Raw genomic sequence first — 142,721 nt, 5'->3', positions numbered from 1 at the left:
GACGGAGGGATGTCCCTGTTCGGGCGCCACATTGACGAGCGAGGGGAAGCAAGCAGCCGACTCAATATGAGTGATAGAGCAAGCTTCGATTTATTACGGCGCGATTATGTCATATATACAGTTCCAGTTAATTATGCCTACTAGTCATCTGCTGATTGGCTAAGCTCTAAAGGGTTACATTTTCATACGTCCTCCTACTTGCGGTTTCTGCGGATAGCTAGCTACATATTTTTTTTTCCTCTCTTGTCTACGCGAATTCCTCAAAGTTATTTACAACATTAGGCACAAGGTCAGTGTTTTTCTCAGCTTCCTTATCAGCATGCCTCAGCATAGCTGCAAGGCCTGCTTCAGCTAACTTACGCTAACTTTGTTTCACAAAGATCTTTAAGGGAGTCATGGCCATGATCACACAGCCATTCTGCAACAGATAACACGTTAGTGTAAGGCTATAAATAGCCAACAGCCAGTCATGCCGTCGATATTGTAGTATTTATTTTTCGCGCAGTGCATCTTTGTCCTCTCACTTTGATCGTGAGCTGCTTTTTTCATCCAGGACGCGAGGATCCATCTGAGCGATGGGAAGTCACAATTAAATAGCTTATCTCGGAAGGCTGAGATCAATGGGATAGTAAATCATTCCAAAGGAGTTGTCAAAGGTGGTGTTGTGGCTAGATTGAAGGGTAATATACAGTGTCCAAAGGGTCTAGTAAAACTCAGTTGTTTGGAGAAGCAAGTCCGTGGGCAGTGTGTGGAGTCAGAAGAGCTTTAGGCCACTTGCTAGTGGTTGCTTTGTTTCCTGGAAACCCCCAGCAAAAAGCTGCCGAGCATCTGGGCAGAGACTGTGGGAAGGCGATCCTCTGCGTGAGAAGGCCAAAGGCGAGCAGTGCCCTGTATCAGTTCCACCAGGTCAGTAACCGGCTGTCTCTGAGCAGGGTAACACAGCTATCGTACCGCGTGGATCAACGGGACTTCTAGAGATTTCTGAGTCTTAGCATAGCCTAGGTCATTTCTCCTGGAACGTGGTGACAGGCTGTGCAGGTGGTACAGAAGACAGCAGTTTGCCTGCGGTTCTTGCTGAGCTGTGGGGAATAATCAGTTTGCCTTTTGTGTGTTCTGGGGCATATACTTCCCCAAACTTCTGCTGGGGGATGTGGCAAGCTGCAGTATTGAGCATCCTGCCCGGCTGGCGTATTGATCATCCATCAGTAACCACTTGCACAAATCCTCAAAAGCGGTAAAATTCATCAGCCCTGGCTGACTAAGCATTTTTATTGTTCCTCACAAAAAATAGAACTATTGCATGGTATATTTCCTATCGTTCCACTCAATACCTTCCACCAGTTGCAGGAATTCAGTGCAATGCTGTTGAAGCGTGGTTTGCGGGGCATTTTAGGCTGTTTGGTCCCGCTGTGCGCTGCTAGATAGGAGTGGCAAAGCCTATACGAAACTGCCGGGCCAGTCCCGAAGACAGCGAACCGTATCGGCGCACTAGCAGTCAGCAAGCTGGTTACCAGCCCCGTTTCTGTTGGATCCAGACGGTGCTTTGTGGTCTCAGAAGGAAAAGCTGGCACTCTCGGACAAGGAAGCTTAAACCTTGTGCTGTTCTTACTGGGTCTTGCAGAGAGCATCACTTTTTAAGTTTAGGAGAGATTAAGACAGGTGGAGTTTCTGGGTCTTGGAGGCCAGCTGCTGGGCTTGTACAGTACGCACCTGAGCTGCTGAAAGTGTTAGGTGACCCTGACTGGAACACGGGCAGACCAGGCCGGTAACTAACTGGTTGGTTGGCTGCAGTTTGCTCTCCAGAAAAAGCTACAGAGAATTACTGCGTGGAATGGCAAGGGGGCAGAGGTGGTTATACCCAGACATGGTGGCTGATGATGGTGTATCTCACCAGGTTTCTGAAATCGGGGTTTCAGAGGTTTGTATTACACTCTCATCACAGTTGGTTACAAAACAGGGAGCTCGGGTACAACTTCTTACCCATTTTTCATTAGGGTTCTCTTAAGTGGGGTTTGGATTAGTGTGATGAATCGGTATCCTTGGGTAGGAATGAGTCTTTTGAGAGACCTCCTGCTATCTTCTGCAGCAGCAGTGCTGGCAGCTCACAACCATTAGCTCAATACTTCCCCGCTGCTTTATCATAGATGTGAACTGAGGCTACATGTTGGATTTCAGCGATTATTTTTTTTTCCTGCCCTCACCTCATTTTTTTTTTCTTTTTTAATAGCAGCCCTGCTGTTTGATTATTGCTATTACCGTGGTTATTAAGCTGTCAGTATTTCCTTGTGGAACTGAAGCAAGAGGTAACAGGAAATGGAAGAAATAAAAGTGCAAGAAAAAAGAAGAAAAACTTTCTGGCCTTAAAAGCAAACTACTTAGGACTGCTTTTATTTGTAATAAGGAATGATAATCAGCCATGTTATTTCAAAAAGAAATCAAGTCTGAACTAATTCCAATTGCCCAAGCACTCAAGCCAGATTTGTGTAGTGCTAGCAGTCCCTGAAAGTCCCATGTAACTCTGTTAAACATTCAGGAACAATTCCTGCACAGCTTCACTTCACCCGCTTCAGCACTTCCTGGACCATGGCCTCAGCCATCTCTTGAAGCTCCTGGTCTTCTGCCACCATAGTTCAGCAGCCTAGGCGGTGTGCTCTTAGATGCTTTTTGTCCGGCAGGCTTGGAACGCTAAAATGGGGAACAGCTGATGAGTCAGTGTGTTCCTTCACCTCGATTTGCTTTCCTCTTCCTCCCAAGACCCACGTCCAGACAAGTCCCTAGCAGTCAAGCTTGAAAAAATCTGGTTTCTCTGTACGCCACCTGGCACACGCAGGTTTTGAGAGCACAGAAGGAAACGATCCTTTTCCTTGCATGACCTGGCTGTAAGCCAGGAAGTGTTCTTGGGACAGGAGGCGCTCTGAAAGTCCACCGCAGGCTGCCAGCCTCACGCAAAGTGGGGAAGAAGTCACGAGTCAAGAACAGAGCCTGGCAGCAGCCCAAAGTTGTCCTCTCCCATCAAATGCTCTTTTGCAGCTTGACGGCTTGACTGCCATGGCAGAAGGAGCCGAAGCCTTCACCCTGGCACAGATACCACCCCACACTATGCAGAAACACTTCCAGAGAGGCTCTTGCAGGGCATGGAGCCAGGCAGCTTTTAACGGGCACCCTGCTAAGGAGAACCGGGCAACAGCAGGCTCTCCACTAAGCTGATCAAAGACCTCCTTGAAGAGAAAACCAACTCACAAATGTCCCATCACCGGCACTGTCAGGTTCAGGGGTGCTGCACCTTTGGATGCAGAAGTCTTTGGATGAAAACCAGAGTTTTCACCCGCATGTGAAACCAGCACCATGGACGCTAAGCCCATTGAGTGCAGCTCGCAGGTTCATGCTAAATGTGAGTCTGTGCACAGACAGGACCACTCAGAGTGCCCAGGCACGCTTTTGCATCACAAAGGGCTAGTGCCTCATGTCCAAGACGCACAGGGGAAAAGAAATGATAGAAGGAGGGAGACGAGCTAGTCCCCGGCGAGGCAAGGAACGGGTTACAACCCAGTGGGCTGGCAGAGCAGACCCAGGATCTGACAGCCACCCTCAGGTGAGGACACATGGCACACCAGCCAGTAGCCACCTCCTCAGCAGCCAAGCACTTGTCGCAAGCCCCGAGCACCTGTGTGCATGGCAGCACCTTCTCCCAAGGCCCGGCTACCAACGCACTGCTGCACAGCAGAGGCAGCCCCCGGCATCCACCCGGCTCCTACTCACTGGCCTCCCTTTGCTGGCAGGCTTTTTGGAGCTGCTCTGGCTGCCTGGTTGTCTCCTCTTTCCCTGCTGCTGCTGTTCTTGGCCCTCAAGCTGCTGGAGGCGGCGTCGCTCTTTCTCAAGAGCCTCCAGTCCTTCAATCCGCTTCTCGATCACGGTGAGATGCCTGTCAAGAGAAAGGCAGGCATCTGAGAAGGAGCCGCTCTGTCCGTCTTGCACAGGCCATTTTCTGCTCAGCCACTCCTGTCATCCTGCTACGTGTTGCGCTGCTCCAGCAGTCCCTGCAGCAGCTTACAGCTGCCTGTCCAAGGCTCCAAACACAGACCCCACCGATGGGTTCGCAGCCAGCACAGGCTCCTTCCACCGCTGGGCTTCGTGCGTTTACTGGAACGTGAGGCTCCAGGACTTTGATCGGGGATCACGGGCCCCCTTCAAGAGCAAGCGTTACTTGGCCTTTTCTTACCTCTGCCTCTTCTTTGCAGCTGGCAAACTCCTCCTTTGCTCCTGCAGCAACCACTCTCGCAGGCAAGAAACATCAGTCCGTCCTGGCAGTTTGGAGGTACCCTCTAATTTGGCCAGGTCTTCCCAAAGCTTTTTCTGAAAGGTGACACCAAGTTGTGGCTTGCTGTTGCCTGGATGAGCACTCCTGCCCGCGTGTGCTAAGGCATCCCACAGGCCCAGGGCAGCGCTCTGCTCCAGCCACGCAAGGAGGGCAGAAGAGAAACGCGGCCCTCGGGGCTCTGCATGCTTGCATGTGACTTTCCTGCCTGCGCCCTGCACTAGCTCAGCCGCTGCAGAGCCCAGCCCGGCAGCACAGCCCTCACCTCTCCTGCACTGACCGCCTCCCCAAGGTGCCACAAGTAAAGCCCCAGCCCTCGGCACCATGCATCCACAAACACTCCGCTTTGCTCTACCTCCTCTCGGATGAACATCTTCTCTGCCTCCAGCTTGAGTGTGGTCAGATACTGCCTGTAATCATTGAACTCCTTCAGAGTGCAAACCACCTATGGAGAGATGAGGGGAGACATCCCTCAAGAATTTGCCAGCCAGCTACGCAGACTGCCTTCCCCAAAACAGCCCAAACCCAGCAGGAGGGGAGATGCTCCTCTGCTCACCCTCCCCTCCCCTTCCCGGCGGCAGGGCCCCTGCCTCTTCCACCACGCCATGGCTGAGCGGTGCTCCTAGCTGCAGCTCCAGGCCTCGCACCGGCTGCCTCCTCAACACTCAGGCAGTGCAAGGCGGCCTGAGAAGAGCCGGAGTGGGACTTGCCAGAGGGATGCTGGCGCTGCTTCTGCTCCCAGGGAAACGAGCCCCACAGCCCTGTGCTCCCCACCAGCAACAGGCAGCTGCAGCAAGCGCTCTGGGAAGCCTGCTTGAGGAGGGCTGCTTTTATCAGCCCCATGTCCAGACCTACTTTGTTGTCACTGGTGATGTAACCCTCTCTCTTCAGCCTCTGCAGGTTGTCCTGGCGCTGGTGGTAGGCCCGCAGGTGCGGGTCATGCAGACTCTTGTATTCTGTGCTCAGTAGGCGGCAGTACGGATCTCCCAGATTGAAATAACCAGAGGGCTGGTGAAGCTGTAGGAGAGATTTTCCAGAGTGTAAAGGAGGCAGGAGACCACAGCTAAAAGGTGCCAGGTGGTGCTTGTGAAAAGGTAAAGGTCACTTGAAGACCAGCGCTCTGCTCCATCCTTCTGAACGCACGGAGAGCACCACAGCCAGACTGTGGGGGCCAGGCTGGGCTGGGCTGGGCTGGGCTGGGGGAAAGACCTGGACACACTGCAGCCAGGGCCCGGGCCACACACTTTCACAGTGCCAGAAACCGGTCCAGAAAACCCACAAGTCCTCCTCTTGATCACCACACCAGGGAGTCAGGAGCTTCCCTCTACTCTCCAGTGCTGCCACATGGAAGGGCTACAGCACTCGCTGTCGAGCAGGTGGCCACAAGGACTTCTTGGAATGGTGGGGACACCATCAAAGCGGAGAGCTTTTCTACCCCTTTCTACTTTACCTTTTCCCCCAGCCTTGTCCTGTAGAAGACAGGCCTGGAGCTAGGTGACACTGGGATCTTGACCCCAAGTGGGAGGTTCAGCAGCCTAGTAGCTCCTTCTGCCAGTGGCTGTCTCCTGTTGCCGAGCTAGAAAGAGGGAGACGCGGGCACTGAGGCACTATCTCCGTAAGCCTGCTGCACAGCGCTCGCAAGGTTCTTGGAAGACTCCAACCACGGGGAGCGCCAAGAGCAGCCCAGTCAAAAGCTGCTCTCTGCTTCCTTGCCCCCCTCCCCACAACTCCCATCCCTTCCGCAACCCATGTCTGTGTCCTTTTGCAGCAACCCCTCCCGCCTGCTTAGCCGTAAGCCACGCTGGGCAGAGAGGCAAGGCTGCCTGCAGACCCTCCCTGCTTCCACCCAGCTTTCGATCCTTGTCAGCTCCCCAGGCACTTCCTGAGCCCCTGGGGCAGGCCTGCATGTTCCAGGCTCCCAGGCTGAGCCCTCCCCATCGGCTGGTTGCTCACCTCTCCCCTCTTCCTCAGTGCGCTCAGCTGTGCATCTACATTTCGCGCACCACCAGAGAGACGGTGCTCCATGGCTCCTTCCAAGAGCTCTCCTGGAGCTCTGATCCTGCGCTGGCACCCCTTGCTCCAGAGGCACCCAACTGTGGCCACCACGGCTGGTCTCCCAGCAAGATGCTATATAGAACAAGCGCACATTGTTGCATCATCATGTTGTCATGACACCACATTCTGTACACCTGCATCCTGGGAGGACCCCACGCCAGAGCAGGATGCCTGAAGGAGGCTGTGACCCCACGGGAAGTCCACGCTGGAGCCGGCTTCCGACAAGACCTGCATACCCATGGAGAGGGGAGCCCACGCTGGAGCAGGTTTGCTGGCAGGACTTGTGACCCCACAAGGGACCCCCACTGGAGCTGGGGAAGGGTGTGAGGGGTCCTCCCCCTGAGAAAGAAGCGGCAGCATAAACAACATGTGATGATCTGACCACAACTGCCCTTCTCCCTCCCCCGGCGGGAGGAGACAGGGAAATCGGGAGTAAAGTTAAGCCCGAGAGAAGTGAGGGCTGGCAGGAAGGTGTTTCAGATTTGGGTTTATTTCTCATTATCCTGCTCTGATTTGAGTGGTAATAAATTGAACTAATTTCCCCAAGCTGAGTCTGTTTTGCCCACGATAGTACCTGCTGCGTGATCGCTCCATCCTTACCTCGACTCATGAGCCATCGAGCACCTCCAGCCCAGAATGCGGCCCCAACAGCGTCCCCTTCCACAGGCTTCCTCCTGTGTCTTCTGTGGCCCTTCCTGCATCTGCCGCCCCATGGGTACCCCCTGCCGTGCACCCCCACATGTCTCCCCCCACCTCCCGCCCCAGCAGCTCCACACAGGCCAGAGCAGCAGAGCTGGGCGCTCCTCTGACTGGTCACAGCACCCATGCCACGAGCTCTCTGTTTTGCTGATTGACTGCATACCAAGCACAAATGAATTCCAAGTCAACTATAAGAATGAAGGCCACTTACTAGATTACAGTGTAATACAGGAAAATAGCATGCAGTATGATAAAAGGAAACGGTACTGGTTCCGATGCACAATATCATAGAAGAGCAACAGGAGCGAAGCATCAAAACGTTACTGCAAAGCATGACAGAGTCTAAGAGAAGGATACATCACCAATTACCACCTGAACGTCATCCAGGCCCGCCCTTCGGCTGGGAGCCCCCTTGCAGCCAGTGCCACAAGTCTCTCGGGAACTGGGACAATTTCTACATGGTGCATCCGCACATCCGTGAGGCTTCTCGCCCGGGCCCGCAGCTTGCCCGCCTTTATACTCAGCAAAAACCAAAAATACCTTACATGTCTGGCGTATGTATGTCAATTTCTAAGTTTAGGCTAAGTGCAGGCGTGCACTATCTCATGCTGCATAAGGTTCACACACGCCGGGGCATCGCCCAGACGCCCGAGCGCGGTGGAGTGACCACCATGACACAGCTGCGCACAGTATCAATTGTCCGGATGGCGCTGCTCACATCTCGCTTGTTCAGGGGCTCAGGACAAACACCACCTGCTCCTTACAGTTGTCCTGGAGCTCCCCGAGTTCACTGCCCAAGTGAAGCCGTGCCTAGTTAAAGACAAAGACTTTTTCATAAATATATTTTACAGTATTTCTTAGTGTAATAATATCATCTTAAACCTCAGCTTTTAAAAAGTTTTTTTTTTTGAAAGAAAATGGGGAACAGCTGATGAGCCAGTGTGTTCCTTCACCTCGGTTTGCTTTCCTCTTCCTCCCAAGACCCACATCCAGACAAGTCCCTAGCAGTCAAGCTTGAAAAAATCTGGTTTCTCTCACAGCAACAGTGTGATTAGAACTGTAGCACTCTTCTTCCTTCCAGACTTCAGCCATCAGCATCATGCATCTCCACCCCACTGGCCCTGCAGCAATTACTCACCGATATTTTAATATTTCCTCTGCCAGCTGAAGTAAAGCTGATGTTCCACACTCTTCTGTGAAAGCAGAAGGACCTGAATAGAATGCACTTGGAGAAGTTAAACAACAGAGTGGGGGTGGCCCTGGACCAGCTGTGGGTGCTGAGCAGTGGGAAGGAGGCAGCACAGGAGGAACGAGAAGAGGAGGAGGGAGGCAGTGGCAATGACAGGACCTCCATCATCCTTGCCATGCCCAGTGGCTCCTCCGTTTCCACTTTTGGGTGAGCGTGGTGCCACATCCCACGGCCGGGCAGGAGAGGTTCCCAGCCGTGCCCACACCATCCCATGAATGGCCTCTGCCCCCCATGCAGAGCATGGGCAGGGGGCAGGATGCACGCCAGCAGGGAGGGAGGGAGGGGCAGATGTTTCCATGCCTTGCACCCACTGGTCCCCTTTTGGTTTCCAGAAGGGAAGGGCTAAAGCAGCTGCTCAGGCAGGACGGAGCAAGCCAGGCCTTGGGAAATGTCTCTGTCCCACCCCATGGGGCTTTGTCCTGCCCCTGTGCCCTTCCCCATGGGGCAGGGCCGTGCAGGCACCTGCGTCTGCCCAGGGCTGGGGGTCAGTGGGGCCTGATGCTGTGTCTCCTCTGCCTGCAGCTCCTGGGTGCTGAAGGAGCTGTGGGTGGGCACACTGCTGGGGTAACTGGGGGGATGCTCCAGGCACAGCAGGGGGAACCCAGCCCCGCAGCTGGGCACAGGTGCCCCTGTGGCTGCAGGCAGCTCTCGGCCAGAGCTGCCTGACAAGAGAGAAGAGGTGACTTGGGGCTCACCCAGCTCTCTCCCTCTCCCTTCCCACTGCACAGGCCACCAGAAGGAGCCAAGGGAGCCCGGGCGACCTGTCTCCCATCAGTCAAGCTCCTGGAGAAGGAGCTGAGCTGCCACTGTGCCATGAGTGTCTCTCTGCTCTGGGCCCTGTCCCCAAGCACTGCTCCTGCAGCCGAGCAGCAGACCCATGGCTGCTCACCTTCTTCCCCTCCTTCTCTCCCGCCCAGTGGAGGACATGAAGTGCCAGGAGCCTGGAGAGGCTGACGGAGGCACAGGCAGAGTTGAGAATGGCTGCCTCGCACCTGCCTCTGGCTGCGCTGTAGATGTGCAGTGAGTGGTATAACCCTGCTTTGTTTGGAGGGAGGGAGGGTCCCAAGGTGCCACTCAGGGAGCAGACAGGGCTGGGGAGCCGCCAGGAGTTGTGGAGGACAATGAGGAGTGAAGTTGAGCCTGGGAAGAAGGGAGGGGTCGGGGGAAGGTGTTTTAAGATTTAGGGTTTTTTTCTCATGACCCTACTGGGATTGGGCTGGCTATCAATTCAGGTAATTTCCCTGTGCCAAGTCTGTTTTACCTGTGATGGTAATGGGTGCACGATCTCTCCCTGTCCTTCTCTTGGCCCGCAAGTCTTTTGTTGCCTTTCCTCTCCCCTGTCCAGCTGGGGGGGAGAGTGATAGAGATGTGCTGGCAGGCACCTGGTGTTACACTGGGGTGAAGCCAGCACCGACTCAAAGGCTGCAGACCCAGGCAGAGAGGCTGGGTAACAAGAGGAGGCTGCTGTCCTGAGGGAGAGGTCCCCACACCCCGGGACAGGCCACCCACACCCCAGGCACAGGCACTCGGCACCCACAAAGCAGAGCAGGCGGCCCGAGGAAAGGCTGCCAGGCCAGGGGAACAGCAGTGCCAATGGGTATCTTTATCGACAATGTAGACGAGGGGATCGAGTGCACCCTCGGCAAGCTGGGCCAGGGGATGTTGATCTGCCTAAGGGTAGGAAGGCTCTTCAGAGGGACCTGGACAGGAGATCCGTGGGCCAAGGCCAATTGTATGACGTTCAACACAGAGAATGCTGAGTCCTGCCCTTGGGTCACAACAACCTCCTCCCACAATGTTACATACAGGCTTGGGAAAGCTGCCTGGACAAAAAGGACCTGGGGGTGCTGGGGGACAGCTGGCTGACCGTGAGCCAGCAGTGAGCCCAGGTGGTCAAGAAGGCCAACAGCATCCCAGTGTGTGTCGAAAAAGTGTGGCCAGCAGGACCAGGGCAGTGATTGTCTTCCTGTACTCAGCACTGCCAAGGCCGCACCTCAAGTGCTGTGTTCCGTTTTGAGCCACTCACTACAGGGAAGGCGCTGAGGTGCTGGAGCGTGCCCGAAGACGGGCAGTGAAGCTGGTGAATCAAGCACAAGTCTGATGGGGAGTGGCTGAGGGAGCTGGCGGTGTTTAGCCTGCAGAAGAGGAGGCTGAGGGTGGACCTTCAGACTCTCTACAGCTACCTGAAAGGAGGCTGCAGGCCGGTGGGGGTTGGTTTGGTCTCTTCTCCCAGGTAACAAGCAATAGGACAAGAGGAAATGGCCTCAAGGTATGCCAGGGGAGGTTTAGATTGGATGTTAGGAAAAATGTCTTCACTGACTGGTTGGTCAAGCATTGGAACAGGCTGCACAGGGAGGTGGTGGAAACACCATCCCTGGAGGTGTTTAAAAACCCACCTAGATGTAGTGCTTAGGGCCATGCTTGAGTGATGGACTTGGCAGACCATCAAGTTAATGGTTAGACTTGGTGATCTCAAAGGCCTTTTCCTGGCGGGCATGCCGGGGCGTCTGAGCAAGGGGCTCTGGGATACACTGGAGGTCAAGGAGGGGCCTGGAGGCACCCCGAGAGCACCCAGGTGCCCACGGCTGAACCAGCCCCATGCCCCCCCCGGGGGCTCCGGGCCCCTCCCTCCTGGGCCAGTGGGTCACAGTGAGGTCTTTGTGACCTCATCTGGTGACACCACACTGCAGTGCATGTACTCACCACGGCCGTGGCCCCAGCCCACGGTTTCCATCAGGACAGCAACGGGACAGGGCAGGAGCATGGAGCGGGCGAGGAGCCCCCGAGCACAGCCCACGTCTCTCCCTGCTGCACCCAGCAGCCCCACGGCGCCCAGGCGTCTCGCCAAAGCTTCCCTTTTCCCCACACCTACCCCTTTCTGTCCTGCAGGATGATGAGGAGATCCCCCAGATTCCCCAGTGTAGCCTGGGAGAAGGATGGGGCTCCCCAGGAGAGCAGGTCTCCACCGGAGCCCCACGAGGTGTGCGTGGTCCAGCCACTGGTGACTGGTGAGTGAGGGGCCCTCTCGGCCTGGGCAGGGCTGAGGCCAGCGAGCGCCCCATGCTCAATGCCATGATAATCTTTCCGTGGCACACTGGCAGCAGGGGTCCCATGGCTTGGGGACACGATGCTGCCTGGGTGACAGGGCTGCTCAGCGCTGGAAGTGGCCCCAGCACAGCCTGTCCCAAGGAGGGAGAGAGCAGAGGGGGGGACCCAGCTCCTGGCCTGGGGCACAGGCAGCCAGAGGCAGCGGTGCTGTGGGATGGGGACCTCTCCTGCCCGTCTGCAAGCCAGTTCCTCAGCCCTGGGCACCGGGGCTTTCCCCACCGCACTGTGCCCCAGCATCACAGCCCATTTGCCAGGCACCCTCCAGCCCTGACACACACGGGATGACTGGGCCAGGGGAGTGGGCACGGGCTGGACACAGGGCACATCTTCCTCTGCTCTCCTGCCACCCGCAGCCTCTCTACAGCCCTCCCTGCTCTCCCCCTTTATTAGATGCCAGCTGGTTGCCTGTGTACACACAGGAGAAGCAAAGCGTGGACTTCATCCAAGCCTTTGCCAGCAGCCCAGAAAAGGTAACCACGGCCCTTCCGAATGTGGCTGTGCCAGCCTCGGCAGACAGGGGCTCTGCTGCCGGGCTGGGCAGAGCTGCTTCTGCCAGCTCTCCTGCACCCCCAGTGCTGTGGTGCTGCTGCCCCTGTGTCCCCCCTCTCACACTCCCCGTTTGTCTCTCTGTCCCCCCGCTGCCAGGAGGAGGGCCAGAAGATGAAGTTTCTTGAGAGCATCTGCAGCCTGTGCAGAACCGCCAAGCACCATGGCTTGTCACAGGGCCTGGATATCTTCTGCCACGGATACGAGCTGGCAGAGAAGGTCAAGGTGAGGGGACACCCGGTGGCTCTAGGGAAGGGGGCAAGGACCCCCGGCACTGGCACCCTGTGAGGACAATGCTTGGCCACGGCAAGGGGCTGGTGGTGCTGGGTGCTGGCAGCTGCCAGGTCCCATCTCGGTTGTGCTCTGTAGGAGCTGGTGGAACAAGAGCCCAGGGACCAGCTGCGCACAGCAGTGCGGCAACTTGCCATGCTTGCCATCGCCGAATTGAGGTACCTACCCATCCCTGCTGGGGACCCCTTCCTCAGAGGCCTGTGTGCACCCGCGCGAGGCCTCGAGGCACTGCTCCCAGCATCGGTGTCCAACTGGCCCCTCTCTCTCTTTGCAGCTCAGTGCAGACGGTGCTGGAGGGCAAAGAGAAAAGCAGTCTACATGCCTGCTGCTTGAGTGTCTTGGGGCTTCCTCCAGCAGAGGAAATGGAGGGACTGGACACTTCCCTCTACTTCAGGGTACGTGCTGGGTACTTCAGGGACCTGCAGGAGCGCCCAGTCCCTCTGGGCTGCTCCCTGATAACCCTGTGCTGCCATACAACCAGAGATCTGAGGCAGGGCAGGCTCTTGCCTTTGCTTTCCCACCCTCGTCCCTTTGTGCCCTTCCCGTGGGCCTGGCCCCATCCAATGCCACAGGTTGCTCTGTCCGCAGCACACTGTCTGCCCCTGGGTCTCTCCTGGAAACTGCGAGGCCGTGTGGGACTCCTGCCGTGGCTCTGGGAGTTCAGATCAGTCTCCTGGGGGTGGAGGAACAGTAGAATCGCTGCCACAACTCTTTGTCCTCTCTGCAGACCCTGAATGCCATGGACACCATGCTGGAGACAATGGTGCTCAGCTCTCCTGCCTCCAGAGTCAGCAAGGAGAACTTGCAGAGTATCTTTCAGGTCTGGCATGGGCCAAGAGTGGGCTTCACAGGGGCCATTCCTCACCCTGGAGGGAAGGGGGTGCCCACTCCTGAGTGGGTGGTCCCCACGCCAGCGCCGTGCAGAGAGACAACATGGCAGGGAGGGTGCGCACCTGCCTTGGGTAACCGGGGGCTACCCACCAGGCTCTTCTGTAGCACAGCGGCTGCAGTGGGTGGCATCTGCCTTCCTGCCTGGCCACAAGGCAGGCTCGGGGCATTTGTCCAAAGCCTGTGAAGGACCCTAGGGGCAGGAACGCCACTACAGGCTTTGCCCCAGATCAGAGGAAGCATTGATGGACTGTGCAAGTCCAGCCCTGGAGCTGCAAGGCACACCAGCAGCTTTTCTCTTCCAAGGTGCTGTTGGCTTTCACCAGCTCTGAGAGACCAGCTGTGCTTGAGAGGACCGTGGGCAGGATTAGGATGCTGAGCCATTTGCTGGCCAGCTATTCCTCGCTGGAGGTATGGAAGGACCAGGTACTCTCCAGCCAGGCCACCTCCCATTCCCTGCGCGCCAGCACAGCTGGCAGCTTTGAGGTGCCTGCAGGGCAAGCCTGGGCACAGGTCTGGGTGCTCTGCCAGCCTCTGTGCTGAAGTGGGGGTCTTGGTGCCTCTGTTTCCCATGGGCTTCTCTCCCCAGCCCCCTCTTTGCCAGGAGCCAGCTTTGCCCCCAGTCCTGTGTTGGATGGGACTGCCCAAGGAACATGGTGGGAGCCCAGGCCTGGCAGCTCTCCCTGTGCGGGGCTGCCACCCAGCTAGCTGCTTTGGGAGCCGCGGCCAGCATGGTCCTGCAAAGCTCTGGCACACCTGGGTCCAGCCCTGGCCACGCTCTTGGGGCCGGGGCTCTGGCCCCAGGCGCCTGCCCTCAGCCCTTCTGCTCTTCTGCCTCCCTCACCCAGGCTGCTCAAAATGAGGACAGACATGCCTCCTGCAGAGAGATCCTCATCCCAGTCCTCGGGCAGCTGCTTGGACGTCTCCTCCTGCTCGTGTCATCTGGGGAAGAAAAGACCAGCCGTGTGGCTTTGGATGCCCTTTTCTCCCTTTTCCTATTCACCCGCCAGCAAAAATGTAAGAGAAGCAGTGGTGGGCTGCCTCCCCCGCCCCTGCACAGCGACATCAATCGAGCCGTCTGCTTGTCTTCCTGCGCGTTGTGGCGGGCCCTTCCTGTGCTTGCTGGAGGCACCACCATGTCACCAGCACCGCCTCTCCCCTGCTCCTGACCCACGCTGTGTCCCACACAGCTGATCGTCCCGTGGAGCTGAGCTGCTCCTTCACTCAGGAGGCAGCCCCACTCCTCATCCCCTCTTCCTTGAAGAGCTTGTACCACTGCCCCACAGCACTCCATCCATGCGAGCCGTACCCCACGTCACTGTTATTCCAACCACAGTTTAACTGTGGGACTGCATGCAGAGCTCTAGGTCCTTGGAGTTGACCAGGCCAGGAGCATTGGCATAAATACACGGGAGGCAGGTCACCCTTTCATTTACATCTCTCTCCACCACCTCCTCCTTTCACTGTGGGTCATCACCTCCCTTCTCAGCCATTCCTAGATCAAAGCTCTTCTCAGGAGCTGGTAAGCTTGCTGGCAAAGCAGCTGGGTCTCACGCACTCTCCTGTGTTTGCCCTGCTCTTTAGGCACGACACTGTCGGAGGAGAATGCACAGCTGCCAGCGGCTTGGGAAGCCGAGACCACCTCCTTGTGCTGTTCACCCACCGCCAGAGACTTTGCCATGGTAAGGAGCTGCCCCCGTGCCTTGCCTGTGGCATCAGCAGGGCTCTTGTGTGAGAAGGCATCCAAAATGAGCGGGGCTGGCGTGGCCTCCCTGTCCCTGCTCTCAGCAGGGTTTCTGCTGTCCCCAAGCAGGGACAACGCGAGGGCTGCACTCCAGTGCCCAAGCAGCATTTTCCGCCTGGCCAACAGCAGGCCCTGGTTCTCTGTAGGGCCAGCACACTGTGCCCCAGAGCCCAAGCCTCCTCCCTCACCCTGGGGGCCCTCTCTTCTCATCCTCCCCCATGCAGTGACTGCAGCCTCTGCTGCCAGCACTGCTGTGCATCTCTCACCAGGGCTGCTCGCACTGTCCAGCTTAGCAGCACCATCAGGGCGCTCAACGTGACATTCTTCACTCCCTTCCTTCCTGCCATAGGCCTTTGCAAAATACCTTCAACCATCTGAGAGGACAGACATCGTCCTCACAATCATTGATACCCTGAGAGAATTAAATGCCAAGAAAAAGCCGCTGGGCAGCAGTGTGATGGACGTGGTCATGGCAGACCCTCACGTCTGGCTGACAGATGTAAGTGGCCTGTGGCTGGATTACCCTGTCCTTCAGCCCTGGCCCGCCTTGTTCCTCCCTCCATCCCTGCCTCCCGCCCAAAGCCAGGTGTCTCAGGCACCTGAAGCCACCTTAAGGCAGGAGAGGGATGGCAAGGGCAGCTGGGGCAATGGCTGCCCTCCAGTGGCAGCACCACCATCACTTGTGTCCCCTCCAGGTGCCAAAGATCATGAGCTGCATCTATGAATCCTGGGAATACGTGACCATGGAGTCAGGCCAGCGTAGCATGGAGTCACTGCTGCTCCTGATGGCTAACCAGTGCCCTGGGGACGTTGTCACCACGCTGCTGAAGATCGCTCCACGAGGAGACAGGTAGCGGTCCTGACAGCCAGGAGGGCTTGCTCCTAGTGGTGAGAGGGACCCGGAGACTCTCTGGCTGCCAGACCCAAGGAGTACCGCAGGACACCCCCGAGGAGCGGGGCCCTTCCCCCGTCCCAGCACCCATTCCAGCCCTGGTGGGCTGGCCGCGTCCCCAGCACCAAAGCCAGCCCAGAGCCTCGCCACCACCCTCTGTCCCACCCCATGGGGAGCACAGCACCTCAGCCCTCTCCTGCCTGCCCAGGGAGGAGGGTCTGTGTTATGCAGGGCTGGCCCAGGCCACACTGCTGGGGATGGGGTCACCCTGCTGACAGAACGCTCTGGCTTGCAGCACTGCCCTGGCACTGTGGGAGGTGATGCTCTCCACAGCCCAGACCTTGGAGAAGGTTCTGAAGGAGCTGTTCATCAAACTCCAGGACCGGCAAAACAGGCTCTTCTACACATACCAGGAGGACACCTGTTTCGTTCGCTTGGCTGTGAGTTACCAGAAGAAGCCCCAGTGCTCTTGTCCTCAGCTGCTGATGGGAACAGCTGCGCGGTGTGGGGAGTCATGCTGGCTCTTCTGGTCACTCACCGCTGGCTTTCTTTCAGCTGCTGACCTGCACTGATTTGGAGGATGAGGAATTCTCTCCAATGTACAAAGTCTTGAGGTTTCTGAGGGATCCAAGCCCAGCAGTGCTCTCATTGGTGCTCAGGAGCCTCATGACGCTGTCAGAGAGAGCTGAGATGGTGAGCAGGGCATCATCAAAGGGAGCCATATTGGCAGCCAGGGGCTGGGGCAGCGGATAAGCTGGTGGATTGGCCTTGGCTGGGAGTCAGGAGGTTGGGTGACTGCTCCAAAGGCCCTCCTGGCCATGGTGGGGCCTGGTGGCTGCCTGGGGAGCTTGCTGGGCATAGTCCTTTTCAGGAAACAGAAGCTCTGTCTTTCATGCAGGCAAGAAAAATGGAGGTCTTCATGCCAGACATGATGAAGGTCCTGGAGGACGGCAACACAAATATCAAGATGAAGTCCCTGGTGGTCTCGCGAAACGTCATAGGTCACCTGAAGACAAAGGCCAGCCCCATCGCTGTCCAGCTGATGGAGAAGCTCCTGCCCCTCTTTGCTGAGGTAAGGCTGATAGGGGAGCCCAAGCCTTGTGTCCAGGCGCTGGTCGGGGACAGCTACCTACAAGGACGCAAGTCCTACTCTGCTTCTCTCTACCAGGGCTTCGGCGAGGTGAGAGAGCTCTCCATCAGCCTCTTCAGAGACCTAATGAAGACTGTGGTGAGGAAGAACAAGAGGCAGATGAAGACAAAAGTGGAAATGGGCTTGCTCCCTCTCATCTTTCACATGAGTGACCAAATCCACAGCGTGGCCAAGGTACAGATTCCAAAGCTAAGCAGTGATGTAGGGATGAAAACCTGAGATGTTTGGGCCAGGGTACCTCCCAGCTTCCTAAGGGTGGGATGACCCCAGGAAGAAAGGAAAAGGCAGGGAGATGCCAGGTCTCCTTCCCCAGGCCGTGGTGCCATCTCCCAGTTTCTGCTGTTCTGCAGGCCTCCAGGGAAGCCCTCCTCGCTGCAGCAGAGCTCCTCAAGTGGAAAAAGCTCAAACACCTGCTGCAGAGCCATCAGACATGGAGGATTGCAGAGTGCTTGGTGAGGACAACCACTGGAGGAGCGCTGCGCCACGGGTCTGCCCTGCGCGCTCTGCAGCTGTGCCTCACCTGCCCTGCTGCAGCCCGCAGCCCACAGCCTGGAGCTGCATCCTTGTTCCCTGTCCTCGAGAAGAGAGCTCCAAGCGCTCTTCTCCACACCCCTCTCCCCGCACCCAGCGGGAGGGAGGGCTCTGGGCAGCGGCGGGTGCTGGCAGGCGGGACTGCTCCGGCCAGCTGGGGAGGCTGTGTGACATGCCCATACCCTTGTGCTCTCTCCAGCTACAGCGGGACAGGCGCAGGACCGAAGAGTACTTGAATCAGAGCCTGCCGTACCTGGAGGATGCTCAGGCCACCTTGCGAGCAACGGCCGTCAGGTTCATCGGTGAGCCACAGCCCCCAGGGTCCCGCTTTTGGCAGCCCAGCCCCAGTCCCGCCGCTGCACCGGCAGCAAGGAGCAGCCCGGTGTCTGCCAGAGCCTCGGCTGCCCCGTGCAGGGCCTTGGCCTCTCTCTCCCACCCTTGACCATGCAGGTGGGCTCGGTGGCTGCCTTGCTCAGTCCCACCCGCCTCAGCTACTGCTCTTCCCTGGGGTCAGCCTGGTGAGGGGGAGGAGGGCGTGCAGCCCAGCCAGCTGCGCTGGGGGCTGTGCTGCTGGGAGCATGCTGGGGAGTGGCGGGTCTGATGAAGCTCTGTCCCTAGGGCTTGCTGGGCAGCTCCTGAAGGACCAAAGGGAGGAGAAGCTGGCTGAGATCTGCCACAGTGAGTAGGGAGCATGGGCTGGAGGGGATGCCCGGTGGTTTTCGCAGACACGGCAGTTCATCTCTGCTCCGTTTCTTTCCATCACAGCCCTTCAGACCTTGGAGGAAGACAATGAACCCTCCATCTGTTCCCTGGCAGCTCAGACCACCTCCATCCTGAGCACTCCAAGGGTGCGGCAAACGTCACGATGCACCCTGCGATCACTGTGCTGCTGGTGCTGCTAAGCCAGGCAGAGGTGCAGCTCTTCTCCAGAGAACGGCTGCAATTCAATAAAGCTGGAACAAGAAGCCTGAACCCAGGGTGTCTTTCCCAAGTAGAACTGACGGGCAGCGAGGAGAGGGCATGGGATGGGTGGTCCCAGCTCTGACCTCCTTGTAGTTCTCCGGGCACCCCAGCGACACCACAGTATCTGCTTCTACTGCACTGCCACGTCCCTGCACCATGATGCACTCGGGAAGGTTTCCATGCAGAGTACAGAGGTGCTAAGGGGGCCAGAGGGACCCTGCAGGGCTCCCTGAGGGACGGGGGGACAAACAGAGTGCCTGGGTCACCATGACTGCCTCGGGAGGGCTCCCAAGGTCTGGCTAGTCGAGCAACAGAAGGCTCTGGGGCATTACAGACACCTATGGAGGAGTGCCGCGGGGACTCGAGTGGAATGGTCAAGTCTAGGGACCAGGCCCCCAGTCCAGCGGGCTTCCTTTGAGTGCTTGAGGCTCTGCAGAGGGGTCTGGGGTGCAAGGAAGGTCTCAGGACCTGGGTGGACTAGCGCGAGCCTAAGACAGCTCCAGGGCAAAGACAGCTCCAGCGCACTGCAGGGTAGAGGGTGCCCAGTGCCAGGTGGCCTCCACAGCCATCAGGGACCTGGCAACAGGCACTGTCATGCAGGGAGGCAGGGAGCGTGGCATGGGCTTGTGCTCATCATCTCCTTGCCCCTTTGCAGTGCCTTGATGTTGCAGCTAGCCCAGGCACTGCCCCCCACCAGCACAGGGACCCTTGCACAGCACTCCAGCTTAAGATCACTGGCACCGGCTGCCCAGAGAGGCCTCTGGAGACATTGCAGCACCACCTGCACAGGATTTTGTGCAACCTGCTCTAGCACAGCCTGCTTTTGCAGGGCGTTGGACTAGATAACCTCCAGAGGTTCCCTCCAACAACGACCATTGTGTGATTCTGGGACTCGCGGCACTTTGGCTGAGGAAGAAGAGGTCAGGACCCTCAGGCCACCCGACACCTGACTGCCTTCCCAGTGCCTGTCCAAGAAACCTGCCAGTCCTCACTAACAGAAGTTGGACCTGCACACGTGGGCTTGCACATGTGCATGAGCGCTGCAGGGCAGCAGCCTTCTCTCTCTTCCCCATCCTCTACTGCAGGGCGAGCGCAGATGTTCTGCCAAGGGAGCACCAGCCCCCACGGGCCCTGCTGCCCTCCCTGTCATGCACTGGCCGTTCTACCTGGGCTCCCTCTACTGTGTCCCACACCACTGGCCTGGTGTGATGGCAGAGCCAGTGGCACTGCCCGGCACTGCACCTTCCTGGTCCATCAGGGCAACCTGGGTGCCAGTGGGAAGCTGGGAATTGCCCTTGGCCAGGGCCTCTCCCTGGAGCTGCCAGAGGAGGAATTCCTTGTGGATGGCAGGGATGCCAAAGCATGAGGAGTTCCCCATTGGATGGCAGGGACAGTGTGTAGAGCCCCATCGATGTGGAGCCACCCCCGGCAGCCCCTCAGCCATGGCCATGGTCACACAGAACCTCACTGGGGAGCTCATCCATATCGTCCAGGACACCCGTATAGTGACCAGGCAGTACCAAAAGTTTCTGCAAGTAATGATGGCCAAGTGGCAAGAGGCGGTCTGTAGTGGGACACACACCACGCACACCACCACCCCACAGCTGTCTCCCTCCCCCCTGCCAGGAAAGAGGAGCAGCAGGAAAGAGGAGCAGCTCTAGCCAGGGCTGCTGGAGGCCAGAGGGTGGCCCCAGGTCCTTTGAGTGGAGCTGCTGGGGGCAGATGCGCACATGGAGAAGATGGCAGATGGGGACAAAGGCCAAGGGGAGGACACGGGGCCAAGCAGAAGCAGCCCTGTGCAGATGGGCAGAAGGAGCCCAATGGGGATGAGGAAGAGGAGCCCCATGACACCAGACAGAATCAGCTCCATGGGCCTGGGCAGCACCATCCACGTGGGGCCAGGCAGCAGCACCCCAGCAGAGCCCAGGCCCCAGCACCATGTCCCCGTGGGCAGGGCACGTGGGCAGGCAGCCTCAGGACTGTGCCGGGCAGGACTGTGCCTGCAGGAGGGCTGCTCCCACCTGTGGGGCTGCCCAAAGGCTTGGTGGAGATGCCACTGCCGGCTCCATTGTGTCTGTTTCTGCAAGCCCCGTGGTGGCAGCGCTGCTCCCACAAGAGCAGTGGGTTCCCCTGCCAGTGAGCAGCTGGTGGGGTGCAGGGCTGGGACCCCCCTGGCCTGCCCCCTCATCTGAAATGTTAAATCTTTCCTCTATCCATGGATCTATCTGTGGAGCTCATCCATCCATCCCGCAGCTGGGGCTGCTTCACCCTCAGTGCCTGAACCCAGTGGGGATGGTCTGGCAATGGGCACTGCTGGCACCCACAAAATGGGGGGTGGGGGTGTCTGGTACCACAGTGGGTGTGCTGGGAGGTGGGGACCCAGCTGGGCTAGAGAAAGGGGCCAGCAGGAACCTCATCAGGTCCAACAAGTGCCAACTCTGGCCCCTGGGGATGAACAAGCCCAGGCCCTGGCACAGGCGGGGGCCACCTTGCTGGAAAGCAGCTTGGCAGAGAAGGTCCTGGTGGGCCCCTCAACGAGCTGCCTGCTGGGCAGGGGATCTGTGCCCCTTGCAAAGGGGGGATCCAGTATGTATTGAGACCCCACGGTGAATCCATACACCACAAATAGAAAGGCATGTTATCCCCAGGTTGGCATATTCAAATGGATAATAAATGGGGTATGGGCTTGGTGCCTTAAACATTTTAGTCCAAACTAGATAACAGAGTTGAAACATGGGAATAAATCCCCCACCCCATCAGAACACTCCACTCAGGAAATGTTCATGAGCGATTTGTTGTGAATCGTGGAATAGAACCATGGCATACCCCAGACTTGCGAACCCTTATTCCAGGCATGTGTCCTTGTTGGGGTATCCAGGCACCAGGGTTTAAACTGCATAACACGTTTGCATAACAGGTTTGCAGGTCTGCAGATCCCACGTGTTATGCAAAAACTACCAATCAAGGAAACACATTGCAATATGCAGTTTTGCTTACCCACAAAACAAAATGAAATTTTGCGTGAGAAGGAAAAAAACCAAGCTACGACCCATCAACACGCTCCACCGTTCAATATCCAGCCCCTCAGGGTCCTTTCTGAGCATGTTCAGATGGGAAGATGTACTTTGTACTACCTACTTCCTCAAAATTATTTACATATGCATAAGGCACTTGCATATGTCACTTTGTTCCTGGGGGCCTTTCTTGGGGTCTTTAGAGATCGTTGGTGGTCAACAACCTGGTGAACTTCAGCTGAACTTTCCTGGGGCACCTGCACTCTACTTGTTGTTATAGAACTTCATTTATTCTCTGTGCTGTATGGTCTTGAAGGCAACACACCGTTACCCCACTACCCTCGTCTATTGGTATAGCCCAGGTACCTCAGAAAGCTTGCCACCCCTTACTGAGCTTATTCAATAGGTGGAGTTAATCACTGCTTTAGCTGCAGCCTCTCCTAGTGATTCTTTATAACTTAATCCTGTCAGCGAGAAGTGTCCAGCTCTGCCACTGAAGGCAGCAGCCTCGAGTCACCAGGCTGCTCCCTACAGGAAGCAATCCCGACTGCCTGGATCTCGCCGCTGACAGGCTGTATTTAAGAATGGAGTGTTTTCCAGCAAGGGAAACAAGGCTTGAGCACTCATACTCCGTCTGGTGACTCTCCCAGGCAGCTGCATATTGCCAGTCCCTCAGCAGGGCAGGTGTAGCCAGAGCCCTGTCGGAGTCAGCAGAAAAACACGCTAGCCCTATTCCTGCAGGAACTACAAACGCCGGGGTGGCTCCGGGGCCTCTTTCCCTCCTTAGCTCTCAGCTCACCCCCAGGGCTGCCCCGGCCGGGCCTGACTCCAGCTGCCCCGGGGCCTGGCACTCCAGGGGGTTGGAGCCTCCCCACAGAACCCCCGGGCAGCCAGCAGGCAGCAGACACCCCTGTGCCAGCCCAAGAGCATCCCTCATCCCACGGCCGGCCACAGGTCCCCTCAGCCCGGCCACAGCCCCAGCACAGGCTGTGCCTGCCCAGCCCAACATGGCTGCCAGGAGGGTGAGGGTGGGCAATGGCAGCTCCCAGCATGCCCCGGGAACAACCTGGCCATGGGGCAGCCCTGGGCCTACAGCTCCCAGCATGCCCTGGGAACAACCTGGCTATGGGGCAGCCCTGGGCCTACAGCTCCAAGCATGCCCTGGGAACAACCTGGCCATGGGGCAGCCCTGGGCCTACAGCTCCCAGCATGCCCTGAGAACAATATGGCCATGGGGCAGCCCTGGGCCTACAGCTCCCAGCATGCCCTGGGAACAACAAGGCTGCCAGCAGCCCTGGGCCTACAGCTCCCAGCATGCCCTGGGAACAACCTGGCTATGGGGCAGCCCTGGGCCTACAGCTCCCAGCATGCCCTGGGAACAGCCTGGCTATGGGGCAGCCCTGGGCCTACAACTCCCAGCATGCCCTGGGAACAACAAGGCTGCCAGCAGCCCCGGGCCTACAGCTCCCAGCATGCCCTGGGAACAACTCGGCCATGGGGCAGCCCTGGGCCTACAGCTCCCAGCATGCCCTGGGAACAACCTGGCTATGGGGCAGCCCTGGGCCTACAGCTCCCAGCATGCCCTGGGAAAAACATGGCCATGGGGCAGCCCTGGGCCTACAGCTCCCAGCATGCCCTGGGAAAAACATGGCCATGGGGCAGCCCTGGGCCTACAGCTCCCAGCATGCCCTGGGAACAACCTGGCTATGGGGCAGCCCCAGTCCTACAGCTCCCAGCATGCCCTGGGAAAAACATGGCCATGGGGCAGCCCTGGGCCTACAGCTCCCAGCATGCCCTGGGAACAACCTGGCTATGGGGCAGCCCTGGGCCTACAGCTCCCAGCATGCCCTGGGAACAACCTGGCTATGGGGCAGCCCTGGGCCTACAGCTCCCAGCATGCCCTGGGAACAACATGGCCATGGGGCAGCCCTGGGCCTACAGCTCCCAGCATGCCCTGGGAACAACCTGGCCATGGGGCAGCCCTGGGCCTACAGCTCCCAGCATGCCCTGGGAAAAATATGGCCATGGGGCAGCCCTGGGCCTACAGCTCCCAGCATGCCCTGGGAACAACCTGGCTGCCAGTAGCCCTGGGCCTACAGCTCCCAGCATGCCCTGGGAACAACCTGGCCATGGGGCAGCTCCAGGCCTACAGCTCCCAGCATGCCCTGGGAACAACATGGCTGCCAGCAGCCCCAGGCCTACAGCGCCCAGCACACCCTGGGAACAACCCGGCCATGGGACAGCTCCCAGCATGCGCTGGGAACAACCCGGCCATGGGGCAGCTCCAGGCCTACAGCTCCCAGCATGCCCTGGGAACAACCCGGCCATGGGGCAGCCCTGGGCCTACAGCTCCCAGCATGCCCTGGGAACAACCTGGCCATGGGGCAGCCCTGGCCTACAGCTCCCAGCATGCCCCGGGGCATGGTGCCCTGCAGTGGGGCCCTGGGGGACACCAGCCCCCAGCCCCGGCCCTGCAGGCCCCATGGCCACTGCCCGGGGCTGCCCGAGCACAGATCCTGGCCCCGGAGCCCCCATGGGGCAGGGACGAGGGGGAGAGAGGCACCGAGCGACAGGGAGACGTGGGTCAAGGCGGAGGGGTGGCCGGAGAGGGACAGGAGGGGGCCAGAGGGGCAGGGGGAGCAGGAGGGGCTGGGCAGGGATGGAGAAAGGACAGGGACTGGCGAGGAGCGGGCAGAGGGATGAAGTGGGACAGAGACAGAGGGGCAGGGGGGTGCCGCAGGGAATACAGGATCAGCAGCAGGAGAGAGGGACAGGGAGAGGAGTGGAGGGGCAGGAAGGGGAACAGAGGCACAGACCAGCACAGACAGGGTGAGGGACCAGGATGAGCAGGCTGTGACTTTGGCAGTGGGTGGCAAAGCTGCTTCTGTGGTGTGCCTGCTCTCGTGAAAGGAGCTCCTGCACCAGCCTGAGGGCAAAAGAAGAGGGGCAAGGAGCAAGGTGTCGCAGTCCTTAGTTTGCAGGTTTAATGTATCGGCCCTGTTCAGAAAACACAACGTGTATGTCTGTCAGTGGTGCCGGCAGATTTTTATTCTTTATAGCAATTTCTTTAAATACCGGACTTCATGCAGAAGGTTCACACGGTGCCGTGCTTCTAGTAAACAGAATTCTTTTATGCATGCTGCAGTCTGGAGGTGGCAAGTGCCAGGTTAGAGATGAAGATGGAAGTGAAAGCAAGTGACGCACATGCAGTGGTGATCCTGCCACAAGCATGCTGTGTATTGACCTGGGAGAATGCTGCAGGGACTCTCACAAGTCAAGGTTTTCAGTGCTGTTTCTGTGTTTGATACCCAAGGGATGGTTTCCCTCTGCGTGTGTTTCTGTGCAGGCATGTGCATGGAACATGGTTGTGTCCCTGTGCCATAAGTGGGACTGATGGCAGCTTTTCATTTCATTCCAACTCAAAAGTAAAGAAAGACTGTACCTGCAAAAGAATTCAAACAGCCGTCTTTGTTTCCCAAAGCGAGCATAGAAGTGTGAGGGAGCGGTTTACAGGTTCAGAACTTCAACCAGCTCTGGATGGTAAACCCTCAGGAGAGGAAAGAGAAGCCCCACTTTTTTAACTACAGCTCTGCTTCCCTTAATGTGTCTTCTTGTTAGATTGTGTCAGCAATCAGATTAAAAGCACATGATTAAATTGTGCTTGTTTATGAAGATATTTGAGGGTTATTTACTGTCTTAAATCCTCTTACGAAGTGAGGCACACTGTTGCCCTGTGGGCAGTACAATGTTGTTGGCTGGTAATCTTCCTTTTCTTCCCTAGTGTACGGATGCATTTATGAAGGCAAGTGTTGGGTCTTATTGGTGCCGCACAAGAAACCAACGTGTGAAACCCAGACATTCACTGTTAGAAACAGGAAGAAGCTATGGGCCCTTGCTGCAGATTCTGCAAAAGATGTACCAAGGCTGAGGAAAGTGGCAAAAAGGGAAGAAATGCCATAGCATAACTTTGGGATGGCAGGTGAGGTTTCCATCAGTGTTCCTCAAATGTAGCAGCCTCATTTTGTTTGCGGATGTGGTGTTGGACTCAAAATGTGAGACTAGTTTCCTTTATTGTGGGTGATACTATAGCACACGTACCTTTCACGTCCCAAGTTGCCAAGGCTCTAGTTAAACTTCTGCAGAACCACCTCAAATTTTCCTTAGTGCGTGATTTCCTTCAACAGTCAAGTCCAGGTCTGTGGCACACAATAACCCCTACCCCATTTGGGATCTGGATGTGGCTGATTTTTAATTTAGACTTATCTGCTGTTAGAGATTTTCTTTTTTTGGTCCAAATAGGAAAATGCTGATTGTGTGCATTCTTTTGCTTTTTCATAGTATTGTTCCATGTTTAGTCATTTGTTCCTTACAAAAATAATGTATGGGTGTCTATGAAGCTGGAGGTGTTTACGTTCTTGTGGCTGAATGTAGCAGTGGAGCTATCTTGCTGTATTTAAATCAAGAGGAACATAATGTAACTTCACTTAAAATCTGGTCTTGGTAGGCAGATCCTACCCTGATAAGCATTTAAAAAAAAAAAATTCAAATCTGTGACGAGGTATAGGTGGAGCACCTGAACTGGTGCAAGGCAGCAATTCTCTCGCTGATATCCACACATTGCAGAACTGTTGCCATCATGACCTTGAAATAGTGAGCCATTAATGTTAACTACTAGCAGCTTGTGAACCTAACAATCAAGGTAGAAAATAATTTCCCACTGCCACCTTTTTTAAATTTTCTTTTATGTTTTAAAGTTTCTGATTTGATACTTTCTGATGTATTTGAAACCTGTGTCATATCCTGTGTAGTTTGTGACACGTGTGTGGCAGATGGGACTTTTCTGCTTGGAGAGGTGGTGAGATGGAGAGTGGAGAATGGTTTTATGGCACAAGTGTAAAAGTATAAAAAGGGATTAAGAGGCTTGTGTACCTTGCTGCCAGTTCAGTGGCATGAGAATTCCTGTAATGACAAATTCCTTCTGGCTGAGTTTCCAACCAGAGCAACACTAGCAACGGATGTCGTTCCCAAATGGTGAGGTGGTTGTAAGCTTCATCAGTAGTAGAAGCTGTGGAGAAAGTCACGAATCACCTGCCGTTCTGCAAGTCAAGTGCTTGGCTCTTTTGTCACTAGTGTTGATTTAAGGGTACGTTGCTTATAAATAGCACTTGACCTTTGTAATTCTTCATACTGCTAAGATCTCGGTGCCATCAGAGAACCATTGTGCTGTGAAGGCCCTGTAAACATACGGCAATGTTTGTGTTTATCCATTTTGCCCTCCCTTAGGTGGATTATTTTATAATTTGAAACCTTAGTGGCAGGATTTGGGGCTTTATCCTGATCAGCCATCTAAGGGCCAGCTTTCGGCTGCAGCTGCAGCATAAGTGTTCAGGTGGTTTGAGCACCAAATGAAACTTCCACTTGGCTGTCATTTTGGCTTTTCCCTTCCTCTTAATTTTTATATTTTAATAAAGAGTTTTAAGTATTTGGCTTCCTTACAGAAAAAAAAAACAAACAACCCAGTGCTATCCTTGTCCTGTTATGATAAACCCCTAATCTGGAGGGCAGAAAGCTGAGACCACCAGGAAGATGTTGAGAGGAAGGGGAAGAATGTTAGAGCCATGAGTTGGGTGTTCTTCAGCTGGCCAGATCTGAGGAGATGGAAAAGGTGCCTCAAAGGTAGCTAGAGGGAAGCACGGGAGAGCAGCTGGGAGCCAGAAGTGTGGTGTGGGCATACGGAAGTGTTACACTGTGGTGTGTCAGGCAAATTATTTTCAGGAAGTTTCACATTTGTTGTCATTTCCCAAGCTCCTGAGGTGCAGGAATGCTGGAGGCAAGAAGCTGCCAGCATCAACTATGTGGAGAAAGAACACTTCTATCTCCATTTTACTTTCCTCACTTCTGTGTTGTGGTGGCAGGGCAGTAAAGACCCTGACCCTGACCCTGACCCTGTGAGTACGCAGGCAGCTTGTGTGGCCAGTGCCGGTGTGGTTCTGGCACAGAGGATCAAGCGCTTCACGCTTCAGAGCTGTCAGGCTGACACTCTTCAGCACTCAATGAAGCTCTAAATTACAGCTAAAGGAAGAGAGAAATTTTGCTTCAGAGGTTCATAATGTCGTTCTGATCCATCCTTTTGCTTGTTCAGTGGCTACAGAAGGGAGCCACTGCCTTGGTAGGAGCATCCATTGAGTTCTTCCTGTGTGATATTAGAGAATCATTGTGTCTGTTTATGCATGAGACCATTACAGTAGGTGTTTTGAAGATGTTCATGTGTGGTACATAAAACCTTTGCCAGTAAAACAGTAAATCCACTCAGTGGGGTCTAAAGCACGCAGATCCAGTGCAATCCTCCAAAGGGCTTTGAAAGTCTCTCCCTGAGGGTACAGACCTGGCTGTTGGTGATTCTGTTGACCTGCCTTTTATAGCAGGTTGCTTGGAGAAGTTGCTCTGTCAGAAGTCGTCTTCTGCGGGCTGGATGCTGCAAATGGTAGGATGTTAAGGAAGCAAATGAATAACCTTCAGACTTGGTTTTATTCTTTTAACAGATTGTACACAAATGAGTAGGCTGCTTTTAGCAGGGGAACATGACCTGACTGCACAGGAGGCAAGGAACTCTCTTCTTCTCACTGACCATGAGCCCTCAGTTTCAAGGCAGATCTGAAGAGGAATATTTGACCCATGGGAAATGCTACTTCAGATACGTAACTCAGGTGGGACCGCCGTGTGTGCCCTGTGATAGGAGCCGTGTATCCCAACCGTGAACGTAGAGACTGGGCCTGGTTTTTAGCTTGGTTCAATATGAACTCTGCTGACTGATTCTGTGATCAAGAGCAGGCAAGTCTGCCCCCTGAGAGGATGTTGTCGTGGGTGGAAGGGTTGAAGTGCAGTGACTGCGTCAACAAACAGGTGGTTTGAAAAGTCTTTTGGGCAAGGGTCTGGTACCCTGGTGTAATGCCTTTTCCCTTTACAAAGGTGTCCAGTAAACACAAGTGTTCCTGCATGTGTCCAGTAGCGCAGAGACCTCTGTACTTTCTTTGGACTGATTGTTGTGTAAGATCTGGGGGTTTTTGGACAGCTCTGAAAATTGTTCAAAAGGTGTCTTGTATGTTGGGTGAAATGGGTCATCACTTCCATAAACCTCTAGCCTGTAAAGAAGAGCCGTGGAAGTAGGGAGATTTTCTTTTTTTTTTCTATTTTTATTGTTACTGGGAGGAGAAGCAGTGATTAACTATTTGACCTGTGATACTCCCAGATGCAGACTGTGCAGTGCATTTGAGGTGGATCACTCCTGTACTGCCAAGGCTGAGCTTTGCACACTGGCAGTGGAAGTCCTTGTGCAACTGTGGGTACTGGCTTTCTGTGCTGTAGCGTGAAAAATACAAAGCACTGGGGTTAAGGTTTGCAGAGAAGTGGGAAAAAGTTGATTATTTTGTGCTAGGAAGAGAATGTCCTGTAGTTTTCAAACTTTGAATGTCTCCACTTGGAATTTGAAAACTGCTTTTAACTCTGCTGCTATGTTTCAGTGGGCGGGAAGGTGTCTTGTAGTTACAGATGATCCATTCCCTTAAGAAGGATCTTTGCCTTCTGAGCTGAGCTTTCTTGGCTTTACATGAAAAGTGCCTCAAGCTGTATGATCTCACATGGCAGTGAGGGAATTACATCTCCGTGGGGATTTAGAGAGAAATCCAGAAGTATGTTGCCTTATCGTTTCAGTATATGAATTTTTCTAAACAGGATTTTCTGGGTTTTGAGCAAGAGACCCACTTCCCACGTGCCTACATAAACCCCGTTTTCTCAGACAGACACATGCATTATGGTTTGTGATGCAATACTGACTTGATTCGTAAGCCGTACTGTGCTGTGCATTTCTGGGCTTGTCGTAGTCCTTTGAAACACAGCCCTGCGCATCAAAGGGGCAAGCTGTGTCATCTGCTTTCCCCCACAACAGAGAGCAATGTAGCTGTCGTAAGTACAGGCAGAACAAAACTAGTTGAGGGATTTGTGGGCTGCTGTTCGAATCATGGTGGGCCAGGAATCAGCCCATGCTTACTAATACGTTTAATTGTCCTACTGCCACCTGAGGGGCAGGACAGTGTCAGGGCATTTTCCCAGGGAATAAAACTGGACATGTCTGCTTCTCTCCGAGGGTCCCCTATGTAAAAAAACATCCTTCAGCACCATCTGGGTGCTTGGTGTTCTCAAAAGGACCCAAAGGGATGAAGTTCACTCCTGCTGCCTGCGTGACAGCAGAAATTATGTCTGCAGCTGTGCTTCTGCGCACTTTGAAACTGCCTCCGTTTCTTTGCTTGGCCAACCAGAAAAAACCAAAAAAACCTAAGCTGAGTTGGCAACAGTGTCTTGCTGTCCTCTCTGAAGGAAGTAATTTACCATCATCTCGCAGCTTGTCAAACGTGCACCAAGTGTGAAGAAGAACATGACGTGCACTGTCCTAAGCTCTCAGCAGGTCAGGTTTTGCTGTCCTCTGGAAACTGTCTAGCTCTTCAGCTTTTCTCCACGAAGGTCACATTGTTTGGAGTAGTGATGAGGTGCCCTCCCAAATGCCCCAGCTTTGTTTCTAAACGCTACTGAAGTATTTTGCCTCCTGAAGAGACTGTGTTCCTCATGAGGAACAGTTACTTCTCAATAAAGTGACCCCCTTTCCGTCTAAAGGGATGGAGCTTGAGACTGTGGAGGTGGAGGTGCTTGGTGAGGGAGGCAGTCAGGCAGGGCCAGTCTGGGGTGCCCAGCTGCGCAGGGCAGTGACGGCACCCGTGTGCCTGGCGAGCGCTTCTCTCGCGGTGTTGCAGGGAGAAGGTGTGAGGGTGCTGGGAGAGAGCCGGCGCCCCTGGGAATGACAGCAGCTAACGGTGAGGGCTGGCTGCGTGGGCAGCAAAGGGTGAGCCAGCCACTCCCTTTGCAAGTGCAGTGGAGAGGGAGGGAGCCCCTCCATCAGCACAGCAACGTCTGCTGGGGCAGGGCCGGAGGCACCGGCACCCAGGGCAGGGCTGGCAGGGGGTCTGAGAGAGCCACTCTGCCACCGCCTTGCTTACTGAGCCTGTGGGGAAATCGCTTTGGGGGCAGCGATTAAAAAGTACATGCAAAGTTTTTAGGTCCAGTTGGAACACTGAGAAGGGGTTCAGGGCCTTTCTCAGAGCGCCGCACGTTGCATAGTCATGTGTCATACACAGATTTGGTGACTGGTTTCTGGCTTCTAATGCAAACGCGTACGCATCCTCAGTAGCACTGCTGAAGTGTTTTACGGACTACGCATGCTCCCCAAGCGGGATTTTGGCCTCTTTGGGGCAGAACTATTTCAGTTAGAGGTCACCATCTCCCACTACCACAATTATCTTTGTCCTACTTTAAACTCATTTTCTGTTGATGTCAGTGGATCCCAAGACCTGATCAGCTTGTGTTCTCTTGCAGCCAGAACTTTCCTCATTGGAAGTCTTCCTCCTGCGCAACTTAGATAACGGTGCTCTTTTCGCTACCTGGTCTTTGTTTCTCACCCCTGCCAAGGCTGCCTCCCTTGATGAGAAGTCCCTTCATTTGTAAATACTCTAGAGAGTGGGTCAGCTCGGTGGAGGTGTCACCTCGACAGAGGGGAAGGTGGAGCGTCAGATCTCTGCATGTGGCAGGGGCTGCATTAACCCTCATCTCCCGCTGCGTGAATGACCGCAGGCAGAGGCACTGTGCAAGGAACATCAAGCCTTTAATGAATTAAGACAGACAGATCTGGTAGAGGGCTGGGGTTGCAGTGGGTGGGTGCAGGTCACACGTCAGAGGGATCTGTGCTCCACACCTTCTCTATCAATATATCAACGGCGACTGGGGCAGCGTGGAGCACCTTGTCTCCTGGTGTTCCTCAGGGTTCTGGCTCGCTTGGTGGGCACATAGTCGCTATTGGATGCCCTCTGCTTGCTGCTGCCCCCCTGCTCCCCACTACAGCCCACCGCCGTGGCATCCCTGTCCGGCTTCCCCTCCCAGAGGGTTTTGGAGCTTTTTGCCACTGGGCACACCACCATCTTCTTCCTCTTCTTGGGTGGCATGCTGCCCTGTGGGGACGTCTCTGGCATCCTGAGGGTGTCAGCCAGTGTGGGGCACTTGGCCTGTTTGCCAGCAGCCTTGCCTGATCTGGGCACCACCCGGCAGGAGGAGATGCCCGGTGGTGGTGGCAAGCGGGTCAAAATGACCCGGGGCTGCCTCCGCAGCACCTCCTCCACCAGCTGGGCCATGCGGGGCGGATGATGCTGGGGTGCAGTCGGGGGGCTGGCCAGGGGACTATTCAGCAGGATCTGCTGAGGACTCTCTGGGAGACCCTGGTGGGGACCCTCTGAGCATCCCTTCAAGGGGCTCTCCTCTGAAGTGTCCGTAGGACCCTCCTGAGAGGGCTCCATGGGACTCTCTGGCAGCCGGGTGGGGAAGACCGCTGCCAGCCCACCCTGCTTGCCTTTGGCGTCCAGCAAGGGGGATGTTGCCACCCTCTGCCAGGAGGGGTTGGTGTCCTCCTGCATTGCAGCCACCACTTGGTCCTTGGGACAGTCGCCCTCCATCATGCACTCTTAAGAGGTCAGGGATCCTGTTGAGGGTGGTGGTCAAGACAGGGACATCAGGGACACCATGGTTGGTGTCCTCGCTGTCCCCCAGCCCTGCCGCCAGTGATTGCTCCTTAGAGCAGCCACCCTTTGCCACGTACTGTGAGAGCTCCGGGAGCTTGTTGAGGATGGTGGTCAAGGAGGAGCCACTGAGAACTTCAGAGAGCTCCAGGATGCTGTAGAGCCAGGTGAGCAGGTCACTGCTGTCCATGGTGGCCGAATGCTCATCCTGAAACTGCAGATTGTCCTCTGCCAGCTCAGGAGAGGCCTCATTGAAGGCATCTGGCCCCAGCTCGGGCAGGTCCAGGAGATTCTCTGGGCTTGCCAGGGTGGTCACCACTTCTGAAAAAGCAGACGAAGCCAAGCCACCCCCAGGGTGATGCAAGCCTTCCTTGGTGCAGGTCACCCCCCTATGGGCTCTGCCACCCTGCAGACCTCACCTTGGTGCTTGGTCCTGCTTCTGCCAGAGAGCATATCCAGGGCGGGCTGGCAGGAGGTGGCAGCAGGGATGCCATCCTCACTGGCCACCACGTCGTTGTTAAAGGCCTCCAACAGCTTCTGGGCGCTGCCAGGATGGGTGTGGAGCACAGGGGAGACCTGCACGCAGTGCTGAGCCGCAGGGTGTTGGGGTGGCAGGGGCCCAGCATGGGCAGGGACGTTCAGCACAGTGCAGCCCGTAGGGTAGAGGGGCTGCCCCTGGCCCACGTCCCATGGGCCCAGCCCCACTGGCTGGTGGGGCACAAGTGTCCCCATCACCACTTGCTGTCCCTGGCCATAGGCAGGGGGACAAGGAGCAGGCAGAGGGGGCAGCTGCACACCGCTGGGGAGCTGCAGCACGTGTGGCAGCTGCACGACCTGCCCCGAGTCCCCCAGGGGCCCCTGCACACCCTGCCAGGTTGCCTGGGTGGGCTGGTGGGTGATGGTGTGGAGCTGGGAACGCCGAACGGTGATCAGCAGCCCCGGGACAGAGGGCAGCACACCAGCAGTGACCGGTGGCGGCATGGTCAGAGTGGTGAAGCTTGTGCCGGGCACCTCTGGTCCTGTCGGCAGCTGGAGGGGGAACCTTTCTGTTGGCAGAAGCGAAGGGGGGTGATGGGGTGCGATGCTGGCCGGCAGAGCTGGTTGGGGGTTACCCGGAAGGCAGGAGCACCCCGAGGAGCGTGCTGCTCTATGCCGCGGCAGTTGGCCAGCGTGGCGTTTGTTGGGGCAAACAGTGTTCTGGGGTTCCATCTCCACGGCGATCATTCCGCCAGCACCTGGGTCAGCCAGCGTTGTGACAGTTTGACTTTTAATGACAGAACAACTTCCCATTTCAATGGTTTCCCATCCTGCTGATGCTTTCCTGCCCCCAGCACTGATTTCCCACCCCCACCATAGTTTCCCATCACAACTGTTTTTTGTTTGGGGAGTCGAGTTTCATGTGAAAGGGGAGTTTTCACCTAAATTTCTGTTGATGTCAGTGGATCCCAAGACCTGGTCAGCTTGTATTCTCTTGCAGCCAGAACTTCCCTCATTTGAAGGCTTCTTTCTGCCTTCTTTCAGCCAGGGCAGGGCTGGGAGGGAGTTTGAGAGAGCCACTCCTCCACTGCCTTGCTTAGGGACCCTGTGGGGAAATTGCTTTGGGGTGAGGGCAATTCGAGAAAACTGGGACCTCAGAGAAGCATAGTATTACAGGAAGCTTTTTAGGGTAAAAGACAGCTGTCGCTTTCAGGATGGCCGGCATTCACCATCCTAAATGTGTGCTGCCACGGCTCCCTAAGCAGCGCAGCCTGCAACCTCAGCACGTGCTGACAGGAGTAACGGGGGCTGGAGCGGAGTGGAGACCCTGCGGCCAGGCTCTGTTATGCTCCTGCAGGAAGGGGGACTTGATGGTACCACAGAGCTGATGAGATGTCCACTGCCATGATTTTCCCTTTTATAACAAATTCTACCAGGGACAAGCAATGACAGAAAAGGCAGGAATATGGTTACGCCAGTACTTCACAGTCCCTTGAACTTGTTGTAGTTCCAGCGTACTGGATGGACTGTGCCCAGATTCGTTCTTTTCCAGTGTGTCTGGTGGAAGAGAGGCAGCTCCTGCAACCCACCAGACTCCTTGGAATTTAATTTCTCGTGCTGGCCCTTGGCACTTTGACTCTGGGACTTCCAGTCCCAACTTGATTAGTGTTGCCCAAATGTTTTTCATTGCACCTGTAATGCTTTCTGGCCCTTCTGCCCCGCTGAGGATGCCATCGATGTATCGATACACTGTGAGGCCAGGTGGAATGGTGATCTGTGCTAAGGCTGTGGCCAGAGCATTGTGAGCGATAGTGGGGCAGTGTTTGTATCCTTGCAGAAAACTGTTTGAAAACATACTGAGTCCTACTCCAGGCAAAGGCAAACTGGGCTTTTTCTTGTGCGTGGAGCAGAATCACGAGGAATGCATCTCTAAGATGTAAAGCATCTAAAGCTAACCTAACATCTATGCTAACCCTAATGTCCCACAAAAATCACTGGGTAGCTAGGTTACTGACAACGAAAGGAGAGGAAACAGCACTGGGAGAATGAAAATAACCCACTAAGCCAATTTTTTTGTCTACCTATACAACAGAAGTGTTCTTTCGTGTCACAGTCAGAATATGTTCTGATTTGCACTGCCCCACTAAATGGTTTTATGCTGTAAAAGTTTACTAAGAAATAATTGTTAGTGTTCTTCCTGGTTATGCACCCACATCTTATAATGAAAAAATTAGATGCTAATGTCTTTGCTGTGCTACACTGTTGTATAAGTGAGAGTTAGGTTGTGTTTCATTTCAAGCATTCTCAAAAAATACAGATAATTACAGCTTTTACTAACAGCACTGCGGCAAATGTGAATTCACTGGTGGGCTTTTAAGCCTCACCTCAGCATGTTTGATGTAGGAACAAACATAACAAGTACTCTAGTATTTTTGCCAATGCTTTTCTGTACAAATTGTATTAAAAGCATAGATTCTTCTGGTCTTCCATGCAGAAAGTATGGTGAGAATAAATCTGATATCAAAATGACTTCTTCAGGTGTCAGAGGTTTATTTAGAAATGTCCACTACCTGTATTTTTTCTTATTTACTTGCAGTGGGTCATAACAACCTGCAGAGAAGATATGCAAAGTACGTCATCCCTATTATTTCCATTCCTGGGTTATGATAGAATTTGGCACAGAATTTTAGATCAGTTGCAAAAAGTAATGCTGGGCCACGCATATTCGGATTGATCCATGATCCCAGGTAGCTGTATGGGATTTGGTAATTTTCTTTAATAAGTAAAGGAAAACTGCATGTATTATGGAAATGAGAATTTAGTGAGACAAAGCGCAGGTCCAGTTCCTTTTTGACTACTACACAGAGATATTCTAACATATCAAACGAGAAGAATTTCTAAAGAAGTAGACCTTTCTGAGCTGGAGAAGAGATAGATGAAATAGAAAAGATAGAACTAAAATCTGCAGCAAAATACTGCCTCTAAAGGAAGATGTGGTGTGTTTTTTTTCTTTCACAGAAACAAACCAACAATTACTGTGCGATTCTCCAAACTGGAAATTTGCAAAAAGCTGTGTAGCGTGGTTTTCAGTAGTATAAAAAGCAAAAGCTCTTCAGGGTTTCAAGTACATCTTTGCAACAGCTGTTAAAAAATGTAGACATGCAGATTGTTCCATTGTGTGAAAACACCTTCATTTACTACTTATTTGTCATACAGGGAATAAACTAGCAGTGACGACTGTTGGAAAATTTTAGATGAATAAAAAAATCCTCCAAACCAGGAAAAATACTGTGTTATCAGGTAGCTGCAGCTTTGCTGTGTGAGCTTATTATTCACATAGTGACACATTTAGAAAAATGTGTCACTTAAGGCAGGGATGGCTTCTTATTCTAAAAAGCCATTTGCCTAGAGCAGTCGCTCATGTGCCACATACAGGATTTTTATGCTAACACTATTAAAAAATTTCCCTAGAAAATTTTCCACCTCCTTTGAGTAAATACAACCGATGTCCCTGACTGTCTCAGTTTCCTATTCCACCATAGGTTGCTGTATTTCAAAGACAAAGTTAACCAACGGCTGGTTACTAACCGAGGGCTCAAACCAATTTTTGCAGCAGTCAGGTAGAGAGTGGCCATTTAGTCTGGACCCACTGAAGTGCCAATATAAATATAAACAAAATAAGGTCTATCAAACTTTAGATTCTCTAGCAAAACAACGGAAAGGATATGAAGAACTACGTCTTGTCTACTGTCTGTTTCCCATATGTGTGGTGATCGGCTCCCTGGAAAACAAGAGGCTGGGCTGGTCCTGGCTGTGCCCATGAACTTGCCAGCTGAGTGCTAGGTGGTAGCAAGGAGAGCACTAGAGAAAAGCACAGACCCATTGACCCAGCACCACCGTTCTCATGTTCTTCATGCCTATGAGGCCTGTTAGCCATTGTACTTGTATTTATTCTAACACGGGACATCAGTCAACAGTCACAACACCGGTGGATTACCAGCACTTCCGTCATATGCTTCACATATAGTGTTACAGGAGAAATTTACACAGACATGGGTACCACTAGGTTTGCTTTAATCGCCCCTCAGAGCTGGGCCACCGCCCCAGCGAGTGGCAGAGAGCAAAGGGATACAGCACAGCTTATACACGCTTATCAAATCATTAGTCAATGCTCGAGGTTTTTAGAAGTTTCCTTTGGTCTTGTCTGTTCTGCAAATCCATCACCTGACCCTGTCCCTGTTGATTCATCTATTTGCTTCCAGTCTCTGCCTCGGTTCCAAGCTCCTCCTCGGATCGTGATCTTTCTGCCTGCTTTAACTCACACACTCCTTCAAGCACACTTAGTCTTTGAACAAGCAATTCCTATTCACATATACTGATTTTTTTTCTCAAAACATCTGCATGTCTGCGAGCACCTGTGTGCACAATTTGATCATCTGTTGTTTCTCTGCTCTCCCACTGATTAACTGGACTGGGTGTTAAACCAGCCTTGGATTCGGGCTACGCTAGGGACAGGGCCTGGTTCTGCCACTTTAGCTGCTTTAGCACTTTAAATTTCTGAATTCAACACACATTTTCTTTAACAAGCAATACCAGGACAATGGAGAACAATTAACAATGGTTTGGTCACTGCCGTGACAAAATAATGACAATTATTATTTCTGGTGTAGGTTGCTGTATGTCATATTTATGAAACTAGGATTTGCCGGAAGAAAAATGTTCTATTTCACACCCACAGATGAGCTCCCAGAGATAGGCATCCACGTTTTAACAAGCCTTTACATCAAAGGCTGTAAACGAGTGTCAGTCTGCACAACCAGCTGGGAATCTTGTGTTGTTCCAGGCCCATCTTTTTGTCCCATTCAATACCTTGTCTGTGTGATTTGCCTTTTGTCTGTCCTGTGCTTTCCTGCTAAAGACTTTATAGGCTTCAGTCTTCTGATACTGCTCCAGCTCCCGCATCTAATGCTCCTTATCTCTATCTGCTCCATCAAGGTATTGCTGAAACAAAGAAGTCCAAGAGTACCAGGGAGTTGCCTCCCCTTCAGGAGGAAGGGAAGAGAAACAACTTGCCAGATGAAGTGCTGATCCATTTCACCTATGCAAACAGGAAAGGAGCGAAGAAACAATGAGAATGTACGTGAGATGCAAAGACACAGGATTTCTGGATAATATTACTGTATTCTGGCGTGTGTCGTGTCCATGTCTCACCACCACCACCACCCCGGGTTTTTTTTAAATTCAAATCACTGTTCTGTTAACCCTTTTGTTTTTAGATCAAGCTTTAACGTTCAGACCTGTAACAGTGGGGTTCCAATACGCCCTTGGTTTTTTGCCCCACAGGCAAAGATGCACTACCATTCTACAAGCACACACTTTTCCCATCTGAGAGGCGAACAAAACATCATGGCTATTGGAAAAGAGTAGCATAAAGATAAAAGAGCCTAGGTTATATCAATTTAAGCTATCTACGTTTAGGTTAAAAGAAAACTTCAGGCTAGAAAGAAAAAATATATTTCACACGTGCATAATAGCATGAGCTGAAGTGGAGAATTCTTTAGGGGGACCGATGAACTGAAAACCATTTAAGGAGTGGTCACAACACTGTCTAAAGGGATCATTTCCAGAAAAAAAAAAAAAAAAAAAGAGTTTAAAATTCAATGGAAATAAGTATTCAATCAGAGTGAACAGTAGTCACTGGGTATGCCTTTTATTTTCATTACATCATCACAACAATACATGCAATAGTTATACATTTCATGCATTTGCAAACCTGTTTTGATGCTGCTGAGGACACAGTTAACATTCTAGATTGGGGTGCAAATTTAGTGGTGCTGGGTTTGCATTTCTTTTGGACACTGTATTCTTCCAGAAGACATTAATTCTTCTCTTCTGCCTCCAGCAATGTGCTGCTGACAGAGTACAGTAACCGACTCAAAAACAGCAGAAGTTTTTCCTCAGCTTGTGTCTTGGATGGATTGTTTTGAATCAGTAAGAAGGAGTTCTACTGTACTACCTGTAAGTAGATGTCCTAGGTTTTCTAGCACAGATCCATACAGTTCTAGAAATATTTCTTTATATTTTTATATATATATATTTCTTACAAAACTTAAACAAGAAGAATGATTTTTAGGGGTTTTGCTCTATGACTATAGTAATGGTCTTTTTCTAGGGGAGACTCACCATTTGGTCAGCTCAACCAGTCCTTACTTCAGTCAATTCCAGTCAGTTCAGTGGTCCTTATGCTCACCACCCACAACAAGAAGTAGCAGGACTACCAGGCTGGAAGAGGGGAAGCGCCAGACTTTCCCTTCAACTGTTGTATCGGACAACTAGTTTGCTAGTTGCTGCAGCGCAGACACTTTTCCCTTGGACTGTGGGACACTAACCCACACACGGTAGTATACTATGACTCCACCACTTGCTTCAGGAGAACGACTTCATATTCGTTAGCTAACCAAAACCAAGCTTACTCAGCTTCAACAAGAACGTTGGGCTGTTGTATTAGGGATGGGGGCTGCCAAGCAGCAGTGGCCTTCAGTGCCAGTCGAAAAGGGCAGGAGAAACTGAAGGGAAGGAAGTACTCAGCAGCCTTTCCCTGACCTGCTATAGGCTAGACTCACCGTTTTACTCAAAAAGGGACAGATGCCCTGGGGATTTAAAAAGCAGCGCACAGAATAGAGATTTGAACTCAATCTCCTTCTTCCTAGATTAAAAATAAATAAATCAATCAATCTGTCTCAGGCATGATAAGAATATGTTAAGGGCAAAGGGTAGAGGGGCAGAATGTCTTACTCTCTTCCCCCCCTCTCCCAGCAGACAGAAACATCATTCTCACTACAGATGTGTTACCAAATCAGCGGCTTTACCTTTGACACACACCCTCAGTTACGGTTAACATGCTATGGCTATGCACCATTTTATAATATCTCTGTATAAGTTACATTCTACAAGCTTAGTGAAAAGAGACAAAAGGAACCCTTGTTTTTTGCATCCCCCCAATTTTCATCCAGCCATCATAAAAACTCTTAAGCATTTTGTCCTTGAAGTATTTTCAAAAGCTTAAATGTCCTGATAAATTCATGTGATACCCTCAAGTTGCACTGTGACTTAACTGCTTTGCTGTAATCTCCCTGGCAGTGAGGCACAGATGGTCCACTAGAAATTACAAGGTGCTCTCTGGAAGGCGTTCCAGAAGGAGACCCACCACTGCCTGGGTCTTCATTCGCCTATCAGACCCTGCAGAAGGCCACAGCAGTCCCAATTAGAAGGCGTTACATGATGACTGAAAGGTGGGGAAAACCGTTTTCCCGATGTAACGTGTGTAGAAAATAGAACATGTAACTCTCCCTGTCCCACCCATCGTACGGATCTCAGCTTGCTTTCTAGGGCTGGCAATGCTTTAAAACACTAAAAGTTTATTCATGTTAACCATCTCCTCCTTCAGTAACCTGTCCTTTCAGGTCTGCTTGTCTTAAGACACCAGACATTTATATACGTGGATGAGTTTGTAAAATAAGCAGATGTGCAAAATCCTTGCAGGAGCTCTGACATCCTGCTGAGTTCTCCTCAGCCACAGTGGATAAATGTCTGCCCCATCCTTCCAGTGACTTCGGCCTTGGGAACTGGTGGGTCTCAGCTGTGTCAGAGTTAGGTACAACAGAGTTACACCCCAATGAAAAACGTCAACCCTGGGATGTCTCACCAGAGCAATCCCACCTGTTCTGCCTGGATTCTGGCACTGTCTAGAGGATACAGTTCTCCTCAGGTCACACCTGGATGAGATGCTACAGCCCTACCAGGGTGCATTATTTGAACGCTGGAGGACCTGCGCCCCTTACTTTGAGATATATTCCTAATCACAACTTTAATCAAAAGCCTCTGTTAACTTCCTCACTAAACAATATTCCCATTTAACAGTAGTCATAATCAGTCCAACAAGGAAAAGGGAGTTTAATGGTACCCGCTGCTCCACAGGAGGCAGTTTACTCCGTTCATTGCCCAGCATCCTGGTGATTTGAAACATTTGAACATTTGAAAGATGGACAACAGGCTGCGCTACACACCTGGGCTCCTCGTTCTTCTTGCCTACTTGGATTTCCTCAGTTGCCCACCCCTGAGAGCTCTCCCTCCAACTTTATCCTCTTTCTGCCTGGCTGCCTGCCCCTCCCCTCTTCACAGCCAATAATACATTTCTAATACAAAGTCCTGCCTTCAGTCACCAGAGTAATATTTGCAGTCAAACTGTGGCTCTTAGATCACAACAGATTTCTTTGGGTTTTGTTAGGAAAAAAATACCCGATTGCAGTGTGTTCCTGTGTATTGTTCAAGGAAGAACAATACCTGAGCCTTTTTTATGTGTTAGGAAACAGAAATCCTCGTGAACAGCTGCTGATAGTCAAAGGTGCTCAGCTGAGAAAGATGACGAGAGGTCATCATCTGTGCAGATGCCTGCTGGTGGCAGGCAAAATTTCATACTTTTGGGTTCAATCTAGACAGGTCTAACTGTATAACAAAATAAGTTAAAGGCGTATTTCATGTTCTTAGAACTTTCTTCATGCTCATTTAACTGTTTCGTTAGGGCATGTTTGGACAACTGCAGCAGGAGCTTGCTGATGCACTTAAAAAGCAATCTATGCCAGAAGCTTCACTTGAAGTTACTACGCGCTACCACAGTGACCTGGAGAGAGACAAGCTGCGCTTGCAAAAGGAGTCGGAAAAAAAGTTGAAAACTAAGGTACTTAATGTCTGTAACTATATGAATAAATCTGAGTGTAGCTGTTGAAAGTAGGAGCGAATGTTGTCCTTTTGCACCACCTTTTGCAGTGTTCTTACGAAAACTGAAGTATAGAGGGAACCAGAGGAGCTTTGCAGGAAAGCTGTAGGGTGATTCTGTGTGTGTGTGCATGTCATCTTATCCCCCAAAGTTGTAACCTCATCCTGTCGCTTCTAGAGTATTCCTTCTTCCCACCAGCTCCAGCTGCTGTTCTTGGTTATGGTTCCTAAGGTGTGTTTTACACTCCACATCAACCTTGGCCATAGGTCTTGGACGGGGAGAGGCGAGCTTAGGCCTGTTTCTGTGTAAGTTACTGCATTCTCCTGCGCTCTTGTCTTTTCCGGCCACCTTACTTTTTCTTCTGCCACTGTTGCTTTCACAGACGCAGAAGCAGAACACGCTGGCTCTGACATCCAAGGACTTGCACAGCACGTGGGAGGAGCACTTGAAGTCAAGATCCCACCCTGAAGAGTGCGTTGCTCAGCTGGACGAGGAGAAGGCTGAACTGTTGCAACAGGTGAGCCCAGAAAATTCTCCAGGCACCGAGCCAATACCCAGGAGAACCACATGCACCTTCTGGTCAGGTTCTTACATATCATTGTTTTCTGTTATCCCTGCCATTCAGGCTGCGAGTACCTTATCGTTTGGGGGTCATGGAGGAAGCCAATAAAAGCTAGATGGGTGTCTTTGTGTAAGTTCTGGAGTGGCTCTGTTGGGAAGAGTTCCCAGTTACTCCCTCTCGGAAGAGAGGGGAGTAACGCCACCATCACTCGGAACAGCTCTGTGCAGTTGGCCTTGCCCAAGGTCACCCCCTGAAGCCTGTCTCGGGCACGAGTTGAGCAGGAGGCAGGTGGGGGTTTGCTTTTCAGAATGGTGTCTTTGCTTCCCAGGGCATAATGCAGTGTGAGGTGATGCGGAAAAAATGAATGCAGCAACTTATTGCTGTTGCAGAATGGATGAAAGAGAACGGCCACGGTTCCATAGAAGGACTGTGTGATACAGCTTTTGACATAAGTCTGGAGTGAACCAAGCTAGGCCGCAGCGAGAAATTACCAGACTTGCTAGAAATGGAAAATTACCAGGCTTGCTAATAAGGGAAGAGAGATAAGGTCATGCTGACCTTGTGCCTAATGTTGTAAATAACTTTGAGGAATTCGCGTAGACAAGAGAGGAAAAAAAAATATATGTAGTTAGCTATCCGCAGAAACCGCAAATAGGAGGACGTATGAAAGTGTAACCCTTTAGAGCTTAGCCAATCAGCAGATGATTTGTAGGCATAATTAACTGGAACTGTATATAAGACATAATCGCGCTGTAATAAATGGAAGCTTGCTTTATCACTCATATTGAGTCGGCTGCTTGCTTTCCCTCGCTCGTCGCATATTGCTTACTAGTAGCTGACTCTGTCCATCTTTCCCTTGTCATGGAGACCCAGAAGCAGAGTTCCCAGAAGTGCTTTTGAGGTTGCTCTGGGTGATAGATTCTAGCTTTTAGTTTTGCATCCTTTCTGGCTAATAATAAACAAATAGTGCCTGTTGTGCCCATAACACTATATCCACAGGACCCATCAGCACCCTCTTATCTTCAAAGCCTGAAACTGAATTTCAACCCAGCCAGCTACCAAGTCCCTGCCAACTAAAACTGGGTAATCACGGGGGGGAGGGTAATACCATTCTGAAACATTTAATATTGCACAGGAACTGTAGGGTCTCCTGGTCTTGGCTGGGGAGTGACCTGTAAAAAACCCAAGTTTTTGTGGCTGAGCATGCGTGCACTTGAAAAAGGACTAGAGAAGAAATACTTCCTCCTGGAAAGAGCAGAGATGGATTGTGTTTACTCTGTACTGCCACCTTGTAAATAAAATCCTGCCTTTCTTCTAATGTCTGGAAGAAAACAAATACACTCAATTAAAAAATGCATTTTGCTCTCCATTCCCCCATTAAATGGTCAGACTGATTACAGAGTTGCTCTTGAAATGGCTGCTGCTCATAGCCATTTCCCAAAACTCATAGAATTCGGGTTTTGCAACCTGAATTTACTTGGCTGTGTTTTCAGCAAAAGTCTTTTTTCTGTCTTTTTAAAATTATTATTATTATTATAGCTCTTCCTTCTAGAGATCACATCTACAATAACGGAATGCTGCTAATACACTGAGCATCAACTAAGGAAAGTGACTGCACATCAGCCACTTTGGTCGGCGAGAACACTGCCAGAGCGAACAGGCTTGATAAAGCTGTGAAGGCTCATTCCAGAAAGGAAAATGAAGGTTTTAGGAGCTGTGCCATTATTAGCGATGAAGGAAGAGAAGGTATTTCAAAGGGCTGAATCTCCTCCCTAAAAAGTGATACTAGATTCCTGTCCTGTTGTCATCAATATTTTCAGCGCTAATCACAGTGAAGTGTGTCCCTCTCTCTGATTTAGGTTTTCTTTGCCATCTCTCCCATTTTTCACAACCTCATTGGCAAGAGACACTTCCTAATAGGAAGTAGTGTGCTGGCAAGGTGTTCCATGAGTCAAACCATCTAGGGTATACTGGACTGTGACATCACCCCAAAACCATATGGTACTTATAGTAAGGTTTCACCACGCTGAACTACTTAGTGCCATCACCGCAGCAGTACAACACGGAGGATGGTTCCCAACTTATCTATACCAAAGGCACGACCTGTCTTTTGATTTCTGGACCACGTTTCCATACCCTCAGTGCGCGTTTGTGTTCTTTTGTGGCAGTGCCAGCTCGGCCACATTTACTGGAAAGTAACTTTCTGACCCTGTCATGGCAAGGCAGGTAACTAGATGGTGCCTACAGCCCCCCCCAGCCCCCCTCCCGCTATATTAACCCTTGCTGTTTGTTCCTTTGGCATCCATTTGCCCAGGGCTAACGATGGCACACAAGCAGGACTGCTCAACAAGCTAGGAGGCAAACTGCTCGCAGAGCTGTTTTGGCCATAACTCCCTGACGAGATGCCCTTGCCCTGAACGACAAGCGCTTTCCCAGTTGGAGCCATTTGCTTTTAAAACCGACTCGCCCGAGCCCCCCAGCGTGCTCGCAGCGCGGGCCCCGCCGGGGCCAGCGGGGAGCTGCTGCTGCCCGGTACGCCGGCACCCCCCGGGCTTCCCGGCAGCGGCCCGAGTGCTCTGCGGGGGGCGCAGCGCCGCCGCCACCCGCCGCGCCTCTCGCTGCCCCCGGCCCCGCTCGGCAGCGCCGCGGCCGGGCACCGCGCAGGAGCCGCCGGGCACCGCGGGGCAGGAAGTGACGTCACTCGCGCGGGACACGCGCCGGAGCAGACCCCGCCCCCGCCAGCAGAGCCCGCGCTGAGGGAGGCGCTGCCCGCCGCTGCCGCGCTGAGGAGCAGCCTGTGCGCTCGGCTTCCCGCCCCTCTGGTGGTTCGCTCCGTAGACAGCCGTACCGGGCCGCTGCCCGGGGCCCCGACCCCCCGTCCCTGCCCCGGGGGCCCCCCCGATCCCCCGATCCCCCTGCCCCGGGGGCCCCCCCGATCCCCCTGCCCCGGGGGCCCCCCGATCCCCCGATGCCCTGCCCCGGGGGCCCCGATCCCCCGCCCGGGACCCCCGATCCCCCGGCCCCGCCCGGGACCCCCGATCCCCCGGCCCTGCCCGGGGCCTGCCGCAGCCCGCCGCGTGCCTCCCGCCATCTCTTCCCTGAGGCGGGACCGTGCCCGCGTCCCTGCCGCGGGATGAAGAGGTTTTTCGGGTTCGGGAGGAAGAAGAAGGGGCGGCCGGCAGCGGCCGGCAGCTCCGCCAAGCCCTTCCCCACCGGTGCCTACGAGCTCCGGCTGCAGGACCTGGGCAAGCTGCACCGTGCGGCCGCCCGTGGCGACCTGGGTCAGGTGCGGCAGAGACTGAAGAAATGCGGCATCGACGAGCGGGACGCGGCGGAGCGGTAAGCGGCGGGGGGCAGCAGCGCCGGGCGGTGCTGGGGCGGGGTGCGGGGGGGGTTGCGGGCAGCGCCGGGACCCGCAGGTGCAGCTGCAGCCGCCGGCAGCTCAAGGGCGCTGGGAGCGAACGGCAGCATCGCTGCGGGGAGCCTCAGCCTGGGCGGGGAGCCAGGCCTGTGCTGCCAGGAGCCCTTGGAGTCGGCCGAGCATCCCCCGTCTTGCCCCGGCCCCCTCCGTGCCCTCGTTCCCGGGGGTGCTGCCTTGCCTGGGGGCGCAGGAGCGGCAGGGGGCCGGCAGCAGCCTGGCCGGGGGGGTTGCAGAAGGAGCCTCAGGGCCATTCTCCAGGCTCGCTTGGAAGGCAGAGTGCATGCACCTCCGAGGCCTCCGCGTGCGGGGTTAGTAGTTGAGCTGAGCAAGCTGCACTGCCTCAGCTGGAGTAAAAGAGGGTAAGCACTGCGTTTAGGAAAGGGTAAGTGTGCTGTGTATTGGTGCTGTGTGGACGGTTGCCTGATGTGCCTTTTGTGACTGTGATGTTGCAGCCAAAGCAACATCAGTCTGATTTTAGGTGGCAGTTACTTTGCTGTTTGCTCTGTGGCCTTGGTACAGCTAATTAGTGCCTTGGTTTGGAAGATCTGGGCAGTGCCATGCAGAGGAAGCTGCTGCTTCTGGCAGGTGTTAGGATGTGTGCTTTTGAGTCAAGCACAGCAAGTACTTGGCAGTTATATCTTAGGGAGAAGCCCTGGGCTGCAGCATAGCTCCTCATGATCCACCGTAAGCATAAGGGAATCAGCTGAAGGTTTTGGGTCTTGGATGTGTCGAGCTCTTAATGCCTTTTCTGGAAGACTCTGAGTCAAAACATCCATGACATTCAGAGGAGACGCTGGTTTAATCAGAGTACTTCAGCATCCTGGGCTGTCTTTTCTGAAGTCTGGACTTTTGCCAGCCAGCTAGCTTATTGCCCTGAAAACACCTGAAACTGTCTAGATTTGTAGGAAGGCAATGAAGAGTGCAGTCAGTCAGCACGTGGGCTGTGTGCCTGAGTGTTGCCAGCCAGTATTTGTTTATGCAGCTGCAGGTGGGGGATGCCATTTAAGGTGGCTTGAGTGCACTTTTGTGCATAATTCAGCTGCCAGAGTCAAGGTGCCCGATGGCATTTATGGAAATAGTTCTGAAAGTTTCTCTCTTTTTCTTCTTACTGCTTACTGATTCAGTCAGCAGTCAGTCACCAGCTCTTAGCAGACCCTGGTATGAATTTTCGCTAGTTTTTGCGTTTCAAGTTCATCTTGTCTAGAAAGCTTCTTTTCCTCTGAAGGGTTTCCTTCTGTGTGCCAGGCAATTATCAGTGTTATAACAGGACAAATAAAGTCACAAACTGTAAAAAACCAAGCCGGGGGCGGGGGGGGAGAGGGAGGGAAGAAAGAAAAGGCAGCATACTATGATGAGCACTGTGGTGGTTTTGCCATGATAATGCCCAGTGCTGAAAAGTGAGGCTGGGAGCAATTCGGTGGCCAGAGCCTGCCTACTTGCTGCAGCCACTGCACTCTGTACCAGCCATGAGAGTTGCAAGGCCACCTGTGCCCTCTTAGTGCTTGTGGGTGTGATGTGTGTTGTGAGTGACCACCAGATGCAGTTGCATTTCAGGGCTTCGTGTTGGAAGACTTGGTATCATTGGAAATAGAGGTGAAGAATAGGAAATAATGCAAAGTAACGGCAAAAATGTGCGCATTGGTTGTATGAATATCTCAGTTTTGCTGCTCAGGATTTCCAAAAGCAAAATCCTGCACCAGGAGCATGGCAAGGATCACACCAACAGGTTCCTTCCATAAAGTGGGTCCTGTAGCCCATAAGACCTCCCGAAAGTGTGCTTGATACAGCATCAGTTAGGAGCAGGCAGCTTTCAGAGGTGGTCTAGCAAAACCTTCAGCCTCACTGACAGAGACGGGCAAAAGTCAGCACAGAGTTGGAAGCACTGTGGGCACAATGCCAGCTAGTCATGGATCCTGGGTCAGAGCTCATCGCTAAGGGAGATTGACCCTGTCAGCTGCCTGTCAGACTGAACTCCAGCGCTTTCATTGCTTGGCTTGTAGCTGCTGGGTTGTCGGCTCAAGCACCGTTCAAAGTACGTACTGCCAGCCTGCTGTTTCCCAGTGGGGTTGTTTCGTGGCTGCTCAGGCATCAGCAGTTCTCTTCTACTCTGTAGGTGATCAGCGTAGCATTGCAGGAGCAGGAACAGAATCTGGGCAGTGTCCCCAGGGCTGGGTGGCAAAAGAACTTCGGTGTTATGGAGGCCTCTTGCAGGGACAGGCAACCCTGAACACTGATGTTCTCTGCCAGCCTGTTCCCTGAAGTGGATCTTCTGTGGAGCACAGCAGGCCTTGCTCCAAGCAGAGCCGTCTCCTGTTGACAGACTGAGAGGTTTGGTTGAGGAGGACAGCAACAAGTCCACAAGTTTTCTGAAGGCTTTTCTGTTTGCAGAGCTGATAGTGACTACTTCACGTCTGTCATGCTTCCTAGTGGTTGGTAGTAGCAGCTTTCAGATGATTGTGGACTCCTTCATAACCGGTTCTGGTTAGCTTTCAGATAATCTCAGTCAGTCATTTCTTCAGAGATGAAGAATCCTGCATGTTTACATGGGAATTTCTCAAAAAGTGGCGGTAGTTGCTCTTGAGCTACTCCTCTGTCAGTGCTCCAGTCTGTTCCCTGTCTGTAGCAAGACATTACAAATTCTTTGAAGTTTTCTGTATTTCTCTCCTCCTCATCTTTGTTGCAGTGGAGGAGGATGTCAGCTGCCCTGTAGCAAGTATCTGAGTTACAGATTACTGTGTTTCTGCATCACCTGCCACTGCATTTGTGTACCTCTCCCTTTCCATTCCCACTTAGCCAGGGAGCTGTTGTGCTCCTGTCTCAGCAAGGTACCAAAACAATTGCAAGGCTAGTTGAGCTTTCCTAAATACAGAGAAGGACCTACCTGCAGTGATGTGGTTCAGAACCAGTGCTGGTGTTCCCCTCAGTTCTTGAGGAACTGTGGGATTGTTACTGCATCACCTTCAAGGGAGGAAGGTCCCAGCTGTTTTCTAGCTTGTCTTCTGCTCTGTTGGGACAGGCGTCCTGCAGAGCAGGAGGTGCTTTGCTTTTGCACAGAGTGAAGCTTGTGCTGATTTGTGCCTCTGATTTAGGGGGAAACACATGCAAGGACTTTCTGGGCAATTTCTTTCAGTATAAGTAGGCTGGTTAATTGACATCAGACCTAAGATGTTCTGTGGTTTGAAGGAGGTGTTTTTTTTTTTTGTTTTTTGTTTTTTTTTTGTTGTGGGTTTTTTTTTTTTTTTTCCTCTGGCAAGGCTTTAACTAACTTGAAGAAAAGAGTTTCATTTTCTTATGCTGGTCATGTATTATGGAAACACAGTATTCTCTCCCTGGAGAGGACTTCCTCTGTAGTAGGCTTATTATGACTATCGTAGTTACACATATCTGAAGGGTTGGGTATTACTTTCCTGTACTCAGGATTACAGTGTTCTGCTGTCTGGTTTGCTGCATGTTATGGGGGGCACTTTGGTGCAAGTGAGTACTTGTTTTTGTTGCAGTAGTAAGCAAGCTAGAGAAAAAGCAGAAATTCTTGAAGTGCAGGGAAACGCTAATACTCTTTATATCAAGCCCATCTACATCTCTGATACACTTCTGGCACATGAATAATTATAGAACTTAGAGGGTTGCTTGCCATAGTTCTCAGATTCCCAAGCTTTGGTCTTTTTTGCTGTGCCACAGGTGTAGTCCTGCTGGAGGCAGTGACCAACACCTGGGCACAGGAATCTGTGCAGATTAAGTTCTAGAGTGAAGGAAACGGCACCTTACTAAGCAGATGCTGCGGAGGGGTTTTGCTGGCCAGTCTCAGGTGTTTGGTGCGCAACTGCTGTTACTGGTAACGGAATGAGAAATCTTTTCTTAAGCTTGCTTTGTGCAAAGTGAAACTTGTGGTCATATCAATTTATCACAGCCTGAAATTATTTCTCTAGTTGTCTGTTTGTGCTAATTTAATATGTTTAATTTTTAGGACACCTCTGCATCTCGCTTCTGTGAATGGCCATGTGAATGTTGTTACGTATCTTGTAGAAAACAAGTGTAAACTAAATCTTACTGACAGTGATAACAGATCGCCACTGATGAAGGTATGTGGAATATGTTATGCTCTTTCAAGTGGGGCTTGTCGACGTGCATTAAATGAGAGGTGGCTGGTAGGATTCTTTACACAGCTCTGCGTAGAAGCATGCATGTTGTAATCAGCGTGGAATAGGCATATGTTAGCTCAGCTTTGAAGGTGCTCTTATTTTCCAGCATTGGGAAGCTGGGGCAATTGTAACAGAGTGCTGGCAGTTCTTCCTTTTTTGCGTGTTGTTCCCAGGCAGTACAGTGCCAGCAAGAAGAATGTGTAGCTGTTCTGCTAGAGCACGGTGCCAACCCACATCTGGCGGATGCTGACGGCAACACTGCCCTTCACCTTGCTGTCCGATCTCCTAATACAACCGTAGCGGGGCTGTTACTTGAGCATAATGCCAATATTGATGCTCGGAATAAGGTAAATTTTTGTGTTTGTTGAAGAAGTTCTATCAAAAAGTTGTATTAGTCTTTCTCTTGTAGGTTTTTTTTTTTTTTACTTTTATTTTTAAATGTATTTATCTGCTATCTGCCCTTTCAGGAGGGAAACACTCCGCTTATTCTTGCTATCTCTGAACGTCATGAAGATATAGCAGAGTTTCTTCTGCAGAGAGGAGCTGATGTGCATGCTCGAGATCACTGTGAAAGGTGAGTGGTTTGTCAAAACTCTGCATGGGTCTCTTTAGTATTCTTTAGCTTGGATTAATCAGAGGCATGAGAGTGAGCTCTGAAAAAAACCTGGGGAGCCACATAGCAGCTATTTCTGTGTGACTTGTGAAAGCACATCTGCTACTTGGCTGTTGTCATACCTCAGTGGGTGCTTTCCTCGTTGAGGATTACAAGAAGGCATTGTCTGTGGTGGCCCTTCTGGCAGGAAACATGCTGTTAGCTCAGCAGCACTGCCTCAGTTTGAAAAAACATCTCCTGCATAGTGGCGTAGTTTGTATGTGTGTTGTCTATGTGGAAGCTTTGTCTGAAGATTGAACGTTTGGTTGTTTTGACTCCCTCTTGCATTTTATGGTTGCTCTTAATATTTAATGAAAACTGCTTTTTCTTTTGCTCATTCAGTAATGAGGAAAGTAGTTTTTGAGAGCAAACAGGAATAAAAATAATTGCAGTGTCTGTGTCAAATGATCTACTTCATAACATATTTTTGGTGTTTCAGAACCCCACTTATGACTGCAGCATCTGGTGGACAGCTTAATTTAATAAAAGTTCTTCTTGGATATGGTGCTGATCTTTTCCATAAAGACACTAATGGATGGACAGCTGAGGATTATGCCGTTACTCATGGATATTCTAGGTAAATTTTTGACTTTATTGTTAGAATAGGTTGTCAGTTGTCAGTGTGGCTTTTGAATGTTTTGGTAATAGCAGCAAGGTTTAATGGTGTGTTGAAAGCTGTCCTGAAGCTGTGCTCAGTGACGTCTTCTGATACGTATTGTTCCCTGTGTCTAGTATTAATCTGGATGTTGAAGAAAATTTCCGCCCCGAATTGTCTGTTAGATGTCAAGTTTTGATGCTAAACTTGCACCTGCCCAATACAAACTCTAAAACACATCTGTATCCTACAGTTACCCAGAGGTAAAACATGGCAAACTGAAACGCATGTCAGTCCTCTCCTCAGACCAGCACCATTGTCCTTACTGACTTCCACTACAATCACCAGGAACTACCAGCCTTTTTTTCCCGAGATCTAACATATCCCTTTTGTTAAAATCTGGAGCGGTTTCACCCCTCTTATGGATAGCTTTGTACCTGTGCGTATCCCTTCTCTAAGGTGGTTATGTGTGCTTAACAGCTAAGCTGAAAATATTGTGCCGAGCTGGAGCTAACGGCTTCGTAGGTGTGGATATGCACCTCTAGAGTGAACATGACTGTAGTGAATATTGAAGTAGGTAGTAGTCGTGCAGTAAGTTCTGTGTGTATTACTCTCAGTGAATGCATACAAGTATATGAATTCCTACGGCTATGAATACGTGTAGGGTGGATAAGTGGCGGTTAACTGTTCTATTAAACTGTATAAGCAAGTATGTGGTTGTTTTTACCAAATATGTTTCTTCTCTTTCCCTATATAGTCTTTGTACACAACTGGTGGCATACGCATTCCGGGGAGACAGAGACGAGGGTGGTGCACAAGGCGACACAGTACCTGGCATTCCTCACCGGGCCGGAGCTGCTGGCTTGACGTTGGGTGCACCTGCTGTGGACAGAGGAGGTAGGATCTTTAATCACGCAGGAGCTCACGAGGAAAATCACTGTGGCCTTTTCTTTAGGGGGTTTGTGTTGTCAGCGCTCGCTGTGTTCACCGTTGACTTTAGTGGAGGCATCAGGTGGAGTAGCACAAGAAGCTTTGTGAATATGCTGACTTGTTGCTGGTTGGAGGTGCTTCTTGTCAGGGGTGAAGGCAGCTGCGGTTTGTGTGCTACGGGCCCACTTACCGGGTTGTTGTGTTCTGCCTGACAGATTGCCCATCTGTATAGGTTTTCATACCGAGAGAGAAGGGGGACAGGGAAGGAACTAGGTGAGAGTGGTTTTGGGTTTGGGGTGTGTGCTTGTACCTGTAGATGGCCGTTCAGATTGTGAAAACAAATTGCAAAAGGTTCATCCTGAGTAGTTGTTCATCTTCCTGTAGTTGGGAAGCAACAGATGAGTTAGCAGGACTGTACATGTCTTGTTGATTTCCACTGAGTTTGTGCAGTGGTGTTTTAATATTAATAGTTTCACCTGCACTGAGCTGCTTTAGTGAGTTGTCTTATTTCTCAGCATCAGTTACAGTTGTTTCTGTGTAGGTGCTGTAGAGACATACTTAGGAAAAATCGTCTTGGAAAAGTCACTTGGTTAGAAACAATAATGCAGCTTCTGTGTGTACTGTATCTTCATGGAGATAGTTTGATTCCAGTAAAAATAAATAACACTTCTACTTCCAGTAATTTTATGAAATAAACGTTAAAAAGTCCATATTAACTTGGGATCCAGAAAAAAATTGAATTGCCTTGTTATCAAAAAATTAGCTCCTTCAGTGAGTTCATTTTAAATTAAAAAAACCCAAAACACCTCCTTAATTTTTAAGATCCAGTCTATGCTTATGAGCTCATATAGCCCTAGAGGAATCTTAGAAAACTAATCTTTTAATATAGATCGAACTTCTTGTACTTTACATCTCAGGCCCTACAGTGGGAAGTTCTATCCTTTCTGGTTTTTTTAAGGGTGTTACATCAGAACTTTGTGGCAAATGGGCAGCAGACAGTGTTCAAACACAGTTTATTACTCCTTTTTTAAATATGTCGTGAAATATGAGCAAAACATGGGATATTTTTCCGAGTTCACTTTTCCCAGATTGACTCTAAATTAAATTCACCTAACTTTGTTCCTTTGACTTAGGAATAGTTATTTTGATCTAGTCAGCGATGTGTAAAGTTTCTTGATAGACTGAAGGAAGATGCGGAGGTTTTTATATTTTATTTTATTTTTGGAAAGGGCTTGGTACAGGTAGTTTAATCAACAAAATGTTGCTTTTACCCAAACAGCACTCTGTGGCTGCCTCCTGTGCATGTAGATAATTGCTGTGGTACCACATTGTGATGACTGACAGGCCTGGGTTATTTTAAAATATGTGGCTTGAAGAATAATACTGTTGTGTGATTCCAAAATTGATATGCCCTCAGGGAAGTATGGGTTCTTGAACCAAGTGATTTGCTCGGTTCCTTGAAGACAGTAATACTACTAGCATAAGTCCACAATGTTATGGGAAATCCTCACTTGAAGAGGCATAGTAAGTGTGAAGAGCATATTTATGTGGACTTGGGAGGAGAGTGAGTGTGCTGTGTTCTCAAACTGTTCATAGTAGGGCTTGTTTTTCTTGAGTAGTACGAATCTTTTTCTCCTTGTGCTCAGTCTCCTGGAAAATGACCCCGGCCTGTTGAGTGAGAGGGATTAGTAGCATGCAGGGAACACTTGGTGGCATTGATTCTGTGGTCTCTTGCTTGCACCCACAAAGCGCAGGTCCTGCATCCTGAGTCCCTTTGACAGGCTGCAGTGGAAGCTTTGAAGCCCCTGTTAGAGGAGAAGCTAGACTGATCTTGAGACAACGGAGGAATACCCACTTTGAATTCTTTGTTTTAATCTTGCTCTTCATTCCTATTTTTCTGGGATCTTCAATGTAGTCCTTCCTCCTTTTGCTACTTTTGCACTTGTTGAACATTGTTCAAAATACTCGCCTCTAGTGAGCAAGTCGGTATATTTAAGAAGTTGGCTCATGCTTATTTGAGTGTATACTTTTTGTCAGAACATGAACCTTTTTGTTGATTAAAGACAGACTTGCAAAAACCTCCAAATGAATGGCTTCCACCTCTAGCATATCGAATGACAGACTTTTCAGATTTGAAGTTGAAATTTCTTTGGCAAAAAGTAATTATGCATTTTTTCTAAAAGCGAGGGTTCAGATTTCTAGTATGTCTTCAGTGGCAGCTTTTTTTAGCTGCTGCACTGCGTATTGGTGTGTCGTTCCTACAGAAACCATTGGTTTTTCGTCATAGAGCTCTTGGAAAAGAAACGAGTGCTTCAGTGTGCTTTATATCTGCTGTATCACCTTTTAAGAAAATTGAGAAATGGAGAAGGAATGAGAAACAGTCTTGAGGTCCTTTTTTTAACTCTTACGTGTGTGTTTTTGATAGGAGTCCTCTTGCCACATCCATTCCACGTATTTGTGGTAACATCAATATAAGCAGGACTCCCTGTTGCTCTGAGGCAAATGTTATGGCCTTGTCACACAGACATTTGGTGTTGGGTAGCTGCAATAACAGAACCACACCATTCTTACTAAGTAGGATGGGTAGAGCAGGCGGATGGTGATTTATATTCTAAAGCTTCTGTTCCACAACACATAGACACGCGTACACACACAAGCACACATGCATGACACTCACACCAGTCAGTGCACCCGTTCTGGTCCAGTTGTGGCCTGCCCTATAGCCCTGGGGGAACAGGGTATTCACTCTGACTGCTTGTCAAGCCTGCGTTCTGGCTGGTGGCGTAGGTTCTCTATGTGAACAGTTCAGCATGGTCAAATCAATATATGCAGGGCTTTTACCTCAAACTGAGGTAGGAGGGGGCTGTGTTTGCTTCAGGCACCATCTGACACAACTGGCTAGTGTATCTCCAAAGTTTGTTGGCACCTACAGATTTTTGGGATGCTTAGATGGAGGGATTTTAAGTGTGCTGTATGTATAAAACACTCTACAAATACGAAGGAATTGCATTGGCAGTTAGTGCTGGGCAAGGACTAGTCAAGCTGAGAGAAATGCAAAGTTGGCAGTACAGTAAACTGCCACGAATCTGTTCCAGTGTTTCAAAATATTGGAATATAGGTATTCTACAATGGAGCAAGTAAATTAAGTTACACTGTTTGACACTGTCCCTTAAGAGTAGAGTTCTGTAGGTTGTGATAGGTTTGGCTTCTACTTCTTGTAACTGTAGAGTAGGCTGATGGTCACAGTACATTCTCCCATTGCTACAGCTTTGTTAATGTACTGGTTAGGTTTTCCAAATTTCTGGGAATTCACATTTATTCTGGTGTCCTTGTTTGGTCTGTCCTTGACACGCCTTTCCCTAAATGGATATAGGAATGCCACAATCTCCTAGCCAGACATCAAGAACAGGAAAACCAAAGAAAGGTATTCCATACAGTAGCATTTCAACTATGGAACATGTTGTGTGATGTACAAATACTAACACACCTGTGATGTTTGTTATCTTGGAGGTCTCTATTCTGATGGTTTTGGTTTTATAAATTAGGTTTGAGAGCAGGCTTTGGGCGCTTTTTGTTTGCGTGTTTTGCACGGGTCCTTTATTACTGAATTGAGTGATTGCTTTGTGTCATTAGTGATAGTAAATAATATTCCTTAAAAAAAAAAAAAGCTCTTCTGTTACTCCAAAATGAAAATGGACTTCAATTAAAGTAGAAACAAGTGATCCCTAGATACTACTTTTCTAGATCCCATTTCTACGGTAGGGCATCAAGATCTGTCTGAAAACTAGCTCATAAACTTTCTCTCTTGCTTTTTAAAGGAGAATGGGAACTGGTTTTGATCATTGCTTAAAGTTACTATCCATGGAAAGCTAAAGTTCAGATAACTTACTCAACATGATATGCCCTTTGTTTTCTTTTCCTTTTAATGATTTTGTCTAAGACCTCAGTTTGGCTGTCATCATACAACTTTATGGAAGGCCACCAATCTCCTATTTATAAGCAACTTCATTTTGTGATGATAGTTAACGAGAACTAATTATCGAGGACTTGAGGAATGCTGAAATAGATACGATGTGGAGGCTCTATTTGTTTTTTTCCTTTCTGTCCTGGGAATTGAAGAGGCCTTTTATTTCATCTTAGTTGTTGGTAATTGAGAGGTTTTCGCACTCTTCAGGCTGGATTCCTAGAGTTCAGGTTTCTTTAGTACATCAGTGGTGTGCTAGAGTGCGCTATGGTTGAGTTTGCAACATGTGCATCTGGGCCACGCTGCCGTTCAGAGGGATCTTGACAAGCTGGGTAAATGGGCTGTCAGGCCTGTTTTAACAGAATTCAGCAAGGGCAGGTGCCAAGTCCTGCACATGGAAAGGAACAACCATTTGCTACAGCACGTGCTGGAGCTGCCTGGCTGGAGAGCTGCTTTGCTGGGAATAGCCAGAGGGTCTTGGCAGAAAGTGAGCTGAGAATGAGCCAGCAGGGTGCCCTGCCGGCTGAGAGGGTTAACGGTGTCCTGGGCTGTATGAAGAGCAGCATAGCCAGGGGACTGAGGAAGGGGATTGTACACCACTACTTGGCAGTCCTTGGCTTGTGTCCAGCTCCCTGGGTATAATTTTGAGCCCCCAGTGCAAGAGAGAGTGGTCTTTCATCCGTGAGCGAGTTCAGTGGAGGGCCATCAGACTTTGCCGGCAACAGGACTACTTGCCTTTTGGGGAGAGACTGGGGGAACTGGGCTTGTTCAGTGTAGAGAGGAGATGACTTTGAAGGGGACCCAGCAGCAGCTTGCAGCACGTGTAAGGAGAAGACAGAGACAGGTGCCTCCCAGTGGTGCGTGACAGGAAGCAAAGGTACAAGAGGCATAAATGGAAACAAGAGAATTTCTAATGGAATGTGGGCAGCTTCACCATGGTGAGAACAGTAAAACAGAGAGGTTGTGCAGTCTCCCTCCTTGAATGGTTCAAGATCAGACTGGAAAAATCCCTGTGAGCCTTATCTGACCTCAGAGCTGAGTCCGCTTTGAGGAGGCGGTTGGCTGAGAGACTTGCCGAGGTCCCTTGTGACCTGATTTATCCTGTGATCCTGTGTGCCAGTTGCTTTCTTAACATGGATGAAAGCTTGGAGCGTAGTATAGAATGCCCTGGTTACGCCTGTTTTGCCTGTTGAATACCCTTTTTGGTGCAGTGTAGAGAAGTGCTGGAGATTCTTCTACCTGAGGATAAGCTTTAGATCTTGGTTATGCTTTTTGATGTTTTTTACCTTCTCAGGATAACCTGTAACTGGGTAGAGCACCAGCTAGTATAGTATATAAACCAGTAAAATCTCTGTCAATAGCGTGTGCTTGTGTGTGCAGTATGAGTACTTCAGCAGTTCATTTATTTACTGTCTTGCTAAAGCACCAGTATTTTGTTAACTGTTTACTAACACAGCATATTCATGCTATGCTGGGCTTTTTTTAGTTTAGAGGTAGTTCTTAAACTTTTAGTTATAAAAGTTCAAAGGAGATAAAACTCTAGTCTTTTTTGCTTTGTCAGTTCAGTGTGACTTGAAAAAGCAGTTGTTTGGAAATGCGTGCATTCATTCATGCTGTCTTACGTTAAGTTGACTCCCCAAAGTTTCATTCTGCTATGACATGTAGAGTTGTCCAGGTTAAATGTTTGTATATGCTGGTTGATTTTTGGCATGCCAAATCTAATTTCAACATGTCAATTAATGTTTGAACAGCAATAGACAACTTGTCACAAGGAGACTCAATCAGGTAAGACTTTAAACATACCCAGCACATACCTGAGGAATAATTGGAGAGACACAGTACTCATTTTGCTTTACTTTTTAAGAAGCTTGGAGAAAGAGGGGAGCGATGTCAGTTGGCATACTTCTGAGGAAGAACTCGATTTTTCTCCCAAGGTATGGTGTATTTACAGTAAGTGTCCTGTAAAAATAAGTGATCTGAAGGCAAGTTTTCTGGGGGATTGAAAGAAACTACAGTTCTAGCCAATATTTTTTTCTCCTTAGAAGCAGTCTCTGACCTGCCAGCCTTTCTTCTGCTGTGAGTGTTTCCTAAAAGACCTGTAGCTGTGGCAGATCATGCACCAGATTTGTGGTTTGAGACAAAAGAGCAATAGGCGATGAGATAAACCACCACAGTTTTATTTGTTCTTGGTCATTTGAGTCAGATTTTAAGTTTATAAGTTACTAATATAACCTGTTCTGTTCTTCCTCAAACACTGTTAATGTTTCCTGTAAATTTCGTGATAGAATCCTAACCGATAAAGGGCACTTTTAAATGAAGATGTACTGAAATCCTTCATCACCTAGTTCTCCTTTCCTCCTCATCACTTACTCAAGAGTGCTCAGCGGATGAGTTACTCAAATGGGTCATCTTTTTTTCTTCTATTGAGATGGCATTCTGTGCTTGCATGTAATCTCACACTGCATGTTTTCCCTCTTTTTTGAATGCTTAGGTAGTATTCTTTTTGTCGGCTACAAGCTCTCAGGCCTATTTTTTTTGCTAGTGTTCTGAAGAATAATTAACTTCTGCAGTGATGTCTGGAGCATCTGTTCTGTTGCTCTGGGATTCTGCAGCGATGAGGAACCGGTGTTCTAGTTCAACCTACTCTGCAATACTGGAGATGCAAGCATGTTTAGTTTTAACATGATTTAATTTTCTTGCACTGATTTAAATATAAATTATGCATTTTTTGGCATGTTTTTGAAATTTCAGGATATTCTGGTAAGTGTACTTGCAGGGACTAATTAATGCGTTAAACCTAGGGTTCTTAACAGTTACTTCCCTTGTGCACACTTGCAAGTAAGCATCCAGAAGCTGCGATCTTAAATATAACTGAATTTTACTGAAGTACTACAAATATTAAACCCAGATTTTTTAAAACTGCTATGCATGTAACCATAGTTTTGGACATGATTTTCAGAAGGGTGCGTGCATGGTATTTTGGGGGTGAAATACTCACTGAACTGCATATGTGAGGAGTGTTTTTGTAGTTAGAAGTATAGGATGGAGCCAACACCTGACCACTATCAAAAGGACAGCCTGATTACATTTAGTGTTCAAGATTTGATGTGACCAAAGGATTTGTTGTTGTCGTTAGTGTTCTAAAAAAAAAAAAAAAAAATATTTACAGAAGCTGCAGAAGCCAAATTTGACATGGTTAATGAATGTTTCCCAGCAGTTCAGGAAAAACAGTAAGCTATTTGGAAAAGATTGCCTAGTATACTAATACATAAAAGTAGATTTGCTAAGTAGTTTTTTAAACAATACTTTTCCTATGGTAAATGAGAAAAGTAGCATTTTGAAAACACAGCACTTAGGCATTTCAGAAAACATAAGTCATGTTGTTAAAATGAAGGTATTATTCCCCTCCTAAGCCTTTGTCCCTGGCCAAGTCCTTCCTCCATCCTGCCCATCCTTGACTTGGTTCCTTTTCCAGACATTCTCAGATTACTCCATTAATCTGGTAACATTCCTGTTGCCATTTCCATAACTCCTTTTGTTGTTTTGACATAACTGCCATGTCTCCAAAGACGGTGAATAATGAAGTATCTTGCAAGTCAGTACCAAAGCAAACTGTCTTTCAAAATCTAAATAATTTGCAAGATAAACAAGGAAGTTGGAACAAGAAAAGCATGATTCAAGCGAAGTTTCACAGAAACAATGACTCCCTTTTTGCAGAATCTAAGATGACAAACTGGAAAAAAGAGACACCTCAGCTTCTCTCAGATAGTTGTGGTCTTAAGGAGAAAAAGTCAAGCTTCAGTAATGGCTTTGAAAGTGATAATAGTTCTTTGTCACCAGGAAAAAACCCAAGGCTTGAAAGTCAAAGACCAAACTCTGTCTTTCTTGAACATGTGGATGATGAAGATACAGAAGAAGAGCAATGTGAAGTAGATAATAAAGTCTGTGAAGCACTGAAACAAGGAAGTGAACACTTGTGCTTGAATAGGCATGAAGAAAATGTAAGAGCAGCATTTCACCCAGGCACCAAAGTAAGTTATATAAGGATGATTCAATCACAAAGGTATTTTCTAAGGGTAATAAAGGTAAGAAACAAAAGGTAAACTGGATTTCTGTTAATATTTCACGTATATCCATCTTTTGATCACCCTTTTTTTATATTAGAAAATGCCTTTACTCCTAACCAAAGCAGTTTCTTAGGTATAAGAATAATATTGGGCAGTATTTTCAATATTTTTTTATTGGTTGCAGTGGTTTTGCAGGAAAACTAATAGGCAGTATAATTTTTCTGAAATAAATTCATTTTTTCTTAGTTGTATGTACAGTTTTTATCTGTCAAGATTTATTGCCATTTAGTAAAATACCTGGTGTGATGGCTGAAAGTGAGGAACAAAAAAGTTTGAGTAAGATTGAGAGCAGGAAGTTAGTGATTTTCCTGGAGCAAAGTAGAGGAAAAGGAGCGTGTTCCAAAACAACGTAACTGCAATGAAAGCTAGAGTTAGGCTGACATGAAGAATTGCTTCTCAGGAGCTTTGCAGAGCCAGGGCTAATGACTTAGGGCTAATGTCATTGCTGTCTCCTCAGAGATTCCCATGGAAAAACTGAAGGTGTTGTAAAACAAAGCTCAACAAAGTTTCCCTGTTGTCTTACACAGGAAAAGCATTTTTAAAGTTGTCGATGGGTGGCTGAGAAGGTGCTTGTTTCTGCTATTTCCAGCTGTTTGATCAATCTCTTTTAGGAAAAATCACCTGAACAGGAAGAAGAGGAGAAGGAGCAGGAAAAGGAAGACACTGGTGAAGAGCTACGAACTGCAGTTGTTGAGGGTGTGAGAAACTCTATTTGTAATGATAGCCATCAAGTCCACAGTGCTTCCAAAGACAACACTGGTGAGAGAAGTGAGTTAGTGAATACTGATCTCAGTTCTTCCTCTATAAATATTAATGCACAGTAAATGAACTGAAATGGTGATTGACTTCTGAAACAGTAAGTTTTTCCCTTGCCTGTGAACCCTAGTGGGCATTGGCAAGGAGGAAAGTAGCTTTTGTTCCTTTTCGTTCGTTACTGAAGAACAAATTGTGGCCTTGGATTCCAAATGATGCTACATGGAGCAGGTGTCATTCTTGGTTTTGTTGCTGTGTTCTCCCTGAAGCGATCAGAACAAAATGCACAGTTGAAAAAGAGGAGGATTAGAGTGTCTTGGTGTGACAGTAGTATTCCCCTTTCTGGCCCGTACTGTCAGACTGAAAAGTTGTGATTGCTCTTGGCTGAAGCCTGGGAAAGATTTGAGTCAATCTGAGAGAAAGCTGTTCTGTTCCAGTGCCTCACCTTGTCCAGTTTTAAAACGTAGAAAGTCTCTCCAGTGCCACGCTTGAGTGTGCTCGAAAGCATTGCCCCGTCAGTCAGGGCTGAGCACTCCGGTACTCACCTCAGGTCTTGGAGCAGGAGGAGAAGGCACACTTTCCACTGTCTGTCTCCAGAGAGTAGAGTGGTGTGGTAGATGTTACCAGAGCGTGTGTAGCTGCTGATCAAATGCTACAGAGCGGGCCTGGCAGAACCTGCTGTATTCCAGGTGTTGTGCCTATACATGCTCTTCTGTCGGTGCATTTTACCATAAGCCTGCATTTGGCACAGTGTAAGTAGTCCTAGCTGAGGCTGGAACCAGCAGTTCCCCTCTGGCTAGGACGGGTGCCCTCACTGGTCTCTAGCTCCTTTCCCGTTTTTGTGTGCGTGTCTCCACAAGAGCGAATCCTGAATCAGTTTTACCTAACGGACTAGCTTAAAACAGAGAAATTAAGATAGTTTAATCTGGCCAGGAACCTACTGAGACTGAGCCTTGCGTGTGTCTAGTAGAGAAGAGATTCGGATGTTAGCCCCCTGAGATAGAGACAAGTTGTGTGTTTGGGGTGAGTTTTTGGGCTGTGAGCCTCTACTCTTTTTAAATGGCAATGCTTAGGTGTCTACCTTCTGAGAAGGTGCAGGGTAAAAACTACTAGTCAAGGAAGATCTTTTCTGGTAGTGCTACAAAAGGAGCATTGTTTCTTGGTGATCTTAGCATGAAGATGTGTCGGGTGGTGTTTCTGTGGTACTTCTTGTACAGTGGATGGTGGTAGTCAATGGCAATTTCTGGAGCTGTGGACTGGAGAGCAGGTGACCTAAACACTGTAGGCCACAGGGCTGCAGCGTGCTGGAGCCTTTTCCTGAGTGTGACCCAAACACGTCTTCAGTGCTGCTTGTAGCTGTGTCAGCTGTTGTGCATAGCCATCTCCTGCTGGAGAGGAGGCAAGAGAGGTGGCGATCTAAAGGAAATACCGTGGTATGTTGTGTGCTGGGTGTGAAGAAACCCTTGAATAACACTCACTTCTTAGTTTGTCCTCAGCAACAGAACCGCTGTGCGTCTTTTGGGCGCAGGGGTGATGGGGAAAAGCAGAGTGAAATAGAAGGGCTCAGTGTCTCACCTCTTACTGCATTTGTAGGTGCCCTGACTGCAGTGGGAGCAGAGGAAGAGGAAGATGCTGAATCTCCCTGGGATTCTGAGGTATTTCCTGTGAAGGACACCGGGGTTCCCAGTGGGGCGGGGGTGGGGAGTGAGATCCAGAAGCACTCGGAGCTTGGGCCCTGCCGCGGCTGAGGCTTATTTCCTCTTTTCCTGGTTCTGCTGTATGTTTGTAACTGGGGGCCCTTGAAATACTTGTGCTGTGTGCTAGCTGTTCAGCAAGGCTTGGGGTGAAGGTAGGTCGAGCTAATGATTTGGGTCTCGTGGCAACTGGCCCTTGGAGTTTGGTTTCTAGTACAGTATTGCGGCAGTGAAGTTTCTTGCTGCTTAAAATACTCTGAGCTCCTCATGGGGGCTGGTGGGATTGTTGCTTTTTCACCACACAACTCTATTCCGCTGACGTGTTCAGTGGTTGCCCTTAGGATCTGCAGCCTAGATGATTAGCTGCTTCGGAAAAGAGCCTTTCTACCGTTTTGGCCCTTTTTGAGAGTAATGTTCAACAGAAATACCACACGCGCTGGCTGCGTTTGCCCTTTTAGTTCTTTCTGTCTGTGGTAATGGGTTAGAAGAAAATGAGCTGAGTCTGTAGCTTACGCCCTCTGACTTTTCTTGTGAGGAAGAAGGAACTCTTCCCCATCTCCTTCTTACAAATACAAGGCTAAAATATTATTGGGGGGGTTTAGGTAGCCTTGGTTTCTGTAAGCTTTGTCTTGCTCGTCTTTGTTCAGCCCAAATAGTCTTTGTTCAACCCTTGCAACTGGGAGTAGCAATGTGTTCGCTCCCCACTGCAGGATGTGTGCCTGGGGAACATCAGCACAAATCTGAGTATCGGGTACCAGTTCAGTCCGAAAGTTGGGTCCCCCCCAGACCTGCAGTTACAACCCACAGCTCGAGTTACCGTGTTAATTCTCTCTTGCGGCTGTGCAGTTTGCCAACGTGACAGAATAGTTTAGAAGAGTTGTGAGGTTTTTGCCTAAGATCTGAAAACACACAAGTCTGCTGTGATTTTCCAATATACTGTGTCTTGATGTGCCCTTTCCAAGGGGCTTATCAAAGGCTTTTGTGATTCCATGCTGTGCAAGTTGGCTTAGCAGGAACATTTTGCATAGAAATGAGTTGAGAATTTGTACCGATGCTCACGCCCGTGTGTTATGCTCTACAGACGGATTCTGAAAGTCCGGAAGAAGGATCACCTGGTGTGTTGCTTCCAGCTGCAGACAGACACGGAGCACGCTCGCGGATTGTTTCAGGGGAGCGCCACACTGGTAACTTCCTGGTGGACTAAATGTTTGTCTGTAAACACGTATAGGCTGAAGTGAGCTTTTATTGATGTCTGCCTTAGGAATGCACTTACGGTGTGGGTGTGTGCTATAGCAATGGAGTGCTTAGTATTTGTTAATTAACACCAGCTATCACGGCGCTTGCTGGCAAGTTGTAAAGGAAGTTACCTTGTTTGCGTTGCGTGTGTCCTTTGGATGTGTTTGTGTCTCCTTGGGTTCGGGTTCTTGTGGCATAGTGCTGAAAGTGTATGTGGTTTAGGGCTGACCTGTCTGAACACCTGAACGTTCTTGGATGATAACGTAGCAGGAGAAAGCTATGATCTGGCCAAGCACTTTCCCCCCGTCTTAATTTTTGATACCTTACTGTTATGCTTTGCCTAGGAGCTAAAATGTGACTAAAAGTTCAGGGTTTCTGCCTGTACTTTGTGATGCTGTCTCTTGAGCATCTGGAGTGTAGAGTGGCAGGGAAGTTTTGCTGTTGAGGTAGAACTCTTATCTGAAGGATTTCTTTTTTACTAAATGGTCAGTCCTGCTTGTAGTGTAAGTACAATAGAATAGCTGAAGAAGCTAATCCACTCTTAGTTTAGTAAGCTGGAAGCAAAACTTTAAAAGCTCCTGGGAGTTTGTAAATCTACTTGTCGAGTCGTTGCCATGAAAGTCTGCTTTGTATGAACCTACTAAGATGAGTTTAAAATCAGTGTAAAAAGGGGATAAAAGGTGATTATGATAATCTTGCTAAGGTATTTCCATACTGCTAGACCACCAAGTTTCCTGAAATCAAATGCTGTTTGTTTTTTAATTATTTTTTTAAATACAAAAGTTTTGCTATGGAGCCATTCTTAATAACATTTCATACACTTCTTTCATGAGAGGACTCAAACTGTAAGATGACTAAAGCAGAGGACTTGAGAAATACAGGTGGGCCAGTAGATTGTGTGGGTTTGTAAGTGATTTAATGTTGGAAAAAAATCTTAAAAAAAAAAAAAAAACTATTTGGAACTGTGCTATAAATGCAGATTACAACCAATTGTAATTTGGGTTTTTTCTTTCCTTGCAAGCTGAACCAGAACAACCTGATAAGAACTAGTTTGATTATTCCTCATTGAATGATGTGTATGAGATTTCTGTGTCTGCACCCATGTTTTCTCTGTCCTATCGATGGAAAGGAAAATATCCCTCAACATCACGGTCATAGAGCTGTTATTTTATATAAATTGTAGTGTTATTTTATGATAATTCATTACAGCAGACCAGCTTTGGCTTTTGAAATAATCTTTGTAGAAAGCAGGATTCAGCTCCTCAAAATAAGTATTTTGATCTTGTTTTGTTAACAAGCAAATCCTTATTGCTTCCTATGGATTGTCCTAGTTCTGTGAGTATTATTTCTTAAATCCAAGGTGCATGATGGGAAGCATGCATTGTCCATTTCTTGTATACTGATACAAATGCTGGATGATGAGGTAAATTGAATGTTAAGTATCGCAGTCTCGATGAAATAATGCTTGCAACTAATACTTAGTTGTAGAAACTACTGATGTTGAATGGAGTAAAAATTTTATAAATTAAATAAAAATTAAATCAAATAACACTTTCTAAACCATTTTTCACTTCCAGGCTTTTTGGAGAAACCCAACAATTCCCAGGTAAGTATTTGTTCATGTCAGACTGACTACTTGTTCTGCTCATTAAATATTATGTAGTTACTTTAAGTGTGATTATTTTTTTTTTTTTTTTTTTTTTTTTTGTCATTGGATTGTCTTTCATAGCTGAAGGCCCCTGAATCTGTTTTGGAAAGGAATGAAACCTCTCCTAACAAAAAGCAACAGAAATCGGGTAATGTTCACTTCATGTGGTTCTGGGTTTAGCTTCATAATCTTTCTAGATAGGAGTATTTATTAAAGCATCTGATTTGTTTTGCAGATCTATTGGAGGAATTTGGCTTAGGAGATGCAGAAGATGTTGAAGGTATTCATAACAATCTCTTTGTAGTGTTCTTTTATGGACAGACACTTTGTACTTGCAATTTTCTTTCTAATATTAAATTAATGGCTCTAGCAAGGCATCCCGGGAGCAGAAGATCTACTGAAATATACCTCTGTGTATGTGCTTGCTCCCTCCTCTAGTCTGCTGTTCAGCACTGTCCATACCCTTCCATGATGTACGCTTCCTACACCGTACTTGGTGTCATTTCCCCTTTTCAGGCAGTCCTGAAGTTTGCTTCTCTTTCACTTTCTCAAACCCCCCCTTCCTGACTTTCCTGGGTCTCTGAGCATGTGCTGTGGCTGATTCCAGGCTAGGGATCTGTAGGCTAGGCTGTCCAGGAGCTGCAGGTGAGCCACAAAGGGTAATTCTTGGGCTCGTGCCGTAGCTGTAGTTTTCAGGAATTATTACTTGCCTGGCTTTATCTCTACCTGTCTGGCTGTTGTTTTGAAACATGTACAAACACGTTCCTCTGAGGCTTCCCTCTCTTGTTTCATGGAAAATGACCAGCAGGCTCAGAGGCAGGGGAAGGAAGTGAGGAAGAGAGACAAGATGGGAGGAAATTAGTGTCAGCGTGTTTCAGGAATTCTCTTTTCTTCGGAAACAAGGCTAAAGTTGAAGCGGCTAGCTGGTTCGCTATGTATTGGAGAGAGGATATGTAACCTTAATGGGGTTTTAATGTCTTTGTTCTAATGTTTTTTAATTTGCATATTTGATAATTTGTGTTGTATTTTGTATTAATCACACTTGTTAATCAGATGAGAAACAATTTGCCACTCAGGTTTTAGAGTTTCTACAATTGGCTACTGACAATATAAACCAGAGAGAGGTGAACAGATATGTAGACAAGTAAGTGGACTTGTAACTTCTAAGTATAGAATACAAATAGTTCCAAGTTCTTTGGCGTCTTCACTTTAGGGGAAGAAAAAAAAAAAAAGTACTGTTGTTCTTTTTGACAATAATAGAGATGCAGCTTCTCTCTAGAAGTATCTCCCTCCTTCTCCTCTCGCTCTTCTCCCTTTCATGTGTTTGCAATGGGTAAGCAACAGGTCCCCTTTTGCCCTTTATTTTGCAGTGACAGTGTTCTGGTAAGACACACAGATATTGTTAGAGGTTGTTCAGTTAAAACGTGAGTTTTGGTTATGTCTGTATTCCACAGTAATGTGGAGTGTAGCCCCATAATGGACCAGTACGTTACAATTTTACAAACGCGGAAAGGAAAGGTTGCCTTTTCATGGCTCGTTTCATGTCAGCTGTTTTTCCTGTGTGGCTTTATTCATTTGCGTCATGCTGGTTTTTACCCGTATGTTATCTTGAAGGTCAGGTGCTAAGAAGTAGATGTAAAAATTTCTTTCTTTCAAACATTTTATGTTTGGATTGGGGTTTAAGCAATTTAGATTGCTTCAGCAAAGCATCATCATTCCTGCAGCACAAATATTTCTGACTCTAAAGGGGTTGAGTGCCATCCTTGACAGCTTGATTTCATAAATCTGGAGAACAGGTACAGTATCTTGCATAATTAAATATCCAATGAGAGATGGAATTTCCTATTCTATTTACTTTGTTACTGACTCATAGTAATACATTCTTAAAATTATTTTTGAGTCAAAATAAAATAGCAGTGTTCTCATGTTTTCTGTATAGCAAAGTAGCTGCTGTCCACTGTAATCTGCAAAAAGTCGTTATGTACATTATGTACAATTTATGAAGAGGGAAGTCTCAGAACAGAGTGGAGAGGTAAAGACTAAGTGGAAAGAACGGCGATGACTAGAAGTCATCTTTCAATGCTAGCTAGAGAGCAGACAGAGTAAAAGGTGGGGGAATGACAGGCAAAAATACTGGAATCTGGTTTACCCTGTGAATTTTTTATATACATTTTTTTGAATGACGGGCTCTTCAGAAGCCTTGGAGTAGGGTTCTACCAGTGTTTTAACTAAGAATTTATCCCTGTGCTAAAAGTGAAGAACTCTTGACAATGAGGAGTCATCCTCTTTCACAGTGTTGACAGAAGCCAATAACACAGAAAATAGACTCATGAATTACTGCTCCAAGAAAAGAAGAAATTTTACTTGCAACAGCTAGTGGGAGAAGTCCTTAACTTTTTAGTTGATGTTTTTTGAGTTATTTTTCCAGTGGTTGGAAAAATAATTACTGACTAGAGTTACTGACACGATGAGAACTGGAATTTTGCAGGTAGAAGAACACTGTAGCCTTTCGTCTTTCCTGCTTCTTCCTTGTTCTGTACCTATCATACAGAAATGTCAAGATTGATTAAACCCTATGGAAAAGGATTCTTAGGGGCTCCAATGTTATTAAAATCTTATCTAAAAAGGGAGACTTCAGACTCAAATAGCTGCTGCTGAAATCTTTCCTGTTGACCGTGATGGGCAAGGCTGAACAGGAGTTAGGGTTGCTTTTCATTCTAGCAGCATGGCACCTAATTTTAAAGTGACTGCACTCTGAAACAGAATCCAAAAGACGAAGACACCTACGTACTCTGAACAGAGAATGTGACTTGCATCCTTAGAAGGGCAGTACAAAACTCTGGGTGCTCGCAGGTCTGCTTTTATCCAGTTTTCAGGCAGATACAGTTGACCAGAAAAGCTTATTCAGTCTGTGTTGTGCAGACAGGAGAGGTGTCACAGCTCTCCTGCATCCACAAAATGTCGAAGTCTATCTTCTAAGCAAAATTGTGGTGCCCATGTTACGTGATGGGGGTGATGACGCATATCATATTGTATGGTAGGAAGCTGCCTGCATTTTGCTGTTTGTGACCTGAATGAACATTGGTGAAGTGACAGAAGAAATCTGGTAAACGTACCTTCATGGAAGCAGAGTAGGAGCAGCCCCGTCTGTCTGACTGACTGACCACCCGCTGCTGTACTTGGGTGGAGAGGCTTCTAGGAGTAGCACGTAGGCAATGAAAGTTTGTAAAAGGAGTCACCTACAGGAGAAAATGCCAAGAGTGAGGTTGGCCCTGTGACTCATAAATAGTGGACCCTTTTGTATTTTTATGATTTTATCTTATGTTCTTCCTGTCTTGCTCGCTTTTCTTGTGGGAAGAATGTTGTGTCCCTCTCCAGCAGCGAAGCTTTGTGTATTGAAAGGCTATTAGGTAGAAGCCATAGGATTATGGAGCAGGAAAGGAGATTAAGTGATTGAGGTGAAAAGAATCCATCTCTGGTTTTAGATGCCACACTTGACCTGCTGGGACTTGTTTCTTTCTGAATACTTGTTCCTTCAAAATGTTCAGTGTGCCTTCCCACAAACAATACAATGAGTTGCTGCTTCTAAATTGTGTCTGGAACTATCTGGAGTCTAGTTCTCAGATATAACAGGGATTCAAGGTAGGCACCCCATAATGGGGAGCCCAGACTGAGTGAGTGACTGCTTCCGAGGAGTTTGTGACCTGTCCAGTATTATGCAGAAATTCTGAGAGAGGAAAGGATGGAGTCCAGTTTTCAACAGTAAAAACATCCGGATCATGGGTTATTTCTCCACATTTCACAAGCCTGTCTTTCATTCAGTGGCCCGTCCATGTCTTCTGGAACAGATGGGGCACCAGTCTGACTGAAATACTCTGTCTAGATCCATGTCTAGAGACAGATTTGTGTCGTGCAAGGAATAAAGCTGGGGTCTTCAAGATTTCAAGCCTGTGACTTTGTTGTTCATGATTTTCTGTGCACAACACATAGGGAAACTGAAATTGCTGGAGGAATACTGTGTGGCGCACAGTGTGTCAGAGATACAGAGGTGTATATCTACGTATGAGAGAGAGACATTGTGCATGTTTAAGAAACAGGAATGGCCTCTTTGTGACCGTATATAATGATTTTCAGCAAATTTCCCTTATATATTAAAAAGTAGAACCCTGGAAGAAAGGAATTCACCCAGATGCATCTTAAATCTGTATTATGATAATTTTCTCTCGGAGTGCACAAATTTGAGGGGATGTTTTATTTTGTGTTAAGATTTTTGTCACAAGTAGGATGATTCAAGATGCACTCTAGGTGTAAATAAGTAGTATTAAGTCATGCTGGTTATAAAAATGTGTGGTTTTTCACTGCAGGTGTGTGGATAACTGGCTAGCTGAAAAGGGTCACATAGACGTCCAGCTGGCTGGACAGAAATGCACATCCCTCTCAGCTTATCTGAAGTAAAGCAAAAATACACTGTCCTTGGCTGTCCTTGTTACACAATAACAGGAAGATCGCGGTGGGAAAAGAATGTTACAGATAACTACAGAAGAGAAACTAGGGGCGGGCTTGGTATTTAGGCAACTAACCAATAATGAGCTTAACTTTTGTAATATGTATGAGCTAATTATAATAAGGTATAAAAGATGGCTGTAAGGCACAATAAATGAAGTCTGCTGACCACTCATATTGAGTAACTGTGTCTTCCCTCCGTCGCAACACAGGTGAGAACTCGGGATCTACCTTTCATATGTCATCATCAGCTGAAAAAGACGTGAAGGATGCCATTGAGTATTATGGGGTGCAGGTATGTAAGCCCAAATATTTTGGATTACAGTCTGATTCAGTAAGTTGTATTATACACTAAGGTAAAGAAAACTTACCAGTCAGTGAATAATGCTGAAGAGAGAGTCCTGTAGGTGAAGGCTGTGTTACAGTCTGAAGGAAAGTTGGATACAGTCGTCTTGTGGTGGGGTAAAATCCTTGTCACTATGTCGGATGCTTGCTGTTACACTGATTTGTTTTCAGTTGGTTTGCTTAAATTTTGAGGGGTGTTTTTCCTCTTGTGCAATGCTGAGAAACAGTGCGGCCAAATGCGGGGCTTTTTGCACAGGCAAAATGCACATTCAAGTGAAGAGGGAGATTTGTCTGTAATAGGCTGATCTGTTTGATGAAACATGCTGGTCTTCCTCTTTGTAAGCCAAAGGTCAAAGAGAACACCTTGAAATATCGCGACCTTTCTGATGCTTCCCCAGCCTCTGCAAAATACGCTCTTGTTTGGCCACGTGAAGTGTTTGAAAAGGGTTTTCTCAGAGGGTATCCTAGAGGGGAATAAGGCAGGCGTCCTGCTTGTGTTGGGCGTGCGGGGCAGGGCTGCACAGCGGGGTCTGGCGTCCTCTGGAGCACCCGAAGGGACAGCGTAGCAAATGATTTCCACCCCACAGCCGGGCATCACGAGAGAGGGACGTGCCTAATTCTAGGAGGCAAAGCGCAGGACTTAAGCCTGTTGCAAGGTGGTAGTAGTTGGCCAGTGAGCTTGGGAAGGGGGAGGGTGAGACAGGTGGTGGCTGGCTGAGGTGCTCCTTCCCTCTTGTGAGCGGAGGGGTCTTTGCCGTGGGAGAACAGGGCCTGGCTGACGAGAGGAGCGCGAGGAGCGTGACGGTCTCAGCCCGCTGGGACACCAAGGCTGCAGGCCCTGTTCAGAAGGCACCACGAGCCGAGGAGGCGTGTGGGCAGGACTGTGACACGGGGCAGAAGCAGTCGGAGCTGTTGAGAAACAGAGCGTGGGGACAGGGGCTTGAGGGGGCTGGGTAGGGTTAAGGCATGGTGCGGTTTTCCTGCAAGCTTGGGTTCCTGATTCCTGGGATGAGGGCAGGAGCAGGCAGGTTTCCCTAATAAATCCTTTCCTTTGCATCTTGGAGTGGAATTTATTATTTCTGAAGCTTGGGTGAAGAAATAATCCTCCCTTAGCCAGTTCTCTGTGTGGTGAACGGTAAGAAGCTTGTCATGTTCGTTCCCGTTGGGTTAGCTTAGGTGGCCGGGGACTATACAATGCCAGATGGTAGAGCGAGATGGAGGGAGGAGGGTGGGTGAGAAAATGTTGGCAGTTTAATGAAAAGTGGTATTAAAGCAATAAAACATGAAAAATAAACATGCTCTGTGACAAGCGCTGGCAGTTACAGAAAGCAAGCAGGCTAAAAGGTAAAAGCAACCCTAATGCCTAGGCAAACCTAACCCAAGAAACTGCTGTCTCTGAGTCCTTCTCTTGTTAAGAAGATGGTGTGCAGTGAACCTTTCATTTAGTATCCCTTGATTTTTCTTATGAAAATGGCTTTCAAAATGCCTTATTTCTATTATAGGATGAGTTTGCAACAGTAATTGCATAGATCAACTGTAATGTTTTTTTCTTGATAATCTTTCTGTCTGTACCTGTTTACTTAAGGATAAATGTATTTTAGAAACTATCAACTTGATACAAAAAACAGCACATGAAAATCACACTGATAAGGCAGAAATTTCACATCAGAAATTTCACAGCAGAAAATGAGGAATTGCACAGTGCTGACAAGCAGTTCTAAGTCCAAAACCTTGGAAAGAAAGAGATGCAAGATTGTGGGTTGAAAATGAGAAGAGGGAATTGAAAACAAGTTTTAAAAACGTTACAGCAGAACTAAAGCAGCTGCTTGGTGAAATTAATGAAACTGGGAAAACTCCTTGTGGAAGAAATGTCAGAAGATGGCTTCAGTGCTGAGCTGAAGAGTTCTCATGTTGTTTCGTCTCATGCAACAGAATCAAGTAACAGCTTAGAAAGTAAAGGTGAATTTGGAGACATTAAACTTATGCTAGGTGGAAAAGTACCCAAAATGGAAACTGTAATCCGAGTCTTGGTGTCCTTTCTGATCAAGATAACTGAAATGCAAACATGGAAGATACCTGGAGTACAGATGAAGAAGATTGCACAAACAATATCAGTGATACAAAGGTGCCTCTAGCAAATGGAAGTAGTAGAAACGTAGTGGGAGGTCCTGAGTACTCCCTGAGATACAGCTTAAAACCCAGTCTTTTGGATGACATTTCTAATATTATTCCTACAATAAGACAGTTTCTAGACGTGGTGAAAATGCACTTTTTGTAACAGAGAGGGAACTTGGAAAAGACTCTAGATTTAGTGATGATTTTCCCAGGGACAGCTTTATCAACAAAATAGGAGAAACAGAAATGGAAGGTCTTTTTGCAAATGCTCAGCAATCATACGCCATGCTGAAAAGGAATCTTGATGAAGAACTACAACAAGATACAGGAAGATTTAAGGGTAAGGTAGGAATGCTGCAAATAGTATTCCTGGCTTTGGAGAAAGAGAAGGTACAGCTGCCAGAAGAGGTGGTTCACCTGCTACTCTTTAATCTCACTCCGGATCAACGGTCCTGTTCACTTTAGCTATTCATCATTAAAGGAAGATGCTTCCTACAAATTGGGTTTTGTTCTAATGGAAATATGTTACTTGTGAACAAAGAGAGCAGTGGAGAGTTGTCTTTTTCCCCATTTTTGGAAAACGGAATGTAGTATTGCTCGAGTGTAACAGTAGGTGGCACTTGATTCCAGTGCAAGTAGTTATCACTTCATTGCCTTAAAAAGAAATCCATACAATTCTATCGGTTCTGATTCTGAATCAAAGAATGAAAATAGCTTCTGAACAGGGCCTTGACTAATAATTCATGTGCTGTGCTATCTGCGTGGTGTGTCTTCATTGCCTTTCACTAAAATTTGTCTTCCCTGTGAAACCAGTTGTGTTTGTGGGTTTGGGATCTTTTTTTTTTTTTCCTCCCCTTGTTCAGGGAGCAGTAGCCCAGCACAGTTCCACTTGATATTCTTTTCTGGTGGTGTTACAACTGACATTGTGCAGTCCTCCTAACTCTTTGTCCATCGGTAATGCTTTCACTTTTTTGTTGTTCTCATGTTTTAAGATACACTATTGTTTTCTTTCTAAGGGCCGTATTCTTGTTATCTTTAATCATGAGTGAATTCAAAGTACTTTCAATGACATAATACGCTTTGTAGTGTAATTTTGTGAAAATGCTTCTCTAATTTTATATTATTTCAGGGGTAAACCCTGAATTAATCAATCTTGGATGTGGTGTTTCTTTTAGAAATACTAAGAAATACATGAAGCTTAACTTTGTTTTTATAGGTTGAGAAGGAAAAACGCAAACGAAGAATTTCAAAAGTGCAGGCGGTGGCAAAACAGGAATGTCTTGGTAAATTAAATATACCATCACACGACATCACTAACTGGCAAATGAAACAAAAGATTACTGTAAGGAAGAATGACTGTTTGAAAATGGAGAATGAAAACACGATAGAAGAAAAAGACAAAAAGTTTTTCATCTGAGGAGAGCTCAAAATTGATTAAAATGCCAATGAAATGGTAAGCTAAGGAAATAATCTCTAATTCCTATTTGTAGTACTATGTAAGTGTCTTAGGTTTTCTAATATTGTAGTAGTTGAAGTAGTTTCCTCAGTGGTGAAAGCCATAATGAGTAGTCCACTGCTTCTCAAAAAGTGAAGAAAATGTCTTTTTAGAAAACACGACACTCACAATATTCAAATTTATTGCCTGCTCTACAAAAAAGAAAAGGGAAAAAAAAAACCCAAAACCAATCAAATTGCTGTGTTTTCCTTGTCAATACTGAGGCAAAATGCATCTTCAAAACCAGAACTGAACACTGGAAAAAACAGTTATTTTTGTGGGAAATGGCCACCTAGAAAAGAAAAGTAGGAACTTGGGGTTTGCTACTACTCCCTTTTCTAGGTGATTTTAGTGATCTCCGTGCAGTTGGTGTTTTCCTTTTCATTAAGTTAATATGCCCTTTGTCAGGAGAGGGGAAAAGATGATATTACCAAACCAATCTCAAAAGTCTAAAGAAGGCACACGTATTTTTATGCAGACCTAAGCAGGAGTTTTTTCTGTCTGTCCTTCAAAGGAATCTCTGCTCTAGATGCTTTCTGTAACGTGGCTATTGGATATAGTCCAGCTTAACCTGGATCTAGCTCAGATTCCACGTGTCCCCCTCACTCCTAGGGGAAGGGTTTTAAATACTTGGGCGTATTCCACGATCTTTACAGTCAAGTCTGTGATTTTATCATAGATATTTTTTGTCTCCGTTTTTTCTGAACATCATCTTAAGTATGTCTGTTTCACAGAAATATTTTTTATAAACCTAGTCACTTGGTGATTTCTTACTTTCTTTCTGTGTAATGCAGTAAAATTGCCCTGAATGCCAAAGTTGCAAAGAAAGGTAAAAGACAGCCTTCAAAGCAGAGGGCTCATCAGCAGATGAGCTCTTCCAGTGCAATCATGGTCAAGTTCCGGATGATAGCACTTCCAGTGAAACATCTGAGGATGAAGGAAGGTATGCATATAAGGAATGTTGAAAATAATACTTACTTAATGATAAAAATTGGCCTGAGAGCTAGAGGCAAGTTTGGGTTTTTGTTGTGTGTTGAGGTTTTTTGTAAACCTGATGCATATGAAGATTCTTGTTCTTCCGTGTGACCACACTACCTGATGCACTTTGTGTTGACAAACACTTTGCTTTTGTTTAGAGTGCTTTGAGCATGCTGGCCAAGTTAACCATAAGGTCACGTGCACAAATTCTGATTAATTACATGAGTGTGTGCACAGGCATAGAAGTATTTCATGTGTTTAAAACGGGTGAGGTATCTCAGGTTTTTTTCACTGCAGGTATCTCAGGATTTTTTGCCCTGCTCCCCGCTCCACCTTTTCTCTTGCAGCTGCGTACCCTCCTGACTTCTTGCCCACCCTGAACTTACTTGTGTGGGTTGTGGCAAAGTGAGAAAGAGCAAGTTGTTGACACTGTTCAGCCCTAGCTAAAAATCTGGTGTGTTATCAACACTGTTTTGGTCAGAAATCTAACACTCAGCCCTGTGTGGGCTGCTGTGAAGAAAATAAACTGCATCCCAGCCAGACCCAGGACACCAGAGAATCCAAAATTACAGTTCTTTGACCTGTAGGAGAAGGATTCTCGGTACTGAAGAGAGCTAAACCCCTGGTATTAAACAGGGAATGCACGTAACCGTACAGCTACATGTCTGTAGCTGTAAGATTTCTGTCACTTTGCGTGAAGTTTAGGGAACAGTTATTTCAACTATTTGCTTAATATCTTGCGGAAAAATTAGCCTTCCAGTAGACATTAATAGTACACAATAATTGTTTCAGTCTTGAACTATATCTAGCAAAGTTACTATACCAGATTTTAGTTTAATTCAGTTCTGCAATTAAGTTTTCAAAGCTACTGTAGGTATTATTCATAATGCAAAGTAAGCATTTCAGTACTGAAATATATTTCTGTTTTCTAGACCTGCAGCAACACCCAGGAGTGAAAGGAACGAGGTACTGTAAAACTAGTTTCTTGGTAAACAGTCTCTATCAGCTTTTAATCACGTAGATGGGAGCAGTGTTTATGTAGTGATCAACCAGATGTACAAATTGCTGCTGGTATGCAGCTTTATTGTATTTGAGACAAATCTGTGGGCTGTGAAGGAGAGAATGAATCATTCATGCATTTGTAATGGTCTGTAATACTAGACAGTGGAATTACAGAAAGTACTGTATTTTTTGTAGGTCAGCAGACAAATGGAAGTAACTGATGGCCCTGGTTTAACTCACTCATCTGACCCAACTTCAGAGGATGTCCGGTTGGAAGCTTCAACCTACAAGGAGACTATGCTGCTGTTGGAAGAGCTTGGTGTGGTTCATATGGGTATGTTTTCAAGTCTCTGTCTTCAGCTGTTACAAGTTCCCCTTAAAACATGATTTCTTTGTATGCGCTCCTAAGTATTTTAATTTCATATTTTGATATAGTATCTCTTTGTGACTAGAGATCCCCCTCAAAAGCTGTGAAACTGTCACCTGACCTGAGATGTTGCCTGCATTACCAGCCGATGTGCCTTACGTTATCATTGGTTCTCTGTCTAGTCAGAGCTGGAGAAGCAGTTTCTTGCAAAGTACAGTTCAGCTCCTTCTAATGCGGTCATCAAAAGTCAGCAAGAGCTTTTTCTTCTTTATATCCCCTTGATGTGGTTTGCGCCCAGCCACACCTAAACACCTAAGCACCACACAGCCACTCACTTGTTCCACCCCAGTGGGGTGGGGGAGAGCATCGGAAAGGGAAAAGTGAGAAAACTCATGGGTCGGCATGAAAACAGTTTAATAGCAAAAGCCATGCATGCAAGCAAAGCAAAGCAAGGAATTCATCCAGCACGTCCCAGTCCCATGGGCAGGCGGGTGTTCAGCCACCTCCAGGACAGCAGGGCTCCGTCACGCATAACAAATACTTGGGAAGACAAAGTGCCATCACTCTGGATGTCCCTCCCTTCCTTCGTCCTCCCCCAGCTTTATATGCTGAGCATGATGCCGCATGGCATGGCACATCCCTTGGGTCAGCTGGGGTCAGCTGTCCCAGCCGTGTCCCGGCCCGGCTCCTTGCGTACCCCCAGCCTGCTCGCTGGTGGGGTGGGGTGAGGAGCAGAAAAGCCCTTGGCTCTGTGTGAGCGCTGCTGGGCCATAACGAACACATCCCCGTGCTACCAACCCTGTTTGCGGCACAACTGTAAAACATGGCCCCGTGCCAGCAACTGTGAAGAAAATTAACACTATCCCAGCCACAGCCAGCACCCCCCTCAACAGCTAATGACAAAGAGTACAGCAAAATAATGGCTTTGCTTAAGAATAATAAGTATATATATATAACAAATTTCAACTGTCATAAGATGCTTGCATATATGCACAAGGCATTATATAAACATAAGCATCACTTACTAGGGCTCTTAAACTATGCTAAAATTTCATTAGGCAAGTGTTAACCTTGGCCGAAGGCCAAACTCCCCCCCCAGTGCTGCCACTGCCCGTCCTTGACAAAACGGGGCGAAAAAGCTTGTGGGTCAGTGTGAAGGCAGGGCTGTCACTTCCCAGGGACTGTCACTGGCAAAACAGACTCCACCGATTAAAATACATTTGGATAGTGAGAAACAAAGACCCCAAACCTGAGAAGGACACGTCGGCACCCCCCCTGCTCAAGCTCTGCCGCGCTCCTTCCCTGCCACCTCCCCAGGCAGCGCGGGGAGGCTGCGGTCGGCAGTCGGGACGTAGCAGTTTCTCTGCTGCTCCTTCCTCGTCCCTTTTCTCTGCTCCAGTGTGAGTCCTCCCCCAGGCTGCAGTCCTTCGGGGAAAATCTCCTCCAGCCTGGGCCCTCCTTGGGTCGCAGGTCCTTCGGGAAAGATCCACCTGCTCTGGCACGGTGTCCTCCGCAGCACTGCGCTGTGGGTATCTGCTCCAGGAAATTGGAAGATAAAAGGGAGGAGTCACAGTTCAGAGCGGAGAAGACTCAAGATTTGAAATTCGTATTGGCTCACCAAGAAGCAGAATGGAAAAGTGATATCCAAAGCCTTAAGTATGTAAATTGTGGTCTGATAATGTATTATCTTGTCAGTGGTTTTGTTCCGAAAGACACTGATGGTGCAGGCAACAGGATGAGAAGTTTCCAGTCTTTTGGGTTTGGGTTTTTTGAATCCCGTGAGCCAGTTATGCTATGAAGTACATAATGTGAGAGGGGAAAAACGTCCGGATACCAGCTCCATGTACAGTCTTCTGGATGTTGTTCTAACTTTGTTTTCTAGCAACAAAAGAGCAGGAGAGTGTGTATGGGGAAATCAGATTTATAAGAGAGATTTGAGAGATGGTTGGGTGTTTTTTTTTTTTTTCATTTTGTCCTTGCAGCTTCAGTTGGCCTATAATACTAGGATTTCTGGTAACTCCACCCAGTGCAAGTCAAACCAGAGCTTAGAGCATTTGTTTGCTTACCTGTTTGTTTGTTGGAAAGGTCAAGTTTGGGATTGCCCCTTTCCCCACGCTCCTGAGCTAGACCCGGAGGTGTGAGGTTTCTCATCGCTGTTGACATCACGTCAGACAGGGGTGGCCAGCAGGCACCGTAGGCAGTTGAGCAAGGACAACTGCAGAGCCCTGGCCTGGGAGGGGAGATCTCCTCGTGGTGATCCCCGGTGGGATGGCGTGGCTGGGGAGCTGGCCCAGCAGGGCCAGGCGGCCCAGGCAGAGAGCGAGCTCAGCAGGAGCCACCGTGAGCTGGCAGCTGGGGCGGCCCGCAGCGGCCTGGGCTGTCGGGAGGGCAGCAGTGCCAGGGCACTGGGGGCAGGGAGTGCCCACCCCTCCTCAGGGCTTGCTGAGCTGTGTCTCGAGCCCGGGGTCCGGTTTTTGGCCGCCCAGCCCAGGAGATCTTGCCCAGCCCGTGTGAGGTCGGCAGGGAGATGCCGGGCTGGCCCGGGGGCAGGAGCACCAGCCCTGTGAGGGGAGGCTGCGGGAGCTGGGCCTGGGGGAGTTGGGCCTCCCAGCGCGGGGGAGGGGAGTACGAGGAAGACGAGGCCGGTCCCAGCTTGGCCTGGGTTTGACTTCAGCAGGTGTTCAAAATCCTCAAACATCTGTCAAGTATAAAGAAGTAGTATTTTCATTCTAAGTGAATTCTCCAAGCAGCGTTAAATTTTTACTTTCAAAAGTTACACTTTTTGCGAAATTACACTAGGAATTACATGTAAAGCTTTTTCCTTGCAATATACGCCATTCAAATACAAATGTTTCTGTCAGTCTTTCAAGTAATTTTAGTGGTTGTTGATTCTTGTTTTGCAGAATTTCTAAAGCAGGCTTTCAATTGGCAGTTCTTCCCTTACGTTGACACTTGATTTTATTTTTTTTCTTTTTTTTTGTTCACTGTTGCAAGTATATGGGAAAAAATAGTCAAAATAATGATCAAACACAAAGCTGCTTTCTTGTTTGGGTACCGCGGGCACACCATGGACCGTTTTTTACCATGTCAGTGCTTATTGCTGATTGTTTCAGTTGGTAAAGAAGCTGACCTTCCATAAGGCTTTCCTTATAAATCAGCTTCAAAATGAAATTGCTGTAGTTTCTCCCAGAGGTAGATCCAACTGAGGTTTAAAACTGTTCTTAATCGTATTCAGCTTAAACCCCATGCATTTCTGAATCTGGTTTTGAACACTGACATCCTTCTTGAGTAAACAGAAGCTGCTTGTTCTGCCTGTGGTCAGCAGTTGTTTTAGACTTACAGAAGGCTTGCTGAAAAATTGTTGGGTCTGCCATAGATAAGTGGCGTGCTGATTCACCAGTATTGCTTCTGGTCACTGAATCCGTAATATGTAGGCAATGCTCAGTATACTAAGAAAATGTATACTAACCATAGTAAAAGTTTGCGATGCTTTGATCTGATGAGACAACAAACTCCTTTTTCAACAAAATGGCTGTAATATGAAGATGGGTTTTTTTAATTTTATTATAGAAGTGTGCACACTGGTGTGTGTTTCCCTGTACAAACTTACAAATAACTGATAAATCACTCAAAGTTTTTTTTCTGTATCTTGTACAACTGATACCACGCACAATGGAATGAAGTTAGAATTCTTTAAAAAGTTAAAAAGTACAGTAAAAATATGAACTCTGAAAACATTTAACATTTTTTATGGTTTGAGTTGTCTCTGCAAGTTCATCATGTGGAACATCTACTTTTATATCAGTGCTTTTGTTTCTCAAATACTCTGTTAAATCCCAGATGTTCTTTGAAACAAGAAGAGGCAAAGAGACTCAGAGTAGAAGTGCTGTGTGAGAAAATGAGAGAAAAACTGCAAAGGAAAGAAGATCAATATTGTAAAGAAATGGAGGAGAAACAGAAACTTGAGTTACACTCAAGGAATTTAGAAATGGAGTTAAGAACACTGAGAAAGCTCTTGAAACAGGTATATTAAATAATGAATTAAACTCTTTGTCTTATTTTCTGCTTCTTTTCAATTGTGTTCCAGTATGCCTAGAGAAGGAGGCGCTTTGCTCACGGAAGAGGCGTTGGATAACAATTGTCAAATTTTGAGAACAGTAGAGTACAGTTGGTTCACAATTGGGCTGTTCTTTTTTTTTTTTTTGCTTTGCAGTTTATTATTCCTTTTTTCCTTTTTCAAAATTTAGGTTTCATTTGTATTTCAGGCAAAGCCTGACCTTTTTTTTTAATTACTACAAAACATCCTGTATTTTGCCTTCTTAAATTTTCATAAGAAAATTTAAATTTATTTATTTATAGGTGGATTATCATAACGGTGGGGAATCAAAAATGTTTTCAAGTATGCAAGGGAGAATGGGAAGATGTATTGCTAGCTCTGTTTTTTCTTAAGATGCAAGCAGTTTTATTGTATTACTGTAGGTTGAAGAGGAACGTGATGAAACACAGAGACAGCTCTCTCAGGAAAAGAGGGCCAGAGCCCTTCAAGAAGGAATTTTGAACAACCACCTTGGGAGACAAAGGGAACTAGAAGAAGAGACGAGAAGATCTATAGGAAAAAAATCAGAGGTAAGCAGATTTTTTTTCTAAAAAGTCAGATTTCACCATGTTTGTTTTAAAGTCATAATAAATTTTACATAACTTTTTCTGTTTCTTGATGGTTTGTTTACTGTTTATCTGGGTAAATACCTTTCTTGTTTTCTCTTATGTCTAAAAGTTCTGGAAAGCAGCATCACTCCTGTATGTACCTGAATTACTTGTGCAAGTAGGAAACTAATAGAAGACACTATTTACACCGTTTCTTAACCTATCTGTTATTTTCCATTTCATAGACATTTTGTCATCACTTTTTAGGCTTTCTAGCAATGAAACACCTAGCTACCTATGGCAAGGTTGACCAGGAAGAAAATTGTTTGACAGTGTTTGTGTTTCCATTGCTTTTTTTTTTTTTTTTTTAAATTAGTTATTCCCTTATTGAACTTACTTCAAGTATGCCTTTCTTTTCCACCTCACATACTAAAACTTTATGATCGAATATCAGCAATGAATCAACTCTCTGTAAGAGTTAGAGTAACTGGAGGAGAAAAAGCAACCATAAACACTGTATTAAAAAAGATCTTGAAAAGAGTTTACTGAATTTCCTAAAGAATGTGCAGTGCCTGGAAGCCTTTTTGTTCTTGGCTGTGCTGCCCAATAAATGTAGGGTGAATGTGTTCAAGTGGAAAAAAGTTATACATACAATAAAGAGGAAATATACAGGACTATTGCATTCCGGGGGTGATTGAGTTTTATAGCTAACTTTCAGTAATACAAAAGGATAAGTGTTCAGAAGACATTTGAGAAGGAAAATACCCTTTCTAGCCTTGTTTTTACCAGATCTGTAGCACAATTAATTCAACCTTAAAGGCAGTATTATAAAGGCATGCACATACAAGAAGGCGCTGTCATTTTAAAAGCTTTGGTTGCTGGTTTAAGGGGGGAAAAAACCGTAACTGTATATTTGGGATGTTCATTTAGGTTTTAAGGATATGTTGCACTTCCGTTGTGTACGTACATTGTACATGTGCATGGGTTCACAGAGTAGCTTATTGCCTGAAACTTCATCTTTGAAGTCATGCTTTAGTACTCGAAATGTTAAAATGCAGTTTATTGCTGCAGGTTTTTTGTAGATTCATTTCCCAATTGGCTCTTTACTCATTTTCCCTGTCATTCAGGAATCCAGCACTGATAGAGAACAGGATCTGTTGTACAAGAATCAGTTACTACAAGATGAGATTGCTGTGCTAAGGCTAGAACTCACTCAAGTAAGACTTAGGCACCAGGAGGAACAAGGAAAATATTTAAAGGAAAATGAGACCTTGAAAGAAAAAAATGAAGCTCTCAGAAAGGAACTTAAACTGAACAAGGAAGCATTAAGACAAATGTTTTTTCAGTTCAACGCGGAGCTGGACTTACTAAAGACAGAATCTGCAGTGCTGACTTCCAAACTTGAGCAGACAAACAAAAGCAAGGACAGACTAGAGACAGAAATTGAATCATTTCGTTCCTCCCTGAACACTGCAGTTCAAGAACTTGAACTTCATTTGTCATCAAAAAGCAATGCTGAACGAAGATTTCCCAGAGAACGTGATGAATGCCTTTGCTTGCAAGTCGAGCTCCATCGTGACCTCTCTGACGTGCAAGAAACCAACAAGAGCTTGTCTCTGCAGCTGTGTAAAGCTAAAAGCAAAGCTAATAGGCTAGAAAATGAGCTTCACCAGTTGAAGCAAATGCTCAGAGAAAAAGCTTTGCTTTTAGAAATGACAAAAAAGGATTAAGTCAAGGCAGTGTCGGGCAAAGGAATGTGATCATGCTCGACAACTTGAGAAAGATCCAGTAAGCAAACTTGTAATAAAACAGGAGTCCTTGCAGGAGCGATTGGCCCAGCTCCAGAGTGAAAACCTTTTTACTCCATCAGCAATGGGAAGAGATGCAGAACAAGAGGATCATGAAAGAAAAAATAGTGGATTATGGGCAGGACCGTTTTAATGACATTTTCAACAAACTTAGAGCTGATACAGAAAAGCAAGTTTATCTAATAGAAGAGCGAAACAAGGATTTAGATGCCAAGTGTACTGATTTAAGGGAACAAGTCTTTAAATATGAGACTGACGTAGTAGAAAGACAGGTAAAGTATATGCGTAGAAAGAACAATTTAAAGTTTGTCCATTCTTGAAATTAGTTTGTTCCTACAATGTATCCGGTGCAAGTTACATGCACGGGACCAAAGAATACTGATTTGTTCTGGTTTGTTATGTTTCCCTCGGAATTGCGGAAAGTTTTGGCAACGGGGATATTAGTCCTCAGATCTAAGCAGAGAACAGAAAAAAGGTATCCAAGTCTAAGCTTTGATCAAGAAAGGTGATTCTTCTCTAGAACTTTTTTCCATCTATTTTCCTTAGTCCATGTTATGCCCTATAGAATAGTCTTAAGTATTTGATGGTTTTGATCTAAGTATTGCACTGATGACATGAATGAGAGTGGTATAAAAGGAGGAACCATCCAATACACGAGGGCTGAGAAATGAAGATACAGAGAAGTGAAGTGGTTGGCGATAGATTTATATGAAGCTTCTATAGAGGGGAAAAAATAGGTTCTCTGTAAGCTGCTATCAAGATTGAAGAGTATTAGTAATGTCCAGCTGTTGATTTCTGTATGTGTTTTGAGGGTTCTGAGGGGCCTGCCTGTTCCTCAAAGTTCATGTCAGATGGTGAGCTTAAGCTTTCTCTTTTATGATGTGTAGCCACGCTCCAGCAGTACTGTCAATCATTGTAAACTGTGACTTGCTTTGTATTCTTACTGCCAAAATAATGGGTTCCTTTTGAAGATCATGTGAGAGAGTGTGTGTGTGTATATGTATATAGCTATATATATATATATGAGCTATCCAGATTTTTGTAAACCTAATCTATCAGTACTTCTAAAACGAGCTGAGTAAGAAGACAAGAGGATGTGATTCAACATACCCTTAAAGTGTATCTCAAAGGAGCTTTCAGATATTTGTATTCGTTTAATTGTATTTGTATAGTGAAGAAACAGAAGAAAGAACAATCTAACACAAAGTCCTGCCTTCAGTCACCAGAGTAATATTTGCAGTCAAACTGTGGCTCTTAGATCACAACAGATTTCTTTGGGGTTTGTTAGGAAAAAAATACCCGATTGCAGTGTGTTCCTGTGTATTGTTCAAGGAAGAACAATACCTGAGCCTTTTTTATGTGTTAGGAAACAGAAATCCTCATGAACAGCTGCTGATAGTCAAAGGTGCTCAGCTGAGAAAGATGACGAGAGGTCATCATCTGTGCAGATGCCTGCTGGTGGCAGGCAAAATTTCATACTTTTGGGTTCAATCTAGACAGGTCTAATTGTATAACAAAATAAGTTAAAGGCGTATTTCATGTTCTTAGAACTTTCTTCATGCTAATTTAACTGTTTCGTTAGGGCATGTTTGGACAACTGCAGCAGGAGCTTGCTGATGCACTTAAAAAGCAATCTATGCCAGAAGCTTCGCTTGAAGTTACTACGCGCTACCACAGTGACTGGAGGAAGACAAGCTGTGCTTGCAAAAGGAGTCGGAAAAAAAAGTTGAAAACTAAGGTACTTAATGTCTGTAACTATATGAATAAATCTGAGTGTAGCTGTTGAAAGTAGGAGCGAATGTTGTCCTTTTGCACCACCTTTTGCAGTGTTCTTACGAAAACTGAAGTATAGAGGGAACCAGAGGAGCTTTGCAGGAAAGCTGTAGGGTGATTCTGTGTGTGTGTGCATGTCATCTTATCCCCCAAAGTTGTAACCTCATCCTGTCGCTTCTGGAGTATTCCTTCTTCCCACCAGCTCCAGCTGCTGTTCTTGGTTATGGTTCCTAAGGTGTGTTTTACACTCCACATCAACCTTGGCCATAGGTCTTGGATGGGTGGAGGAGAGTTAGGCCTGTTTCTGTGTAAGTTACTGCATTCTCCTGCGCTCTTGTCTTTTCCGGCCACCTTACTTTTTCTTCTGCCACGGTTGCTTTCACAGATGCAGAAGCAGAACACGCTGGCTCTGACATCCAAGGACTTGCACAGCACGTGGGAGGAGCACTTGAAGTCAAGATCCCACCTTGAAGAGCGCGTTGCTCAGCTGGACGAGGAGAAGGCTGAACTGTTGCAACAGGTGAGCCCAGAAAATTCTCCGGGCACCGAGTCAATACCCAGGAGAACCATGCACCTTCTGGTCAGGTTCTTACATACTCATTGTTTTCTGTTATCCCTGCCATTCAGGCTGCGAGTACCTTATCGTTTGGGGGTCATGGAGGAAGCCAATAAAAGCTAGATGGGTATCTTTGTGCAAGTTCTGTAGTGGCTCTGTTGGGAAGAGTTCCCAGTGTGGTTTGGTATCAGCTGAGCACATCGAGCAAGGCCACAGTTCCCAGTTCTTCCTTGGATTTTGTGTGGTCATCTTCTGACCCCTTGGTTTCTGGGCAGGTTTAAAATGCTTGATGTTTCCAGTGCGTGTGTGGAGGAGCTGCTGTATGTTTTCAGCGTAGCGGGAGCTTAAAAGCCTTGCAGGAAAACATACTGAAGGAATGCTGGGTAAATGAACGAGTGCTTGGGAAACAAGCAGCGCCTGCCAGTTGCCAAGGGACAGCCTTCCCCTTTTCTCCTTTTCTGTAGAGGGAAGATGGAAGTACAAAGTCAAAACAGCTGCCGGCTCTCCTCTGGTGTGGCAGAGAAAACACCAAGAGCAAGAGGAGGAAAACCAGCATGTGGCTAAGTAAATGCCCACACAGAAGAGGTGGAGGTAATGGCCGAGGGGAATAAAATGTTGAAGAACTCCAAAAGATCAGATTCCTCCACAAGCCCCTGCCTGCTGGTTGGTAGAAGATCCCATGAAAGCTTTGGATGGATCGATGTTCTCCCATGAAGTGCATACCTACATAATCTGCAGGAGCGGGCTGGAAACTAGGACCATGCGTGGCAATCAGTTAGCTGAGGGGAATGTGCTCGAGCTTGTCTAGACAACAATTAACATGATGGGGCATGTTTGCAGAGCACAGGGGAGTGGGAGACGGATGGCGCCAAGGATGGCGCCAAGGAAAGGTAACACCTTGCTGTTAATTGCTGGTAGTTAACCACCAATCAGGGATTGCCTAGTATGCAAGGCTTAGCTTCAAGAACCAATCTGTTTAAAATGCGCAGCTTCTGAAAGTGCATAAAAACGCGTGCTTCTGTACAATAAATTGACATTTGCTTGCAGCAAGCTGCGTCCCGTCTCTTCATTCGCTGCAAATTGGTGACCCCGACGTGATACGTCTAAGGATCTAATGTGAAGGGCTCTCGAATCGCCTATCTGGGCGACATGCAGCGAATCCCACAGAACTTTGAATGATCTGCTGAAAGGAAGCAGGAGCCGGCCTGAAATCCCTCCGGAGTTGAGAGGTGAGCTGTGGGAAATCCGTAACGGGGAATCAGGCTTCGTCCCCAGAAAGAGACGTATATGGACTCATAAAGGGTCTTCTAGTCAGATCAGGGAGTCCGTGCCTCAGTCTCCTCAAATGGTGACCCCTATGGTGGTGTTCCGAAGCCTTGGAAGAATAAGGACGGAAAAAAGACAGCTCGTGGAAGAGGGCTGCGTTCCGGAGGAGACGGCTTGGCTGAACGATCGTCTTGCTGTCTGGACCAGGCGGACAACCTAAACCCCGAGGATAACACCTGTATTCATCGAGACAGGTGAGCAGCCAAGAAACTTTAGAGACTTGGAAAGAATGAAAGTGTGTACATACAGCAGCCAATTGTATGATGCTGCCGCGGAGGGGAACTCCATGTCGGGAATGCATTTAGCATCTTGGTGGCAAATTCTGACTACTCTTTGCCAAGTGTGGACGAATCTACTAACGGTGCTAAACCAGAGGAAGCTGTAAATTCCACTGACAGCGCAACTCTTCTCAAGACACGGTCAGCGATGGCGATTCTGTCCACACCTCCTCTGCCCCCAAAGCTTCTGTCACTGGTTGCAGCGACCCTCACAACACAGGAGCAAGCACGGGAACAGGACAACTCGGACAATGATTTTATTGACACTGATAAACCTTTTGATCCAGGTCCTATAGATCTGGAAAAGGAGCTAGACCTTTCCCCCACCCCCTTGTCTCTCCTGATGCATTGATTGTATTTTTGGGGAGGATGAAAGGGAGTCTGAGGGATTGGTGGCAGGAATGCAAGTGGGAAACACTTCAGTGATGGGTTTTGGGAGTCGCTAGGGCATGTTCAGTATTTTGTCAGACAAATCAACCTGCAGAGTGGCAGCCTGTGCAATACGAGGCTGTTAAAGGGTTAAGCAAAGCAGTGTGGGAAGGGAGGATTCATAATACATTTGCTATGTCCCTTCTTGAAGTGATGGCAGAGCCTTATACACTCACACTGCATGATTGGAAGTCATTGCTTTGTATGGTACTAACTGATACAGTATATGATGTGGTTATCTGATTTTTGTGAGCTATGTGTAGTGGCCTTGACTGAAAACCTTAATCCGGGAATTGCTGTTAACTATGAGCAGTTAGCTGGAGCAATTAACTGTGCCGATTCTGTGACTCAGGCAAGGTATCCCAGGGACAACTGTTTGCAAATGAATGAGATGGCTATTAAAGCAGTCAGGCTGCGGGGAGTCTTGCCACAGTCTTGCAGGGTCCTAGAGAGTCACTAACTTTAATACTAACTTGATTGATTGGCTTCAGAATATTTTGCAACAAGTCGAACATCAGGAAGCTCAAGGGTTGCTTTTAAAACAACGAGCTGTGATAATGTCAATGAAAATTCTAAATGGGCAACTTTCACAATCGCAACCCCAACACGTGTCAAATGATTGTAACGCAGAACTCACAGCAGACTGTAATTCTCAGGCTGAGTTCTGGAATGCAGCATAACAGACTTTTGCTTCTCTAATCTTTTCTGTAAGAATAGTACACGCTCTTAACTTGGTTAGTAAATTAGGCTGCTAGCTTGCTAAACAAAGTAATACTACAAATACTGTTCTTTTTTTTCTGGCTTATTAACAGATGTTGATTCTGTCCATCATATGTTGCTACAGAACCGAGTTGCTATTGATTTTTATTATTAGCACAGGGACACAAGTGTGAAGACTTTGATAGGATGTGTTACGTGAATCTGAGTGACCACTGTGAATTAATTTACAAAAGTATACAAAACTCAAAAGCCTTAAAACAAAGATCTGCAACAGAGCCAGGGGCGGGATGCCTTTGGTCTCTTCTCACGGCTGGGAAACTTTGGGCCATGACTCAAAAGTATTACAGGATTTATTATAATTACCTTTAACCACCTTATTGATGTTTGCCTTATGTCTCCCATACCTTTTTTTTTTTTTTCCTGTATTCAGTGTTTAGTTGATTGTAACATAAATCAGGTCATGGTCACCCAGCTACACACAACCTTTGCCTTGTCGCAATTAACAATCAAAAAAGAGGAGGATAGAGAATGTCTGAAGAGAGATATAGGAGAGGAAGCTGGAGAATATTTGACCTAACAAGAGATGAGAGAACAGCTAGGTATTGTGAAGGAGACTAGGAAAGATAAACATGGTTATCTAGTGAAAAATAGGTGTCTGCACGCTTGTAGAGATATATAGCTACGTAACTACATGAATGATTCCTGCCCTGAGCCTGGTGGAGCATACAGCTGCGGTTTGTGTCAGGGCTCAGAGATGTAAATAGGGGCTTCTCTGTTATGGTAAAAGTGTTTCTCTTTGCATAAAAAAGAGAGGGAATGAAGGGAATGACCCCAGAGGTATGTTCAGAGAAGGCATGGGATGTTTCGAACCTTTTGACTGGTGCAGTTCTTGTTTGGTGTGCCCTTCCACCTATGTATAATGTTAATCCAAAAGAAGCTGATATTGTTTACACTTTGTCGATAACTGTCTCTCTGTAGATGCTAATGGAGTAGGAGGCTATGATGGGAACGTGTCGCAGTGGTTCTTCTCTTATCCAGAGTAACAGCAGGGAAAGCATTCAAGAGTTAAATCACCTTGTTTGGTAGGCAGTTAAGAATGTGAGCCAAAATTGCCACTGCTTTTTGTTGTTGGTTCAAGGACATGGCTGTGAGGATTTTGATGGTATGTGCTGCATGGATTTTAGGCGCCCCATTGCAGCAACATCTTATCAAAATCTGAGAAAATTTCAGCCTTTTTGGCATCCATTCACTCAATTGGCAGTATTGTTTGTTTACTATTACCTTCGTTGCTGTCATGTTTGCAAGGGCCCTGCAGAACATGGTGTTATAAATTGAGACCACAATAGATCATAATCCAATTAAAATTTTTATTAATTATAGCAAGTAGAATATGAGCAAAAACAGCGCTGGACGACAGGGGAGTCTGCGCTCCGCCAACTGCCGTCCTGAGCAGTTCAAACAGTCCCTTTTTATACCTTTTTTTTTACTTTCGTGTTCATGAAGTAGTGGAGGTGTTGACCCTTCATTCATATGCACAAGCGGCATCCTGGACACCTGGCGGTTATCTTATCTTTCACAAGCGGCATCCTGGACACCTGGCGGTTATCTTATCTTTTGTTGCCTAATCTTTACATTGGGCTTAACATCAATCTTAATAAACAATACCCTAGTCCATAGTTTCTTACAATGGCAAACCTGGTACTAGCTGTTCAAAAACAAAAAGGGGAAATTGTAAAACTGTACGGAACAAAGACAGTGGGTTATTTTGACATTGATAATATGTCTTAGTTGGTTTTTTATTTGTTCTATTACTTGTGCCTTGTTTTTGCTCGGTTTCAGGGGTTCTTTTGTGCAACAGGAAGGGGGAGATGCAGGAGCGGGCTGCAAACTAGGACCATGCGCGGCAATCAGTTAGCTGAGGGGAATGTGCTCGAGCTTGTCTAGACAACTATTAACATGATGGGGCATGTTTGCAGAGCACAGGGGAGTGGGAGACGGATGGCGCCAAGGATGGCGCCAAGGAAAGGCAACACCTTGCTGTTAATTGCTGGTAGTTAACCACCAATCAGGGGTTGCCTAGTATGCAAGGCTTAGCTTCAAGAACCAATCTGTTTAAAACGCGCAGCTTCTGAAAGTGTATAAAAACGCGTGCTTCTGTACCATAAATTGACATTTGCTTGCAGCAAGCTGCGTCCCGTCGCTTCATTCGCCGCAGTAATCCCTACTATGAGCAGAGGCACTGCCAAAAGTGTTCTCCAGCATCTTTTCCACCTGTTATGTCTAGAAGAGGATGGCCTTTGCTTCAGCGAGGGCATCTGTTTCTGTAGTTACATATTGGTCTGTTTGATGTGAAACCTGAAGTGATGTATGGAATATCCTCAGGAATTCCGTCCCATGGCATTCTGTGGGACGTGGCTAACAGATAGAGACGTCCGGCAGCTTCTCTGTGGAGAGCGCTAGATGCACAGACTGTACGTAGGTATTTTTCCTGTGCTCTGTTTGTGTGATACATCTTTCTTTTCTCTTTTGAAAGTGCGAGAGTGAAAGAAAGGAAGTGAAGAAGCTGGTAGAGTTGAAACGCCCAGTTGAACTACGTCTGGCCCAAGAAAAGAAGATAAACCTCCGCTGCAGAAAGACTGTAAGAGGTACGGCTTTTTAGCGTAGTGAAGAGGTATCCCTGCACAGAAGTCATGTTTTATTAAACTTTAGTGTAAAAATAGGTGTACCTAACTGTGAGCAGATGCCAGCCTCGTGTTAGTTCTTGCAAGGTACTTCTGTACACCAGCCCCTAGTTTTCAATAGCTGCCAAAACAACTGCAGGTGCAGGTTGCCCTGCAGTTCTCCTGGGAAAAAGGGAGTCTTTCATTCCTCTTTTCAGGTGAAATCTGGACTCTCCAAGCGTATGTGGCACAGGAATACTGGTTTTTCCTGGTAATTCCTGGTGTGTCAAGTACGTTAAAGATAAAGCAAGCTGTGTCTGTGCTGTTTACATGAGAGTATGTGAAAAAGTCCAGTTTTGTTCCTTTGCTTCATTGTTTTCATGACTAGTTTGCTGTGCAGGTTGAAGAGGCTGCTGAGCAGAGCTACGAAGGAACTAAGGGTGTATGAGGAGAGAGGGGGACTGTCTCGGCTTAATTTGCAGGGAGAAGTGAAGAACAGGTATTCTGAAATGGTCAATGAAGTTGGCAGATTAAGAACAAAGGTGAGCTTTGCTTTGTTTGGGTTATTGTGGTGTTTTTTCTTGTGAAACCTTTGTTCTTTCTTTATACTTCTTTTCATATTGTTGACTTTCTTTTCTTGACTGTATTTTGGAATTGATTTGACTTTTTTTTGATGTTCCTTCTACTGTTACAGTAGTAGGCGACTGTAATACTGATGTAGCTCTTAGGGGTAAAGATGGAAGTGTTACGTACACAGCAGTATCTGCGAGGGCACATCAGGGGTAGGCTGTCCTGCAGAGGAAGGGCAAAGCAAGAGCCACAGCAAGGCTGGCAGGGTCTGTGACCACACAGGCCAGGGATCAGCCCCACAGGCCCTCACCAAGAAGAGCAGAAGAGTTCTGGGGACAGTTCTGGGGACAGTAAGCAGAGTGCTCCAAGAGTGCAGATCACCAGGCTGGTCCATAGGGATGGGCAGGTCTGCAGTCCTACTGGGCCGTCACGTCCATGGGTGAGGGGCAGGGCTGAGAGCAGTGAAGGCCCAGCCCAGGCCTGGCTGCAGCTTGCGGCCGTGGCAGCATCGTCGGGCTCCGACGGATGCACTCCCTCTCGGAAGAGAGGGGAGTAACGCCACCATCACTCGGAACAGCTCTGTGCAGTTGGCCTTGCCCAAGGTCACCCCCTGAAGCCTGTCTCAGGCACGAGTTGAGCAGGAGGCAGTTGGGGGTTTGCTTTTTGGAATGGTGTCTTTGCTTCCCAGGGCACAATGCAGTGTGAGGTGATGCGGAAAAAACCCTGTAACTTGTTGCTTACTAGTAGCTGACTCAGTCCGTCTTTCCTGGTCTTGGAGACCCACAAATGCTTTTGAGGTTGCTCTGGCTGTTCGGTAGCATGTAACCTTTTAGCTGCTTCTCCGCTCATTACTGAGATAGCTGTGTTTCAAAGTTATGCTCCTTTTTAGAAGATATTATTGTAGAACGAGTCAACTGCCTTGACAGTGGCTCATTTTTAGTTCACAGGTTAGCAGCATATTTGTGTTCCTGTTGGAAGAGTTATTTTGAATGACAGGGAATGGAATTACGTTTGGGCAATTTTAAATAAGTGTAACGTTTCTACGTATCTTAGAGACTTTCAAGTGTTGACTCTGGTGGTTTCCCCCACTTTTTTAAAAATAAAAGATGATGGGATATCATGTTTTATGGTTAATAAGTATAGGCAATGGATGTTTCTGGAGGGGGAAAGAAGGGGATAGAGCTGTAGTTGACCATTGGGACCTATGGGAAGTCTGATATTTCCTGGAAATCTTTTGAAAACAAACTGTAGCTTTGACCTAAAGAGACTGTCTTCTGCCACCACTGCTGCAAAAGCGGTGTTCTGAACTACTACTTCCAGATCTTTTAGCGTAATGGAAGAAAAGGGTATCCGTTTCTTGCCTTGTCAGTTCTGTGACAAAGCTTTGACCGTGTGACAGCATGTGACAATTCCTCTGAAGCGTGACGCATGGTTCTTTTTCTGATGAAACCAGAATGTGGCTGTGATGTAACTGGGTATGGGTGTGTTTGATTTCCTATGATCGTATGAACATCTCGCAGAAGAATAGCCCTAGTGCTTTTCAGCCTAGCCTTGCGGGTGTAATGCCGCTGGTTTGGTACCTCTTGGTCTGTGACCCACTGCAGAACTGAGGAAGGATGGGAACCTGAGGAATGCTGTCAGAAATTATGTGAAAGCTGTTCTTGTTTTAAAAGAAGAGCCTGGTTTCACTTTTGTTTTAACACTGAATCGGCAGATGATAAATAGTCTTGATGGCCAACTCCTTTACCAATTTTCACAGATTTGACTAATTTTAGATCCCTCTGAGTTCCCTGTTTTTTTCCCCTTTCCTGTCTACAGGTTGATGAACTTTCCCAGCAGCTGGAGATAGAGTCTAAAAAGGCATGCAGCTAGAAGCACAAAATCATGATTTGCGAGAGGAGTTGTCCACCATGCGTGGGAAACATAAAAAACTGGATAAGAGCAAAAGCCAGCTGAAAGAAGAGGTGGCTAATCTCAAACACCATATGGAAACTTAACATGGTGGATCGCAGCCAAATAGAACTATACAAAAGAGAGGTGGAAGAACGAGCTGCACGAGAAATAAGACAAAAACTTCAAGAACTCAATCTGATTTTGCAGGTAAGTTAATTTCTTATGTGTGTCTGTTACATACTTTTGTTTTGGTTGTCATTTTTAGGGGCGGGGGGTGGTGCCTGATTCCATGTATTACACTGTACTTCTGTTTTTCCTGAAGGGCAGTGGGAGAAGGGAATATGGTTGGGCAAGATGCTTTCATCTGTGTGCAGTGTGCCTGCAGGCCCTGAATCAAAAACTTGCCAAGGTAGATTTTCATTTTGCAGTTCTTGGAGGGGTATCACTGTGCACTGGTCCTGTTCTCATTGTTTATCCTTGAATGGGTATTGCAACTTAGCGTTGTCACAGCCAGGCATACACATCTTCCTTAGTCATTGCACAAGGGGCAACGCTCAGAAAAGAAGCCACCAAAGCTGCAGGGTGGGGGTTGGGGGTGCGGCATCTCCATAATTTCTTTGAGGAATGCTATGCCCTGTCCTACAGAGATAGTGTTCTTCCATCAGTAGCTTTGACGAGTAATAGTGCTAAGATGGGGGTTCTTTCTGAATGAAAAGAATTATTTAGTGTGGTAGTTCCAGGGTTCTGCCCTGGTCGCTGATGGTAGTGAGGAGGCACAGTTGCCTCGCTGAATAGAGTTGGGCCCTTGAAATTGGGTACGTGCAATTGACTGGCGAGGAGAGTTCTCTTTTTCTTTGCGGTGGTTGAAAGTGTGTATCTACTTCAGATGCAGGCAGCCTCCCAGGACAGATTAGAACAAATCAGAGCCAGTCGTCATGCTTTGCTGACAAACCAGCTAGAACAGAGAATTGGAGACCTCGAACGTGAATTGGACAGGATAAAAAATACCCAACGAGACAGTATTTTTCAAAAAGAATCTGTACAGGCAGAAGTGGAAAAGTACAAAGACCTGTATCTGGAGGAAGTTAAAAATGGAAGGTGCCTAGGAAATAAACTGGAAGGGTAAGTCCATGCATTTTTGGGGTGATAATAAGTTACTACTTTTTCCTCAAGCAGTTTTCTTCGTTAAATACCTTTTCTACATCTGGTCAGCATTATGCATAAGATAGCATATTTGTGATGAAAGTACCTTAAGGCTCCCCCCTGTTCATTGGAACTATCTTCATTTCTCTTCAGTGTTCCAGCAGTAACACCACCGATCATGGGCATTAATAGGATATTTTTGAAGTTGAGTTTGTTTTAACAGGCAGCCTTTTTGCCAGTCTCTAATCTCCTCTTCTTATTCTAAGTATGGCAGAAAAGATAATTTCATGTCCTTTAATGCTTGAATAAGGATAGGCCCTTCAGAGAGCGGCATTTGGTGCTGTGAAGCAGCAACAAAAATCTTTTGGCTTCCATTTTAGCCGCATGTCATAGGTTTCAGCTTTCTTTGGGAAAGGAAGGGTAGCCCAGAGTTCTTATGCAGGTGATGTACCTTTCAGGAAGAGCTGTGTAAACACACGGTGTGCACAGACTGCTTTGAGGCCTTAATGCTGAGAAGTCCAAAGTATTGGTTAACTCTTGCTGCTTCTTGCAGGTAGTGTGGCTACCTAGAAATAGGCTCTTCAAAAAACCTCAGATCAAATTATGGAGATTTTTTTTTGGCCTCTCTTAATCCCTTCCACTTTCAGAAGTCAAACAATAGTCAAAGACCTGGAGGGTAACTTTGCGGAAGTGTTATTACCAAAGATAATTCTTTGTATGCTTCTGAATGTTTCAGAGCTAATGAGAGACTAGCAGAAGCCAACGCTAAGCTCCTTCAGGAGTGCCATAGAAGCAAACCTTTAATTGCAAGCAGCGCTGTCAGTGGTCCAGTTCTGTATTCAACTGAACTGGGACATATTAGCAACAATCCGACACTGAATAGAAGTCTAAATCTAGGAGGAAGCTTCCTAACACCGACCGTGAATACGTTACCATCAAGAAACAGAGTTGAAGCCTATGTGGCTAAGGTAAGCGTTTTTAAATACTGTTCTCAACTAGTGTTGAAGAGTATCTGTAAGCAAGGTTGTGCTTTTCAGTCTAAAGATAGAATCCATTTATAGTTCCAAACCATATGCTCTAATATGCTAAACCAAATTGCTCATCAAACCAGTATACAACTAGGTGGTAGAAATGAAGACTTCTGGTCATTAGGGTTATAAAATTTCCAGAAGCGCTCAAAGACCAAAAAATACTGAGTTCTAAATGAACTGCGTAACAGGGGTTTTTTTGCAAGTTCTCTTTTGCAAGAGAAACTGTGATGAAGAATACTGTGGCATAGGAAGCTGCCAAAGAAGCTCTTCAGTAAAATTTAATGCGGATGCCCCATCCCTGGCAGTGCTCAAGGCCAGGCTGGGTGGGGCTTGGAGCAACCCGGTCTAGTGGAAGGTGTCCCTGCCCATGGCAGGGGGGTTGGAACTGGATGATCTTTAAGGTCCCTTCCAACCCAAGCCATTCTGTGGATGACCTTTTTTAAAACAGCTAACTTTATGATGAGTGCAAAATCCCATCTGACATCTTTGTTTGAGACACCTTTTCCTCCTTCACTGATGTTCATGCTAGCAGTTTCTTCACTGGAACTTGTTTTAGTACAATAGCAACAAAGGGATGCTTAAAAAATAGGATGGTATGAACAGGACACATAACTTCTCACTTGAGTGCAGGACGTGTGCTATGCCTAGGAGGCATTTGATTTTGTGGGTCCTGCTATGTGGTGTTATATGTAACTGCTCCTCAGGAAGTCTACAGAGCTTTCTAATTTGGTAAAAAGCTGCAACCTCTGCAATACCTCTGGTCAAAATATGCCCTGTAATTAGCAGTCAGCATGATAGCACATCCCTCACAGAATGGTAAACGTGATATCATGAGACTTGGAAACAGATGTCAGTAGTTGTAATCAGTTTCCCACCTAGCATAGGACTGAGGCATGGGCAAGCTTGCCTGTTCAGTCAGTGTCTGTCCCTCACACATTCTGTTGTTGAATGAATGTGAGAAGCATTTGGTCACTTTTAAGCCTTACCCTGGTTCAGTGGTCCCACCTACATTGGAAAGAATCCATTTAAAATGACGTGTCTACATACTGCACCTGGTTTAAGAAAAAGAAAAAACCAAACCAAACACAAACCAAAAATAGACAAAGCAGTGTGTAGGTAATGCGTAGCAGCGGCAGTTAAGAGATGAACTTTTCTGTATCGTTGTGAATATGGTTTTTGTGTCAGAGGGGTGGACATAACACTACCTAAAGAACATGGGAGGCAATTAGTACTGTACCACCTGCAGGGATTATTCTGCATGCAAGCAGCAGAAAGGAGGCGAAATTCAGGGATCCACTGCAAAACTGAAGTAAGGAGAAAGCCAGGACAAGGGAACAAGAGGGACAGGGGGCAAGGGAAAATGAGAGAGAGAGAGATGGGAGTGAGATGTTACAAGAAGAAAAAGGCAAAGGAGGAAACCATCCCACTTCTAGGAAAAAAGCTGTCCTAGTTTAAAAGAAAAGGGTTTAACAGTTGTGGTTTCTTTTTTTGAAGAAGAAACAGGAAAGAAAGAATAACCTCCCTGTTACTAAATCCAGCTGCACATCTTTTTATGATATTTCTTCCTGTAATCACCAGTTAGGGAACAACTGAGACTAATTGTAGTGGCACTGCTTGTAGCCTCAAGTCACCTGACGTTCAGTGTATTCAGGGAAGTCTTAACACCTGATCTTCTCTGGAGTCCTTCAGAAGAAAGGAACTGAGCTCTCAGAGGTGCAGTAGTTGCTAGAGGACGTGCATCTAAGTGAGTATTTCACTTAGAACTGCGGGCTTAATTGTTCTCAGTCGGGTGCAGTATGTCACGTGCATAGCATGCATCTGAGAAAAGAGGATTGAATTGGAACATAAGACTTTGAAGTCAGGAAGTAACAAAAGGGGAAAACCTGCATGTATCCCTCTGCATACAATAATGGGTGGCAAATCTCAATCGGTTTCCAAATTCAAAATTACCGGGTGCACGGTCTGTGCTGTCATTTCCACAGGGGTCCCGTGCCATTCAGGAGGCAAGTTGGAGCATGAGGGAAGAAATCAGAGATTATAGTGTTAGTCTATTTTGAAATGCTTTGCTGGTTGTGCTGCCTAGTATTCTGTCTGTTCACCAGACTGTTTCAAAACAGAAGAATTTCTCTGACTCTAAGCCTTTTCTTCACTTCACTGTTTACTTCAGTTATGCCTCAGCTTTGTTTTCCCACTAACCTGGTTCCCTTCTACAGAATTTGCCTTGCCTTTAAATTCAGGATGCGCAGTGCTGCCCTGGCTGGAGATGACAAATGTTTCTGCCACTGAAGCTCTAAATGACAGGGAGTTAAGAAGCTGAAATTGCAGTGTGCCTCAGGCAGTCCTTTGGGGCTTCTTTTTTTTAGTCAAAGCTCTCTGCAGATTTGGTGTTCCTTGTAGTAGCTTTCTCAAGGTGAGAAAGGCTATTGGAAGTAGAGAACGTGCCAGCCATTCTGAAGAGGAAGATGTTTGTGTAAATTTCCTTTTCGCAGAAGCTTTGAAATAGCTTCAGGGGCAAAGAGGTGAAAATAGTTCACACTGCTATTATTCAAAATGATGGTATTCATTCATTGGTCCTGCAGCTGTTGGAAAAAACACTGGTAAATGATGCTGACAAGAGGAAGGAGTGCTCCACTAGCAAGTGGACACAGTTTCTCCTTTAGACTTAACTTTAAAGGCTTGAAAGATTGCACCGTTTTCCTAAACATGAGGCATGACTATCAGTGATTACACATTGAGCCGTACATGTTGAAGATGGTCATGTCGCAAGTTCAGCAAAAAACGAGCATGTTATTCTTAAAAAAGCATAAAGAAATGTGTTCCATTACAGTATAGCCCCTTCCCCTTTATCAAATATATACGCTACAGGAATTAATAACCTTGAAGTGCAAAAGGATCTTTAAAAATACAAAAAAGTTCATATTGGCACAAGCTTATTAACCAGTAGAATCAGAATCCCAATCCCATGCAAACCTCTTCAGGTTTTTTTGGTGGTTTTTATTTTTATTAGAGCTTCAGTAATGTGGAATAAATTACCAAGTACTTGTCAAATTCTGTGCATGTCATTAGACAGTGACCGTAGCAACTAGCAATTCAGTATTTCAGACCTGCTCCCTTAGTCCTAAGGCAAGGAATGTCTCCTGCAAGTGCTGCAAGGAGGTTTTGGGACTGGAGTCCTGTTGTTAGGTTTAACAAATGTCAAGCTTAAATCCTAACAGCTGTGCCAAAGGCTGGTGAAAATGAACATGGGTGTCTTGACAGACAAGAACAGTGAACTCTGCAACCAGGGTGAATCAGTGGATAAATGAAACCAGTTTAATGTGGGAAGGGAAATGTCTGCTTCCTACTTCATCTTTCAATTTCTGTTCCGTTTCTCATTTGGCTTTCTGCACTCTCGTAGCAGTCTTTGTTGTTAGCTTTTTTACTTGCTTCGTTTATGTGTAGGTTCTTGTTTCTCACTGAAGACCTGTGAACTTAAGGCCGTTCTTCTTTCTTCTTCAGCTCCTTCATCAAAAATCTGCCCGTCTCTCTTCTCTGCAGCCAGATACATGGCAAGGTTTGCAGCCAGCATTGTTTAATGTTGGGTGGTATTTTATACTGGAAATGTTGTCTGTTTATGCTGTTAGGTTCTGATTAAAACTTACTGATGTATTCACATTTTCCTAACACTGCGCATATTTTGAACTTTAGTTTGTCCAAGTGAAAGAATGACTGCTGCAGGGGACTTCTCCGCTTTATGTATTTGTAATGCAATGGCTTCTGTGGTAGTTAACCATCTGTGAGATGATAGTCTATGGATTTAATCTGTTATAATGAAACTTTGAGCTCTAGGAGTAGGCTGGTTTACCCTCCTTGCCACTTCTGATATACAAAAAGTTCTTGGTGGTCGCAGCAGTTGTGTCTAGGAACTCAACTTCAGAACAGTACTGGTACTCCAGACTCGGAGCATCATTTCACGGAGTCTTACAGGATCCAGCTTACTCTGTGCTAAAGCAGCCTGTGTGGATAAGTAGTAAGTCAACACCACTTTCTGAAAAAGAACTGTTGAGAAGGTGCCTGCTGCAAATGAACACCTGGTGTGTTACCGCCTGAAGAGATGTGCAGTGAGGTGAGAAGTACCTGCTCAGGAGGTTTGGGACACTCAGCTGTGATGCCTTTCCCAGGGGTTTGGGGGGAAGGAGAAAAGTGGAGGCAAGTTAAGGTCCTCGGAGGTGTATTTTGCCTGGCTCTTCATTCATTCCCTTTTCAGAAATCAGTGTGTTGGCTTTATTTCCACCTATTTCTCTTCCCTCAGACATGGATGAGAATCACAAAGACATTGATGGAATGAATAAGAGGAAAACAAGACCTTTTTCTTCTCTTGATTGATTCGTACATGTTGCGGAGAGTCCTGTGGACCTTCTAGTCATTGTGAAGACTCAGGAAACCAGGGAAAGTGGTTTCTTCTAACACCACTAACTACTGCTACTTTGCTTGGGCTTGTTCCTGGGTTTGGGCCGTATTTTGGTCTAGGCATTAGTTTTCCTGCTTTTCTCTGTTACCTGTGTTTCGTCTCAGGTGTTAGGGGGTCCTTTCTCCCCAGGATTTTGCTTCTCCTTGTACCTGCTGGAAAACAATTAGAGATTTGGGGGGTCCTTTTCCATTGTTCATGCAGCTCTGTTGGCACAGAGTATTTCAATGAAGTATCACAGAGGGGTGCTTCTCCTGCAGGATCCGGTGAATTTGGTCCCAGCTTTCCCTGTGTTCCTGGAGAGAGAGCACCCTTCCCTCCGCTTCGCTGGTTTACAGCCCCGCTCCTTTGACCCTTGCAGTTACTGCCTGTTACTGCTCCTCTTGTGAGGGTAAGCAGAGTGGTTTCCTTCCTGAGGCTCTTGCTCTCTCTGTCCTGTTGAGTACCCTGTGCAGTGTTTCCGTTCTTCTTGTTGTTGTTATGCTGCTAGGTGGGTCTGCTCATTTCATAAAATAAATGCTCCTTCCCCCAGGAATTCAGTACTAAAATCAAGAGAGTCACAGAAGGAGTGAGGGTGGAAAGGGGCCTCTAGCGATGATCTAGTCCGACCTCACCCCTGCTCAAAGCAGGGTCAGCCGTAGCAGGTTTCTCACTGTTCTGTCAGCCAGGTGTTACACATCTCCCAGGGATGGACACTCCACAACCTTTTCTGGGCAACTTGTTCCAGTGGCTGTCCATGCTTACAATTTTTTAAAAAATAATAATTATAAAAATCCTTATGTTAAAATTTCCTCTATCTGGATTTGTGCCTATTCCTCTTGTTCTTTTGCTTGGCACCGCTGAGAAGAGTCTGGCTCCATCTTCTGTACTCCCCCCACCAGGTATTTATACACATAGATAAGGTCCCCCTGAGCTTTCCTGTTCTCCAGTAAAGAAACAGTTGCAGCTCTCAGCCTCTCCATATAGCTCACAAGGTCCAAGCCCTGCAGCATCTTCATGGCCATCGTAGCCCTGGAAGCTGTATGATATGTGTTTTGAAATTCACTCCTGCGTGTCACAAATTTGATGGAAAAAATGTAGGAGTAGCAAGTACCATCAAATGTAAACAACAGCATATAGCGCTTGGACTGTGACTCTTAAATTAAGAGATGTGATTCCTTCTTGTGAAGGCTTCTGAAGGCAGAATCATAAGTGAGAATAACTTAATTGGTAACAATACCCACTTTCTAGGGGAGAAGAGGCATAAGTGCTCCTTTGTAGTGATCCAGGCTGATTCCAGCTACATAATAAACCCCATAGCACTCGCTGTGTAGAAGCTGTAGCTGTGGTTATCTTTTCTTAGTACACAGTTTGCAAGAAAAAAATTGTGTGTGCTTTTATATTTTTATAAATGTGTGTCATGGTATTTGCAATAACAATAAAGAAGTTTTGGCATCATCTGTAGGAGCTCTTTCAATTTCCCATCTTAAGGTGGAGAAAAGAAGAATATTGGCACACGCTTTTTTCTATACAAATGGTGTATGTCAATCCTGCAGCAGCTGCTGGTGCAGCTCTTCTCTCTGTGAAGTTGCAGAAGCCACCCTCAGCTGGCTGATTTGTCCCTGTGGGTAGCATTTGTACATATCTCGGCATGTAGCTGACATTCTGTTCATGTGTTTGATGATAAACTTCAGCCATACCTTCACTGCAATAACTGCGTTAGGCTTTCTTGCTTTCTTCCTGTGTATTTTGTTAAATGCCCAGTAATAATCCAGCTGGTGAGTTACAAGTTTTGTTAACGTTGCTGAGCAATGAGGCAGCTACAGTCCGACTGACCAAAAGTTTCTCTTCAGTAAAAATCAAACCCCAAACCAAGATGTCTCTCTTTGGAATTATATTTTTAGTTTTTATCTCATTATGTGTGGATTTTAAGAATGTTTTAGAAGTTTAATATTAGAAAAATGTAACTGTTAAAATATTAACTGTATTTTCTGTATAATTCTAGGTGCGGCAGGAACTAGATGAAAAAATCACTAAAGAACTTAAACAAGGTAATGTGTCACTATGTTAGGGGCGTTTTTAAGGAAAAAGAAGAGTGTTCCTACTCTTGAACGTAATGGCTTGAAAGCTGTCAAGTTCCTGTGCTAAGCACAGGGAGGTTTTTCTGCTAGCTTTCCAGTTTAGACTTGAATGTGAAAACTTCCTGCTTACCAAAAGATTGTGTAGAATGTTATGCAGTTGCCTGAAAAAAACAAGTGCAGAGAAAACTAACCCACTTCCTCTACACGGGTGCACTTGGCTTAAGCTGAAGTCGCGTTTTTCTAGAGTGAATCCTTGAGCACAAACATCAAACATAAAAGAAGCCCTGAGAGAAGATGTTTATAGACTTCAGCCATCACTGCTTCTTCCATGTGCATCAGTTGCATTCCGCGCTAAATCATACCGTGCACATTCTCTGCTGTTGGGTCTGGATTTTTGCTGTTTCTTATTCATTGCTTGTATTTGTAGCTTACATGTTGCAGTCTTTTTTGAATAAGCAAGAAGAATATAATCAGTGATGAAAGATACCCTTTCTTTGGGAAAAAATCATTTAGTAGCACTTAGGCAAACATAAGATGAGTTGAATGCTTTTAACACATAGCATGAAACATGCTCTATAATATGAGGCCAGGTGTCGAAAGAGGAATTCCACCTATTTCATGGTAGTTGTTCCTCCAGAGTCACTGCTTTGCTTTGCAGTGACTGGTGCTATTTCAAAGCAGGTAGCCCCTGCGAGAATTTCCTTCTGTTCCTGCATGCTTTTGGTAATACAGAGAGTGTTCAGCTGTAGCTTCACAGCTTTTTCCATGTGTCTGAATGGACACAAAGCCGTTGCATTTCATCCGTGTGCATTTTGAACCTGATTGTGCATCTGCTAGGTGTCATAGAGTGCGTTTGGTTTCAGGACCTTGTCTGAAAAATGTGGCTGGAGAAGAACAGTAAAGGTGGGCTTGCTTTCATTGAGTATGTGTTTTTGTGGAGGAAAGAGGGTTTTGCCAGAGTGAGTTACAAAGACGCCCCTCAAAGAAAGTGCCAGGCTAGGAGACTTGTCCTGGCCTGACTGCATTGCAAAGGTGTTTGCATTTTCAGCGGCAGATTCTTTTAAAGTTTGTCACAGAGAAGGCAGAAGCTGGTTTTTAGGAGTAGAGTTCCAATAAATCACTGCTTTGAACATTCAAGGAAAACCGATACTTGAGGTTCAAGAGGTCTGCAGGGGGGCTCAGTTTAGCACTGGTGTAAGCAGGAGTCATTTGTGGGTTCCCTGATGATGTTCAATGTGTAGCCTATAGAATTTCTTTCACTGGCTTTAGAAATACTGTTGACTGGTAGGAAAATGTGGAAAAAGATTGTTTCTTCCTTTGTGCCTAGCCCTTTGATTGTTATGTCCCCTTGGAAGTTTTTAAATCTCTTTCTGGATTATAGTCTCTCCAGTTATCCATAATGTTTTTATAGTGACTGATTTGGCCCTGTCTAGTGTAAAAGCAACACCGGAATGTTGTTTCTCTTCTCCCTAGCCACTGCTGAATTTGAAGCTGAATCTGCTGGAGCTTCTCCCATGGTATCTTCTGATGGATCTTCAAAAAGTATCCACGTTGACCAGGATCCCCTTGGCAGGGCAGTACAGGAGTACCGTGATATTTTAACCAAAAATTACCTGATTTGAACAAAATGCTGGGAAAAAAGCTCCGGAAATCATTTTGTTTACATAGTGCATCTATAGTTTCTCATCCCACAGTTCAGATGTGAAAATGTGTTTATTTCAGTCTGAATGTAAATTCTAAGTCTATTAAATGGATGTCAAGCACGTTGCACTTGCCTGTTGGTTTATTGGTGTGTAGTTGTTTTACTTTGCACACACCATAAGAAGCACACCTATTTTTTTCTGACTAGCAGAATGACTCATCTTGATTCTTGAGCATGACAGAATTGTCAGAATGTTTCTTATTAAGGTAGATGCATTATTTTTTCTCCACTGATGTTCTGTGTTTTAACAAAAGCATTCCCTTTGTTCTGCTTAATCCTTTCACCCTATGTGTTTTTAATGTTTCCAGTGTTACTTTAATGCTTAGGACATTGTTTGATGTGATTTGAGCCTGCTGCTTCAGTCCAGATGCCGTGACTGCTTCTGCCGATAAAGTGAAATCTTTACCAGTGGTCATGCTGGAGGACGGGGCACTTTACGTTGCTGTCACCTTATGCGCCTTAGGTTTAACATTACTGTGAGTGTGTAGCAGTGCCAAGAGAGTTATGTGGTGGGTTTGGTATGTTTGTTTTGGATCACAGAACCACGGAACGGGTGAGGTTGGAAGGGACCTCTGGAGGTCATCTGTTCTAGCTCCCCTGCTCAGGGAAGACCACCCAGAGCTGGTTGCCCAGGACCATGCTGGCTTTTGAGTATCTCCCAGGATGGAGCCTCCATGGGCAGCCTGTGCCAGTGCCCAGTCACCCTGATCGGAAAGAGGCATTTCCTGACGTTCAGCCCCAACCCTCTGTGTTTCAGTTTGTGCCCATGGCCCCTCACGGTATTCGTCTTGGGGTTTGTATTAAAGGTCGCTGCAGCTGTAGACATTCCCAGTTACTACATCAGCAGCTGTGCTGTACCTGAAACACTTCATGTGCGGGAAAAATGAATGTTAAAATATTAACTTCCAGTCTCCTCAGTACTTTCCAAAACTTGTATGATAGGACAGCCAATCTTTTTGTTGCTGCTAGCAGCTGATGATGTGGTGGCTGTAGCCGAGATGGTAGCCAGTGTTCTGGGACATTTGTGTCAATAAAAGAAGCAGGTTTACTTATTTCAGGGAGTTACCTGTTACTGAAGATCTGCGTTGTTATTTCCTGTCCACAGAAGTCAGTAGTGATCAGAAGATGATAGAACAAAGTCCCAGTTCTGGAAAAGGAAGAATGGTTGTTCCGAGATCAGTTAAGACTGGAAAAATTTGGGGGTTTTACCCACTAATTCAAGGACTTGAGTTAACAGGCAGTGAGGAAAGCAATGAATGTTGCTGTGACGCTGTTCCTTTTTCTATGAATACATATTTGTGAAGTTAATATACTGTATTTAATTCCAGATATTCTGTTTCAGCTTGAAATTTAATAAACTTTGTCATCTAGTATATGTCTTTGTTTTATCGTTCCCCTTCTTGACATCGCTTTCTACCCCTTTCCCTAACCGTACAGCTCTCCAGAGCGCTCTGCTCCTTTCAGCTCTGTTCACAGCTGCACCTTCAGCCTGTCCTGGAGGCCAGGCAAAAGGCCAGCATGTGTGTATGTCCTTTTCCACAACTGTGTTAAGACCACAGACTGGTGGTGTGGTATTGCTCATGATCAGTTCCCAGACTTTTCCTGTATTTTAGAGCAATCCTCCTTGTGGTTTGGGCAGAAGGTAGCAAGTGAGCTTCTGGTGGCCGTGAAACGCTGGGAAATCCCACAGGTTTTGATCCCCTGCAAAGGAAAAAGGTGTAAGGAAATTTCTCCAGCCTGCACCAGAGTGGTCAAAGAGAAGTTCAGCTTTTGCTACTTTCTAGTGTCTCTCCACAGAGGAAGTAGGGACAGAACATCTTGACATTCACTTTGTGTTGTCAGTCACTGTGATAAACTCAGACGTGACCTGTGCTCAAGTTTCTTCACTGCTCTCTGCTGCCAGCTCTTAGTGAGAGGGGAGAGCTCTTGGCTGGTGGAGCAGCAGAACAGAAATTCGGTGTTGGCATCTGCTATAACCGGCATTGATAGCAGTTATGATGAGGTGTGAGGGGGGTACAGAGAAGTCCAGGCAATTCCTGCACTTGAAAGTCCATCCCCAGTGTCACTGTGGGGACACTCCTGATGAAGCAGGAGAGAGCATGGCACTTAGGGGAGGCTCTGAGGCCTGGAAGACAGGGAATGTCTGTCCCATCTTCAAGAAGGGCAAGCCCGAGGAGCTGGGAACTACAGCCTCACCGTGCTGCCTGGGAAGGTGGCGGAGCACGTACTCTGGAAGCCGTTTCCAAAGATGTTGGGGACAAGAAGTCGGTAGGGGGGAGTCAGCATGGGTTTGCAAAGGGTGAAATCATGCCACACTAATCTGGTACCTTTCTAGCGATGTGTGAGTAATTGAGTGGACAGAGGAAGAGCAGTGCATGTTGCTTACCCTGACTTTAGCAAGGCTTTCTCTGGCTTGTGCCCTAACGGTCAAGTTCAGGTTTAGGAACTTCCTGATCTCTTTCCAAAGAAGAAAGCAAGCGTGTTTCTTGATTTCTTTGCTCAGGTACATTAGAAACCCTTTGGGGTCAGTAGCTACAAGCAGGTTGCAGATCTTTGCAATCAGTTGTATGGAATAAACAATTCTGTTTCAGAAAATCTTATTATGCCAGCTGCTTTTTCCTCATGAGCAAATGTGTCAGAAGTTTCCCAAGTTTTGCTGTCTTCAATATACCATGCTGAATTGTGGCTACAAAACATTAGTTTTTCAGTTTCTCATTGGCAGAGTAGTGGTTGAGTAGTGCTGCTGCAGCACTAGTATGTCTACCTAGTGAGTCCTGACTTCTGAAACATCCAGGCTTTTGCTTATAATTCATTGCTGATCGCTGCCACTCTGTTCCGCTGATGCTCTGCAGAGGGAACCTAACTCTGGTATCTATCCTGTAAGCATGCTGACCACCTGTGTCCTGTTTTCATCCTGCCTTTACCTCAGAGGTACCCCTCGCCGCACTTCCCTGGATATAGAGATAAAGCACTTGTGACTAAAAACAAAGAAGCTGCACGTTCTGTGTGCCTAGAAAAGCCAGTGGTAAATGCTGCTTTACTGCTGGCTCCCAGCGAGAAGCGGAGGTTACCGGCTGCTGGGCAAACCAGCGTTAACATCGAGCACAGCAGCAAGGGAAAGCCCAGTCCAGTCATTCACTGCAGTGATGACGTGTCTGTTCCTGGTTGCCAGTGAAAAACCTGCTCTCAAATGTGGGTGGCTGCTCCTTGCTGCTTGTTGGAAACAGCCCCCCGCTACCCTGCAAGTGCTGCGGTGTCGTGGTTTAACCCCGGCTGGTAACCCAGTGCCACGCAGCCGCTCGCTCGCTCCCCCCTCAGCCAGAGGGATGGGGAGAGCTGGAAAGGAACGTAAAACTCAAAGGCTGAGGTGAGAACAATTTAGTAATTGAAATAGAATAAAAATGGAAGAATAACAACAACAATGACAATAATAGTTATAATGAAAAGGGAGAGGGAAAGGAAGAAAGGAGCACGTGGTGCACAACGCAACTGCTGGCCGCCCACCGACTGATGCCCAGCCAGTCCCCAGGCAACAAGCCCCCTGCCCAGCCAGCCCCCAGGTACATAGAGAGCAGGCGTGCCGTCCCATGGCACGGAATACCTCTTCGGTTGGTTCGGGTCAGCGGACCTGGCAGTCTCCCCTCCCCAGCCCTTGCGCCCCTCCAGCCTTTTTGCTAACGAGGCCTGAGGAACTGCACAGTCTCACATCAAAGCCAAAAGACAGCACTGCGCTAGCTCCTAAGAAGATAATTAACGCTATCCCAGCTGAAACCAGGACGTGCTGCTAACACATCTGGCAATACACGAGCTCACTATGCTGAAGCAGAGCTGTATCCTGTTGTATAAAACAGGGAATTGATCTTCTGTGCAGGTGTCTCTCTTGCATAATTTCTGTCTAAGCGTCTGGACCAGTTACCTAGCGTCGTAGTACCTGACCACGCACTATTCGCACACAGCGAGTGCATGCTGAGGGTTGGTTGTTTTGGTTTTTTTTTTCATTTTGTCTGTACAATGCAAACAGTGCAGGCAAATTGCATGTGACCAAGGGAATTTCAGCTTCTTCCTGCACCCCACTGCCAGTGTTCCTTGCACTCCAGAGCAAGGAGTTCAGACAAAGGATGCCTTTCTTAAGCAAGGCAGAAATGTATGAGACTTTGAGCAAACAGCATGCCAAGAGATGTTTCCCACTACCAAACCACATCTCTTCAACTATGCCTATTAGTGGAGCTTTTTCTCTAACATGAGCTTTGGTTTCTTTCCTATCCATCACACCTTCAGCTCCAGACCACAGTGTCAGGCATTCTACTGCTAAATCCAGCAGGCTGATGAGGATGTGACAGTGCAGAAACATGTATAGCTCTATATACAAAGATACGTGCATGTAGATGTGTCTGCAGACGGAGATACCTAGCTAGATACAGGTACACACAGCGTGGATCTCTCTAGCAGCCTACTGGATTTGGCAAGCCCCTTCCTCTGAGTCCTTAATTTGGGTTCCCGCCCACCCTTGGGCCTCTCTGCTCCCCTGAGCTGGTGCAGATGGGCCTCTGAAGAGCTGGCAGCTCCTCTGATGGGCCTGGGTCAGCTGGAGCAGGGTATTATTCCGTGTCCCACCCCACCTGCACCACGGTCTCCCTGTCTCTTTTGTGAAGGCAAGCAGAACAGCTTTTCTCACGTAACCCAAGACTTAACTCCTCAGTGCCTCAACACCTTCCAGCATGCATGTGGGTCAGATTTCTCACACTGTGTCACTTGTACCCGTTATTTAGCCATAAACCCCCAAGAAATTGGCAAGACGACCTTTGGCTGTCCCAATCTCTCCTCATACCAGTGTCTGTTAACTTAACATTGCTGTTGGCTAACTGATTTCTTTTCACTTCTAAAACAGGTTAACATCACAGAATGCTTAAAGAAATAGCAGTGTGAAAGACAACTTCTTAATCTGCTTATAATTATAACGTCTTTGCATGCCTTTTCCTAGTACAGCTAGTTTGAGAAGACTATGGAAACCACCATCAAACAGAGCTCCTCTACATGACAGCCAGCAGCATGGCAGCACAAGGTGCAGGTGCTGGGAGGTATCAGGGTACCTAGAGAAGGCCCCTAGGACAAGGGGTGGACAACCAGTTTTTCAGCTTTTACTGTACCATCGGTTTGATTTATCCCTCCTCTCGCCCGCTGGTTACATATTGCCAGTAGCAGATGGTGTTGGCTCTTTGCACCTGCAAATGAAGTTGATTTTATAATTGTATTTCTTGACACAGTCAACCTTGAATTTGCAAATTGCTTTTCATTGAAAGTACCACCTTTCCCTAAGCATAAGCGCTACTTTAACTGAGGTTACTGTGATAGCTGATCATTGTACTACCTATTAACTATGATGAATTATTAATGATTAGTTATTACTATCAATCACTGCTATAAGCACAACAAGGACAGTGACTGTTAGGAAGACAAGCAGCACAGTCCATGTTTTATTCAGGATAATCTGGACCACACACTAGTTGGGCCTTTTGAGCACAGCTGTGTATCACAAACAACAAGGACAATATTCACTTTTTATCTTCCTTGCAAATTCTGTTCTATTGGTAGAAACTGAGTACAAGTTCTGCTCCCACCTCACAGGCCCACCCCCAGATGTCTACAGCAATACCTTCATGCAGAATGGAGCTCTAGGCACCTTTATAAACAAACAAACAAGCAAGCTTCCTTCACATCTATGAACACCCGTGGCATCTACACGAATACTACTGCCAGTCACCTTCTTGCTGGTGAAGTGCCAATTGGCCATAGCCTTAGAGAAAGTTCACTTTGAACCTCCGGCTGTATTATCAAAATCCTGTGCATAAAACTGCGTTCCCTGTTGCAAGAATGAATAGACAGTTATTACCCAGCTCAAATGCTCCTCTTTAATGGCTCTTCATGAAACAGCATCATGCTTACCTATTTCTGGAGCATCAAAGCAAAAATAACCCTGTACAAAGCTAACAGTCCTTTCACAGCAACTAGGTAGCCACAGTAGAAATTATTTACCAAGGAATCCTAAATCACACAGGCCCATTCCAGCTCCCTTTTCCACATAATTCTTCAGAGCAATCTAATCAACAATGTGTCTTTGTATTTACTGTTCATAAACTCTGTTTTGTGCTGCCCTCTAATTTTCAGGAGCTGCAGGGCTGCTTCCCAGAAATACATCAATATCTCAGAGAAGCTGGGATTTAAAACCTGGTTTGTTTCTTGGCATCCACAACGGCGCTGAGCTTTCTCCCATCAAGAAAAGGACATACTTGGGGGATTTTTTGACTCATCTATTTGGGGGCAAGGAAGAAATTACTTTGAACATGGGCTGAATTTAATCTTCGCCTTATAAATGACTGGCTGTATTACATTCCAGCTTCATCCCTGCAACAAAATCCTGCACCTGTATTTTGCCATCTGTCATATGAGGGGCCCGAGCCACTGTGAGAAAGAGCAGCTTTCATTTTGGACATGGAAAACAAGATGTGTAGATGTTACGGGCATACAGGCAGGAGCAAACAAGAGAAAAGTATGTACCAGAAGTGCAGGGGGAAAATGATGGATCACTGGCTTTTGCAATTTACCTAAACGTCCTTATGTCTAGATTATCTTCACTGATTAAGCCTTTCTTGGTGCTGTAGTAGAACCTTTGTCACTCTAGAAGTTTTTCACTTTAATAAGTTACTATGGCTCAGATGGTACATGGAAGAGTGCAGGGAAACTTCAGTGTTTTCATAAATAACGCTCAGCTGCTTAAAGGCCCAGGGTGATGAAGGGCATTGCCCTGGGTACATCTGTGTGTTGAAGCATGGCATTAGCAGTAGGGTAGCCTGGCAATTCCCTTTCGGCTATGAGAAATTCTGCCAGCACATGCACTTTGCAGAAAAGCAAAACTGCTGACATACACAATGTGATTGTAGAGCATCATACACATCTTACAAAAAAAAAAAAAAAAAAAAAAAAAAGTAAGGGCTCCCAGGTTGAAGTTTGTCTTTCTTACTGCTTTCTACACTGACCGGACTTCTAAAAAATGGTGGAATCAGAAGTTAGATAACACTCAAAATTACTGAATGGATACTATAAACTACGCCAGATGTTAACCTCTAGATAAAAAGGAAGCTGTCCCCTTCACCCATATAACAATCATCACTTACATTATAACAATAGCTAACTCTACCAAATATTTGAATTCTGTTCCATTTCTCATCAGAGACACTTTCCACTCAGATCCTGGCAATTTTAATTGAATGCAAGCTGATGACTTTTCAGGGAAGCAACCCTGAAAATCAGAAGCACAATTCTTCACAATGCTTCCCCAGTATAGTTACACAGAAGAATCTTAAGCCTTTTCAAAGGCCTCTTTGCACTTGTTAGACGTAAGCTGCCCTTATGCCTGACTCTTGTATCCAGGATGAATTAGAACAAGCAGGAGAAGAAACATGGCAAAAAGCAAGGCCGTTTCCGCTCAGCGTTGATGAGCACGCACTTTCACGTATTTTGCACTTGCAGTTTAATCATGGAAATCATTCTGCACACTCCTACTGCTAATGACCTGATTGTTAGGAGAAAGGTGGGTCCCAGTCCTATTGACTGTTTAAATCTTAACGTGCCCTGGTTTTGAAATCTATGTCCAAACTAGCTGAGGTTCTACGGCGTTACATTTCCTCTGCAGCATCACACACTTTCAATCAGCATCGGCTCTTTAGACATAATCGCTTCCTGCCCTGGCTTCTGCTCGGCACTGCAACTTGCTGCAGAACAGAACCCCCCCAAACCTGGTCTGTGTGCATGAAATGGTATAGATGAAGTGGTATTTAAGTGGCAGTTGGCAAGAACCGGTTATATTCATTGGAAATGCTGTGAATGGGTTTGAAATGGTTGTAAATAGGTTTTCACTGTTGCATGTTTTTTCCTGGTCTTCCGCATGCACGTTGCTTTAAATGCAATTTTGACAATCTGTCCCCTGTGTCTGAGGGCACTACGTCACCTGCATGTTCCATCAGTGCAAATACTGCAGATTCTTGCCATATGCCACCTGCAACTCTGGCCACTTCACAGAAACGTCACAGCATTCATCTGCACACAGGTAGGTTTCCATCTGCATCATAAGCAGAGCTAAATCTGAAATTATACAAGTGAGAGTTCCGAAAGATTTAAGCACAAAAATCCAAAGCAAGAACCAACATTTTAAAATAACATTTTATGATAGGAAGCTTCCATATGAAATTCTAGTGCCCTAAAATATTTCTTGGCAGGGAATGTTTTCTCACAATTACTCAGTATTTCTTGTAATATGAATGACATGCACAATAATTGTATCTGTGTTAGAGAAAACTTCCCTATAATGGGCACTGCTGTAAAACCTAACTTTGTCCACATTCAACAGGTTTGTGTTCTGCTTGCTTCTACTTTTTGTGGATTTCACTACTTCAAATCCAGCTTCTTTCATTTCTCCACCTGTATAATCTCCGCTTGTTTCTACGCAGAGCACTGTAATCACTGCTGAGAAAATTGGCACTAAAGATAAAACTAAAGTACAAAACAAAAAGATGAGGGTGGGACAACCAGTAAAGCTGTTTTGATGGACAAAACCAGCGTATGCACATGCCCTTGTGCTCCCTTGAGTAATGAACACCTTTTATCAAAAAGTGCAAGTAGCAGACAAGGAGTTCAGCACTGAGTGAAATTTCTTGGCGTTCAGCAGCACCGTGCCTGATGTAAAGCTGAACGGCAGCAGCACGTTGTTCCACTCAAGTTCCAGAGTTTCTGGAACGTTCTGCAAGGCTCCAGGAAGGAAGGTATTACCGCCTGGGTGAGGTCAGGCCCTTAGTGCTAGCAAGTAATTCTTGGCAAAAGTCTGAATGCTATTGTGTTTTCAGCTTTCATTTCCACCTTTGTCAGTGAAGCTTTTATTTTCTTCAGGGACAACATTGCTACTGGAAGAAATGTCAGCATTTCTGCCATAACTAAACACTACTATAAATAAAAAGGCCCCAGAAAAGGTCCCCAAGACAGAATATAGCACACTGGAAGAGGCTGTTAGAACAGGACTTCCAGGACAAATGCCTGGCTCTTTGCTCTCTTCTGTCATATGTTTTTAACCTAAGCCTGGTACAAGTTTTCCCTCCCTCCGTCAAGGCTTGGTCCATACAGATAGCACCTTCTGGCACATCTAGGTTTTGCAGTTTGTCTGTGCATACCCGATATATGAAGTATGTCTTATTATTTAAGCAACAGGGAAGCAAAGACTGATTTACGTGACACAGCTTTACTGGATCTTTACCGTGACTGAAGAACTCTCTTCCACTTAAAATAAAAACAATCCACAGGTTTACTTTTGTGATTCTAATCAAGGAACTGCAGTTTCCCCAGCTAGAAAGCAGAAATAAGGACACAATTAGTAAAAATTAGTAGAGTTGCACGCACAGGTGCCAAAATGCACCACAGACCAAATATAACTGGCAAGCACAAACCGTCCTGATGTTTCACTGGCGTGACTCACATTTGTAGTTTCCAAGTCTCTTCAGTCGAGGCTTCTACCTTCAGAAGTGCCTTCATCGTTGTTGTCATTTAATTCCTAAAGGAACAACAGCTCATGGCTTGGTATTTGTCACATTAACTGTGGAATCAATTAAGTTCTTTCTTAACAATGCACAGAGAACTCAACCCTGGCATTTAGGATCATTTCTGTATGAATCTGCAGAATAAAATTCTTAGCAGCGCGCAGATTCCTGCAGGAGAGACTGAGAGGTGGAATTATGTTACCACATTTGCTATGAAAGTAGTGCAGCAGTGGCCATGAGAAATCATACGAACCACCTGTACTGTATCTTCAGCTGTAGCACAGTGTGTTTAATGTGTCTCTCAGCTGCTTTACTTATAAAACGGATTGAAGAATAAATGCTCCAGGAACTCAGGATGACAGGCTATAGTTGATAGCAAAGGTTGAGTCATACAGAAATTCTCCACTGTTGGAGTAAGTCCTCAAAACAGAATCCATGTTCTTTCAATCCAATAGGCCATGCAGTATTTGAAGAACTTTGGTTGCAAATACGTGGACATGGAGGCACTTCGCATGGACTGCAACTAGGGACGTTGCCCTTGGACCACAGAAGATGGCTCCTGCATTGCTTCATGCACAACGAATGAATGTAACTAATCTTTTTATAAGACAAGTCAGTCATTTCACTGGAGGCATCCTTTTCCAGTACTCATCAAGGCTTGTCCTTTCACTCCATGATCTCTATTAAACAAACAAAAGGAGGAAGTGACCAACCTAGGGCAATGCAGGAAACTTAATGGAATATGACAATTACCTCCAATTCAGCATTACTTCTTCTTGTCCTTAGCATCACCTTTCTCTGCCCTACTCATTTTTGTAAAATTGGTTTATTACTCTGCAAGGACTCATTGGATTTTAGGGAACATCGCCTGTTATTTATTGAATCTTTAATCTAGGCTTTTTGCAGGAAAAGACAGTTTCCAAGAACACTATGGACTATGATGACCCTTTTCCTATCTCAGCAGGGCTCTTCACGTACCGCAAGGAACCAGCTCAGTCATCCAGCCACAGCGGGCAGAACCACTGTAAATGCCTTCAAGTCTGAAAAGGGAGTTACTTTTTTTTTTTTTGTTGAGGGTACTTTTCCATCAGAAAGAATAAAGCACAGGCTTTTTGCAGACAATACTACTCCTCATCTCCCAGGAGACATTTGCTTTGCTACATCTCTGCAGTCAGTGGGAATCGGCAGAGATCCTTTGCCCCAGCCAGCTGACACCCACTGACTGGCATTCCCCCACTCAGCACACAACGGTAATCTGTGGTGCTCTTTTTCCATTCCAGTCCTCTTTCGTACCTCCTCAGCATCAGAAATAACTTTTCCTCCCCAAAATTCAGCTCTATTTCATTTCCTCTATGTTTTACCTTTTCACCACTTTCATCACTTTTGCTACGCTGGCTGCAGTGTGGGTTCACCTGGAGTCAAGATACATCTGCAGCCTTCACACCTGCTGAGCTTCCACCCTAGGCTCTTCCTCCTCCGGGGACTAACATCCTCTAGCTTTCTGTTTTAGTATCACTAATACAAGGCCATCACTCTATGTCCACTTTATGGTTTCAATCCCATTTATTTTTCCTACTTTATTAAAATGAATCAAAGTAAATTAATGACATAAAAAATATTAACTTTCAGGGATGACCTATTTTTTAGCTGGACTGCACTACAGGTTTGATTCAATGAAAATAGTTTCAGGCTGGTTATAATTCAATAATGCATCAAGTACTTTTCCTGAGTGCTTGCTTTCCACCACATTCATACAGGGACCTAGCTATCCACTATGGATTAAAAGTTACTGTAAATTCACAAGGCTATAATTTCATTTTATAATTTTTAAGAGCATATTGGGCCCTAGATTAAATTTCAAGATACCCCTCCTGACTGGGTGTAAGAGACTGCGCTGCTGAGACCCACCATCGCCACAGCAGATGTGTTGTCTCAGCATTGCTGTGGCAGGAAACTCATGCCATCCCGACAGGGAATGATCTGTACATTGTTAAGGCAGGAAGATAACACCACTGGCACAGAAGGGATTTAAGGCAGGAGGGTAACACCACTGCCACCGCAGAGATTGAGCTATACATTGTTAAGGGAGAAAACCGATGGACGCCGTGGAGCAACGTGGATGGATCCCGCACAACCCGACCAAACCCCTGTGCATGTACCCAGACTTGGGGTCAGGGGGGTCAGGGTGCCCAGAGTCCCCTGAGGAATGTTGGGCACGTACACCATTGCCAGGTGGAAGGTGTGGTTAAGCAGAACAGCTTGTAGCAACTCCATAAAAAATGGAACCAACTAACATGGGACGGAATGTTCCCCCACCGGACTGGGAAACGAATCAGACTGTTGGGACACCGCAGCTCCGGCGTGGTAGCTATTGCCTTGAACTCTTTCTTTTTCTTTCCTTATTTCTTTCCTTCCTTTCTCTCACTTTAGCTCTTGCGCTCTCGCCCTTTGCATTTGCAGATTTATTGTTAGGCAAATAATGTTCCTTGGCTCTTGACTCCATGTCTGTCTGTGTGTGTGTGTGTGTGCATGCGTGCGCGTGCCTGTGTCTGTGTGTCTGTGTGTGTCTCTGTGTGTCTGTGTCTCTGTGTGTGTATGTGTCTGTGAGTGTATGTGTCTGTGTGTGTGTCTCTGTGTCTGTGTCTGTGTATCTCTGTGTGTGTCTGTGTGTGTGTGTGTGTGTGTGTGTGCGCGCCTGAGACGTGCCTTGGTGCAAAGTGGGTGCAAAGTGAGTGCGGAGTCTGGATCCGCGGTTCTGTTTGTCCGTGAGGAAAACAGCCGAAGGACAAAGCGATAGAATTGAACAAGAGATGAGTCTCTAAAGAAGTTTACAAGTGTGACCTCCTGAGAGTGAAGGGCGGCGGCAGGGGTGGGAAGTGGTAGAGAATTTACAGTGAGGCCCTCTCAGGACGAAATAACCCCTCTTTGGTGAAATGTGTGCCCACACTTCTACAGATGTTCACGATGTTTCCCCCACTGAAGTATGGGGTGAAGATTTCTATAAACTGGATGACTTTTGGGAACCTATCATGCTCGCCCAGCTGCCTGAGGGCGACAACGGGCAAAAAATAAGTGGTTCCAACCGCAGAGTATAGCGGATAGGATCATGATATTGCAGAAGGAAGGTAAAGTTAGGCCTGGCAAGGGAAATATCCATAATTTGTGCAGTTTTAGGGGCAAGTTTGCAGCAGCCATAGAAGATAGGAGCCAAAGATTGTGTCAAGATGATGCCGCGGTAGATTCCTTGAAAATGGCAGTTAAAACACTGCCAGAGCAGTTAGAAGAGACCAAACAGCTATTAGAGCAGGAGAGAAACCAGAATGCTTTGTTAAAAGACACATTAAGAGAAGAATTGTGGAAACAAAGTGACTCCTTTGGGGAGGTGGAGTCGAAGTTAACAGAGAAAGGGATTAGACAAATATATGCCCGGGGGGATTTACAGAGAGCAAAAGAGGCAGCAGAAAACCCTCCTCACATGTATCCCCTAGTTAAGACTGAGTGTTTGTATGAGACAGACAACAACACTTGTGCCCAAATTGTGCCCAAATGGTTACTAAAGAGGCTCCATTTACAGCAACTGAGTTAGTAAAATTAAGGAAGGATTTTGCAAGGACTCCAAAGGAATCCAAAACAGAATATGTTTGGAAAGTGTCCTTGTCAGGAGGGGATGGGATTTTGTTGTCAGAGAAGGAAGCAGAAGGATACTGGGGCCCAGGTGTGTTTTTAACTGCTGGCAACCATCAGGCCCCATGGTCATTAACGCAGAGGGCAGCGTATTGGGCCGGGGGAGTGAACCCTCTGGAAGGGGAGACCCCCTAGCCATAACAGGTGCGGTGGATCAGCTGGTAGAAAGTGTACCAAAGGCAGCTTGTCTGCAGATGATGTATGACAGGAGGCTTGAATCTCGCCAGGGCTCCCCCATGATGGTGCCTGTGGACCCAGAAGGGATGACTCCTCTAATTCGAGGACTTCCTGATTCTTTAAAACCCATTGGGATCCAGCTACAGGGGAAAATACAAAATACCCCCATATCAGGCAGAGTTATGTGAGGGGAAATTGCTCAAGAGCTAATTAACTTTGGGACAAAATACGGTCCCATTGGTGGATCCTGGCAAAGACCTGAAAAGAGAGCCGCAGAACTGCGGGAAAAGCTGAGGGACGCTTAGCACAGGCTCAGGGAAGTCAGAATTCTAAATCGGTCCGATTTACTGATCCTGGGGGAGGGAGACCCCTAAGCCGACAGGAATGGTGGCAGCTGGGGCTCCAGAGAGGTATTCACTGGGATCTAATGGATGGGCTCCCGACCCAGAAACTGGAGAAATCTGTACAGACATGGTCAGGGCACAAAGTTAGTTTCAAGCCAACCCCTAGTGCCCCACCATCAATAGGCATCGGGGAAAAAGCTGATGAAGTAAAGAAACTATCCTCCATCCCCCGAAGGTGGGGGGGGGAGGGAGGGTGAATGTTTATTAGGCAACTCACCTTAAATTTGAGAGGAGATTTAATGATTACAGTGGCCGTAGGAACACAGAAAAAACCAATATTGACACAGGAGCACAAATCACTGCACTGACGCAGAGTGAGGCAGAGCAATGTGGAATTTTGACTTTGTCTAAAACCCCAATTGTCCTAAATGCTTTAGGGAAAACTCAATCGGTACCTGTGGCCTTGGTAACATTATGGATGCCGGGGGAGGCAGACCCAGGTAACACCCAGGCTGCAAAAGGCCCTTTCCCGACAAATCTTTTGGGCATAGATGTGCTGAAGGGCAGGCAGTGGTATGATACCCAGGGGAATTCATGGTCCTTTGGCACTCCTCAGATCAGAGAATTAGCTGAAATGTCCTGGGCAGAAGTGCGCCTGTTGCAAGCAGCACCTACGCTCCCCCCTTCCAGGATGACTAATGTGACAGCCTGTCCCTTGCCATTAGGGGCCCGGAGGGGATAGCTCCTGTGACTGAGGATCTTAAACACCAGGGCATTTTAACATTCACCCACTCCCCATACAATTCCCCAGTGCGGCCAGTTGGTAAATCAAATGGGAAGTGGAGATTGACTGTAGATTATCGTCGACTTAATGCAGACACTGGTCCCTTGACAGCAGCAGTGCCTAAGGGAGCTGAGCTCATCTCGCTCGTTCAGGAACAGGCTCATGCGGTGACGGCCACAGCTGATGCGAAAGAGATGTTTGTCATGGGTCCCCAGCAAGAGGAGGACCATGATCGTTTTGCTTTCACATGGGAGGGACAGCAGTATACCTTCACTCGCCTCCCTCAGGGATATAAACATTCTCCCACCTTTGCACATCGTGCTTTGGCACAAGAATGAGCCCAAATTCTCCCAGAACTGGGAGTTAGAGTTTATCAATACATCGATGATGTTTTGATAGGAGGGGATGAAATTATTCCAGTACAGGTGACACAAGGAAAGATTGATTATACAGCACTTAGAGTCTCTGGGACTCCAGGTACCAGAGGGAAAGATACAAACTGCTGCAAATGAAGTGAAATTTTGAGGGATACGGTGGAGAGGAGGTTCAGCCTGTATTCCTCAGGACACCCTCTCAACACTAGAGCAGGTAAAAACTCCAGAAAATAAAAAGGAGCTGCAGCATGCCTCACGCTTATTGTTCTTTTGGAGAAGATACATCCCAGACTTTGCAATAATTGCACGACTCTTATATGACTTGCTGCGAAAAGGAGCAGCTTGGGAATGGGCTCCAGCCCACGATGAAGCGATACATACAGCTTTTGGTGTTTGAAGCAAACACCCACCAGGCTTTGGGTCCTGTTCACCCCACTGACCCTGTCCAGATTGAGTGGGGGTTTGCACACTCAGGATTGTCCATTCATCTTTGGCAAAAAGGACCAGAAGGTCCTACCCGCCCGATCAGATTTTACTCCAGGAGCTTTAAGGATGCTGAGAAACGGTACTCTAATTGGGAAAAAGGATTGTTTGTAGTGAGTGTTGCTCTCAGAGAAGCGGAGCGAACCATAAGCCAACAGCCTCTAATTTTAAGGGGACCTTTTAAGGTAATTAAACCTGTGTTAGCAGGAACTGCACCCCCACCCCCCACCCCTCCCCGGGGTTAGGGTTAGGTTTTTGATTCAGACTATTAAGTAGAAGACCAGGTGTTGTCCGTGATCAAGTAGTCTAAAAATAGTAAAGCAGTAGCACTGGAGTCTACCCCAAAACAAACCCACTTGTTTAAAAAAGGTTTGATGGAGTATGGCATTATACAGGAAGATGTAGCATTTCAAAGACAGTAATAATATTGGTGAGTTATGGATTTACGCTAATGTATTTATTCAAACAGTATAGTACAAAGTACAAGTAATTAAGCTAATGTTATTCCAGGAGGTGACACTGCTCTGGTCACTTTCAGCTGTTCACATTATAGAATTCTGATCATTATAATCAGTGATTATTTCTTTTACTTGAATGACTTTTGTATTGTTGACTTCCATTTATCATGAATTTTCTAGTCTGCCAGTGGCTGAAAAAGTGTTAATTAGATTATGCTTTCTTTCAAGGAAAAACGAATTATTTGAGAAGAGGCCGATGCTTGTTCATAGTTTTAGCATTTTTGATTTTATTTAAGACTTTATAACAAAATACTAGATATGGCTGACTATATTCTGGTTGTGATTTGATACACATGAGCAGAATATACTTTCATTTTATATTATATATTATATATTAGACTTCTCTTTTCCTGGGATGGTAATTGTCATGGATAGAGGTGAAAAAGAACTTGAGGAATTGCAATCCAAGTGGTGGTATCAGCCTTTTGCAAATGCTAAGGTTTTTTCAGACTAAGCAAAAGTATTTGGGAGGTTATATATCTATTTTCAGCATCCAGTGCTTAAAGTGAGTGGGGGACATAACCTTAAATTTAAACCTCCTCTTGCCAGTTCAATAGAATTACAGGTGAAATGGTTCTAATTTCACCTTTTTATACTACCCAATTTAATGAATACCAAGGTGGGGGAAGTATATCAAATTATTTCAGGTGAAAAGTGATACATGCACTTACTCATTTGGTTCTCTCCAGATTTGGAATTAAAAACTTTACCACTTATTACATGATTCATAAATCTTTGTTGAATGGAAATGCAACTGTTTCATACTCTTATGATTCTGATGCTTTTGATAATTTGAAAATGACTATTATAGAAATATTTAAAACTCCGTTTCCAAATCTGGCTAGTTTATGTTACCATCGACTTGTTCCTCTGTTATGTAATTAGTTCTGTGACTAAAAAAACAGCCTGAAATTTACTGTCCGGTGAAATGGATAAGTTCTGGATACCTATTAATTGTAGAACTTGAAGTGTAGTTATTTAGTTATTGGACTTACCAGCGCTGGCGAGAAGAGCCGGCCACGCAGCCTCTTGCTGCTCAGCTGCTCAGCACGAACCGCATCTGACCGTGCAGTTTGTCTAATCCAGTCAAAAGGTCAATTGTCCCAAACAGACCCTACTCAGCTGTGCAGCACTTGGAGTACACCAGGGTGCTCAGTGGCTCCAGGGACTCTGCCAGCGATGAAACCTGCTACTGCTGAGGTGGGGGAGCCCCCAGGCTTGGTGGAGGAGCGAGGAAGAATGGCACTGAGAAAAGAAAGGACAGGCATCTGGGAATTCTTGCTTCTTCCTTCTGCTCCCCCAGTTGCTCTCAGCCTAAGGGTGGCCCCTTCAGATGCGTTCCCTGAAGGCCATCTTCTTCAGTCCTGTTGGCCATCAGTGTTTCTGGAGCTGTCGAGCAAGAGTGTTAGACTCTCTAGACACAGAATTCTAGAAAGCTCTCAAGAAACAAGCTCTGTTGTACTTCCAAAATAAGATGTACAACATTTTGTGGAATTCTGTTTTTTGTTTAAATTAGCATGTTATCAGTTTCCTCTTTTTCCCCCCCATGATAACTGGAACCCATATTCTTTCCTGAAAGGTGGAATTTTAAGAGGTATCTTTTTAAGGTGATATGGATGATGTTGAAGCGTTATATTACTCACTGTTTGTCCACCAGGAAAAATGCTATCAGAAGAAATTATTCTTATTTAAATGAAGTTTTTTTTCATGCCGTCACAGCTCTATTTTCTGCATCAGCTGCCTTCATGTATAATAGTAAAAAAAAATACAGGCTTATAAGTGATGATACTGTTAAAGCAGAATACCAAATTTTGATATACACTGTACATACCCAGCAACACTTCTGCAGGGTTGTACTGTGTAATATTAATAAGACTCATACGCTTATTTTTAATCAGTTTGCATGGAATAGGAAGCTAGTATAGGGAGCTTTGGTGAAAATGGCATAAATGCTGGAAGAGTTTAATGGGAAATTTTAAATAATCCTAGGTCCAAAGCCTAGTCTTTTTTTTCTTTTTTTCAGTCTTGGGATTGATGGAGATTGGGTTATAGAAATGCAGATTTTTTTTAGAATAGGATTTTTTTAATACCAACCTTTCTTATTTTCTGTTGTGGATTTTTTTAAAACAATTTTGCAGTATAGAGAAATACTAAAGTAATCATGACAATGAAAGTGCCATATTTCTTTAAAGGACTTTTTTTTAATAGGCAGTGCTTCTCAGGGTAGGAATTGTGCATGTCTGCATTGCTGAATAGCATCTAGCGTGGTAATGCCTTAAACTGGGGTCTGTGGTTACTCTTGCAGTCTAAATAGAAACTATTTAAAAAGCTCCAATGTAAAAATGGTTATACTGATGGATTGGTTAGAAGGCATCCCAAAATGGAGGTTTATTAGTATTACTCAACTAACAGGTACTTAGCTTTGTTTATTTACATTGCATGGCTTCTTTATTCAAGCAAGATTTATTCCTTAATGTTGGATTAAATCTACACTTAGGCTCATTTTTATATTTAAAGAATTGTTGGCCTTATCATCAACCTTTAGGAGAAGGCAAATCATACGGGTTTTTTGAGCTTGTTTATGGCGCCACTTTTTACTTGTCTTTCTACTCCACACCAATGCTCACATTATAGGTAGATTTTTTTTACCTCTTAATTTTGTACCCTAATACAGACATCTCCAACAAAATCTGTAGCTGTACAGTAGTTCTAATTGTCTGTTACTCATCTTTTCCTTCTTGTGAAGGAGTTGATACTGACTATTATCAGTAACACACTCCAGGAGTAAGTGGATAGCAGTTTTACCACAGCCTATCTGTTTCTCTGACTAGACACCTAAAGTACTGTCCCTTTCTGTGCCATTCTTAGCCTTCCCTTCCCTGCCTCAGGAATGCTGCAGGTTAAATGTTCTAGTATGAGAGTTACCTGATCTGGTTTTAGAAGTTAAAATTAAAAGTATGTGCTGCTATGTGGTATCTAGAAATTAACAGCAAGATTTAGGTTTTAAAGCAGAGAAATACTGTGCTTAGTTCTCAGAAATATCGACAAACTTGCTTCTGTATTTTTCATTAAGTATATTCAAACGTGATATGAAGTGATCTGTCTTTTTATGGCCTGCCCCAAAATTGTTTGAGGATCTTCAAAAGCTATTTAAAGTAGAAGAGGGGTGGTAGAAGGTGCTTTTAAAGTATAAAGCTCCTGAAGTATTGTGGGTAGGAAGGTTAAAGTAAATTAGGTACAGAACAAATGTATCTTTATGGTTCTTCCTGAATAGTGGTTTTCCATGACAATTTGCAAGCGACACATTCACTGAAAAGCACCTTGAACATGTGCCACATAATAAAGAGGCAACATTAATGTCCAAGATATAAAGTATGAGAGTGTTCCTGTTTACTCCTGTCTCTGCTTAGAACAGTTTTCTACTTAGTCTTCCTTTGTATTTTAAGTTTCTTTCTATACAACGTCTTCAGAATGCTGCTAGCATTTAAACACATTTAAAATGTAAATACATTTAAGTTCCTTGTTACACTTCACAGGATTGTCTTGTGTTTGCTGCTAATAAAAAAGTGTTAAAACAAAAGAAACAAAACAAAAAACCTTCTGAGGAAATTTTTTCATGGATTAAGGTTTTGTATAATGACTTTACATGTAGAACTAAATCATTTAAGCATGAATGTGATGTCTGCTTTTTTGTTGTTTTTATGTAACCTGAAGATGTATTGCAGTATGCTGAACAAGTGTTGCAATTCAAACTCGGATATAAAATTTGCAAGTGAAATTTTTCTACAGTAAAGAAAGAAAAAATGTACTGCAGTGACTCAGATTTTTACAGGGTACTAACCTTTTTCAAGATTGCAAGTAATATATTTGAATTAAACTTTTGTTCCTCCTTCAAATTGCTTTGTGGAGGTGAAGAGGGATATTTTAAACACATGCTGTGTGGGACTGCTGATTTCTATGTGTACGTACAATTGTGTTTTGGAATGTCTTCAGTAAAGCAATTTTTACAAATGGAAGTAAATCAGTTTTATCTGGAACAATTCTATATTAAAATTTTTAAAACAGCACTCATAGATTCGATGTTATCTTTAGGAAATACACAGGCATAAAGTCATCAAACAATATGTTCTTGTGTCCTGATGTTTTTCCATATGATAATACTGAAACATGTCAGCTTCATTTGTGGCAGGAAACAGAGGGCTTGAAGGAACAGAGCACCGAAAGCCAAATCCCATCCCCATAACTCTTCAGACTTACTTTCCCCTCTCTCATCCCCACCCCGCAATCATATTTCCTGGAGTTCCCATCCATATTTGCATTCTTCTGGTCTCTCTGTTCTTTTTTTCTGAATCATACTTCTGGGGTTTTTTTGTAGAGGAAAATAACTGCTGAGAGAATGCCAAATAAGCAAAACTACTGTTTGTTGCCCTTGCAGTTCCTTCAACAGCCTTCAAAGTACTGAAGATTTCTTGGTTAAGAAGTGTTATACTACAAGGTTTATCAGCTGTGCAGTGCTCCCCGGCCAAGTTGGGAAAGGGTTTGTCAGAGGACTACATACTCCTCCTTATTTTATCTTAAAAGAAAAGTAGCTCTTCCTTGGTACCGTATTCAAACTGCCCAAACTGATTTGGGAATGGTAGACTAGTGTGATGCTTAACTCTCCTCAAATGCTGCACAGCCTGGCTTCTGTTCCCATTTGATGTCTGCAGCTGGACGCTGAGTGTAGTCTTTCAGCTTCCAATGCTACTCATTTCCTTACTCCTTCCATATGTAAATAGCAGTTGTATGGGTTCTGTTCTCTTGTTTTCCCTTTTCAGTTTGATGATTGTAGAACCCTTTTAAGGGGCTGTTGAAGGAAAAGAGTCTCTTATGGAGCCATCCAGCAACATGACTTGGTTATTTGGTACCATCAGAGACAGCTGAAATATGACTGAAACACGTTTTGCAAGTAAAAAGTGACGCTGTGGTCAATGGAGGAATTTTGAAGAACAGTGTCCTAAATTTGTCTCCTCTGGAGGTTACAAGTCCACAATTAGTTACTTAAACTATGAACAAAACATATTCTTGGATTAATTTATCTGATCTAGTGACATATCTAAGATCATATCTAGTTGACTAGGGAGAGTTGTGTTAGGTCACAGTGATCCTCTCATTCCTACTTCATCGCTTCTCAGCTTAACTGTGGCAGTTCAGTGTATGTGGCATGAAGTTACCAGCATTAAAGAAACGTTGGTTCTGTCATAGGTGTCCTGCTGTAGCACACTGGGTATCTATACAGAAATGATGATTTATCTCCATCTATGTGGAGTCTAGAGAACATCTCTTCCAGAAACCACTTGAGAATTCTTCAGCGCCTGGTCCAACACTCCCAATCTGTTGACCTTTATTTCTTAAAGAGATAAACATACAGCAGAGTGTATGTGTGAGATTATACACATGTGTAAACACACATTAGGTTATTTTTTTTAAAGAAAGGAAACCTGGTGGTGTGTGATCAATGTACTTGGATGCATATGCTTCTTTTGAGGGTGAAAGGTATTAGGTGTGTTTTTTAATGATGATTACTACAAGCCTAGTTTAAGAGTTTGTATTAACTAGAATTCCTGGAACTCTTCAGCCATTTTACAGAGACCGGCATGTACTCAGTCTCTGTCAGGTGTAAATTCAGCATATGCAAGTGACTCAGCTGCTAACCTCCAGCACGCCTGCAATAGAGATTTTTCACTTACTGATGTTTGCCTAGAGTCTAAAAATCTTTATGACTAAAAATGTATGTTTTCAAATATGCTAGCCTATGACGTAACCTAGAAGTCACCATTATCACCTAAATCATACCTGATTTCATCTGCTCATTAGCTGCGTTTTCTTGCTCAGAATCTCTCACTGTCTTCTTTTCCATCAAAACAGGCAGTTGAGTGGGCAACTTGGGGACTCCTGTGTCTGCTTATTTTTACCAAAGGAGCTTCTGTCATTTCATAAAAACTCTCATTTTTTGATTCAAGTACAGTTTTATTTCTCTTACTTTTAACACTTATGTGTGTTTCTAAAACAATGTATGTAGATTTGGAAAACAGGAGGAGAAGGGACGACAAGAGGTCACCTGCTCTATACACCAGCCTAAGGACAGGCTTATCTCTCTACATGGGTGCCAATATTTTCTGTTAAAACCTCTATGATTAAGGTTTTAAAACAGCCCCGGTCAACAGCACTTGTAATAGTTTACTGTCCTTACTACTAAAAAGGATTTCATAAGGCTGAGTATCTTCTTTTGATATCTTTAGTAGCTAATACAAATTTCCCTTAAGCTTATTAGTTGTCCTATCCACTGTGGACATGAAAATTGCTCTCACTTTATGCAGCAACCTTTTGCACATGTGGTACACATTTGCACATCACATCTCTCTCCAATTTTTTCCTTTCTTCAGTTAAACTGGTTAAATTCAATTTATCTATCTTTTCCTAAAGTTAGAAACCATGATCACCACTCCTGGTATTTCCCCTACCTCCATTTTTCTCAGAACTTTCTTGAAGGATAGAGCCCAAAACTATACACGGTACTGCTGGACTTCTTTTCTAAAGTTGCTTTATAATATTGTTTACACAGATATCACAGTCAACTTGTCTAATAATTCCTCTAGAGCCTGTGAGACTCTATGCCTCTGCTGAACTTTGTTCCAGTCTCAAAGCAAGCTGTGCAGTGAAACCATCTGGTTTGTTTTTGCCTATATAGTTCTTCCCGCATTTAAATTGCTGTTTCAACCTAATTCAGTTTAAGCTGCTTTATAAAAACTCTCTCCTTCCCTTGTAATAGCTTTGTGTCCTCATTCGGTGCTGCCCAGACAAGACTTCTCCTGTTTTCAGGAATAGAGCTGGTGTTTCTCCCACACGAAACGTTTGTGGGGAGGGGGCAGTATATGTTATCAAACTAACTAATTTTGAAAACGCAGATGTTATAAATTGAGACCACAATAGATCATAATCCAATTAAATTTTTTATTAATTATAGCAAGTAGAATATGAGCAAAAACAGCGCTGGACGACAGGGGAGTCTGCGCTCCGCCAACTGCCGTCCTGAGCAGTTCAAACAGTCCCTTTTTATACCTTTTTTTTTACTTTCGTGTTCATGAAGTAGTGGAGGTGTTGACCCTTCATTCATATGCACAAGCAGCATCCTGGACACCTGGCGGTTATCTTATCTTTTGTTGCCTAACCTTTACATTGGGCTTAACATCAATCTTAATAAACAATACCCTAGTCCATACTTTCTTACAATCCCCCCCTTTTTTTTTTTTTCTTTTTATCCTATTATTGTTTATTAGACGCTGCTTTCATTCTCGGCACTGCAAACAAACCTTTTTCCACAATCCCAACATTTATCATAACACTCACAAGGTAATACCTCACAATTACAATAGGCATAGTTCTCACATGGCATAACGCATTCACAACAATCTTCATCCTCATTAATAGATACACTCTTATATTTTGCCCTAGACCTCGTAGTTAAAATAAGCAATTTAGCTATGTCAAACCGTTCTCTAATAAAGTGTAGCGTAATATACAAGGCCCAAATATAAGTCCCAGAATCAACATAATAAGTGGTCCTGCTAAAGCAGACAACAAAGTGGTTAGCCAAGGTGAGATATTAAACCAGTTTTCATACCATGACCTGCCCGCCTCACGATCTTTCTTACGTTGATCTAACCTTTTCCGGAGTTCAAACATGGTGTCCTGGACTACTCCAGTCCTGGGGAAGTTCGGCCATTGTTGCTTTAGTGTCCCATTGTTCTGGTTCTTTTCTCCACAGTTTGTTCCTCCTCTGCCTTGCCCGTCGACTCGGTTGCTTCGAGCCACGGGGTGTACCATCTTCTCGGCAGCAAGGGAATTCTTCAGGAGAACGGCTGCTTCGGGCTTTCTGCCTGTTTACATAGGCTTCCCACTTTGCAGCTTTAATTGCCACCCACATTGTTCCCATTTGTCCGAGTAAATTTGAGTTTCAGTTCTTTTTTATCTGGGGTTACTTTCCACGAAGTTGCAGGGGCTTTCTTAATCCGGGTATGGTGAATCCAAGAATTCTGTCCCTCAACCTTGATTGCAGTGTAGGTGGTGAGTAGGACTTGAAAAGGTCCGGTCCACTGTGGTTCCAGGGTTTTATCTGCAAAACACTTAACGTATACATAGTCTCTTGGTTGTATATCGTGAACAGGTCCATCCAGACCCCTACTGCGTGTTCCCATCACATGCTTCTCAATTCTTATTGTTTGTTTAGTGCCACCATATAGGAAGTCATTGTTTCTTCACCAATCTGTGAAGACATCCCCTTTTGTACCCCATAGGGTCGGCCATATAAAATTTCAAATGGGCTAAGCCCCTCTTTTGCTCTGGTCTAGTTCGAATTTGTGTAAGAGCTAATGGCAAAGACTGGGGCCAAGTTAGATTTGTTTCTTGGCCTAACTTGACAATCTGTTGTTTGATTAGATGATTCATCTTTTCCACCTGGCCACTCGATTGTGGTCGGTATGGGGTATGTAATTGCCAATCTATTCCTAGATGGTGGCTGATCTGTTGTACTATTCTGGACACAAAATGTGGTCCTCTATCCGAGGACATTACCGCTGGGACTCCAAACCTAGGTATTATCTCTTGGAGTAGTATTTTGGTCACTTCCCGGGCTTTAGCAGTTCTGCACGGGAAGGCTTCTGGCCAACCTGAAAAGGTATCTGCTAGTACCAACAAATATCGATACCCCCCTTTTCAAGGAAGTTCCGAGAAATCGATCTGCCAATGTTGCCCTAGAACATTCCCTCTGCTAATGTTCCCTAGTTTTATTTTATTTGCTGTATTGGGATTATTGCGTAAACACATTTCACATTGCTGAGTCACCTGTTTTATTACAGTATACAAGTTTCGCCCTTTCAATTTCTGATTTAGACTTTTATATAAAGTATCAGCTCCCCAATGCGTCTTATTAATAATAGGGCTGTGGTCCATATTAAATTGGATGGTACCACTATACAACCATCCCTTAAATAAGTCCATTTACTTAATTTTATTTTATAATTCATGTCCTGAATTACCTTTAAGTTTTCTTTAGAATAGTTTGGCTCTTGATCTGTACTTACAGTTTGGATTTTATCGTCTGGTATTAAGGATAATTCCTCCTTTCCTACCTCCTCTGTTACTCGTCTGGCCTCATGGTCGGCCAGGCAGTTTCCAATTTCCAAATCAGTGCCTCTATGGGCCACCTTATGTTCTTCCTTCCTGGATGACCCTCTTATAACAGAGAGGGCCATGCCTCACATCAAGGTCTGGCATGGCATATGTTCCCACCGCTCAGCGCCTACTGGGTTGCAGCCAGCAGCGGAGCTCAAGATTCTTCCTGGTGGCAAACACCGAGGCCAACCCAGTCTTGCCCGTGACTATGGTAGGAGGCACCTGACCAACCTTATTCCTTGTACTTCATTGTCAATGCAGTTTCATCTGCACATCCCATAACAAGTCACTGTCATGGCAAAACACACAGATTTACATTAGTAGAACTACTACAGAGTGTATTTTATTTCACTTCACTTTTTCTGCCAATATCCCCACAGCCTTGCTGACCAAGGGATATTGTTTTTATCTGAACTGGGCAAGCCTCCCCCTTATCATTTTTACTGTAACAGGTAAAGCATTTTTCACCTTTCCTGGAATTTATTTTCAGATACACCTGGTTAAAAATTTCTTTTACTTCAGGGAGGTCCTCTTTTCCTCTTTTCTGTTGAATTAAAGATAAGCTCAATATTTCAATTACTTGATCGTATTTAACTTTTAATTTCATTTCCCCTTCTTTAAACGTCTAGATGTTCTAATAAATCTCATGCCAACAAAGATTTTAGTGAATTTGGCATTCTTATTTGTTTGTTTGTTTGTTTTTTTTACTTTGTACTTTAAAGGTTTCAGGATGTTTTCCTGGTGGCCAGCAGCTCCCACAACTGTAACAAATTTATTTATTTATTTATTTTTTACTGAAGTTTAACAAGTAAGTTGGTTTTGTATTCACTGAAATTCCACCTCATACCCATTCCCTGCCCTAGAGGGGCCGTTACCGGTACTGTTGTACTGCAAATGCTGCAGCAATTGGGGTGACATTCAGGTCCTTCTGCTCAATCGTCAGCAACAGCAACCCCCTCCTCCTCACCAGCAGAAGGGTTCGGGGCAGGAGATGCTCTTCCTGCTCTGCAGGTTACACAAGCCTGCCTCTGCAGCAGCACTTCTGTTTTAACTCTTTCTTACCCTGAATGCAAATCTGCTACTTGTTGCTTTAAGTCTGTGTTATTACATATCAGGCCTTCGCAGGCAAACAGAAAACATCCTGCCATGCATCCCAGCATGATTCAGTCGCACCTTCGAGGGGGTACGGGGGTTTGTACAAACTCACCCCAACACTTACACACACACACACACGCCTCAGGTTTTACATACATCAGTACAAGTTTTTATATCTTACAACGTGTTTCATTCTGGTTGCTCCACAGAAGGAACCGCAACCTGAACTTTTTAACACAAAAATTTCAACAAGAATACCTTTCTAGTTTAGGTCTCAGTTTTTTCCTATCCTTTTCTAGAGCCACAATCAAAGATCAGGTGATGTTAATCCCACACTCTTTCTAGTGCTAGTACCATAGGATCCCGAGGGGGTACTAATCCACAGTCCTTTTGCCACTCAGGTTTGTCCTGGAGGACAAAGAACATGTCTGCATATGATACTTCATCCCATTTTCCCTCTGTCCTCAGAAACAACATTAATTGCAGGAGAGTGTTATAATCTAACGTTCCTCCCTCCTGAGGCCATTTCGCATCACTCTCCAATTTATACAAAGGCCACCACTGATTACAATATTTATCCAATTTCCTTCTATTTTCGGTACCACCATCTCCTAAAATATCACTCCAATGTTTTAATATACAACCCAAGGGCGATTTTTCACAGGGCTTACTCCTTCCATTTCCCATTTTGCAATTCTAATTACTTTGGGGTTTTTTTTTCTTTTTTTTTTCTTTTTTTTTTTCGGCCGCCTTAGCCACCCAAGGTCAGAAACGCGGATAGAGCTTCTTACTCGTTTTGCACTCAAACGCCTGTCTCAAGCACTCTTGCACTCACACTCAGTCAAAATAATTAAGCTATACACGGAAAATCAAAATGCGCATCTCAATCACACCATTCACACTCTCCGGGCAGCCCGCAGTTACACAAGCAGTATGTTATACGGTACCGTGCACTTATGTACAAACTCTTAGGAACACTAACAGTTCACAAAGTATGCATTTCAATGAACAATTGTCAAAAACCAAACAATAAACAAAAACCAATTTTTCCTGGTCTTAAGCAGAGTGTTAAGTTTTCCGCTATTTGCCACGAATTACCAGAATGTTAATATTTTTCAACATACATTTCATAACTCCGAGTTTTGAACATATAACAAGACAACACATAGAACAAACAAGACACAGAGCGCTATTTCAGTTGTTACATTCCAGGAACTCCCCAATTCTTAAAACAACCTAAAGGAAGTTTTTAGCTTCCTCTTTTTTTTGTATGTTAATTAGCTTATCAGTCCTTTGCCTGGAATGTGGTGGTCTTGCAGGTTTGTAGGTGATTCATGTCCTTGTGACCATCCGATCTTCTCCAGCAAGGAGACTTAGCACTCCCTCCCTCTAGATAGCATTGGAATATCTCTCATCCTTTTCTCATTCTCTTTTAAATAGCCCCTTTGTTAGAGGAAGAAGGGCAGGCGTCTCCTCAAAACTGTAGTTGTCTCCTCAGAGCTGTGTGCCTATGTGACCAGACATCCGCACCCATGACCAGTCACCATACCCACATTCCTTGAGCAGACATATACAATCACAATCGATGTCCATTGTCCCCATTTCACACTATTTCTCCATATCACTGTTAGCTCTTGATTTTTTATTTTAATTTCTAATTGCAATTCAACAATTAAATCTCGTCCTAACAGATTAAATTCTGCTTCAGGGACGAGCAAGAGTTCACCCATTCCAAATTTATTTTCAGTTTCGAATACCACATTTTTGATTTTGCTTACTTTAAAGGGTTCTCCTTTTGCCCCAATTACTTGTACTTTTTCAGGGGAAACTTTACATCCCTCAGGTATTTGCTTAATAGTTGATTTTTCAGCCCCAGTGTCTACTAAAAAGGTGAACTCTTGTTTATGGGGACCTATTTTTAATTTTATCAAGGGCTCATGATGACTCCGGTCCCCTAAGATATAGAGCCCCTGACTCTCCTATTTGCCACAAACTGAGTTTTTAGGAGCGCTTACCCTAAAGGGTCGTCTGGATTTACCCCAGAGTACAGCTGAAGGGCTTTCCTCAGTCGTTCCAGCCACTCAGTAGGGCTTTCATCTTTCTTTTGCATTTCATTAAATGCTTTATTGATATTCTGGCCACGGGGTACTGCTTCCCTAATCCCCTGAATTACTATAGTTCTCAGGTCCTGCATATGAGTTCTATGCACTGGATCCTGATTATCCCAATTAGGTCTTTGGAGTGGCCATTTAATATCTGCTTGGGGTTCCTAGGCATGCTGAGCATCCCACAGTCTCATTCCTGCTCGTCATCATATCTCTTTCCTCGGTAGTAAATAATTGACCAAGGATAGATTGCATCTCATCCCAAGTATAAAGGTTTGGTCCCAAAAATTGATTTAATCTTTCTGCCACTCCGAGTGGGTCTTCAATTAAGTTTCCCATCTCGGTTCTTTTAAAATCTCGTAGGTCAGCCGAGTTTAGGGGTACGGAAATATATCCGATCACAGGTTGAGGTCCCCCCATGGGTATTTCCCTTAGGGGGTACATCTGAGCTGCCCCTTTCTGACTTCTAGTTATGCGTCTAGGAAGAGGGGGAGACCCTTGTTCCGACTCTGGTGGGGGAGTGGGCGCTCTGGGGACCTCTGCGGGAGCAGGAGGAGGAATGTAAGGAGGGGGGGTTAGAAGGGTTTCGTCCAACTCTTCCTGCTTTTTCTTTTGTTTAGTTTTTATTTCATTCAGTGGGTAAAGTCTAGCTCCCGGTCTTTCTAGCCACACTTCCGCATATCGACTCTCCTTCGGGTTAAGGGGTTTTTTATTATTAACCCAGAGGTTTAATTGCTGTCTTACCCAATCTTCTTCTGACCCATAGACTGGCCAAAAGACGTTTTTAGAAATTTTCTTCCCTCCCCATATCTTAGTACAATATTCTATCATCTTCTGCTTATCTTTCCCTAGAGTTCCAGGGAAATATCTCCAATTGTCTAAGATATATGCCAGAGGGGTATTCTTAGGTACAATGGGTACCCTTCCCATGGGAGTCGAAGGCTTGCTGCCCTTCGCCCCCATCTTCTGGAATATCCACAAACATACACTCACTCGTTATATTCCAGGAAACCCAATCCCGCCCGAACGGCAAACCCGCGAACAAATTCGCAATATACTTACGCGTCCTGCGTCTTCGTCCGGACTCCCGTGCACAGAATTTTTATGGGATTTTACCGGTTTCTCCTTTGCTCATTATTCTAGAATTTAGGTTCGTCGGTAAGGTTGGAGTAAGCTGTTGGTCGCGGGGCCGCGAAATGTCGCGGGGCGCCTCCCCGGAGGACCAAAGCCCACCGTTCCTTATCCGAGTCATGGCACCAGAATTGTTATAAATTGAGACCACAATAGATCATAATCCAATTAAAATTTTTATTAATTATAGCAAGTAGAATATGAGCAAAAACAGCGCTGGACGACAGGGGAGTCTGCGCTCCGCCAACTGCCGTCCTGAGCAGTTCAAACAGTCCCTTTTTATACCTTTTTTTTTACTTTCGTGTTCATGAAGTAGTGGAGGTGTTGACCCTTCATTCATATGCACAAGCAGCATCCTGGACACCTGGCGGTTATCTTATCTTTTGTTGCCTAATCTTTACATTGGGCTTAACATCAATCTTAATAAACAATACCCTAGTCCATACTTTCTTACAGCAGACAAGCTTTTTGGTACAAAAGACCTTTAGTTCTGAAATAGCTGAAAAGTTTGAAGATAAACCTGGGTTCAGAGCAGTCATTCTGACTTGAACATAATTAACTTAGTTTAAGAGAGTCTTTCTGCTGCTTAAGTTTGAAATTATGAATAGAAGAACCATGACAAGGATTTTTTCCCTTTTTTGTTATGATTCACTTGGAGATTCTCCATGATCATGGTTTGTTTAGAAAAGCCTTGAAAACAATTCATTAATGCAATAAACATAAAGGACAAATCAGAGACAGGGCAGCTGTCTTCTCCTTTTTCATGTTCCAGCACAGGCACTAGAAATGGGTAAGTTCTTGCTGAATGAGGAATGGGTGAGCTGCAGCTGCTTGCATTGTCTGTGACAGCCATGAAACACTACATTCTTGAAATACAAATGTGAAAATCTGGTAACTCATTTCTTTTTTTCTCTATAAACCAACACCTTCCTACTGAAGTTCATCATTTTCATATTGACCATCTTTGTGATAGCAGAAGCATGAACTTGACCTGTCTTTGCCATGTTTGATCACACAGTCTTATGATCGGATGAGAAGAAAAATCACGGTTACCTCAGTCATAACCAGTGAGGATTAATGAAAGGGGGAAAGATCAGGTTATTGTATTTTCTTGAAGAGAAAACTTGGGTCGTTCTGTGCTTTCTGTTGCAATACAAAGATTCCAGGAAAAAAAAAAAATCTCGGGAGGGGTGGAGAGAGGAAAACTTTCAGCTCATGCAGTTGGTAGGACAGCTTGACCTACATACCACTGAATACTCCATTTGAAAACTCAGGAGAACCGTCTATTGCTAGAATTCACAGTTATAGTAGCTGAAATACTTTTGTGACTTTGAAAATTATTAAATAATTCTTGAACATAAACCAGATTTTAGCTGAGAGAAGGAAAGATTTACACAGTTAATTTACGACTTCCGTTTATGGTACCTGCTTGTATATCTTTTAGCTATGTAAGGGTACCAGAATGGGTTTGACTTTTACATGGCAGCTGGGGGGGAGGCAGCGGTGTGTTTTGCCAGAACATATTTTTCATTGGTAAAGCTGCTCTGCTCAATGAGAGACTATCACCAGAGCTGTCCGTTGTGTTGGTTTTTTTAAAGTGATTTATTAATCAAAGATGTATTGTCTGGCAATTTATTTACAGTTATGTGTTGACTGCAGCAAGTGCTTTTGGACAAAAAAGGAACAAGAATATTTTTTCATTCTCCATTTTATTTTCAAAACTAGAATTCTTCAAAGCTAATTTTGGTATTTTTAGTTTCAAATCAACATTTTCAGAGCAAATTAAGTTGTGTAAAATTAAGCAAACAGGAAAGCAAAACTGTTTGCAGTAGTTTGCTGCTTTTCTTGGTGTGGTTTTGGCTTTGGGTAGACTCAAAACTGTTTGGGTTTGGTTTGTATTGTTCTCTACCTCTTACTTTCCCCCAGACATACTCATTGAGCTTGAACAATCAGTGACTCATACCGCTCAAAGGCTGTTGTCTTACGCAAGCAGCTTCTTTCTTACAGACTTCCATGAAACTCAATTTTATCTTTTTTTCTTTGTCAGTAATCCAGATTAAGAGGTTAACAGGACCTGTAGAGTTACATATACTTCTACAAGCAAGAATTTAAACAGTTAGGCATACTGACTTCAAGGGGGAAGTCAGGATAAAACAAGAATGTAAACCAAACAATACTGTGGCTAAGAGATGAAAAACATTATTGTTACTGCATTTGTGAAAATGGTAGCAATTTTTATGGTAAGTAATATTTTTTTCTCAAAGTGACTACAGTTGAATGTGATTTACAGAAATGAGCTGCGGTGTTTTGTTGGGGTTTTTTCCCCTTTTCCCTGTTAGTGGGCAGGAAAGAATCAAAGTGCAGGGAGTTTTTTATTGCTGCATTTGAGTATGGTTTTTTGAACAACCTGCCTGCCAAGTTTGTTAGGAACCTTACTTAGATGGCACTGTTTGTTACACTTGTTAATAAAATATTGCCAAATAGTAGCTTGAAATGTGTAGGTGAAGTTGCACTGATAGCTGAGCTGATTTAACAGCTCAACAGTGCCAAACAAAACTCTTCCTCTTTTCTGCCTGTGTGCCTTCCACCTCCCCTTGTATAAGCTTCATTCAGAATGCTCTAAGATGCTGCAGCTCACTAAACTATTAGACAAAAGAAAAGTTCTTCGCCAGATTGTGGAGCTGGATCAGCTTAGCACAAGGGCTAAAGAGCACGAAAAATGGCTTAATGCAGAACTAAAAGTTGGTGCATGGGGAGGAAGGAGGGGTTTAGGTTTTGAAGAGGATCTGATTCTTCATCCTTTAGTGGACCTGAGCTATTAAGTTGGCTCCAAGGTATGTAGTGCTTCCGTTTGAGAAGCTGAATTGTACAACATGTTTTTCAGGAAAAAATGTTGTGCCCAGAAGTTGTGGTAAATTCTTCTGAGTCCCTATCATGTGTCCACCTGCCCCCCAGTCAAAACTAAACGCATGATTTGAGTCGATCTGTCCTCTTTAAGACTACACGTATTTTCTTCTGATCTGTTTCTGTTATTTTTTAGAAAGTCTTGTCTTTTTTTGTTGTTGTTGTTTGAATTGCTGATGCAGTAGCTACCAGAAGGCGGAAGATGACCTCACCAAAAGCCAAGAAAGGCACAGCATCCAGAAGGGGAGTCCAGAAGTAAATTATAGATGGAACAACAAATTAAGTTGCTCTTTGGCTTACCTCTGGGCTGTCTTTTTTTTTTTTTTTGTCAGTTACCGTAGCACTGGAATCTATTTCTTTCCTTTTAAAGTGATGAATCCTGAAAACATTAATGTTGTTTGTACCTGTTTTGAAGAATAGATGTTTTATTAAAATAGATGTTTATTAAATAGCTTTTTTATTAAAATATTTGCATAATTTACGAATACTTCAATACAAATGCAAAGTTTTGCCAACTTTGAAGTGAGGATGTGTTTTCTTTATATAGACAAATCCATATCTTAAAGGCAAACTAAAGTGCTTTTTTCTGCTTTATAATGTAGAAATAAAGCTTCATTTACTTTTGTTGTGGGTACTTTATAAAGAACAGTGGTGTTGCATCTGATTTCTTCTAATTTTGAGTAAGTCCTATTGAGGGACACTTAGATGTACACCAAGAGGAAGTCTGAAATGGTAGAGATACCTTTTAAATATTTTTCAAGTGTTTGAATTAAAAAAAGAGAATGTAAGACAAAAATCACATCCTTGCATTCCAGTTTGTTACAAAATATGTTTAAACAATTATTTGGAGAACAGGTAGTGAATGTTAGTTATTTTTTTCATAGTATTTGTGTTTGTGTCACTTTTCTAATTATTCAGATTTTCTCTGGAAAGGAGGAGACCAGCATTTCAGACATAGGGCCCAGGGAAAAGAAAAGAACAAACCAAAACCCAAGGTCCATTCTCAACTGCCCCCTCAGGTTTTCTTTTTATGTTAGTGAAACGTTGTAATTATTAATAATTTTGTAAAGTGTCTAGTTCCAGTGAAAGCTTGACTTGCATGTGCTTCTCATAACAAAATAATGGCTTACCTTTTTTGCATAGTTGAGAAGCATGTAACCTTCCAAAACCTTTCTTAAAAGTACTTCCTTGCCTGGCTTTGAGTCTTGTTTTCAGAGTTGTAAGTAAAAAAATGCAGTGTTTAATTTTGGTGTGAAATACCACTACTTTACATTTAGATACTGCAAAAAAAAAAAAACCACCAACATTGTTAGGGCATGAACATTATTCTTATCAGGGAGACTGCTTTATGAAGTTCGGCAAACCAAAACGAATGCATATGAGCCAGTGGGTGGTGTATTTGTGTGGATGCCCAGTGCTATGCTTGCTTGATTTTATGTCTGAATCGCTACTGAAATAAATATGTTGTAGCATAAAATGTTGAATGAATGCTGAGGTTATGTTTTGAAAACAAGGGAATCCATTGTTTTGAAATAAAACTGGAATAACATATTTAAAAGTTCGTTTCTACTCTGACTGCTATACAGACTCAGTTAGCAAAGTGTGGCTGATGACTTTAAGCATAGCATTCTTTTGATTTCAGATGCAAAAACAGGACTGCTAAAGCCTCTCTCATATTTAAAACTCCTCAAACCAAACTATCATTTTAATGACTTCATTTAATTATTTTGTTCAAAAAGTATGTTACACTATTCCGAAGAACTGTTGTCAGGAAAGCATATTGTATTCTCTTGCTGTCTTGCATACTCAAAGTTAATGTCATTCTTTTGTACTTTAGTTGTTTGACGTTTTATTTGTTTTAGTAACTTATTTACCAGTAAACTTTCTCTCTATTTTGAAGTTTACAAGGAGTGTGTTTTCTTTTGAGACTGCCAAAGCCACATGCAGGAAACACAGACATGTCCATATATTTGAAAAGAATGTTCTGAGGTGCAGATTTCGTAAACCACCCCCGCCTCTTCCCACCCCAAAAAAGTCCTGGAAAAAGTTTGTACTGACAAGTGTTCTGTGAAGAAAAAGGGTGCTTTCCATCCAAGGTGAATGTTGTTTCAGGGCTTGCCTTTGCTCACAAGAGACTGCAAAACTACAGTCTCGGCAAGCAAGAACGCCTTTGGCTCACTGTGAACTGCAATGATGTTTTAAAGCGTGGGATGGTCAGGATAAGCGAAGCGGAAGGCTGTGATAATCCCTGCAGTGCTACTGTACATACGGCATACTGTATGTGCTTGCACACGTGTGTGTTGTTTTGCAGAACAGGGATAGGGAAACAGTAGGATTTTGTTGCCATCCCTGTTTGAAAGTAAAGCCCCCAACACAAAAGAAGCAAGCTGCCTTTAGACTGCATTTAAGGCTCTTGATGACTCCAGGTGTGTGTAAATATTAGAGAACAGCAGGGTCCTGCATTCCCAGAGCCACTTGAGCAGTGCCGTGAAGACAAGTGTCCTTACTGGTATTGCAGTCATGCTCCCAAGCTCTCCTGCTGTTTCCAATCTGTGCGCACAGCCGTGAAAAAAACGGACTGACATTTACAGCACAGCAGGGAGACTCTTGAGTAGGGAATGTTAAAGACTCCGCTACCTATGTTTCAAAGTGGCCACTATACATGACAAATCTTCGCAGGAGAACTAGTCGGCACTTCAGCTGATGGTGTAATGAGGCTATTGATAAAGAAGCACAGAATGCTTCTTTTAGTGCTTGAACACTTTGCAGACAGATTGTTTCTATTTTTTTTTCCTTAATCTAAAATACCTGGTGAGAGAATCAAATTCAGGATGGGTATAAGATATTTTTTAGATGGTGCTGCTTTGCTAATTTTTACAGGAATATTTCCCAATAAGTTAATATAACATGATAACGTAATTTCCGATGTCTGTTACAGCTAGCATTAAGAAGGGTCAGTTGCTTTCCTGAGTAGTTTGACAGACTTTACTCACTGTTTTATCCTAGTGAGCTGCCAGATTTGGGATGCCATAATAACAGTAATGCAATTAGGTTTTCTGCACGTTGTCTGGTTGACTTCTTAGTTAAGAGTTTCTTTCCCTTTGGGAATAAGACTAGACAGCCTGTCATTTGCTATTACTAATTCTGCTTAAGATTATCACCGGAGCTTTTTTTGTAATTAGCTATCTTAGTTGGCTCTTAAATTTTAATAGCCAATTGAAGCTACATTTTAGCCAAGTTCCATATCTAAATTGCATTCAGTCCATTAACAAAGTTGGTTAAAAGGCTCTTAAAACAAAGGCCAATAGATGGTGGTTAGCACTCCCATGTTTGCATCGGTAGCAGTACCAGCCTCCAATGAATATTCTCAAGAAATGGCATTTCCTTCTAGCAAAGGAAGTGAACAAAGAATGACCAAAGTTTGTTTTGGGAACAAAGGCTGATTGTAGGACAAGGCCTCAAGGACAAGAGTCCAAGTACTGTTAGCCTGATGAATAAAGACATGTTAGAACTTGTAGGGCACAAGCCCTGGGAACAAAGGAGCAAGCTAACTAACTGCAGACTCTTGAGCCATTGTGGTTGAGATGGCAACCAGACGGACAAAGAGGAACAAGTAGCCAGATAAGGGAACGGATAGTGCCGGTAAGGAACTTTATTAATTAAGAAAGTCGCGTAGGAAGAAACCCCCTAATCTTAGAGTAGGAATTGTTGCTATGTCAAGGTAAACTAATCAGTTCCTATTGTTTTAAGGGTGTGCCTTAAATGTCAACCAATCAGTGTTTTTTACACTTAAGATTTAACCAATCAGTGTGTAATATGTAGAAGATAGAAACGTATATAACTGTAAGAAAATCACTAATAAACGGACAACTTGCTTGCATCAAGCTGCGCCCTGTCTCTTCATTCGCCACAGATTGGTGACCCCCGATGTGATCCGGTGAAGGATCTGACGTGGAGGGGATCTCGAATCACCTATCAGAGCGACTTGCAGCGAATCCCACAGAACTTCGAATGATCTGGTGAAAGGAAGCGGGAGCCGGCCGGCCTGAAATCCCTCCGGAGTTGAGAGATGAGCTGTGGGAAATGCATAATGGGGAATCAGGCTTCGTCCCCAGAAAGAGACGTTTATGAGCTTATGAAAGGTCTCCCTAACAAACATGAGAAAAGTATTTCTGGGCAAGACCTTAAAGCAATGCTCAAATGGGTGCAAGTAAATATGCCCGCAGTGACTGCATCTACAATTTTTACGCAGGAACTTTGGGACGACACAGGGGTGAAATTGTGGGATTCTGCGACAAAAGGCAATACTGAGTCCCACCGTCTGCTCTCTTCGTGGAGAGTTATTTTTGAGACTCTGAAAGCACAGGAAGAAAAGGCAGAGGAAGGAGAGGAGGAGGAGTCGCAAGCTCCTATAGCCCTGTCCTTATCAGCCTCTAAATCACAGTGCTCTAAACCCCTGGGTGTTAACGCAGTGGAGTATCTGCCAGAAGAAGACCCCTTTGACCCAGGACCGAGAGACCCTGAAAAAGAACCTGATTTATACCCTCCTGATCTGCGTGATGTGTGGACAAAAATAAACAAGCCTTAAAGGAGGGGGATTTAGAAATGGCTAAAACTATAGTTGCTCCGGTCTTGTATTCTCAGGGTCAGGCAGGGGGAGCACGATGGGAGGCTCTTTCCTTTTCGGTTGTTAAAGAACTGCGCGGCACGGTTACGGAACATGGTATTTCTTCTCCCTATTTTATAAGTCTGCTGTCTTCTGTGTTTGATACTTATGTCATGACTCCTCATGATTTGAAATCTTTAGCACGATTGCTACTAACCCCGACTCAGTACACGTTATGGGAGTCGCACTGGAGAGGGGGACTGCCAGCACTCCTGCTCACGTACGTTAATCATAATGATGCTGCATTAGCTGCACTGACAATAGAGCATCGTACGGGCACCGGGGCACGTGCTGATCCGGTAGCGCGGGCTCAACACTGCCCCCGTGCAGCTCTCGAGGCAATTAGAGAAGAGGCGAAAAAGGCTTTTTTCCAGGCCCCTGACTTACAAAACCCACAAAAAGCTTTTACTAACATCACTCAGGAGTCTCGAGAACCTTATATGCAGTTTATTGATAGACCAAAACAGGCTTTGGAACGTCAAGTAGATAATGCGGAAGCTCGGGATATACTGTTAACAAAACCAGCTGTTGAAAATGCTAATGTTGATTGTAAAAGGCTACTGAAGTCTCTTCCCAACCCGAACCCCGCTCTGGTGGAAATGGTGGAAGCATGTAACCGAATCGGTACAGTTGACCACAAGTTTGAAACTATGGCTGCTGCTTTTGCAGCGATGCGTGGTGTGGGAAATTGCTATGGTTGTGGTAAGCCTGGTCATCTAAAGAGAAATTGTCTTGCTCGGGCTGCAGGGAATAGACAACAACCTCCTGGTCCTGGAGTTTGTCCGAAATGTCGGAAAGGGCGACATTATGCTAATCAATGTCGATCTAAGTATGACTTCCAGGGACAACCGATACAGGGAAACGGACCGCAGAGCGCGGGGCAGTGACGCACGCAGACACAAGTGCCACAGCTGACATTTCAACAAGCTCGGAGAGAAGTACCGACACCTCAAGTCTCTGTCCAGCAACCTCAGGCAGCGCCGGATTGGACCTGGCAACCTCACACACAGTAACGCTGCTCGATTCCTCAGTTCATTTATTACCAACAAATGTCAAAGGACCATTACCCCCCGATACACAAGCTCTGTTAATTGGTAGATCTTCCACAACATTGTCTGGTCTCTTTGTTTTACCAGGTGTTATTGACTCTGACAGTGTGGATGAAATCAAAATCATGGCATGGACTCCATTTCCACCTTCTACGATACCTCAGGGTAGTCGAATAGCACAATTGATTCTGATTCCGGCAAGGGTAAGCTCTCTTACTACTGATCATCCACCGCAGAGAAAAGGAAGTTTGGATCTACAGGGTTCCCTCACATTTTGTGGGTACAATCCATTTCTCCACAGCGACCTATGTATCAGTGTACCCTTATTTACAATGACCAACAAATAGCACTAAATGGGATCATTGACACTGGAGCTGATGTCACAGTAATTTCTCAAGCCAAATGGCCTCCGCAATGGCCACTGGCTAATGTCTCTCAGACACTGGCTGGGACTGGGGGGACCGGTAACAGTCATCAGAGTTTGGAACTAATTCAAATTCAAGGACCAGAGGGACATGTGGCTTCTGTTAAACCTTTTGTGCTGCCTGTCCCCTATGGTTTTGTGGGGACGTGATGTATTGTCACAACGGGGAATGTCTATCTGTACACATTTTTAGATGGGGCCATTGAAGTGCGCGACACCCTAAAAATAACCTGGAAAACTGATGTTCCTATTTGGGTGGATCAATGGCCCCTTCCTTTGGAAAAACTTTGCGCACCTCAAAACTGAGTCTCTGAACAACTGTCCAAAGGACACATTGTACCTTCTACTAGCCCATGGAATTCACCAGTTTTTGTTATTAAAAAAACAAATTGGCAAGTGGCGCTTGCTCCATGATCTCAGAAAAATTAATGATGCTATGGAAGATATGGGAGCCCTCCAACCCGGGCTCCCGTCCCCGACTATGATCCCTCGACACTGGCATCTGACTGTCATAGATCTTAAAGATTGTTTTTTCAGTATCCCATTACATCCAGATGATGCCCCGAAATTTGCCTTTTCATTTCCAAGCATCAACATGCAAGCTTCGTTACAGAGATATCAGTGGGTTGTACTGCCACAAGGTATGAAAAATAGCCCTACAATGTGTCAATGGTATGTTGCAAAAATACTCAGTCCTGTCCGAAATGCTATGCTTACTGTGTTATTGTATCGTTATATGGATGACCTTTTAGTGGCAGCACAACCAAAACCCGTCCATCTCTGCACCTTTTCCCCTCCGTCTCGGCACACAAGAACTGTCCCTGCAGCTCCAGAAAGGCCTTGGAAGAAAGAATCCCAGGAAAAATAAAGTTACTCGATGGCACTTTGACTTTATTAGACAAAGAAATAGAAGGGCACCTTTAGAAAAGAAAACCACAGAAGGAATTAGAATGGGGATGACAACTTTATTAGAAATGAAATACCATAAGTAACTACAAAAAAATTCAGAAGACAGTCTGGGTCTGCCATGAAATACATTATAAACGCTATTCATAATTTTAATGCTTCAGAAAAACATCCAGCTATCAGTTTGCACATTGCACCCTTGAGCTCCTGGTTCCTCATACTGTAGATGAGGGGGTTCGGTGCTGGAGGCACCACCGAGTACAGAACTGCCACCACCAGGTCCTGGGATGGGGAGGAGATAGAGGAGGGCTTCAGGTAGGAAAACATGGCAGTGCTGGGAAAGAGGGAGACCATGGCCAGGTGAGGGAGGCACGTGGAAAAGGCTTTGTGCCGTCCCTGCTCAGAG

General features: G+C 46.0%; 2 protein-coding genes, 2 long non-coding RNA genes and 1 pseudogene across 4 annotated transcripts in view; 4 read left to right on the top strand and 1 right to left on the bottom strand.

Moving 5' to 3' along the window:
- Nucleotides 1-11,070: 11,070 nt before the first annotated feature.
- On the top strand, nt 11,071-18,427 carry LOC114013741 (maestro heat-like repeat family member 5). Its single transcript, XM_055820043.1, has 19 exons — nt 11,071-11,326; nt 11,817-11,896; nt 12,072-12,197; nt 12,342-12,421; nt 12,538-12,658; nt 12,991-13,083; nt 13,458-13,562; nt 14,000-14,168; nt 14,736-14,833; nt 15,245-15,394; nt 15,591-15,745; nt 16,083-16,227; nt 16,343-16,480; nt 16,686-16,859; nt 16,956-17,111; nt 17,288-17,389; nt 17,668-17,770; nt 18,087-18,146; nt 18,234-18,427. Exons 1-19 carry the CDS (start codon nt 11,209-11,211, stop codon nt 18,368-18,370), a joined length of 2,310 nt encoding a protein of 769 aa, XP_055676018.1. The 5' UTR covers nt 11,071-11,208; the 3' UTR covers nt 18,371-18,427.
- Nucleotides 18,428-23,929: 5,502 nt separating this feature from the next.
- On the top strand, nt 23,930-37,642 carry LOC129785784 (uncharacterized). The gene is made up of 3 exons (XR_008750019.1): nt 23,930-24,024; nt 25,227-25,424; nt 37,531-37,642. It is a non-coding gene; the product is annotated as an uncharacterized LOC129785784 (long non-coding RNA).
- Nucleotides 37,643-43,483: 5,841 nt separating this feature from the next.
- On the top strand, nt 43,484-104,252 carry LOC114013174 (ankyrin repeat domain-containing protein 26-like; annotated as a pseudogene).
- Nucleotides 77,379-80,465, top strand: LOC129785758 (uncharacterized). The gene is made up of 3 exons (XR_008749959.1): nt 77,379-77,493; nt 79,678-79,861; nt 80,317-80,465. It is a non-coding gene; the product is annotated as an uncharacterized LOC129785758 (long non-coding RNA).
- A 38,207-nt stretch (nt 104,253-142,459) lies between the features above and the next one.
- LOC129785781 (olfactory receptor 14C36-like) overlaps nt 142,460-142,721 on the bottom strand; it is a 935-nt gene continuing 673 nt past the window's right edge. The window contains exon 1 of the mRNA XM_055819967.1: nt 142,460-142,721. This exon is cut by the window's right edge and continues 673 nt beyond it. Coding sequence (XP_055675942.1) covers nt 142,460-142,721 — 262 coding nt within the window.

The sequence above is a fragment of the Falco peregrinus genome, chromosome 16, assembly GCF_023634155.1.
Source record: "Falco peregrinus isolate bFalPer1 chromosome 16, bFalPer1.pri, whole genome shotgun sequence".
NCBI classification, from domain to species: domain Eukaryota; kingdom Metazoa; phylum Chordata; class Aves; order Falconiformes; family Falconidae; genus Falco; species Falco peregrinus.
This window is presented reverse-complemented; position numbering and strand designations above follow the sequence as displayed.

Bases quoted from the DNA above. Each gene is read 5' to 3' on its own strand.
- LOC114013741 (XM_055820043.1), top strand. From the start codon at position 11,209: ATGATGAGGAGATCCCCCAGATTCCCCAGTGTAGCCTGGGAGAAGGAT. The intron at 14,834-15,244 runs GTAAGGAGCTGC...TTCCTGCCATAG, and splicing joins CCGCCAGAGACTTTGCCATG to GCCTTTGCAAAATACCTTCA. The intron at 18,147-18,233 runs GTGAGTAGGGAG...TTTCCATCACAG, and splicing joins GCTGGCTGAGATCTGCCACA to CCCTTCAGACCTTGGAGGAA.